Raw genomic sequence first — 144,179 nt, forward strand, 5'->3', positions numbered from 1 at the left:
TGTGTGTCAATCTGGGGGGGGGGGGGGGGTCACTTAATACTTATGTGACTATCACATGAGTGCACCAAAAGGGGTTATTAAATTTTATTTTTTCTCACATTTTCACATACAAAAGAATATCATAATATGAAACTAAGGAAAGAAATTAGAGATTGAATAGGAAAAAGGTGTCTTTTTATACACAAAATTCACAGCTAAGGAGTTTTAGGAATAGTCATTGCACGCACGTGATATACACAATTTATGCATAGTGACCACCCCAAGGTGTGAATAGGAGCATATGTTAGCTACAAGCAGTCAGGCTGCATTCTGTCTCAGCTTTTTGCTAACCTTGTGCAAAGCACGACTTCACTTTACGGCATTTTTCCTAGAAGCTTCCAAAGTTTGGAATATGCTAGTAGCATACAAACTTGGGGAAACTTAGCAACACATTTACTTGCTTTTCATTGGAGGTCAGTATGAACCAAGTCACGAGGGCATACAAGGTACATCTGATAACACTAATTTTCTCAGCATACATGGATACTAGCCACATTCAAGTGAAGGAAACCTCTCAGAGCGGCAACAAGCAAAGTGCTTCGATAGAGTTACTGTGAAGCAAGGCTTTTATTCCGTACCACAATACTATCCATCAACTTAGGATCAAGGATAATTGCACAAAGGTTTGTAAATAAGAGGATATAAGCTCATAGATATGGTTTGCAATCACCAACTGTGGTGCGTCCATGCCAGTACACATCGTGCAAGGCACGTATGACATATTCTTACAGTGTGGAGACCGTCATTGAAGCCAAGGGCTTTTCACACTATTTTATATATATATATGCATGCATGATGACATGCCAGTATTGTGGACTTATTCCAGTAAAGCATGGTTTATGCTTTCGCTATAACATCACCTAATCTGTTTAAACAGAGTTGAGGCTAGTATATTTGCTTGTGATTCTTGTATATGACTAGAGCGACATGTAATTTCTATGCATACGGTGTTGGCAATACATGATGCTTTTTGTGGATAGTAAGTAGGCATGTCCTTGCTATCAAGCAAATAATTCATGGGATGACATGAATAGATTAAGAGAGCCTCAAAGTAGGTGATCTCTTGGTTGAACACTCAAGAAACTTTAGTATGACTACCTTGTTTGGGGTGTTAATAGTTTTTCTCTTTTGTTCATGGAGACATATTATTCCTTCAAGATTTAGTTGTGAATATGATTCCAAATTTGAGACGATCTATGCTTGGTTACAACATTGATTGTGCCTCTAAGAGTGGTAATTTTAGGGTTACGACCTAGATAATATACAATCACTCCATAGGCATTGAGGGTCACAATTTAATCTCATCACAATTGTACTTTCAAGGATAGAAGTTTGCAATTTGCCAAGGGGTAGTGAAAAACTTTAACTTTCCAAGTTGATTCCAATCAATATTAGACCCGGTAGACTGTGTGGATCACTGTTGACTGCTAGTTTGAGCAGCTTTTATACAAAGTCTAACCAAGGGATTTGACATTACAGATTTTAACCAAGGGGTTTGGATTGCAAGGACAACACACAGGGTTATCAATATAATAATACTTTATTTTCACTAATCTTTCAACGAATGTTACTATGCCTTTTTAGGTAGGAGATTTAGTCATGTGCATTTGACTACGAGTAAGTGAACACTATGTTCAACCTCCAAGTACGCATATGATTTGGTTTTATTTCATTTTAAATACTCTTTATTGATTTTTCTAAGTAGGATGTGATAAGCTTGAATGTTGTCATCCATTTTGCTCTTCAAAGACATGACAAGGTCATGTAGGAGCAAAGAATTTTGGGTTGTATTGTCCCACATACATTTTTGCATTATGCAGTCATGGACCTACATGGTAGGGTTTTGTTTGGCACATGTTGTCACACAAGAGGAGCAACATGGTCTAGGAACTCATGGAGTTTGGTTTATTAGCCGGTGTGGAGCAAAGTTTATGAGGGTCCCTCGTATTTAGTTGTTTCCCAGTGGGCTGTGAGCATAATGTTAGCCATAAGCATTGGCAAGTATGGTCATGGATATGTAGGTTCGGATCTGTTTTTGTTAAATGTATGCACACTAGGTGTTATGGGCCCTAGTGTATAGCAAAGGCTAATTTGGAGCGGCATGCACATTCGTGACGTTAGTAGCTTCTAAAGCATTTCGCACTATATGTGCACTATCTCTAAAAGATTACTTATGGACCTGTGAATCAACAATAGAGGTCATGGCTCAGTTTGGTGGATCAATTGAATGAAGTTAACCAAGTTTATTGTTCCTAACATTGTTCATTACTTAGCACTGTTAGGAACATTGCTAAGTAATGGTGGGTGCTTGTAGATCAGTTGAATGAAGTTAACCAAGTTGACTGTTCCTAACATTGTTGATTACTTAGCAATGTTAGGTACATTGCAAGGAATTATGATCCTTGTTTATGAGTCATTCTAGGGGACTGTCTATAAATGGTGGGGAAACACACCTCGGTGTTGCCAATCATCCAGAAATGATAGACAGACTATAAGCATTAATCTTGTGCTAAAGGATATTCTAAGTACGTACGTTAGCACCAATAAATCAAATTAGAAATGTTATTCCTTAATTGGAGTTTGATTACATGAGGCAAAGCATGGTGCAACTAAGTTTAGTCCCTTCATGTTTAAATCAGGCTCACATCCTCAATCACTAGTTATGGTGGGGTTGATTATTGATGAAGATTGATAACAAGTCAAGGACTTCATTTTGGTTGATGAGTTATGCCAGCATGTTACTTTCATGGAAAGTGAGAAGAGGTACTCTTTTAGACACCTCTTAGTTGTTGTAACTCATTTAGCATACTCTAGTGAGTTATAAATAGAGTTTACATATTATGTTGGATTTAGGCCGGTACACAAAACAATTGCAAATGGAGAACAATGTGGAAAATCAAGATGTCATTCTTGATGTCATTGAACCTCCTACAAAACCATGCTTTGGTAAAATGGACATCTGGATCCGTGAAGGATGCCACTATGGAAACTTTATTGTTCTTGAGACAAATTTTTCCACTTCTGTTTTCGAGGATGAAAACACTTCTCCAAGGGGGGAGTAATGTAAGGCCAAGGGCGACCCAGGGGGTCACGAACCTAGGCCAAGGGTCTGACTGTGTCGTGTGGACAAGGAATGCTAAGAATAGACTAGGGATAGGAGGTATAGTACTTATATAAAGGACAGTAGGAAGGAGGATTCTCAAGGCACTTCCCTTGGGTCTCTCATGCCTTCTTACCGAGAGGCAAGTCACGCAAAGTCCAAGTATTGTTCTTCACAAGTGCATCCTATTCTTCTTGCATAGTAGCCATTCAATTTTTGGAATTTTGTGCTTCATAAAATGTAAGAGATTCATTCTTGTCACACATACTAGACACAACCAAAGTATAATAATTTGATGCACAAGAAGTATGATGAGAACTTGAATGAGTATGACTCGACAAAGGTCCATGCACTTTACTATCATACGAAATATTCACCAACCATTTTGGTATACCTCTAGCTTCTTATTTTCAGCCATCTCCTTGTCAATTGCATAATTTATATTAGCATTAGAAATAAGCTAATCTATGGCATCACTTGAAAACATCTTGAAAAGTAAAGACACGTTTTGACTATAGATGACTTATAGCCCTTGCATTTAGCACTGTAACCAACAAAAATGCATTTGACAACCTTATCATCCAATTTCTTGCATTGTTATTGTAGCACACAGAGCATAATCCAAGCAACCAAAAGCACACAAGTGACCAATAGATGGCTACTTATCATGCCATGCCTCATATAGACACATAGACTATACACTTGTTAAGTATATGGGTTTTGCACATGATAGCCTTTAGTCAAAAAAACATATGGCAAAGTTTGGCTTTTGACCATACATCATGCCATCTCCATAAGTGACATGTTTTTTCTCTCAGCAACACCATTTGGTGAGGTGTATAAGGCATTGTACATTGGTGTTTTATTCCACAACTGTCTAGGATTGCATCAGATTCTTGTGACATATACGCCCCTCCCTCCATCAGAATGAAGGGTACCGATAGAACAATGGTATACATTTTTAGTCAATAACAAATAAAATTGAAGTCCATAAATAATTTGGAATTAGCCTTAAGTGGATATATCCATGCACTCCATGAGTAATCATCAATGAAAGTCACAAAGCACAAATGATTACAAAAGAAGGAGTGTGCATCGAGCCGCAAACATCTCAGTGAAAAAGCTACAACTTACAACTAGCCCGCATTGAACCATCTTCCAAAAACCTAGATTGTTTCTTTTACCCCAGAATATAGACAAACATGCATAGAGGGTGCCTCCAAAGGGATAATAAGGTAACTATATCAAATTTTTGCAAACGCATCAAACTAGCAAAATTTAGATGCCCAAATGTGCCAACCATAGTTTAGCATGTGAAATAGCTTTAGAATCCATAGATACATTTGCAAAATTATCCTGACTTGTTATAATAATTGAGCTTATATAGCCCACAAGACAAGGTACCCAATGCCACAATAGTATCACCTGAACTAAGATAGTGAAACAAACTTTACAATAAGATCAAGTCTTGTCAATACAAAGACAAATAGCAGATTCTAAGCACAAACTATACATCAAAAAGTGTGAAGGAACTGCAATTAATTGCAATGAGTATAATCTTTCCATCTCCCCGAATTAGATAAGAGGTATTGTTGATACAAGTTATAGCTATCCCATCGGGGAAAAAATCGACAAAAGTGAACAAATCACAATGGGATGTAACGTGCTATGTAGTACCACTGCCAAATGCCACACATGTGATGAGAGAACTAAAGGGCCTAAGCATGACTCTTCTATAGCCTCACTCATGTATGCATTATGGACAGACAATTTATATTGACAGTACTTACGAAAAACTCATTTTACATCAACAACAAGATTTGCAGTTTTTCCAATGGTAGTATTCAAAGAAGATTCACTTTCTTTCTTATGTGCCCCTTTAGCCTTTAGCTTATGACATTGCTCAACATATTTGCAATAGCTGTAATGCAATTTTTTCTTTTCTTGTTCAGTGTTCAATAGATTTACTAGATGCACTGTTGTTCTGGGAGGCATTTGTCTCAGATTGTTTGCTACCTAAAGAAGGAACATTGGAAGTAATAACATTCTTATTGCTACCCCTTCTTTGTGCAACACCAAAAGCTTAATCAATAGCACATTTCTTAGCCCTTTTTTAAAAGAACTTGACATAACCTCTTGTGATAGTAGAGTGACTATTCCGTCAAACTTAATATCATGATCATTGCCCCCTATCAAGCCTCAAAGTAGAAGCAAAAGTATGATACAAATCTTGCAATGCATCAAAGACAGTAGATACATGAGTGAATGGTTGGGAATGACTTCACTTACAATAATAACACATTAATGAGTTTCTCATTGATATCTTTGATTTCAGTAAGAAAAATGTCCATTTCATTCCTCATGCATGAAATTTGATTCTAGTTGTTTGCACAAAAATGATATTTTGGCCTCATTGTGACTTGCATACAAGCCAGCTAGAATGTCCCAAGCTTGTTTTTTTGTTTTGATGAAACAAATGTCAAGAGTAATGGTGCTCTTGATAGAAAACATGATCAATGCATGCACTTGCACATTTCTACTATCCCAATGCACATGTCTAATTGTTGCTAAAATATAACTAGCATTAGGAGAGAAACTACTTAACTTACAACATCCTCCACAAAACCTAGATCCATAGTACTTGGGCATACATCAAACCTTTCACAATGCTCAATACACCCTTGGAAACAAGTACATGCTACATCATGTAAGCCTACAATGGATAGTTTTCTCCATCCAATTTGTCATCGGTAGATAACATCTTGAAAACATTATTTCTTATTGAAAGTTGAACCTAATGTAGAAAATGGCTAAACCAAGTAGAAACTGAAGGAAAACTGCATGTTCTATACAACACAAACCACTATAGACTATTGAGACTTGTTATGCAAAAAATTGTAATGGAAGAAATTTGTACGAAAGAAATAAATTGTGTGCGTTGGACTTGTAATAATGGAACCGAAGGCCAAAACAAACCCAAATCAAAATATTGAGCACACAAGGAAAAACAATATGATAGTCAACGAAGTAAAATTTTTATAGGCTGAGAGTTCCTTAAAGAACTCATTGTATCAGAGTCAAAATCAAAGCATATATTTCTTAGCTTTCTTACTTAGCTAGTTGGAATTTAATAACAGTTAGTCTTATAGAGTAGATAGGCAAATTTTAGTGAGGTCCAAGTCTGTAGGGACAAGAGATCTTTTTCATGATGTGCATAAGAAAATCATAACACACTAGGTGTGTGTGTGTGCGCGCGTGCATGCCCACCCTTACCCAAGCACCATACTTAATGCTTTTGGTAGTAGGACCATTGTGTATGGGCCTACTACCTCATCAAGTTGATGAGAGTTTTACGCCAACTTTTACACTTAAGAGCAAAGGTGATAGTAAGACTTATATCGTGCCTTTTGAATCCATTCTGACAAAATTTGTTGTTTAAGGAATGTATTTCTCAAAAGATTATCAAACTATTAGAAGAGGAATACAAGATTAGATAGAGCATACCAAGACATGTATTTATTGCCACTTTGGTTTATCTATTACTTTTATTTTGTACAAATTCTATGGGGTTAATGTTTAATTTGTCCCTTTTTCAAAACAATCTAAGTTGGAAGTCTATGAGAAAGAGAGAAAGTAAATCGATGGAAAGTTAAGCAACTAAATCAAAGTGCAAAAAAAATTCCTTCTCAAGCTCAAATCTTGAGGTAAAGGTAAGCTCAATTTTCAAGAAATCGGGGTAGATGGAAGTGAGCTCAATGTGAAAATGTTTGTTATTAATGCTCAACAAGTCATCCATGTAAGAAAAGGCAAAGTTTTTGAAGAGCAAGTTTATTAGCGATGTTTTCTGTAAACCACTTGTATTTAAAATATGGTAGGTAAAGATTGCACATTCCAAATTGGAATATATTTTTCATTCTCTAAAAGAAAGACCAAGCTCTTGTTCATCAAAGTGTTATGGGAGGTTTCTGAATAAATCTATTTATCAATTTGAGGTTTTAGAATATCCTTGGAGCATAATAGTATGAAGTAAGTAGAATGTTCTCTTAGTATTGGGTAATGCCTACAATAAAAAGATGAAAGACTTTTTTGAGACAATAATTGAGTTTGAATTCAAAAAGGGATGTGATACCCTTTGTAATTCTAATGAGTAATACCATTTTTTTGAGAGAATAAATGAGTTTAAATTCAAAAGGGATAAGGCTAAGATGGGATGTAATACCCTTTGTAATTCTAATGAGTAATACCATTTATTTGAGAGAATAAATGAGTTTGAATTCGAAAGGGATGTAATACCTTTTGTAATTCTAATGTTGAGTTTGTTAAAGACAACCAAAATACCTTCAAAATCCATCTAAACTTATGTTTATGGATTTTGTAAGTTGGAAAAAGGACAATTAGTTTTGTAAAGGAAAGATACCCATTTTGAAGAAAGAGGTATTGGCAAAAAGTAAATGTGGAGGAAGTGATGCAATTTTGTTAAGAAAACATGTTTTCACACATTTAGCCAAGTCCAATTGGAATGTAAACTCCACTCAAATTGGTCAAACAACCAAGTAAAGACGGAAAAAGCAGATGCTGATTTTTAAGAGAAATTAAAATATGATATAAGCCTTTAGCAATTATCTTTATTACCTTCACATTATCAATAATCCTTAATTCAAAAGTGCATACATGTTTCACCAAAGCATTTAAACTTTCCTTCATGCAATTATTTATGCAATTGCACTCAAGGATAACAGAATTTCTCAAAAATCTGACATTGTATACAAAGTTTTTAATAGATTTGAGATAAGTTCATCCAATCAAAACATTGATGAGAAGATCATGGTTACCCAAAAATGCATCCAAAAAATCCTACAAAATACATCTAGCTAGAAATAAATCCAAAAGATTGTTTTGATGGCACCAATGTACAAAAACCATATTTTTCTTGCTTGTAGCTTTGAAAATGCTTCTTCTTCCACATGGCCCAAAAATTACCTTGCAATCATACCAAAATTACATTTCAAGGAGGTGCTTAATTAGAGGACTCCTTCCTTTTCCTTTTGTGAAGCTCTTGGTATCAAGGATATGAATGAGCAACTCATTTCTGTAGGCAAAGTCATTTCTAACAGTTCACTTGTGTAGACTGTTCTTGATGCATTGCCAGATTCTTACCGGACTTTTGCTAGTACTTAGAGACTTATGACCCAAGGAAATCCCGATGTTGTCAAGTTTGATGCATTATGCATGTTCTTGTTGCAAGAGTCACTTTCAAGAAAGAACATCGTAGAACAACGTGCAGTTGAATAGGCTTTTGTTACTGCTCAAAGAAAAGGTGGTAACAACAATGTAGCCACTTCTCATGGTTCTTTAGCAAGTGGAAAATCACCTCTTCCTACTGCTTTTGCTGGCATCACTTTGTCTGGGAATTTTGGTGAAAAGGGCAAGAGGAAGATGTGTTGTCGTTATTGCGAGGTGAATGATCATTTGATTATGCAGTGTGCCAAGTTGAAGGCAAAAGAGGCCAAGAAGAAAGAGGCTAGTTCCACTACAAGTGCAGCTATTGTAGAATCTTCTGTGAAAGGAGATTGTGATGCTGATGTAGATGTAGAGTGGCCATTTAGTGCAGAGTGCACTTATGATCCTTCTATCCATGATGCATGTATGTCAGTTGCTACTGCAAATTCACATGTGTGGTACTTTGATAGTGGTGCTACAAAGCACATTACATCACATCGTGATTTTTGTACCTCTCTGGAGTCTATCCCTCATGGGAATACAATCACTTGTGCCAACAATGCCACTTATTTGGTCCAAGGAGTTGAAAAGATTGTGCCAGCTCCTGCAAATGGAAGTTCTTTCACACTTGCTGATGCACTTTATGTACCTGGGATTAAAAAGATCCTTTTGTATGTATCTACACTTGCTAGACTTAGTCTTGTGAAATTTGTGGATAAAAGATGTACAATTCATGATCTCACTTTTGGTGATGAAATTGTTTCATCTAGCATTTTGTGTCATTGGCTGTATAAGCTCACTTTGTATGACAATTGTAGGCAAAATTTTGCAGATGCAATTGTGGATTCAAAGGCTATTTCAGATGCAAAACTTTGCCATGCACATTTTGGGCATCTAAATTTTGGTAGTTTGCTGTGTTTGCAGAAATTTAATCTGGTTGCTTTTTTGCTGCCTGAAGCATGTTTATGAAGGTTGCATTTTTTGTAAGATGAGCGTTCAAAGTTTCCAAAGAATGGCTTAGTAAGGGCTACATGCATATTGCAACTTGTGTAAAGTAATGTTTGTGGGCCTGTGCAAACTCCATCCTTAGGCAATTACCTATACTTCATAACTTTCATTGAGGATTACTCCAGGCATGCATGGGTGTATCTGCTTAAAGTTAAGTCCAAAGTGTTCATGTGCTTCAAGGAATTTCTAGCTGTGGTTGAAAATGTCTCTAAATGTACTATGGGCACCCTCCGTTTAGATCGAGGGGGAAGTATATGTCTCATGAGTTTAATGCATTTATGGCTAGTCGTGGGATAAAACACCAATGTATAGTGCCATATATACCTCAGCAAAATGGCGTTGCTAAAAGGAAAAATAGGTCGTTTATGGAGATGACAAGATGTATGGTCAAGAGTCAAGCTTTGCCACATTCATTTTGGCTTGAGGCTATCATGTGGTACTACTTATGTACTTAATAGGTGTCCTACAAAAGCTTTGCAGTCTATGACTCATGAAGCATGGCATGATAAGAATCCATCTATTGATCACACACGAATTTTTGGTTGTTTGGCTTATGCTTTAATGCCTCAAACACAACACAAAAAATTGGACGATAAGGCTACTAAATGCATTGTTTTTTGTTACAGTACTGAAAGAAAAGGTTACAGGTTATACCATCCGTAAATGAAATAATCTTGGTTTCATTAGATGTTGTGTCTGTGGAAGATTCTATTCAGCCTTTATTGTTATGTATTAAAGACAGTAATGTAAGCTCACAAGACATTTATGACATTTTTTTGCATATTTTTATTGGTGGAAACTTAAATGTAAATTCCAATGAGGTAAATGAATAGCCTATGAGAGTTTCTAAAAATTCTACCAATCAACGTATTCCTATTACAGATGTACATGATGTACTTGATGTGGAAACGGATGAGAATGAGGAGGCTAGATGTATGCCAAAATGGCTGGTGCATACTTTGCGTGATAGTAAATTGGATGCACAAATGTTTAGTCATACGCGTTTAGGTACTCGCGGGGATGCGTATGGAGAGAGCTTTTGGAAGGAGCTTTTGAGGGAGCTTTTTCAATCCTTTCACTGGAGTACTGTTTGCAAGGAAAAAGCTTTCCATGCCCTCATTAGAGAGAGCTTTCTGGAGGGAACTATCTTTGCTATTTCACAAATCCAATTGAACCTTCAATGTTACATGTACATTACGAAAAGAAGTATTGTTTGAACTTAGGGCTAGGACAAGAAGATACACGCCACCCTGCAATTCTCCAAAATGAATTACAATATTAAATTGACATCTAGCATGTAGCAACCAAAAAATACAATTTACACATAGTAGATCAACATTAAGACACAAGACACCCTCTCAAATCATGAATTTCCACAAAAAGAATTACAATATTTAGTTAGCAATTAATGTTCGTGCCATACAATTAAATGTGGTCACCAAGGGATTTGGTCAAAATAATTTAATTACAATTCTGTTTTATGATGTACGATAACAATTGAAGACACGAAGCGGATTCTCATTTGTCAGCTTGCTCTAATGGATAAACATATTGTGGTTTAAAGCCAAGCTGAAGTAGTGAATGAAGATGGAGTAAATATGGTTGCATGCCATATATGGTTTTCTTTGTGCTACTTGTTCTGCAAAGTCGTCACACGTACACATTGGACTACTTGCAAAATGAACTTCATACCTCTTGCCCCAGACTTGTGAAGAAGATGTCTCTACCATGAATTTTTCATGCATGCCTTCCTTCATGACAGCATGTTCACAATCCGAGCTTCCATGGTTACTACCGACTCAACTCTCATGGAGGCTTGTATTGATACTCGTGGTCGATAATGCACATTATTTGTTTCCTTAACTGCAACCTTCTTTACGTGAGGCCTCCTGTCTCCAATTCTAGCAACTCTGAAGTAGTTATGTTTGTTTCCTTTTCCACTGGCTGTGTACTTGGGACTCTTACAGGGCATTGAGTGATTGTGTTACAGATTGGGGACACCATCCGACACATTGTCCAGCTCATAATTGCAATCTCCATTGTACACCTGAAGAACTTCACCTACCTTTTTCTTAATGGAACACCTAGAAATTGTTCGGCTCAGCTTGGGGTTTATGGCTATGAAGCAAAATGTACTCCAATGTGCTCTATGTTTTTTCCACCTGGTTTGAACCCGAAGATATTTTTTTGTCTTCCCTTTCTTCTTCTAGCCAAACTCCTTGCGTTGACTCCTGGTAAACATAATAAGTTTGGTGAAGTTTCTTGGTTGAGTTTCTAGCCAAAAAACCTTCTTTTTCATCATTAGAGTTGTCAAATAACTCCACAATTGAAACCTTTGTTCTTGAGGACATACCCACACCCATATTTGTGACCAACATAAACTTTGTAAACAGGGTTCAATCCAGTACAAATTGAAATTGATCACCTGATGTCACATCATCTTTCACTTGAGTCTAAATGTCGCCATTCAAAGCAAAAATGATGGCAAAAATCTCGTTGGTACTACAACCCCCATAATATTTAAGATTGACCATGGAAAATCTTGTAGGGCAATCAAGTAACAAAGGTTCACTGCAATTAGTATTCAAGAACAAAACTCACCTTATATGACAAGACTGAAGCTATCGTTGGGAGAATCTATTGGAGCTTACAGGCTATCCAGATGTATTTCAGCTGACACCTAAGCCTATATTTATAGACAATCTCTATTTTCCCAAATGTCTCTCTCCCCTTTCTATATCCCTCAAGATCTCTATTTTCCCAAATGTCTCTCTCCCCTTTCTATATCCCTCAAGATCTCTCTCTCTCTCTCTCTCTCTCTCTCTCTCTCTCTCTCTCTCTCTCTCTCTCTCTCTCTCTCTCTCTACGTATCTCTATCCCTCTCTATCTTTTCTTCTCTCTCTCTCTCTCTCTCTCTCTCTCTCTCTCTCTCTCTCTATCATTCCATTTGTCTTTCTCTCTCTCCTTCTCCCTCCTTTCTTCTCACTCTCTCTTCCCTCTTTTTATTTTTTTCTCTCGTTTTTTTCATGTGCTTCTCTCTCTTTCTCTCCCTCTATCTCTATCCCTCTCTCTATATTTCTATCCGACTCTCTATTGCTACCTCTCTCCTCTTTTCCGCTCTTTCTCTTTCTATCCCACCAATTCTCTTTATCTACCTCTCTCTCTCTCTCTCTCTCTCTCTCTCTCTCTCTCTCTCTCTCTCTCTCTCATCACCACAATTTTGGAGCATCGAGAGTCACTCATCAGCCATACACATACTACATCACATGTAACTTTAGACCCATAGGTCATATTTGAGCCTCCGAGGATGATAATAAAATCTCTCTCTCTCTCTCTCTCTCTCTCTCTCTCTCTCTCTCTCTCTCTCTCTCTCCTTCCTAGTCCTTTCTCTATCGCTCTATTCTACCACTCTTTAGAGCCCTCTTTCTCTTTATAAAATTTTCCAATGTAGACTTTATTTTTTAAATCTAAAGTATATATAAAAAACATAATCTAAAAAGCCCAAAAAATATATTAAAAAAGCAAAAATCACTCTCTCCCTATTCAGCTTGGTGCTAGCGCCCATGCTAAGAAAGATAGCATGAAAGCTTGGCTTGCACATGAATGTGTGTGTGTGTGTGTATGTGTGTGTGAGTGAGAGTGAGAGTGAGAGAGAGAGAGAGATTGAATTATCGTCCACTGAGGTCATATATGACCCATGGGACCAAAACATAACATTACAATAGTTCCATCCCGATGAGGGCTGATACATATCGGTTAAGGACTGAGGGTCCATCAGGAGGGTGTAAAGAAAAGGATCGAACAAAATCTAAGGGGGGTCAGCTGAGGAGATAGCTAGCTTGGGATTTCGAAACTCGTGGATGATCGCTTTGCCACCTTGGTAGACTACCCATTTGCCTTGCTTACATGCTTCATGCATCTTCTTGCGCTCACTTGCTTTACTCTTGAGTTGATTCGTTGTCAATTCTTCAACAATCCATAGCTTTTTTCCCTTGATAAGTCGAAATTGGCGTAGCAGCTTCATATGCTCATCTTTTTCCTTGAAAGTGAGAATTTATCCACCAAACTACGCGTTATTTTGGAAATGCAAGCCCGTTGACTGAGAGAGATTCAGGAGTGAGACAAGAGACATGGAGATGAGGTAGATTGTGCCCTGAAGGCAGTGTGTCTATTGGAACCGCATGCAAACATTGTGGAGTTAGATTCATCGGCCCGTGACTTAGAGTAGATATTTCAAACAACACCTCTTATTTTATGTAAACTATTGTAGACGATCGTTTTTAACGTTCTTTTGAACAAAGAGATGTGCTTATTCTTAAGTAGTCTGATCTTGTATATAAGTGGGTTTTTTATATTCCTGTATGTCTATCCGTGAATTGTGAGAGAGATGTATGGATTTGTCTGCTCTTATAATTAAGTGGATTTTACGTATTCTTGTAACTCTTTTGATAAATTTCAGTCACTATGGCTGTCCTTTTTTAGTAGTTGAGAACTCACTCGTGGTTTGTCCTATCTCGTCTAATTTATGTGTGTGTTTAAGTATGAAAATCCCCTCATAATTTAACCATACTTAGACAATTGTATTGAAAAATAAATTAAATAACAATTTTTTTTAAAACAAGATGTCATAAAACTCGATTAACATTTCATATAATCAATACAACATTCTGTATCTAATGGGTAATACAGTCTTTTAGATCAAAAATTTGATCTTTGATCATTACAAACTGATATCTTAATGTTGTATCTCTGTGTGTTCACCCTGTTGAATGAGCTTCCACTACATCTACATGGAGAAGGATCCAGTTGTTACCTGCATCCATACAAAAACATTCAGTTAGAACTGGCTATTTTTGTGCATATTGTAGGTGTCCACACTAGATCCATTTGTCATCCATGTCACACCTGTAGACCTAGTTTACAGCCTACCCTTAGGATTGATCATGAAGTTGGGCTTTTAAGTAAGGTAACTGTTAATTGTCGAATCATGTGTGGCCCAATATTCATTGAGTTTCCCCAAAGAAATGATGCTAATGACTACTACCATTTATGATGCAGATACCTATGTATTTTTGGTATTTTTGTTTCAAAGATTATTATAGACCTCCTGACCAAAATGGGCAGCATCTCCTTTGTAATGTGATCAGTATTTCAAATACTCAGTTTATGCCATCTCTCAACGAGACCCTCACAGGAGGTTTATGGCTTCTTTAATGCAAAAAAACATGTATATTATGTGTCAAAACCTAGCAATACATCACATGTCACTAGCACATATAACCATCTTTATAAAAGTATGGTAGCATCTTTTTGTATCTCAAAAAGGATTTCAAAAAGCATATCCTCGATTCCTTATATGTCTATATGTTATGCAATGAGAACCGTTCCCAAGAAAAACACAAACCTGTAGTATCATAAACACCCTGTAAGACTATGAATAAGATGACTGATTGAGGAATTATATTTCTCTTGGTTTACCCACACACACAAGTAAGCAAGTTATAAGATATTTACCACATCCGATAATGATGTTTGTCATCCAAATTTAGAATAACTAGAGTCTTAGAGAAGCTTGCAAGACATCATCCCCAAAAAACTATTGGGGAAAACTTTCAAAGGTTTCTCAATAGGACCCTTCTCAGGATGATTACCCTTTTTCCTGAGCTATAAGTCAATATGATAATTGGTGTTTGACCAAATTTCGGCAGAGTCTTGTTTGTATTTTGGGGAGATTTTCAAAAGAAATAGTATATGCCATCTCACAAAGAGACCCTACACAGTAGGTTTGAGGCTACGATAACACAACCAGCAAATATCCCGTGTATCAACATGCATCGTACTTCAAGAAGACTCTTCCCAAGTATCATCCATCAAGTCTAGATAAAAACGTATACTTGTAAAGTTCTCCACCTACCTTATCCTTCATATTCATCATTTTATGTGAGATAACTTCATCACAGCCAGGTCAACTTTCAACAATAGAACCAAAAGTGTGTTACATATTAACGGTCTCATTTCTCCATGATTTTGTTAATCTATGTCATGCCATTTTAAGGAAATATGTATTTTAAACCATCCTCAATTTGCAATCAAAGCTCTTTTAAAAAGAAAAAACAATTAGGACATATGTACCATCGTAAATCTGCAATACTACCATCCCACAACCAATATTACAATCTTCAAATCCACAATACTGCACTCAGCAATCACAAAATGGTCTTTATGCAAAAAATTAAAGATTTCATACACATAAATTCTATTTTTCAATTCGTTAGGTCAAGCCTATTGTTGCAAAAATAGTTCAAAGAAAAACCAGAAAAATTACTGATATGATCATGTTTAGATTCTAAGTAGGTGCATGGGCACCTCCTGTTCATGGAGTTGACCATATATTCTGTAAAAATTGATTCCCAGATTTGAGTTTCCATTGAAGCCTCTAACGACAAAGTTCACATCATAGCGGCCGCAATCACTCAAAGTCCTGATGTTTGTGTTCCTGCTCCCATATGGTCTTGATGATTGATTTTTATGATGTTGACTCCACTGGCTTGAGTATTGCAAGAATTGAAGCTGCTAGCAGATAACAATAGCTAGCAAGGATGAGGATTATCCTAGCTGAGTACTTGTCCCCCTTGTTTTGCTTATCTACGAGGATCAAGGGATGTGTGTATGCGTGCATGTGTGTGTGTGTGTGTGTGTGTGTGTGTGTGTGTGTGTGTGTGTGTGTGTGAAATGATTGAAAGGGCAAGGGGTGTACTCAACTTACTACTGCAAGGTTGAAGCCAGAAGAGATGCATAGAGGTGGTGAGAAGAACATGAACCAGAAGGATTGCCAATTATGGACCACCATCAGCACGGCTTGCAATGAAGTATTCGAAAGGGTTTTCCCATAGCTACGTTCGCAAGCAAAGCAAGGGCCATCATCGAGGGCTTCAGAGCATTCATGAACAATTCCAATACACTGTGTGTGTGTGTGTGTGTGTGTGTGTGTGTGTGTGTGAGAGAGAGAGAGAGAGAGAGAGAGAGAGAGAGAGAGAGAGAGGAGGAGGAGACATAGGGAGGGTAGCTCACATCCTTGTGAAGTGTGAGCCAGTGTGTTTCGATCGTGCGTGTGTGTGTGTGTGTGTGTGCGTGTGTGTTCTGAGATTGAAAATGCAATAAGCACTTTTATTGTGTTTGTGTGTGTGTGTGTGTGTGTGTTTTAGAGAGAGAAAGCGTAACCCAAGATGAAATCACATATATCCTGTTTATAAGTAATCAAGCATGTGCACGTGCATGAGAGAGATAAAGAGAGAGCATGAGAGCTAGAGAAAAAGGAGGATGCACCTTTGTATATAAGGTGTTTCAGTTAACGAAATCTGACCTAGTCTGGAAACATTATGTGTAGCCAGTAATAAACACCCATGTGCTACTCAAGCAGGGTTCACCTACTAATATGACTAGTATTGAAGGCCTTGTCTTCTTTTTGCATAGAAGTAGGTTCAGTGTTGAATGTGCAAAAGATGCATGGTTGTGTGTGTATGGTGGGTAATCAGTATGTGTGTGGGTCCACGCATGCTCCAGTTGAGCAAGAAAAAAACATTGACGGCATGCGTTGAGTCGGAAGGAAGTAGCAGCAGCGAGTTGGACAAGTGGGGGTATAAGCAATGGTAAGTGTGAGCATGTTAAGTCTCGAGCTTGTTCTACGACTTTAGGAACTCCGATCCTTTAATGCTCGTGGTTCTCATTAACCTCATACATGTGGAGACATCCAGTTGAGCTCGTAGGAGAGTAACAACGTTACATACTATATCTACCTAACATGTGTAGTACATTGTGGTCAACAATTGGAATGTAATGAGTGTTTACACGCCTCAAAAAGAGCGAGAGAAATATATTTGTAAACTACCAGCTAGTATTGTGTGTGTGTGCACTGAGGACATAAGACTTCCTCTTCTTTTTTTTGAACAACATTTTGAATTGGTGGTTTTCTTTAAACACTATTGTCAGATGTTTAAGATGCTCTTGGTGAGTGTCACATGTTCGCTATGCTCCAACCACCCTATCGCGGAATAGTTAACCGGCTTCTCTAGCTAGATAGCAGTAAAGTAAGGTTACATGACCTTACCCTAAGTTAGTGTGTATTGGAGAAATTACTAAAAGAAACAATTGCAAATGGAGCATGAAGGGTCTTACTGACACAGACACATACACCCTCTGCAACACTTGTCTTTACATGTATTATACCTTGTTTGTAGTCACATTGTTAGAAGTGCACATAAGACCTCCAATCACCCAACCATCACTCACTAGTGGTGTCTGTTAATGTTGCAACACAATGCTTCATATCATGTCGTTTTCAATTTCAAAAATGCCGGTTAAGGGCAAAAGCAAAAGGAGAAACATAGTGTAAAACGCGAACACTGGAAAGTACGCTAGTGCCATACATCACAGACACACTTTCCTTGCTAATATAGATTTCCTTGAGGTCTAGGAAAGAGTGTAACATTTATTCTCATTCAATTTTAGTCAAGTTTCAGTGTGAGATCTAGGTTAAATACTTAGATTGCTTGAAGTTATGGTAGTGCAATATAATCATTCAAAATCGTCAAATTTTCTCCCCATTTTGCTATACATAGCTCCATTTTCACTAGTCTTAGAATAAGCAACTAGTAGTGTGTGATTTAGGCTTCACAATTAGATTAATTTAGGTCATGAAAGTGTATCAACCATTCAAAATGGCCAAATTTTCTCTTTGTTTTGCAACACATAGCTCCAATTTTTTCACTTATCCAACACCAAATTGCACCAAATTTCTGCACTCACACATAGAATTCTATATAATGGATGATCGGAAGGAAATTACTGGGTCCATTCTCGGATACATTAATTACTTTCCTAGTAAGATTTTCAAAATAGCTTGACTAAGGCTCAGCTGGAGCCGATCCACATGCTTTGCATGTTTCCCCCCAAATGCTCCCTTCCCCTCAATCAGCATGTCTCTCATTGTGTCTCTGTCATCGCCGTCACAGGAACAATCTCAATCTCTTTCTCTCCCTCTCTCTCTCCCTCTCTCCCATAACCTCGTCTTTGTCTTGCTAGACCTTTGTGTTGCCACAAAACCCTCTTCCAGCAAGGCGAAACGCGGATGTCTCGCAGGCAATAGCAGGGAGAGAGAGCAAGATGGCCAATGGAAAAAAAAAAGCATATGTTGTTGCTGCATCGAGCTAACCCTACACTCCCACCGTCCATCCGCACACAAAACATCTCGCACTCACACCACAGGGATCGGTCCCTCTTCCCCCCTCTGTCTGTGCAATCTTCATGCCTTCGCCACCTCTACATTTGGCCATCACCATTTTTTCGCAACTCTGAGACGCAGATTATCAACTGCGACAGGGAGTACAACCTCGAACTTACGGATGGGGTCTCTCTCTCTCCTCAGCCCTGTTGGCCTGACACACCCGACAGCTGGCCTCTCTCTCTCTCTCTCTCTCTCTCTCTCTCTCTCTCTCTCTCTCTCTCTCTCTCCTTCACAGAAACCCTCCAATGTCTGCTTAATATCGTCCCATTTTCAATTCCAAAAATGCGGTTGAGGACAAGGGGAAAAGGAAAAACTATGCACCAAAATAGAGGAAAACAACGTAAAAACCTTCAAAAAAATTAAAAAAATTTAGAATTTCCTCTTGAGAAAATCAAGGAAAGAAAAAAACACTCGTCAATCCATTCGTGCCATTTGGCTTCGCGCATCAACTATTTGGCTTGTTTGCTTATGTCCTGCTATCGCCTCGATTAGCTAGCCCTCCTCACACAACAATCGAGCATCGAACTTGAAACCATAGCTCGCGATGGCACCTCTCCCTCTCTCTCTCGCTCGTCCACATGCCATCCCACCACCTCTAAAGCAAATAAACTCTTTCACAATTAAAAAAACTGTCTTAACTTCTCTTAACGAATAGTAAATAAAGAGTAAAAAGGCATCACTCTTGCTTCTCTCAAGCCGAAAGCATCTTCCGAGATTTCTATCAAAACTAATGAATACAAAATTGAACGGACATATTTAGCTCACTCCAATCTTTTTATGGTATTAAGTAGCAACTTAGGATTTCTAATGCTAATTGAAGGTTTAAGTGGAGAGTTGTAGTAGAAAGACGTGGTCTCAACTATCATGTGGACAATTAGCGTACATTATTTTGTAGAATATACATGGATCTCTAAAGGAAACATAGATGTACAAACAAAGTTTTACGTTAGAACAATTCAATTTCTCATAAACGAGCATAAAAAAGATGGGGGGATAACCAATTTAGTTATATTGGGGTCATATCCTTGACTCTTCATCATGCTAGCGTGGAGAGAGAAAGTCTATCGTATCCAATGAGTCTTCTCTTTGTGAGACACAAGCCTTTCTGCAACGTCAACCTTGGAATCTTTCGGTTGACCCTTGGTAGCAACCAATGTTACGATATAATAATAGTGATGTGTGTGTTACACCCATCACTCTAGGGAAATTATTTGCTTTGTGTTAGCACACTCAATAATACAATTTTCTGTGTTGTGTGCTCTTGAGCTTCTCCTTCATTTTCTTCATCTTCTAGTGCATTCTTACAACCGTATTTTCCAACAATTGATATCAAAGAAGGCTTTGGCATCTTGAGAAGCATTGCCAACAATCTCCTAGCTCACTTTCTTATATTGAGGTTATTTTTGGTGAATTTTACCTTCAGGTGAGCTCATAGAGTAGGGTATCATCAAAATCTAGATTTGAGCTCATTTTGACCTCCGTTTCCACAAATGGCAGTATTGCATACATCTTTGTTTTGTTGTGTAAGTCTTTTGGCAATCCAAATTTCCTACACGATAGGCATTGTATAGTTTTTGTGGATTGTGCTATATAGGACATGCTAGTTTTGTGCAATTTTTTCCTCTATGTAGGCAACATAGGCCATGACTGATTACAATGGTGTTTTTTACATGTTTTGAGGACAAACTTGATGGAGATAGCTACACACTTTGGGCATACATGATTCAAAATCTCATGTTGATAAGGGAATTTGGAACATTATCTGTGGTTATACTGTAAGACCATGTTCTATGGATATAGCCTCAATGTAGACTCTAATAGGTTTGTAGCAGTTCCACTACTAGAGTTGATTTGCCCATTGCTAAGCATACACATTGTGATGCTAAAGATGCACATGCTCATGTTTTGATTGCATTTTATATCAAGTATCATTACTCCACACATCTTCTCAGCACAAGCAACAAAACATGGATAGGATAGACTAGCTTCTTTGTATGTAGGTCCTAATTTGAAAAAATTTCCTTACCCTCATAAAGTTTTAGAGTTATAGGTTATGCACGAGGAGGGTGAAATGTTTTTTTTTTCTTGTGGACATTAAAGATATCAACAAGAAATTTATTGTGATTGGTGAGATGATTATGATACTTCTCTTGTGCAGTTAGTTCTTGATGCTTTAGAAGATGCTTGTGATATACAATAAACTTGATAACGTAAAACTTTATGATCGTTTCTATATTGTTGAAAGAGGCCGAGTCTTAAAAAAACAAGGCTATGCAACATGTTGTTGGGTAGGCATTTTGTGGTTACATAGCAAAATAAGAATACCTAGTTGTTGCCTCTTATGCTTCTACAAGAAGTAGGCTTGCCCCCCGTGGTTGGAGGTGATAAGTGATATTGAATGGGATAATAGATTCTTGTGTCTCTTACCCATAGCCAATATACAGGTTCAACCTTTCACAATGATAATAGGACCAATCTCACCTTAAGAAAGAAGAGAAGGCCTCATGCTTTGATACCAACGTTACAAAATTAGACTTATTCTTAATCTGGTAAGGTATTGATCATGGGGCACTTATTAACAATTTAGAGAGTTTAGTGTCCACGAACGAGAGTGTTAGCTAGTAGGTAGATTGTCTTCTATTCTTGAAGAGGTACTTGACACATTCCAAATCTAGTTTTAAAATGGCCTCAACATCTTGTCAATTTGAGTCCGATGGAGGCACCAGTTTGAAGTAGGAATTTCATGCTCACCGACCATTTAAGATATGAGCATGGGGCTCATATTTAAAATGTGTCGATGGAGGATTATCACATTAGGATTGATAACCATGACATAGTGTTTATTGATGAAGTCTTTAAAAACATGGAAGGGGACTTTTATATGGATTGGAAAGGGCTACTGTTTTATACCTCATGTTGTGGACAATTGGGGAGGTTGCAATACAAAGAACTCCTTTAGAGGAAATACTCAAAAACCCTCCTCAATTTGGACTTGAGGGATACACCTTGCAAAGATTGGGAATAATGCGAAGGCTTAAGATCGATAATGAAAATAGTGGGCTTACTATTGGGAAAAAATGCAATCAACTGAACTCTTGTGGAACACACATCCCTAACCCTTCTTGATAGCAACATTATTTATCTTTCTAGATAGGAGGAGTCTTCCATGTTACCACACTATAGGTTCCAAAATAAAAAGCTATATCATCATGATTGAGATGGATATTGAACAAACTCTCTATAAGGGACTCTATTTAAACATTGGATGCCAAACAAGAAAAGTGAAGTATATTCAAAAGAATCTTGTTATTTTTTTAGGGAGCAAGAAAAGTAAGAAGGGATCTACTTAAAATCAAATAGAATTGGATAACAATGGGGATTTTATCCCTATGGATTTGATAATAATCATTCCAATAAAAATAAAATAGGTGATGTAAGGACATGGGTCCTATGGGCAAGGCCATCGGCACAGCCGGACAGCGTGTACGTTAGGGGGAGGTTATAAGATAGCACGGTTGGGTGGAGACTAGCACACGCATTACCACCGCCCTTTCACTGGTACTCGAGCTATTTTTGGGAGGAGGCAAAAAGCGGGTTGCATGTGCGTGCGGCATTCTGCTTCTCTCCCATTTTCCACAGACAGCAACATCTTCGCTGTGCAGCAAAAGAAGACATGCACGCTTTCCTGTGCGTAGCATGTGGACATACAACGACAGCCGACCGCGGCCGCCCCATCTATGCCCTCCACAGCGGGCGACCAAGGCAAACTCGACCGTCAACTCGATGGCACCGCGGCTCTGAAGGCTTCCGTTGGCGCCGTTGGCTGCGTGCGTAGGAAGGTCGGCTTAACCCTTGTATGAAGGAGGGTTGGACCCACCCCATGAGGGTAAGAGGCCAACACTTTACCATCAAGCTATTGACCCTTGTTGTGTATAACAAGGAAAGATAGTCTAAGTGTGTTGAAAGGAAAACTAGAAGGAAAGGGAAAGCTGCAAACTTCAAGGAAGTAGCTTTACCCTTCCTTTTCACTTCTTGGAGGAAGACAAGTTTTCCTCTAAAAAATCTTTTTTCCTCAATGAGGTAGCTTCAAAGTGAACAAAAGCCTTCACAAAAATGACGGGTTTTTGTGAAGAATCATGAAAGGTGTTCTTACAACAAATGATAAGTGAAGCGCTCAAATTCTCGCAAGGCAAGGTTCGCATGCAACGCAAATCGCGAAGCATACAAAAGACAAAGACTTCAATTTCTCAAGGTACAAGTTGTCTTTTTTTTTTCTCTCTTTACATTAGTGTGTGTTTACCATGGCCAGTGAGGATATCTCACCTACACACTAATGCAAAGAGAGAAAAAAAAATGACTAGATGCTATTGAAAAAAAAAATCTACGTGATCTATTGGATGACTAGCCAATAGATGCTCATCCTCCGTCTTGGGCTGCATTTCAAGCTTCTTTCTCCAAAGAGTTTTCGGACTCCAATGAAGAAGATAAGAATTGGTTAGCATGGGATGAATGCCGCATGTCTGGCCTCTCTCTCACACAGTACCTTTCAAAGTATCGGGAAATCATATTAAAACTAGAAGGTCTAGATGAATTTTAAAAGATACGGGGTTTTAATACGGGTCTTGACAAAAACTATCGTCTTCATGTCAAGACCCAACATCCAAAAACTTTGGAAGAAGGCATCAATCATGCCCAAAGATATGATGGTGACCAAGAGAGGAAAGGAAATGTTTTCTACACTAAGACTAATTTTGCTACGAGCAATGTGGCTAAGAGCCAATGGCGAGATAGATCTCCCACACGTTCCAAGAGGAATAAGAGACAATCTACCTCTCTACGTCCACAAGAGGCTAAGAAGCCTAAGCAATCACGAGATACTCCACGTGGGTCTCTCAGCACTGCTGATTTTGAGCGTGCAAAGAAACACAATTTGTGTTTTAGATGTCTTTTGAACCAATATAACAAGAAAGATTGTCCTCTTTTGCAAGGCAAAGAAAAGGCCATGCACACGGTGCAACTCCTCACATTAGATTCATCTCCTAAATATTGTGTTGTAGAGGTTCTTCATATGAAGAAAAGCACAAGTGTTGTGTGCCTGCTTCAATGTGGCAACCCACCTTTGGCTCCCATGATTTGATTCGCATGCATGGGACTATTAACGGACAACGTGTTCATATTTTAGGGGATGATGGTGCAACTCATAACTTCTTGAACTATAAGCTAGTCAAGAAATTGAAGCTTACACAAACTCCCTGCTCTCACAAGTATGTGGTGGAGCAGATGTCTGGGCATAATAAGGAAGTATGGGACACGGTAGTTCAAGGGGTTGAGCTTATTGTTCAAGATCATACGGTGACCCTTGACTTCCAAGTTATGAACATGGACCGTGCTGATGTAGTTTTAGGATGGGAGTGGCTGCATGGTTTAGGAAACACATTGCACACTAGTTATGAACACAACTCCTTATCCTTTATGTCCAATGGTAAACATGTGCTTTTGCTTGGTGAGAAGAATATACCATCTGCACCTCTTATATGTACAGCCGAGCTTTCTATTTTGCAGAAAGCAAATTTAATAGATGAAGTCGTTTTGGGTTACCGCTTGTCTCCAAGTCTTGTGAATTCTCAAGAGCAAAGTGCGGTGAATTCTAGTAATGGTATGCAAAGTGCAATGAATTCTACTGATAAACAAAGTGTTAACAAGTCTAAGGAGCAAAGTTCTCTCAATTTTAATTTTATCGAGCAATGTGCAACTGTTGTAAAACAAACATTATAGGAATTACAAGATTATCCATCCCTGCATAACTCTAGTTTACTTTCTCCTTTTGCATGGCAAAAGTTGACTCACTTACTCACGGAGTATAGTGATGTGTTCTCAAGTGATTTACCATCAGGTTTACCCCCTACACGTGATGTGCATCATGGCATAGATGTCATGCCAGACACTAAACCAGTGAGTAAACCACCCTATCGTATGAGTGCTAAAGAAGCCAAGGAGGTTGAGAGTCAGTTGGCTGACTACCTTGTCTGTGGTTTCATTAGACCTAGCACTTCGCCTTGGGCATCACCAATTCTATTGGTAAAAAAGAAAGATGGTACTATGCGCATGTGCGTAGATTATCGCGGATTAAACGCCATAACCATCAAGAACAAGTATCCTCTGCCAAGAGTAGATGAGTCGTTTGACCAACTCCATGGGGCAAGATACTATACAAAGATAGATCTTCGTTCAGGATACCACCAGGTGCGTATCCTTTTACAAGATATCTCCAAAATTGCCTTTAGAACACGGTTCGGGCATTTTGAATTTTTGGTTATGCATTTTGGTCTAACCAATGCTCCAGCTACATTTTGATGATGGCTACTTACTCCACAAAGGTAGAGTATGTGTGCCAAAGGACTTAGACACTAGGCGCCAAATCTTATTTGAGTGTCACGATAGTCCAAGTGCTGGTCATCCAGGTATTCGTAAGACGTATGCCTTAGTTCGACGGCAATTTTGTTGGTCGGGCTTATGATGTTCAAGAGTACGTACTAAACTGCCAACAGTGCCAAGTTAATAAGGCAGAGCGCTTCAAGGTAGGTGGCTTCTACATCCCAAAAGCTCTAGAAATTCAAAGAGGGAGGAAAGAGTATCTCTTTTCTCACCTATGATGGCACCTTTGGTGCTATCAACAAAGCATTGGCCTTCATCCAGTAATTTGACGTGGCCTTTGGAGACGAGGGCTTCACAGAGTCCTCCAAGCTACGTCATGTAGCTATGCACTTCCAAAAATCTGCTCCTCAATGGTGGGCTAGCCTTCATGGTAATGACGAATCCCCAAAGACATGGAAAACTCTATGAGTTTCCATCATGAAGCAATTCCTTGCAAGCGATGCAAAAGACAAAGTGCTTACCAAATAGTGGAGTTTGAAGCTGCTCTCCAACGATTCTATCCACAAATATATGGACAAGTTTTGGGATTTACATCTCAAGGGTACTATCTTTCAAAAGATAGACTTTGCCAAGGAAAAGCAACAATTGTGTGCGGGATTGCCTGAAGAAATGGCTGAGTATGTCAACTCTGAACGGCCTGGTTCTATCACCGAAGTAATCCACCACACTATGGTTGCTTTGTGCATTAATTTCCAACAAGGGGCTAAAAGGAATGCGAAGCCCATGGAAAACAAATTTCGAAATGAAGCAAAGGGGAAGAACAATGCCCAAAACTCTTCCCAAGGAAATTCCAACTCCAACAACAATAGCAACAAAAACAACAACAAACGGTCCAAGGAGAAGGGAGTTTAGGTAAAAATAAACTCTCTCTTGAAGAGCTAGAAGATTTTTGTAAGGACCACAAATGCTTTAACTGTGGGGAGCAAGGATATGGCTATCGTTCTTGCCCCAAAAGCAATGCCCACAATGAGACTCCTAGAGCTTCCACGGTCGAAGTTCCAAAAGAGGATGCTCATTGCAAAGGATCACCTCTGTCCTATGCTTGGGGAAAGGAAAGGGAGCATGATTCCTTCATCTTGTTTGACCCTGGCTCTACTCACAACTTCATATCAACGGAGTTGGCCACTAAGTTGGGCATTCAAGCTTTTGACATGGGAGATATTGTAACTGCCGGTGGAGATTTCAAGGGACATCAAGCCTCCATTACTCCCTTGATTGGGAAGTTGAGGCTTCATATCCAAAATTACGTCAACAAAGAAGACTTTTTGATCTTGCCACTCCAACATGAGGATGTTATCCTAGGGAGACCATGGTTCAACTGCATGGCTGTCAATATGAAGTTCCTTGAAAGGAGAATCTAGTTCACCTATAGGGAAAAGAGCATGTATATAGATGCTAATGAGTCCGGTTGTACTATATCACTTCTAAATTCACCTGCTTTTGATAAGTCAATGAAAAGCTCAATTTCCTCATACATGATTTTTGTCAAAGAGTCTCTAAATGATACTAATGATTCAACAAAACAAAGTGGTAGGAATCATGAAGAATTAGACTTGTCTAATTTTCTAAATGGATTCCAAGATGTTTTTATCGATGATATCCCTATGGACTTACCCTTAAAATGAGGGGATGATTACCATCAAATTGATCTCCTACCAGGAAGCTCACCGCCTAACAAGCCTCCTTATCAAGTTTCCCAATCTCAACAAAAGGAGATCATGATGCAAGTACAAGAATTGGTAGGACTATCAAGCACTAAACATCACTATTAAAAACACATTTCCCGTATCGCGGGTAAAAGGTCTGTTTGATAAGCTACAAGGTTCAACCTACTTCAGTAGGATTGACCTTAAAAGTGGCTATCGTCAAATAAGGATAGTGAATGAAAATATCCTAAAGACCACATTCCGTACAACGTTTGGTCTTTATGAATATCTTGTCATGCCTTGGTTTGACAATTGCTCCAACCACATTCAATCAATTGATGGAGTAAATATATAGACCCTACCGCAAGTTCACTGGAGTGTTCTTTGATGATATCATCATCTACTCCAAGTCCTTGGAGGAGCACAAGTAACATCTCCAAGTGATTTTTCAAGCCTTGAGGGAGAACAAGATTTTTATCAATCAAAAGAAGAGCAATTTTTTTTCTTCAAGGGATTCAATACTTAGGTCATATTATCTCTCAAGATGGCATCCGTATGGATCCATCAAAGTTGGAGGTAATAAAAGCATGGCCTAATCCAAGGAATCTACATGGGCTAAGAAGCTTTATTAGTATGTGTGCATACTATAGACGCTTCATAGCAAAATTTTCTCAAATAACAGGACCATTACATGACTTAACAAAGAAAAATGTTAAGTACTCATGTACTGCTAAAGAGAAAAATGCTTTTGACAAGCTCAAAGAGAAGCTGACCTCCCAACCAGTGCTTATGCTTCCGGATCTCTCAAAGCCATTTGAGGTTCAATGTGATGCTTGTGGTGATTGCCTTGGAGCAGTCTTGCTTCAAGCAGGGCATCCCATAGCATATGAGAGTCGAAGGCTCAATGCCAATGAATGGGTCTTGGGCATATATAAGAAAGGGCTTTTAGGTGTTCTACATGTCCTAGACACATGGAAGCACTATCTATTGGGGACTCCATTTATTTTACGAACGGACCACCAAAGTCTCAAGTACTTCATGACGCAAACCAAGCTTTTCGACAAACAAATGAGGTGGGCAAATTTTCTTTCGCAATTTTTTTTTTATATTGCTCACGTTGCTTGTAAGCATAATCAAGTGGCCAATGCACTTTCACGATGACCAAGATGCGGTGTCTATAGAAGCTCACAATGATCTCTCTTCTATGATAGAAGAGTATGCTACTGACCCTGACTTTAAAGACATAATGTTAGCCCTTGTCTTAGGGAAGAAAGAGGAACAATTCAGCTGCAGGATGGCTATCTTCTCCATGGCAACAGGCTATGTGTTACTCACTCCCTTCATGAGAAAGTTATCTATGAATTCCATGCTCCTCCCTATGCGGGACATAGAGGCATTCAACCTACTCTTTGAGGAGTAGACACGTACTTCTATTGGCCAATCATAAAATTAGGCATACATATGTGGTATGCCAAAAGATCAAATATGATAGAGGGAAGAAATCTAGGGTACTCCAACCCTTGACAATCCCTAATTCACCATGGGAGAGTATATCCATGGATTTTATCTTTCGATTACCTAAGTCTATCCATGGGAATATGGACAATAGTTGACAGGTTTAGCAAACAAGCACACTTTATTCTTGTCAAAAAGACAATTAAGGCACACCAAATCGCAACTCTCTTCATATCACAAATTTTCAAACACCATGGATTACCGACATCCATCCTGTTAGATAGAGATCCTACAATGACGAGTAATTTTTGGAAAGGTCTCTTTGAAAATCTAGGTACAAGATTTAATTTCTCTTCGGCCTATTACCCACAAATAGATGACCAAAGTGAGATAGCAAATCTTACGATTCTTGATTTACTAAAGACTTATGTTATAGAAGTAGATCAATGCTCACAATGGGAGAAGTACTTCACCTTTGTAGAGTATGCGTACAATAATATTACCCATACTACTACGGGAGAGGCACCTTTTGAGATCATAGAGGGAAGACCTAAAAGTCCCTTGCTACTTAAAGTACTTGGGAAGATCTCCGCTACCGATGAGTATAGTTGTGACCTACAAGAATCTTTCCAAAATATTAAGGAGGCTATATCCATCTCTCAAAAAAGGCAAAAGGCTGTTACTAAAAAGCACAAAAGGGCCTTAACATTCAAGGAAAATGATTGGGTTTTACAAGTTTCCCAAGGCTCGATTGAAACAAACCATGGGCAAAAATCATACAGGCCACCAAAAGTATTATGCTAAACTAGCAAAAAGATACTATGGTCCTTTTCAAATCTTGAAGCCAATCAATGACATGGCTTATCAATTCAAGTTGCCCAACCATTGGCTCATACACAATGCTTTTCATGTGAGCCTCCTTAAGCCCTACAAAGGAGAGCCACCAAGAGAACCAATTATTGAAGACCCCCCAAAAATTGAAGACCAAGAAGAGGTGCTACAACCCAAAGCTATCCTTTGGCACGAAGACAAGGTGCTACGGCATGGTAAGATTATTCGACGATATCTTATTAAGTTCAAAAATTATCCTTTGGAAGATTCTAAATGGATGCAAGGAATACAACTTAAGAATTGTATGAACCTTGTCAATGCTTACAATGCTACATTAGAGTAAGAAAATATAATGTTTTTTTAAAATGATAAATGTTTTTGTCTTATAAGACTAATTCTCTTTTTCTTGTGCACAAATTTAAGTAGCATGCATGCTTAGAATCGTGTTTGCGTTGATGACCTCTCTCAAAACCAAGTAGAAATTGTCACTCTACTTTGGAATTATGATATGGACTAAAGAGCAGGCATGCTTGCGGCAACCACATCTTCTAAGAGCCAAATGGATTAGTCATCCATCTTGGAATGATGTCGTAGGGTAAAAAGGGATCCTCTACCCGCTAAGAAACATCGACTAATGACTAAGGATTTATCTCTTCTACCTCATAGTCGATGCGTTCTATGATTTCAAGAGAGAGGTAATGTCATTAAATCTAATATCTAACCAAACCAAATGATTTTCTCATCTTAAATTGATCATTTAATTGGGAGAGTAAATGGGAACAAGGGTTAGAATATAGACATGGCTTATGGATCTATCTCAACACGGGGCCAAAGTCAAAGGATCCAAATGAGAGATGTTCTTTCAAAGAGCAATGCAAGAATGGAGCTTAAAGACCTTAGAGTTAGCTTCATTAAAGACCTCCAAAGGTTAATGCTAAAAGTACTTAGACCTAAGGCAAGCTAGGGCTAAGCTTGGGGTGGTAACCTGGCCCAAGCTTGAGGTGCTTGTCGTGCTTGCTGACTAAGGTGCTTGAGGTGCTTATGACTAAGGTGCTAAGGTGCTCCATGACTAAGGTGCTTGAGGGGCTTAAGGTGTTCCAAAAGTCAACAAGTATCCCTACTCGTGGGGGGACGAGCCCTCCTTGTGGAGGCATGAGAGAGAACACACACCCTCACACAAGGCAAGCCTAGCCTAAAGAAGCAACAAGGACACATGTCAAGCTCCTCTCCATGTTGCCCTCATGGTGTGCCTAAAGCCTATTGGTTGGCCTCTCAAGGGGTCCAATGATAATTTAGCTAATTAAATTAATTTTCTATGCATTTATCATGTCCTCTATGTCAAAGGGGAAAGGGGGAAACTTGCCCTAAGGCTAGCATGGTTGCTTGATATGCACTCTGCATGTGATTGGCTAAGCTTGTAGGGGTCCAATCATTTTGAATCTTGAGCTACAATGAGGGGTCGACCAAGGAAGCTAGGGGCTTGCTTGCAAGGTATACACCCCCCCCCCCCCCCCCCCCCCCCCCCCCCACACACACACACACACATTGTGTGAAGTGCAAAGTGCAAGAGCTCCATCTCCTTCTTCAAGCTTGTTGAGAAGTTGAGAGCCTACACCAACACTCTTGGCTATGGAATGCAAATCCAACCAAGAGCCATGCTTCAATGCTTAAGCTTCTTCATCATCATTATTATGCTATACTATGCAAGAAGAGTGATGATAAATGAGGAACTATCTCTTTCTCGTATGTTACTTCTTCTTCCTGCTCCCTACCCTCATTCCCCGCTAGCTCTCTCCACCTTCGAAGGTGTTTGAGGCCTTGGAACCGAGGCTTGGGATGGTGTTTATGTTATGCTTGTGATGCATGATGCTTTCCATCTTCATAGCATCGCCTAGGTCACAAGGAACACAAAGATTATATTGTACCAAGCCTCTCTTTATGGGAGAATCTATAATACAAAAGCCTATTGGAGAGGGACCGGCTCCACATAAATCTGGTCCTCAAATCTCGTTATGCTCTCTAATTCTTTCTCTTGCAAAAATATTTTTCATACCAAGTTAATTAAGTATAATGGTTGCGTTGCTATCACTAATTAAGTTCACCTTTTATGTTCTCAAATTAGTCTCATAAAAATGCTCACTCTAGTTTTTTTAATTCCGCTATTCTCAAAGTTCATAGGCCATTTTCATTACAGTTGAGGAGACATGTTTAGTGTCAATGTGGTCGGACTCCTGAACCCTCAGATGTTGGTCTAAGAGAGACAGACGTAGTGCGTTTTAGAGGGAGTAGAGTGAGACTGCATTGGCCTATAAGGAGAGCCGATCTTGGCAAGTGGTGTTGAATCCAGTCTACCCATGGCGTGAACAACACATACTATTGATATGGCCCCGTTTGGATTGTTGTGGCTCCAAGAGTCGGCAACAATGAAAAATGTAGCGGATTTTAGAGAAAATGTGAATTTCCTCTCATTGGCAAGCGAGGAATGGTTCCCTTGGCAAACGAAGCAAGTGAAAGAGGAGCGCCTGAAAGCAGGAGGTCTCTTGCATCCATTGGAGATTCTGAATGGTAAATGTGAAAGTATCCCTATGGACTTCATTGTGGGTTTACCAACCATTGCACGAGGTCATGACTCGGTATGGGTGATAGTAGATCGGTTGACTAAACTTTGCAAATTTATTCCAACCAAGTCCACAATTAAAACTCCCGAGTTAGCTAAGTTATTTTCTAACAATCTATATAGGCTACACTGGTTGGCCAACAATGTTGTGAGTGATCGTGATCCCAAGTTTAACAATGATTTCTAGAGGGGTGTGTTTAAATGATTGGATACACAACTCAATGTTAGTGCTGCAGATCATCCAGAAACAGATGGTTAGATTGAACGTGTTAATCAAGTGCTAAAGGATATACAAAGAGCATAAGTTAGTGAAAAGCAATGAGATTGGATAGATTATCTCTCTATTCTAGAGTTTTCTTACAATAGTGCTAAGCATGTGATGACTGGTTTTAGTCCTTTCATGTTTTTGTATGGTTTTCAGCCTAGGTCACCGGTTAGGGTGGGGTTCGCAACTGAGAAACTTCAACAAGGCAAGGATTTTCTCCAAGACCACATGGACATGTTGAAACTTGCTGGTCAAAATGTTCGACAAGCACAAGATAGATACAAAATTTAACTGGTGAGAAACGTTGACAAGTTACCTTCACAGAAGGGGACAACATATTTTTACGTGTGCCAGAGCATTCAGAAAGTGAAGACTGGTCCAACACCTAAGTTATCTCTGAGATATTGTGGGCATTTCAAGATACTCAAGCGAGTTGGAGGTATGGCCTACAAACTCTCGTTACTTGTGCACTCTTGTATTCATATGGTATTTCATGTAAATCGTTTATGTAAATGCTTGCATAGGGACGACAATGTCATTGACCATTAGATTTTGGTTGATTTAATTGAACCTCCAACCGGACCGAATGAACTTGAGTGCATTCTTGACTCTCTGGATCTTTATACGCGTTATCATGTGCATCAACAAGCATTAGTCAAGTGGAAAGACAGACTTGATGAAGGTGCCACCTTGGAAAACATTAGTGTTCTTAAGAAGAAATTTCCCACTTTTGTTTTCGAGGACGAAAATGCTTCTCCAAGGGGGGAGTAATGTCAGACCAAGGGCCAGTCTGAATTGAACTCAGGGGTTGCCTATATAAGGGCAAGAGGCTGGGAGGTGAGGGAGGTTCCACACGCCTTGGTCTCACAAAGTGCCCTCCGCTGTACTTCACTTTTCTAGAGGCGACTCGCCCTTCCTGCTAGCAACCAGTTGGTGGTTGTGAATGACGGACGTCGCTTGTCTAGCCTTTCATCCCACAAGATCGGGTGCGTCCTTCTCCGTTATCGTAATATAAAGCAGTAGGATTTTTGCCTCACCTACGATGCCTCCCATGACACCCTCACCTTCGAGGGGTCTACAAGAGTTATTGTAGGGAGCAAACATTGCTAAAGTTGAGATTGAGAAGGGCAAGGGAGGGCGGCATGATCACTAGGGACAACAAAAGGGGGGGGGGGGGTGTTTTGAGAGAGGTTATCGAGTGAGTACAAGTCAAACAATGAGCAACAATGGACGTTCATGACCACAATAATGGATGTTTGCACTACACGGACTACTTGCTACCAAGATTTGCAATTCTTCCTCAGATCATCATGCTTTTGTAGGAGAACTACTTGTACTTCTCAATCCTAGTAGGGTGGCTAGGACTAGTACTCTTGCATCATCAGGACTCACCTTGAAATGAGAGAGAGAGAGAGAGAGAGAGAGAGAGAGAGAGAGAGAGAGAGAGAGAGAGAGAGAGAGAGAACTAGGGCACTCATAGTAGTTCGTGCAGGTTTCAACTCCCAGTGAGTTGTACCTATCATGATGACTCAGAGGTGCACCATTTAAGGAACTAATCATGTGCAAAAGTGAAATTTTTGTTTCTCTCAAAAAACACAGGCTAAAAATGAAATCCCTATTTTTAGTTAGCATATAAAAGGGTGCTCAACACTATAGCTCATGCCCTTTGGGCATGCGACACACACACACACACACACACACACACGCATGCACACACATACACAGATTTCAGCTTATCTTACTTCTTACTTACTAAAGGATGGTGAACTTCCTAAAAATAATAGACCTTTATTCATTTGACACGTGCCAGCAAAGCCCCCCCCCCCCCCCCCCCCCCGGTGTCCCCCTCTCTGGCACTATTTGACGCCTCCTTTCTTGGAGGGGATGTACAATCCTAGATCATTGTTAATTTTGGCCGTTCAATCTGTTTGGAGGAAAGTATATGGGTTGGGTAGGATTTGACCTCACAACCTCCCATCCCAAGGCCATTGCTATACCACTACGCTATTGCACACATTTTGAAAAGCATGACGGATAGTAGATTGTGTAGTTTTTGCCCGTCACGATCTTAGTTCACACCAAGTTCACTTCGACTTTACAACGAGTTCACACCACAATAATTTAGTGCACATTTTTTGCAGAGTTCCACATCTAGTTTACATTCAAGCTCACCGCAAGTTCACATTTGTCCGAGTTGACACCTAGTATACATCAAGCTTACATTCGGGATCAACTTGTGATCTTCGTCGACAAGCGACAAAGATTCTTAGTCGTAGATTCCCTCTAAAATTGAGGTGTCAATTAGTGAACCCCCCCCCCCCCCCCCCCCCCCCCCCCCCCCCAAAACGCTAAGTAACACGGGGTCTTCAATGAAGCCTTGGCCATGGAATCCATGGTGGCGAACTGTAGGCGAGAATCACGAGATGTGTGACACTGTTCGATCGGTGAAAAGTAAACAAGGTGTAGGGAATGGTCCTTGAGTGACCATTCCCTGTAATACTACGATCGCATGGTGACCCGCGGAGGCGGGGAGCCATTGGCAGGAGCAGTATTGCAGGGAATGGTCACTCAGGGACCATTCCCGGCCTTCACAGTCGGGAGGAGGGGGGCCAGGCTTGGACGTGGAAGCATGAGTTCTTGTTGCTGAGTTGGCTCGCTCTGATTGCAGTAGGGTACACACGGTTCCAGCTGCTGATGTGGCACACGTTGGTGGAAATTCTGATCGCTAATCTGCACTGCAGTCATTGGACAAGGTGCTCACTTTTCTGCCTGCTCATGTGGAGTGCATCCCAGGGTTGCAGTGCTGCATTTTGTAGCAGAACGTCCAGTAGATGGACGGCCCAGATGTGTAGCCCCACGACTCCCGATTGTGAAGGACAAGGGAAGGTGGGCGTCTGAGTTTAGTTATAAAGGTTAGGCTTGCCACCCATGTCACATGATGCATGTGGGCGAGGTGGTTAGGCCATCAGCCTTGCAAATGCGAGGTGCCAGGTTCAATTCACGTGGTTGCAGGGCAGGTGCCCGTTTTTGTTGGGCTGTCCATCCGCTTGAGATTCTTGTGGGGGCTAACAACCATTGATCCCACCACCCAGGGTCTTTAAGACCCGTGTTACGTGTTACTTCCATCCGCCTTGAGATTCTCACGGGGGCTAACAACCCTTGATCCCACCGCCTAGGGTCTTAAAGGACTCGTGTAACTAAATGCACCCCCCCCCCCCCCCCCCCCCCCCTCATCACTATATCACACGGGCATGGTCAAATGGGATCAATGGTGGAGGAGGAAAAGGTGACGCGCGTCAATTATGGACCGTCAGATCTGAGGTTGCCCCGAATTTACAAATTTGCCCCGAATTTACTAATCGGTCCACATTTACGATATGACATACTCGAATCGCCTATATTTCAACGTACGCATGAGGGCGTAGTGGTTACTGCACATGGCTCGTGGTGGGGAGGTCTAGGGCTCAAGACATGAGGTGCGGATTGATCCGAATTTACCCGGCGCCCCAAATTTACCAAATGTGCATCCGACGGCCCATATCACCTCAGCCATCGATCCCATTTGAGCATGCCCGTGCGAGATAGTGTGGAGGCCCTCCCTCGTTTATAAGTGACACGCGGTCACGTTCATGGGATCTACGACAGGGGTGCGTGATCGGCGTCGCGCGGATTTTAGACCGTCGGATATCTGCAGCAGGGGGGCAGACTTTATGTATGCGCGGACTCGCAACATGGGCACGGATGCGTGTTAGGCAAGTTGGATAGAGCTGAGGAGTGTGGCGGGGGACGTCTGGGGTTCAAGGCGCGCCGGCCGACTGGGAACCCTAATTTTTTGTCCTCCTGGAGCTTTAATTGATGGTGGATCTCTCCAGCGCCGTCGATCCCTCGAGTTGGCCCCGTGTCCTTTATGGATGAGGGAGGCCCTCCCCCCCCCCCCCCCTCTCCCCTCCCTTACTTGTGGCGACTTTAAGTCGTGATGAAGAACACTTCACGCTTACGAGAGTACTTGGAGGTGCCGGACCACCCGCATCAGCCACTATGTTGAAATGCCAAATTCAACTCTGAATTATGCTGTAATCCTCGCATTGCTTCTTTTACCGGTAAGCTCGCCATCTCTCTCTCTCTCTCTCTCTCTCTCTCTCTCTCTCTCGCGCGCGCGCGCGTGTGTGTGTGTGTGTGTGTGTGAGAGAGAGAGAGAGAGAGAGAAGAGAAGAAGAAGAAGAAGAAGAAGAAGAAGAAGAGGACAGTTGGGTTTACTCCGTAGGATCAATCCCAAACCTATCTGTTAAGTCTTGGAACGTAAGACATGTAAAAAAGAGAGAGAGAGCTTGCGAAGTTTGCTTATACACGTAAGAGCTTATTTTGTTTCTTTTGGAGAACTTGTGATGCTTTCATTGCTGTGACGCAGCATTCTCTGCCTCTCTATTCACTTTGTAGACTATTCTCATATGTTGTCTCCGCTTTTTTGTATGTGCACTTTGACGTAGTATCAAAGCTAAGGTTCAGACCCAGAAAAAGGAAATAAACATGCTCAAAACGTTAAATAGATTGACTTGGGGGTGTGTATACATGTATATGAAGGATGAGGAGAATAGAGCTCTAACTCTAATGGAGGTGTGTATACATGTGTACGAAGGATGAGGAGAATGGAGCTCTAACTCTAATGGATGTGAAATGATATGAACAGGGAAGTACAACCATGATATGCAAAAGACCAGTTAGCTCCATCCGATGCAAAATTGTGGGTGTTGAATTGTATGCATAGCCATGGCATTCTTCAAAGTGGGGAGATGTTCTTCTTGATACTCCCAGACTTGGTTCCAAGTTCCACATATATAATTTCTTTCGGATTCACCTACCTTGGGTGATCCATGTACACATGTAGAGACTGGTGGAGAGTTTTGGCAGTTATCCATGGTCCGGTGTTCTCCCTACAGTGAGGGAGATGGAGCCAGCTTGGGAGTCAGTTTTCAGGACAAGTTCCTTACGGTTCTAGTGGTTCTATGTGTAGCAGGGAGGATTGATAGTCTATTTGGTGGCTTTCCATAGCACCTTGTTCTTCTCTTGCAGAGCTTGGGTGCAGGGTCCCTCAATCTTCTCGTATTAGTTGCAATCTCAGTATTGATGTGTATTTCTTTTTGTTGGATGTTTGTTCCCAATTCACTCTTAGAGTGGGGTAATATTATCTCAGGATGTGTCTAGATAGATGAAGATTAATAGCAGTTATTACTCTCAGTTCTAATGAAGTTCCTTCAGATACAGTTTCAGTTCATCATGATATATGGTGGTTAGTGCAGTTCTTTGGTTCTTCGTCATCGGAGAGTTGATTTCTCAGTACCCTTGGTTGTCCGCATCCTTTGGACTTTTTGTAGTAGCTTGAAGGTTCTTGCATGTGATATGTGACAGGAGAGGGGGGTTCCCGACTCTTTCGTCGAGGGTAGAGCATTTGAGAGTTGGGAAAGGATCTGGATACTGATAGGTTATGCCTTTACCCTTAGTTTTGATGCACTCTCTTGGAGAGGTCAGTAGCAGCACCTTCTGCAAATGCTGATTGTTGGACTAGAGCTGGATTCACTTTCACTGGACAACATTCGACTTCTTGGATGTCTTTCTGTCAAAGGTGGCAGTGGAAGATGCAATGAAGACAAGAACTGGCTTGTGATTCGGTGGACATCTCGACTCCAATCTAGAACACCTGCAATGCAAAACACATGAACAAGGCACCCGTGGAGAAGAGAGATTACTAAGGTAGTAAGAGACAAGATATCTGAGAATGAGAGAGAGAAAGAGAGAGAGATCTGGGCTCTCCATGCTGATAACAAGCTGCTCATACAAGTGACCTCTGGCAAATAACTGACATGCCTCACGGCCAGATCCGAGGTACACACAATTGCAATTGCTACTGACATTGCCAATTGCTCTTGTACACGAGGCCACTGACACCATTTCCACATGGATATCACCTCCAACATGCTCTGAGAGCATAGATTTGGTGCACCTCCTCCTTGGTGGATCTAGACCTGGATCTAGATTTTGGATGAGAAACCCTGCCACTGCATGATCACAAGGCTTGTAAGAGGCCACCCTGAGGAGATGATGCACAGTAGAGATGATCTTTGAGCTTTGCACATACTGCCCATGAAAAACGCTAGGATTGATCTATCAAGCAAAAACGCTGGGCTGATCTCAAGCCAAAAAAGTTGGTTGATCGGCAGCAAAGCATAAGCTGCCTTACATCCGCTACAAGCCCCTCTGGGGCACCCAAGGGAGGGCGCTCTGTGTTGTACTGCTGTACTATTGAGGTGACCCCCCCCCGCTCCATATATAGGCCCAAAGGCCGCTGCCCAACCTAGTCCTCTAGCCCCACGACCTTGGAAAAAGGGAGAAAATAGGAGGGCAGCAGATGCCCCTAGGGCTTAGGGGTAAATACTACTAAAATATGACAAGGCTCGGGAAAAATACTCTTAGCCTGCAGGAGCATAGATGGCCATGGAACCAAGAAAAAACCGAAGGCCAAACATGGCTAGACACAACTCGACACGAGAAACATACCTCACATTGGCCGGGCACAGCCACAAAACAACCCTCACTCCCTAACACTTGTGCCTAGGAGAAACTGGGACAGACTAGAGGAAAACAGAGATGTTTGAACTTTTGGGGGTAGCAGTTTGATCGAATGCTACAAAATACTTTTCTAATGCGGAGATTTGTTACAGATATCTTCATCTACGAAACCCTCTCTTTACAATTGTAGATTGCTCACTCAAACTTCCTGGTCCGTTTTCCTTTCCAAGAGCTGAGAGCGAGTGCTAGAGTTTTGGCATCTGTCTGGATTTGTCTAGTCAGTGCCAGTTTCTCCCAGGGACTAGTGTTAGGGAGTGAGTGTTACAAATTGCTGACGTGTCAAAGGCCTGAAGAATGGAGCCAACTTGCAGATGCCGGCTGAGGGGACTAAACCCTAAGAAGAACAAGTAACAGAAGAAGTCCTACCAACTTATGGGGACCCCGTTTGATGGGGCCCCAAGTGACATAGAGGATCAAAATAAAGTAGGACCCACACACACACAGAGAAAGAATTGCGTAGCAGCTGATGATGTGGCAGTTGTACGGAAATTCCGAAAATTGTGCTGACATGGCAGATTGTACGGATTTCTATGTTTTGCGCTGATGCTGTACGGAATTCTGTGATTTACGTTGGCAGCTTTTTGGCATTGCTTGTGGACCAGAAGCTTTTGAGTTTGAAGGCTTTTCATGTAAATTGCTTTTCACAGGCCAAGGGCCTTTAAATATGTGCTAAGGGCTCGTTCTCTGGCATGCTCATGGAGAAGGTGCAGAGTCTAGAGTACCGGTTTGTACTGTGTTGATGCAATATAAAGAAATACTAAAAGGGGTGCCAAGGTTTGGGGCCAATACTCTCTGGGGTGGAATTTCGCCACTCCGTGTTGTGTGTCGTCTCTCTCTCTCTCTCTCTCTCAGTTTAGTTGTTATTGAAGTGCTAAAAGCATGTCCAGTCTGTTCTTTCCTATTAGCACGTGGTTCCTGTCTTGTGAGAGTGAGGGTTGTTTTGTGGCTGTGCCCGGCTAGTGCGAGGTTGTTTTTGCATGTTGGGATCTTGCAACCATGTTTATCTCAAGGTTTTGGCTTAATTTCCTGGCCATGTAGGTTCTTGCCGCCCTAGGTCTTTTTCCCCAGTTGTTTCCCTGCCTTCGTAGGCCCTCTTTCTGGGAGTTCTCCCTATGTCGGGGTTTTTTTCCTTAGTCGTAGGGTGCCTTGTGTTGGGTCTGGCCAATAGCACATCGTATTCCATGAGAGAAGTGGGTGTCCATGTATCTGGGTCTCGTCACAAAAGCGTCCTCCGTAAGCTGGAGAAGATGCTTTCTGTAGAAAGCCTTCTTCGTGCCTAGCTCGTGTGCTGGCTGTATCCATGTCCTCCTGGTGTCTAGCTGAGTCAGGTCCTAGTGGATGAGCCTGGTGATCTCGGACTGTGTGAAGAGTCAGAGAGGGTGCATCCAATGAGTATTGGAAGGGGGGCAGTTTGTCTATGTTGAACCCATGCGCCTGAAACCATGATGTCATCTCCCCATACCAGCATGCTGTATTTCCCTGAATGGCTAACTATGGAGAGGACTCAAGTGCAAGGCGGCATATTTGTTTCTGGGAAGTTCCCATATGCGGTGTATGAAGGAAACATATCTGGTGAGCGCCTCAACCACTAGTGGGCGGGCAGCTAGCTTTGCTCGTGTAAGGGCACGTGGTATTGAAGCCTTGGCTCTAATGAGCCGTGAGATCATAGAGACTAGTGGCTTCTCCATGTCCCTGCATCCATCAGTGCGACCTGTCCTCCCATGATGGTCCAATGAAAGTCCCAAAATCTCAGCTCCATAGAGCAATGCAGAAGCCACCAGGGTGTCAGAGCCAGAGCTTCGTCTGAGGCTCCTGAAACCGAACATGTGAACACATCCTCTCCAATCTACCCAATGCTGCATAGGCTCTGGTCAATCTAGTCTCTGCTGCTCTTCTCAATGAAAATGCTGGTCCACTAAAACCCACTCCAAGGTAGGTGTAAGCATCTATATACTCCATTGTCTCCTGGCCGTATGTGAATGCGGGCGTTGACCTCCTGATCCACTGTGGGGTGGTATTAAATTCCATGACCTTGGTTTTACCAAGGTTGACAGACAAACCACTTTCATGGGCAAAGCTATGCAAAGCATCCAAGTGACGTTGCATCCCCTCTGGAGAGTCGGAGATCAACACAATATCATCAACATATAACAATAGTGGGATCCATGTTCCTGCTAGTTGTGCACCTCTATCACCATCTCTCTCAATGTAGTCAGAGACCTCATCCACATACATACCAAACAGAGTAGGAGAGAGCGGGCAACCTTGCTTCAACGCAATAGTGGAGTGAACGATTGTAGATAGGCCCTCTGAGGGCGTACATGCCCCACTACTAACCTGTACAGTGCCATGATCCCCCAAATGAGCTCTGTGGGTACTCCCATCTCCTGTAATCTGCGCATCAATCTAGCTCTGGGTACTGTGTCAAATGCTTTGCGGAAGTCCACAAAGTTGCAATAGATCCGTCTCCCATGTGATCTGCCCTCCTCAATGATAGCTCTGAGTGTCAAGATATGGTCAAGAGTAGAAAAACCTCTCCTGAATCCTGCCTGCCCGCTGCGCGTATCCCTTCCCTCTCTGCCCATCTACTCATCAGTTGCTCAAGAATTGATGCGTATAACCGTGCCAATGTGTGTCCGATCATGATAGTGCGATAATTCCCAGGCTCCATAGGGTCTCTTGACTTGAAGATAGGTACAATGGTAGATAGGCTCCAAGTATCAAGCAAGCCCTCACACATGGCACGGTTAAACGTAACTGCTAGGAGCTCTGCTAGTAGATCTCTAGCATGCATGAAGTGCTCAGCCACTAAGCCATCATGATCATATGCTCTCCCAAACCTCATCCTGTCAATGGCCTTCTTCACCATCTCAGCGGTGAAAAAAGCACGTGTGTGGGGGCATGGATCGGGGGGCTCTGGAAGGGACGACTGTCCAGGAACTGTGTACAGAGATGACGCGTACTGGCCCCAGGCCTCTGTAGAGGTAATGGCGGGGGGGGGGGAGTGCTCATGAAAGAGCTGCCATGCCTCACGTGAGTCCTGACTCAAGAATAGCTGGTATAGATCCTGCTCTAGGCAAGCCAAAAATGCCCTCTTCTTCCGCTGCACTAGGCATCAGAAATCAATTTGAGACTGTTTGTGAGTGATGTCCCCCAAAAGCACCTCCCTCTGAAGTCTATCTTTGGTCTCTCGGCATTCCTCATCATACGAGCTGTTCTGGGGCATGCTCCTAGAAGGACGTCTTTGCTCAGGCTGTGTGTGTGGGTATGCCTCTGCTGCTGCATCATGTAACGTTTGTGTCAGTATAGTAGTAAGCTCCTCCAAAGTTCGCCTTGGCTCTTCTGTACACAAGCGTCTGTAGATCCCATCTATGTATACAGAGTCCGTCTCCCGCGTGAAGGTGTAGCGAGTAGGAGCTACTGCCCGTGGCTTGTGTGCTTCACTAAACTCGAAAGAGATGGTCAACGACACAAGAGTATGGTCCATTGCCACACCAACAGGTCTGGGTCCAACCGTGAGGTTCTGGATACTAGAGATGAGACTCGGCTGTGCCATGACATAATCCACTGTGCTAGCTCCATGTCTGTGTGGAAAGCATATAAAACCCCCCGCAGCGGGAAATCTCTGTAGGCCATTCAAGATGACCAATCCATGTGCAGTCCCCATGTCTATCAAGTGTCGTCCATACTCAATATGCTCCCCATCCTGTGATAGTCTGGATATGCCCGTCTCTACAACATCCAGCTCTCTCAACATCTCTTCTGAAGTATCATAAAAAACTGTCTGATGATGAGCAATTCTAGCATTGAAATCCCCTAGAATGATGATGTCACCATCTCTAGAGAACTCCGAGATGTCATCATATAAAATAGAAAAGGGGGATTGTCCTTTGGGTGGTGCATACGCTGACGTACTTGGGGGAAAGTAGCAAATAGCAATGTAAAGATATCTGCCTGTCTCTGCTCTCAATCTTACCCACATGTACCTAGCTTGCTCATCCCTGTGAGCTATATGTATCAATGGCTGCAACTCCTCCCTGAGCCCCGCCCTTTGTGCTCTGATTGTGTCTCCTGTCTACATCCGGTCTCCCATCTGTATCCACTAATGTGAGGCATAGACTGCCCAGGGGCCTGATGTGTCTTAGAGTAGAAGATGATATCTCCCCCACTAAAACTTTCCTCAAAAGCACCCACATCTAAACGCATAGATCCATAACAATTCCAGGAAGCAACTTTGAGTGTGGTCCCATAGGTCTCACACCGTCATGTGGAGCGTGGCTCCAATATCACCACTCTTCCATCTCGGTAAAAAGCAATCTTACCTTTTTCCCTTGCCGCTCTAATCTCTGGCATTACCTCGTGCATATGAGCTATCTGTGAGAGGGTAAGGTCGTCCCAGAGGAAGATGCCCGTTTTCTTAAGAGTTAGTCTCTTCTTCAAAAAGTCCTTTGCTTCCATGGAGGGAAAACGAAGGATGAGTGCCCTTTCTTTCGAGGTTTCCCCTGCTCCCATTTTTCCTGTTGCCCACGCTCCATGCTCTTGAGTGCATCGGCTCATGAACCCCCATCAAAGCCATGAGTTCTTTTACCTCTTCGTCCACATTATTTTTGTCTTTAAGACCGCAAATCCTCACATGTAGAGAGCGCACACGCCTTCTTTGCTCCTCTTCAAGTGTTAGGTTAATGATGGTGGGTGTGGACGTAGTTGTTTCCTTGCTTTTCCCTTTCTTGGCAACCTCAATCCACTTCTCGGCCTCATTTGCCTTCTGCTGAGTCTTTGTAATAACTTCCACCCAAGAGGTCGTCATTTCTTTGTGTTGCTCTTCCCCCTCTTTGATGGCTTGCACTTGCTCATTGATCGTGTTTAGCTTTTTCTATTACTGAAGGTTGCAATCCTCCCTCTTCAAGTGTATTTTGTGATAGTGCCTCTGCGAGCTCCCTCTTGAGTGACAATCTCTTCGTCTTGGGCCGTCACACGATCTCCCAGTGTAGCTATCTTACTTTCTTGGGCCAATACGCGTTCATCGAGCATTTTTATTGTGCCCAATAAGTTGCGGTTGATCTTGTTAATTGTTTCGGTCATTTCTTCTTTGCACTTTTGAATTGCATCCTCTAAAGGGTCAAGCTTGTCATTCTGTTTCCGCATGCTTGGTCGCTACAAAAAACGAGAGCGGAATTTGCGATGGTAGTAGGAGACGGCCCTACATGCCCCACACTATGCATACATGTTCTCCCCACTTTATGCATACATGGCATGCATTTTTGCCTTCCTGCAATTTCTGCAAATCAAACAAATTCCCGTTTTTTGCAACTACCAATTTTGCAATTTCTATAAGTTCTGCAAATTCTAAAGATTCTTAAATTTATGATTTTTTGAATTTTGCTTGCAATTATTGTTTTCTTGCAGGGCTTAGAAAGCCGTTTGAAAATTGTTTGGAAATTAGGTTGTGTAGAAACCTGCACCTGGGGGGGGGGATGCTGGGCAATGGGGATGCACGCGGAAATGCTGGCGGTGATGGGACGCACGCGAAAATGGGGTTTTGGGGGGGGGGGGGTGGGTGCGCTGCAGGTTATACGAGGGGTGGGCTGCGCGAGGAGTGAGTGAGCAGGGCAAGACGCGAGCAGGGGGGTGTAGAGTAGAGCTCGCGAGCAACGCAAGGCAGCAGCGAGCGGAGCGGGGTGCAGGGCAGGGCGAGCATTGGGGTGCAGAGCAAAGAGAGAGAGAGAGAGAGAGAGAGAGAGAGAGAGAGAGAGAGAGAGAGAGAGAGAGAGAGAGAGAGAGAGTCGCCACGGCACAACAGAGTTTCGCACCTAGAAGCACTAGCCCCAAAGAATGGCGCCCCTTTTGGTATTTCTTTATTATTGATCACTGCAAAGTACAACTCCTGAGGGTCCTCTGCTCTCAGACTCTGCGTCCAGATGCTTTGTAGAGTGAGAGGCCCAAGGGCTCTTTTAAATTTTCATGGGATGCATAAAAGCAGAGCCCTGAAAAGCTTTAGTTCTAGAAGCACATTAACCCAAAAGCATCCGCTCTCAAAAGCTAGCATTGAAGACTCCAAAAGCTGTTAGCGTAATTTGCGGAAATCCGTACAGCTTGCTACGTAGCATGTCAGCACATTTTACGAAACTCTCTCCGAGAGTCCAAGCTTTTGTCTTTTAGGGTTTTGGGCCCCACAGCCGGTGCTTCATAAGTTCTTTCAGTTGGTCGGTTTAGTCTCTCTTGTCCACTTGGCCATTTCTCTTCCAGTTGGGCATGCCACGTCAATGACAACGCCCGCATGGGGAGACCCATGCCACTTTGCCTAGCGTTTTCTGCTGGCAGCCCATCGTTTCTATTTTTTGGCATCCTAGCATTTATCCAGCAGCTTAGAAGTGTGTTGTGGTAGTCTTGGGCAGCTTGGGAGTGGAGAGACCTACATGTCGTCTAGATGGCAGCCACGTTTGTAGCCTTGAGGCATGTCCCTCTCTTTCTCTCTTTCTTCTCTTGATGCTAAGAGGAGGATTGGTCTTGGACTCATTGCCCATGTGGAGACTGAGCGAGTAGTCTCGTATGTAGGAGCAGTTGGTAGTGTGAGTAGCAGTCGCAGTTGTGTGTACCTCAGGTCTATACATTGGGGCATGTCAGATCTATGCTGGACCACCCTTACTCACTGGTATGCAATTGTTATCATCATGGAGAGCCTTTCCTAGATCTCTCTCTCTCTCTCTCTCTCTCTCTCTCTCTCTCTCACACACACACACACACACACACACACACACACACACACACACACACACACACACACACACATTCTCAGATTTCCTTTTTTCTTTCTACCTCAGTGATCTCTCCTCCACAAGTGCCTCTCCTCCACAAGTGCCTTGTTCATGTATGTGGGTATTGCAGGTGTTCTTGATCGGACTCTAGGTGTCCACCGGATCATAGGCCTCATTGCATCTTCCGCTGCCTCCTTTGACAAGATGAGAGAGAGAGAGAGAAATGAAATGAAATGCTATATTAACGTCTTCAAAAGGCCAGAATGACCTATGAGACCAAACTGATACAAAAGTGGTGAATCTGTTACAATGTCTGGGTACCTTAGTACTAAAGTACTAAGTGTGAAAAGCGTGGAAGTGTGAAAATAAATGTGAAAAAACTAAATACAAAGTATTAAATAAACTTCTTGGGAGCATTCTGGGTGTCTGCTAGAATGCTTCTAATCCTTTGTTGTAGTCTCCTCCGGTGAAGTGTGCTTCTGCATCTCGGTCGTGGTCGTCTCGATTTCCTAAGCTCAATCGCCTTGTCAATGAGGGTGCCTTGTGGGTACTCCTTTGTGTTGGCTGCTGGCCTCTTGCTTCTCCTTCCACTCCTGCTTCTCTCGATCCGAAGAAATCTGTGATCTGCCTCTGAGGCTGTAGCGCTCTTTGTCTTCTCATTAGATTATCCCTGTGCCGATGTAGTTCCAGTAGGTACAAGCCTAAGCATCTTTGATCTTGGTATTTCATGACTCTATCTAGAGGTCCAAAGCCTTCTTTAAATAGGCAATGGAAACGCCCACGTATCTCATAGTATACGGTGCAATGGCATATGTAGTGTAATTCTGGCATATGGCACTGTGGATATATTACTAGTACAGGAGCATAAGATTGCCACTCCCTATGGCAATCTCATGCTCTTCGGCGCCCACACTTTTTGGGAGCCTGCTCTAGGCATTCATGGACAAAGTTGCGGTGTATGCATTTCAGTGGGGCCACGTTACTTGGCCTCAGTTCAGCAGCATGGCACCCTTGTCGCTGGTAGAGCAATCTATGTGTCTCTTCGGATTCAGGACTTTATCATTGGTTTTATGTTAGTCTACGCACCCACTACTCCTCGGGAGAGGGCTACTTTTTGGGCCTCTTTGGCTACTGTTCTACCTGCTGTAGACTCTTGGGTTGTAGGAGGCGACTTCAACAATGTCGAAAGCGACTCTGATTGGCGATCCATCACTCCTCCTGTTCTACCATCCATCTCTCCCGATGAGCAGTCAGATTGGGATCGATTTCTTCTAGCTATTCAAGGTGTTGATGCATGGCACATACCCTCTTTTGGTCATCACCCTGCTACACTTCATTACTCGTGGGGGTTTCAGAGACAGCAGGGGAGATTATTAGAGCGACTTGATCGTTTTTACATTGGCCCTTGGGCAACAGCTCTAGGTGGATTTACTACTATTTGGAGAGGGACCAGCCTCTCAGATCACTTACCCATCTCATTGTTTAGATTCCTCTGCACAGAGACGGGGCTGCCGCATCCCTGACTGTGTTCTCACCACTGAAGTTTTGCAGCAACAGATTCGTGACTCATGGTCCACGGGTGCTTCTTATTGTGGTCCCCCAAGAGAGTTCCTTGCTCATTGCATTACTCAGTCTAGTATTTACTGCCGCTATCAGACTGCTATTATTCATCGACAGTTGAGAGTATGTGAGTCTGATCTTCACATTCCTCTTGGTTCCACACAGCGCTTGCTTGAGGAGTGGCCTCAGGATGCTTATCTCGCTGCTAGACAGACAGAGCTCACAGAGGAAATTCGTCGCGTACAGGAGGCTAGGTCTGAGTTCACTCATCATGCTTCAGTATCTATTTGGATAGCTAAAGCTGATCGAATGAATAAAGCCTTCTTCGCTGCGCATAAAGAGCGCCCTCCTGGCACCACCCTTCGGACTTTGTGCGATGCTCAGGGGACACTCCATATGCATCCTGATGTTATTCTCGATATGTTTGCAGATTATTTTGAGGCATTGTTCACTACTGATGTATGCACTACTGAGGTTTTACTGGCCCGTGAGCAGATCTGGCATCACACTCGACGCCGTTGTACAGAAACTATGGCCGAGATCTTGTTGGCACCCTTCACACTTGCAGAGCTTCATGCTGCTATCGAGAGTCTAGATCCATCCTCCTGCCCAGGAGAGGATGGCCTCACTAGAGCTTTCTTTTTGACTTATTGGGATGTATTGCATATACCACTGCTTCGCGGTTGTCAGGACATCTTTGCATCAGGATATATGCATCCGGATCTTTGCTCAGGTCTCATATCTCTTATTCCGAAAGGGGGTGACACAACTCAGCTCTGCCAGTGGAGACCTATTACCCTACTCCCTTCGGTCTATAAGATATTAGCGTTACTGCTCAGTCATCGCTTGCGACCGTTCTTACCAGATATTATTCATACTTCTCAGATAGGCTTTGTCATGGATCGATGCATACTGGATAATATCTTCACTTTTTATGAGGCAGTAGAGTGGGCCAGATCATCTTCTGAACCTCTCGCTTTTTTCATTCTTGACTTTGAGAAAGCATACGACCGTGTTGAGTGGGACTTTCTCGAAGGATCATTAGCCAGGATGGGTTTCCCCTCGCGATGGATCGTAGGCATTTCCGCTCTTTTCAGAACTGCCAGCAGTGCTATTACTATTGGTGGTCGTGTCAGTCGTAGTTTTGAGCTCTCTCGATCTGTCCGACAGGGATGTCCTTTAGCAGCATATCTGTATCTGTTTGTTGGAGAGACTATGTCAGATTTTCTTCGTGCTCAGAGTCATGCATTTCGTGGCTTGACCATGCCAGTACCTTCAGCTCCGGACCTTATCGATCAGGAGTTCGCTAACGACACTATGCTGATGTTGCACTATTTGCTACCAGCTCTTGATGCCATGCGGGAGGCCTTGACGGTTTTTTGCATTGCCAGTGGTGCACGTATTAACTGGCATAAATCCTATGGGTTACTAGTTGGCAGTGATGACATACCTACTTGGGGGGTAGCTGATGGTTTTACATGGTTGCAGCTGGGTCAGACATACAGATACCTGGGCTTTCAGGTTGGACTTGATGTTTCCTCACAGCAGCAGTTTGCACCCGTTCTACAGTCTATTCGCAGGAAACTCTGTCATTGGTCTTCACGTCATCTGTCGTTGGTTGGCCGTGCATTGGTCGTCAACCAGGTCATTCTAGCTACAGTATGGTATACGGCCTCTTGTTGGATGCTACATTCAAGAGTGATAGCTCAGCTCCGCAGACTAGTGCGGAACTTTTTATGGAGTGGCACAGATGGGACTACTGATACTCGTGCTCGGGTTCGCTGGTCCACGATTATTCGAACTCGGTCAGAGGGCGGCCTTGGCATTATTGATCCAGAATTACAGAGTCGCGCCCTTCTTACCAAGCTTATTGTTCGGGGTCTTTTTCCCGGCCAAGAACCTTGGAAGATGCTTTTTCAGGCCGCTATTTGCACAGCAACTCCACGCCTCGGCACTAGAGATGGTCATACTTGGCGTACAGGGTATCGTTTTCTCTTTACGGATGCCCCCTTGTCCACCAGCACTCTCTCACCCTTCATCCGATCACTCCTTCAGATTTGGGTTTCCATGCGACGAGCTCTCATACGCTCACCTCCCTCATGTCGTGAGGAGATTGAGCGCCAGCCTCTCATTTGGAATGATGCAGTTCTTGATTCTTCGGTTAACCCACCACGTCAGCTTGGAGAGAGGACTCACATTGATTGGGCTGCTTGGGACACTGGCCCTGCTGCCTTTATGCGGTTGTTTCATGAGACGCGTATGTTGGATGCAGATTTTGTAGCAGAACATTATGGCATTGGTCGCGGGGTGACAGACAGACTTCTTGAGATTGACTCCGCCATTCCTTCCCAGTGGGACGCAGTCATGCGAGGCACGGTTCAGATGCCTCCACATAGTGGCTGGGAAGGTCTCTTTGCTCAGAGCACTCTCTTATTAGTTCGTTTAGACACCATGCTGTTCACAGTTGATTCAGACTCCTCTCAGGGGATTCATGCTAGATTGACATTTGCTCCCACCTCTCCGCACCTTGTCTACACCGGCGCTCGATGGGAGGCCATACGAGTAGTTGGCTCTCGCGGAAAGCGTCGTTGTGTTGACCCCCGTTTCGCATCCGTTGATGCCGCCCTTTGGAGGCTTTGGGTGTGGGAGGGTCGTGCCTTATCTCAGCTTTATTGGGACCCAGGAGGTGGCATTGGCCTCACTCTAACTCCACCGGTGCACATGTATCATTTTTTGAGTACACTGTCAGAATTGGAAGATAAGCATTGATGAGACAACACCCAGAGCAGCCCACTTGTATGCGTTTCTGGTTACATTCAGGTCTCTCCCATGCCTATCTACAACAGTTTTGGTTAGCCATCTGGGATTTACATGCGGCTCGTCGTATTTCTTTTTTCATATGGATGATTGCACATGCAGGACTTCCAGTAGGGACTTGGCTAGCTACTATGGGTCATGATCCGTTATGCACTCGATGTCCTTCGCGACTACATGAGTCACCAGCCCACTGTCTTTGGTCATGCTCCTCTTCTCATACAGTGTGGCTACCAGTTTGCTTTTTACTTAGCAGAGCAGGTGTTCAGGATGGATTTCTCACTTGGGGCTCTGTCTCATGGTTGATGCCGATGCCCGGACTGCATCTTTTCTATGAGGGCTCAGACACAGATCTAGCTCTTATGCTTACCTTGACTGGTTATCGGCGAGGAACTTTGGCTATGTTACCACAGATCGCATGGCAGGGGGATCCTCAGACACGTGATGAAGTTTTTTCAGTCATCACTAGCATTACACTATGGAATATTTGGAGAGCTCGTTGTCTTCACATTCTCAGTGCGGCTCCACAGCTCCTTCAGGATATCCTTACTGCCATTTGGCTGGACATCATTCACACCCTGATTCGGAAGTGGGATTCTTCCTCAGGTACATCTAGAGCAGCCGAGGCTCGACGATTTGCCTTTCTTCGGCGTTGGGCCCGAGCTCCACTCTTTTTCACACTTACAGGTGGTCAGATTATATGGCATTATGCCCCCCCTCAGTGGTTTCTACTCCACTCATCACACAGACCACCATGAGATTGTACTAGCCGAGTTGTCAACTTGTCACTATAGTGGCTCTCACCCTTACATTCAGCTTGTACACCCCACGTGACAGGCTATTTTGGCATCCGTTGGGGATCATATTGTACTCAGTAATATACAGCTCTGATTTTTCCAAAAAAGAGAGAGAGAGAGAGAGAGAGAGAGAGAGAGAGAGAGAGAGAGAGAGAGAGAGAGAGAGAGAGAGAGAGAGAGAGAGAGAGAGAGAGAGAGAGAGAGAGAGAATGTTATATTATTTCTTCGAAAGGCCTAAGTGATGTATGAGACCAAACCGTTACAAATTGGTAAATTTGATACCATGTCTGGGTACAAAAAAGAGAAGCCAAAGTGAAAAAGAGTTGAAATTATAGGTGCTCCGGTTGGACCTGTGTAGGGTATGTGTGATCATTGATACAATGTGTGCCAAATACAAGAGGGTGATATAATGGGTGATGTGTCCATCCTCATTTGCACTCTGGATGTCGAGCTAGTATGGCTCGAATCCTCTCCTGTAGTCTCCGTCGATGCTGTGAACCTCCTCTCCTCAGCCGTGGGCGCAACCTCCCTAGCTCCGATGCTCGATCAATGAGGGTACCGCTAGTGTGAGCATAAGCGGAGATTTGCACTGATGGCTGCTCCTCTAACTGACTAGTGTCTCATGTGAAGAAATCAGTAATCTGTCTCTGGGATTGTCTCTTTTCGAGTGATAGAGAGACATAGAAGACTATTACCGGATGGGTCCGAAACCCCCTGTAACAGACTTGGACACTCCAAGTCAAGAATGAACCGCGACAGCACCAAATAACGACTTCAAAACAATTCACAGATCACAATAGATTTGCACTGGCCCGGCGGAGTTCCGTGCTAGAGATATTGGCCCCAAAGATTGGCGCCCCTTTCGGTATTTCTTTTTGTATTAATCAATCATCAAAGTACAAGAGAGCGGTTAGGGTTTCACTCTCAGACTCTGCGTTTAGATGCCCCGAGAAGTGAGGCCCTCACCACTAATTTAAAGGTTACAAGGGATGCCCAAAAGCAGAGCCCCAAAAGCTTGAAAGCAAAAGCAGATTCTCTCTCTCTCTCTCTCAATGAGAGTTAGTAAAAATCAAGTTCTCTTTTTCTCTTTCTTTCTCCCAAATCAAAGCGAAAAGTTGAGATTTTCGGAAATTAGGGTTTCTGGCAGAAATTAGGGTTTGCAGGAATTTTAGGGTTTCTGCTGTCCGCCACGTCATCACTTTGTGACATACCCCCCTCTTGAAAGCATTGTAATCGACCGCAATTACGCCTGCAAAACCGACAAAAGCCATAAACCGTCTTAGCAGACACTGACTGTTAGTACCTACGTACTAGGAACACACATCTAGCACATGTACAAAATCGACAGTCACATCACACGACATCACAGGACATCACCAGACATCACAGGACATCACATGACATTCAACATTCATTCAGATCTTAGACCATGATTTATCGGCAATGTAGCTAGCAATCACATCTAGGTCCAATCGGGACCTCATCGATGTCCGATTGACTAACCCCTATTGCAACCATGTCTATTCGAGATCAAGTAGACCAAAATGCTGCAGTCATTTCGTCTATCAGTTCCTGCACTCACAAGAAGTCAAGAACAAATCAGTATCATAATCAGGAATTCCATTTCATAAAGTCATCCGGCAGAATACTGTCAGCTCTCAATATCCCTGAAGCTCAAAGAGACATCAGTGACTTTAGTATCAAAATCGAGGCATCTGTTGACAAGGGAGCGGAGTGACTCCCCTCTTGTGCATCCCACTGCACCAGATCTCCGGCCAAGCTGAATTCTGGGTTCCGTTTGGAGTAGACTATGCTAAACCAAAACATCGAGATAAAGTTTCACAATCCGAGGAGTATCTGCTAGGTCCTCCTCCTCCATCCACTTCGCATCAAATGCAGGAAAGTTCTTGAACTAAACCAAGAACCGCCTTCGGACTTTACCTTTCTTCGTATCGTTATGTGCCAAAATCTGTTCAGGAACAAGGATCTCCTCGTTTTCTTCCACTTCGGGTTGCTCATCAAGCTCCCCATCATCGGGCACATCACCCTTAGCAGGGTTCAAGAGACTCACATGCAATGCATTATGAATCCTCCAAGTATCTGGCAGTTTCAATCGGAAGGAGACATCATTTATCTTGTCAGTGATCTGGAAAGGTCCGTAGTATCGCATACTAAGCTTTGGAAAGAGCCTCTCCTTTCCCTTTTTCTTTCGTAGGCGTGCCTTCTAAAAAGTAAGAGCACCCAATCATCCTCCTTCAATTTCAAGTCGCGACGATGGCGATCCGCTGCCTTTTCTGTCGTTCTTGAGACTCCTGCAAAGTCTCGCGAACCTTGGCAAAAGCCGTATCCAAATCTCGCGAATATTCATCCGCTTCCAATATCTAATCTTTCGTGCTCAGGAAAGATGGAACCTTCGCAGCACTTTCAACAATCTCACATGGCGTCTTCCCCGTCGAAGAGTATCGTGTTATTGTAGGCAAATTCCACCAAAGGTAAGTTCTTTTCCCATCGAGTCTTCTGATCCGAGATACAAGACTTCAATAAACCTAAAATCACTGAATTGGCAATCTCAAATTGCCCGTCAGTCTGCAAGTGGAACGATGACGAGAACTGCAACTGCGTGCCAATGTTCTCCCAAATTGCCTTCCAAAACAAACTCATAAATCTGGGGTCTCTGTCAGAGACAATTGTCGCAGACGTGCCATGTAATCGGAAAATCATTGTGATCATTCTGTGTTCTTGGAGATCAAAAATGAAATCCATTGCAATACTTTCCCAGGGGTGGGTATGGGTAAAGGCTGTAACAATCCTTGTGCCTTATGCCTGTCAAACTTGACCTTCTGGCATACCAAGCAACTGCGCACAAACTCTTCCACATCCTTTTTTGAGTCTCGGCCCAAAGAAGTATCTCTCTACCCCCTTCATGGTGGTAGCAATGCCGCGGTGACCCGTAAAAGGTGGACAGTGGCATTCAGTTATAACCTTTTCCCTCAACGGCTGTGTAACGCACAACATAGTCTTTCTCATCAAGTAGCCTTCCCGAAGGGAGTATCCCGCTACTGTCTCCCCATCCCGTATCCGTGTGAAAATATCTGCAAAATCTGTATCTGTGGCATACTGATCGACCATATCCTCGAAGCTCCTATGATGTATCGCGGAAATAGCCAGAACCAACAGTTTCCGAGACAAAGCATCTGCCACCACATTCTCCTGTCCCTGCACATGGACAATCTGGAAGTGGAACTGTGACAAGATCTTCGCCCACCGCATCTGCTTTTCCGAAAGCTGCTTCTGTGACAAGAAGTAGCGCAAACTCTGATGGTCTGTAAAGAGAGTTAAATCCGCTCCGAGTAGGTAATGCCACCACTGAGTAAGAGCATGGATAACCGCAAAAAGCTCTTTCTCATAGATCTGTGCTGTCATCTCCGGCCTAGAGAACAAACGGCTCTCGTAAGCTATGACATGGCCTTCTTGCATCAAGACCGCACCCAAACTACGACCACAAGCATCACAATATACTTCAAATGACTTCTACAAGTCCGGCAAAGTCAAAATAGGTCCCGTAGTCAATTTCTCTTTCGATGTCTGAAAGGCAGTCACCTCTTTGGGTCCCCACTAGAAAGGTACTCCTTTCTGTGTCAAATTATGCAAAGGGGAAGCAACCTCTGCAAACTTTCTATGAACCGCCTGTAGTACGAACACAGTCCCAAGAAGCTTCTAACTTCATGGACATTCCTCAAATCGGGCCAATCATGGATAGTCTCTATCTTGGCCAGGTCCATTTGCACTCCTGCTGTACTGACACAATGTGTTCCAAAAAGTGTATCTCTGGTAGGAAAAATTCACTTTTCTTTGCATTAATCACTAACGTGTGATATCGTAATGCCTGAAAGACTTGAAGCAGATGATCTCTGTGTTCTGCCTCATTCTTGGAGAAAACAATGATGTCGTCAAAGAAAGTGCCAACAAATAGCCTGTACTCTCGAAAAATCCTGTCCATCATCCGGTTAAATGTCGCGAGCATTGGTTAAGCCAAAAGGCATCACCAACAACTCAAATAACCCAAAAGTCGTCCGAAAAGCTGTCTTGTAGACATCTCCTGGCGCTATCCTGATCTGATGATATCCACTCTTCAAGTCAATCCTGCTAAAGCACGAGGATCCCTGTAACCTGTCGAGTATATCATCGATCCTAGGAATCGGAAATCTGTTCTTGATGGTGATTTCGTTGAGAGTGCTATAATCGATGCACATTCTCCAAGATCCGTCTTTCTTCAAAACCAACAACGCTGGAGAGCAATACGGTGAAGTACTAGGCTGGACAAGACCCTTTTCCAAGAGGTCTTTCACTGGGTTCATAATCTTTTCATTCTGTACTCGGCTCACACGGTAAGGTGGCCGATTCGGTGGCGTGCTTCCAGGTATCAGATCAATGGTTTGATCTTCAGGCCCTCTGAAAAGCAATCGGCATGAGTGTGGAGAAAAATCTTGGCGATCAGGTCAAAACATATTCCACCTTTATCTATCGTTCAGTTCTCTCCCAAAAGAATGAGTAAGAAACTGAAGTTCATCAAGTACAATCTCTAAGCCCTTCATTTATCAAAGTCGCTTTCTCGACCCGGTAGTCAACCACTGCGTAGTTCTTGTGGTACCAAGGGATCCTGAGTAGAACGTCACTCGCGTGCCCTGAACACATATTCAACCTTTATCTATCGTTCAGTTCTCTCCCAAAAGAATGAGTAAGAAACTGAAGTTCATCAAGTACAATCTCTAAGCCCTTCATTTATCAAAGTCGCTTTCTCGACCCGGTAGTCAACCACTGCGTAGTTCTTGTGGTACCAAGGGATCCTGAGTAGAACGTCACTCGCGTGCCCTGAACACCCTTGTCATTGCAAACAAAGTTTGCCAATGCTCGGTGTAATGGCAACATCCCATCCGGGTGCCAGTCGAACTACCTCCGCTTGTGGCGTCAGTCTGTCGGGCGTAATTCCAAATCCAGCCGCCAATTCCAAGTGAAAAGAAGTTGGCCTTGGCTCCTTCAAAAGAGCTTCCTGATTCTTCACTTTGCCCCAAAAAGCGGCGAAGTTTGTACTTTCATTCTATGATTCAGTGCAAGTCCCACGCCATGTGGTACCAGTTCTGCTTTTCTATTTGCCTTTTCTGCCACGTTCCTCAGCTGCTCTCGAACTCTCAGGCCTGTCGTCGTCTTTATCATTCTGTTCTTTCTGTGCCTTTTTAGGGCACTTCGCGGAGATATGTCCATGTTCCCCGCATCCAAAGCACTTCCCCTCTTTGATGAAGCGAGCTCTCTCCTCAAGAGTAAGCTTGGGTCGTGCATCCTTCTTCTCTGGGTTGCTCTTTTTCCTTCTACTTTCATTTCCAGAAGTCTGTTCGGCTCGTTGTGTCATGGCCTCATCTGTGGGGTAGGTCAGACTGCCGGAGTGAATGGCAAAGCCCCGCTTCGCATGACTCATCAACTCCTGAATAGAAGCTGACTTCTGTTCCAAGCAGTGATCTCGGATCTCTGTAGGTAGACCCAAGGTAAACCGCTCAATCTGTTCTCTGAACGAGATCTTCTTGAATGAAGAGGCGGGTAGAAAAGAGCTCCAGAATCTTTCACAATAAGCATCGATTGTGTCTTTCTTGGTCATCCGAAGATGGTTCCAAGCAGCTCGTATATCTCGTTCATATTCTTGCGTCAACCAAGAAGAAATAAAAAGCCTCTTGAATTTCAGCCATGTAACTGGCACAGTCTTGCTTAATAGAAGCATGGACCACCAAGTTCGAGCATTCCCCTTAAAATAAGAGGCAGCTCTTCGAATCTTGGAGTGCTCTGAATAGCGTCCTCCCGCGAAAGCGATGTCAAACTGCTGTATAAAAGACAAAGCCTTCGAAGCATCTGAGTATCCTGAGAAAGTATCAAACTTGATCGAGTGGCCACCTTCCTTAAACTCTCGGACTTTCTTGCTTTTATCTTCGAGAAAGTCATACTAGTTGGCTTTGTAAAAATTCTTCTTGTTCGCATAAATCTTTCCGTCATCGGAATCTGAGCTGTCTGTAGACGAGTCCTCAATAGAACTGTTAGTTTCTGGGCGAGATGTAGCCTTCTTTGCCTTTTTCTTGCCCTTTCCGAAGCTTTGTTTCTTGCTTCGCTTTTTACCTTTTCTGTCTTCTTCGCTCAAATCCGAGGAGCTAGAAGAACTATCAGAAGAAGAAGAAGAAGAAGAATTGGGTACTCCTTCAAATCGAACACACTTCTTCTGTTTTTTTGCCTTGTCAAAAGTCGACTGACGACCCAAATAACCTGGAAAGTCAGTGCTTTTCTTCTGCTTTTTGCCTTTCTTTTGCACGTCGAAAAGCTGAGCAATCCGAGCATTAACCACGTTCTCTAGTTCCTTCTCCGTATATTTCTTGGATGCAGAAGGTTTCTTGAGAGCGGGTTTCGGGAGTGGTGTTGTGGTTCTTTGCCACTCCATCTGTACCTCTTCCAAAGAGGTCTGGTTCATATATTTTTCCATCTTCGGGTCCTTGGAAAAATTGAGCATCATCTTTGTTGCATCGCCAATCAATTGACGACGCTCCATCTCTCTTTGCTCCGCCTGAGTAGGCCGAGGCGGGCCATACTCTCTGTCTGAATCTTCGTTGTGATCCCAGCCCGCATCTCTAGATGCAGAGGGAGTCGACTGATCATTGCCTGAAGCCATAGGTGCCGCGGGAAAAAAATTCGGGGATCGGATTTCTCGTAGAAGAGAAATCGGCCGTGCTCTGATACCACTGTAACAGACTTGGACACTCCAAGTCAAGAATGAACCGCGACAGCACCAAATAACCACTTCAAAACAATTCACAGATCACAATAGATTTGCACTGGCCTGGCGGAGTTCCGTGCCTAGAGATATTGGCCCCAAAGACTGGCACCCCTTTCGGTATTTCTTTTTGTATTAATCAATCATCAAAGTACAAGAGAGCGGTTAGGGTTTCACTCTCAGACTCTGCGTCCAGATGCCCTGAGAAGTGAGGCCCTCACCACTAATTTAAAGGTTACAAGGGATGCCCAAAAGCAGAGCCTCAAAAGCTTGAAAGCAAAAGCAGATTCTCTCTCTCTCTCAATGAGAGTTAGTAAAAAGCAAGTTCTCTTTCTTTCTCCCAAATCAAAGCGAAAAGCTGAGATTTTCGGAAATTAGGGTTTCTGGCAGAAATTAGGGTTTGCAGGAATTTTAGGGTTTTTGGCAGAAATTAGGGTTTCTGCCGTCCGCCACGTCATCACTTTGTGACACCCCGCCTTCAAGGGTCCCCCTCTCTATTGCTAGAGAGATATATGATTTAGATTGCACAAATGCTGATACAATGGATCTAGATGCTGACAGGATCTCGTGGTAGATGTTTGGATTTGCGAGGCTAAGGGTTGAAAATGCAACCGCTAGTGTATTTGACTCTGGATTTGCAACCGCCACGAGGCTATTGGCTGATTTGCTACTGTAAAAAATGTCGAGGGTGCTGACGATGATGAGGAAAATGGGCTGAAATCTGAAAACGCTGGCTGATCTGATTCGCTTTGGCTGAATCTGGGAATACGACTTGCTATAAATGATAATACCGGTCACTTATAATAAGTTCAATAACTCATTTATAAGAGGTGTTTCACATGCTAAACTACCTAGGCCGGGATACTGATGTTAGACTATGTGAACACTAACTAGTGCCTACACCTAGCAGATGCTGGCTGTGCTCGTGCAATCAGAGGGTATGCAGTGCTTGGACATGCACGTCCTGCGTATAGGCCCACAAGGGTGCGAGAACACTTCCTAGGCTGTCCTAAACCCTAGCAGTAGGAGTTAGCTTGTCCACATGCACATAGGTTAGTAGATGTGCACGTGACAGACTGTTGTTTTTGGCGGTTTCGCCTATCTTCCCTGTTTGTCTTACTTTGCTTGGTTGTCTTGCTTTGATTGTTGGATTGCTAGATTTCTGCTCTGCTCTATGCTCGCTCTACCAGGTTTCTACAGTACGTTGTCATTAGAGACTGCTTCACTGTCTTCTTGTAGTTCCCTCCCTAGCTTTGGTCTTTAGGAGCCACCTTCAACAAGTGGATTGGTCTCTAGCTTGGTTGATAGTTCCCTATTTGCTCTAGTGTAGCGCTTTGTTACTCACCCTGTTGGTGATGTTCGCTGTCTCTTCTCTCTCATCTTCGTCATCGTTTCCCTTCTTTTTATCCATTTTCTTTTGTTGTCCGGATCATACGAGTTGGTGGGCATATGCTCGACGGTGGGCTCTTGCAGATGCTTATTGTCCTTTTCATCACTTGTGGCCTTTGGTGGTTCAAGTTTTTGATAAACAATAAGTGTGTGTGGCCGAAGTGCCCATCTTTTAAAGGAAATTGGCATCCTCTCGCCATTTAGCTTGCAAGGGTACTTTTTACTCTCTTTAGGAGAGGTTATTACCCTCGCTTTCAATTTCTATAGTTTGTCCATGTGGCTAGTTGTATCCAGCTTTTACAGTTTCAATTTATGGGTTTTAGGCTTGCTTTGTAACCGGTGATGTACGTGCCCTTAGAATTGGCACCATTTTACGCGTTTTGAGGGATTTTTCAAGTAATTGAAATTAGCCTCTTTCAGAGAGAGAGAGAGAGAGAGAGAGAGATTCTATTATCGTCCTCGGAGGTCAAATATGACCTTGACCAAAGCTACATATGATGTAGTATGTGTGCGGCTGTTGAGGGATTCTCGATGCTCCAAAATTGTGGTGATGAGAGAGAGAGAGAGAGAGAGAGAGAGAGAGAGAGAGAGAGAGAGAGAGAGAGAGAGAGAGAGAGAGAGAGAGAGAGAGAGAGATTCTATTATCGTCCTCGGAGGTCAAATATGACCTTGACCAAAGCTACATATGATGTAGTATGTGTGCGGCTGTTGAGGGATTCTCGATGCTCCAAAATTGTGGTGATGAGAGTTGTAATGGAATGCCCATATTGTGGGTGGGAGAGGAAAGTGTGTAGGTAGGTCAAAGTCATGGCTAAAAATGTGAGGGAAGCAAGTTTGGATGTGACCAAAAGCTGAGCACTCTAGTAGTGTGTAGGACTCAGACTCTCGACTTGCAGTGAGCATAATGTGCACAATCGATTTGATTCTTCTTTATTGTCCCAACGCATTGTCTCGCATCAAGGTGGAACCAAACGTAAAATACTGTACGTATTCGGTACGTAAGGTACGCAGTCCTGTATGGATTGAGGTTTAAGGTAGGTAAAAATACGCACTATTGGTAAAAAACCCTTAAAAATTAGGAAAAACATTTGAAATTTCACAAAAGAAGCCCACAAATATATAAACTATCAATCTATATGGCTAAATGAAAAGGCCTACTTGCATTAAACATCAATCAAGTGACCTACCATGGTCCATGATACGAACATGGGACATAATACCCGATTTCAGTAATAGTATGACAGACTCGATACCATAATCTCAAAAGCAACATAGCATTGTAAGGTAAGAGACAATGTACATCAATGATCATACAAGGGTGAAGATCCAAAGATTGACTAATGATGATTAAAATACTGCAAATACAAAACTCAACACTACAATCATCCCGGCATGAAAATGGCATATCAATCATGACCAATGAGAATGACATAGCAATCATGACCAATGTCTGATGCAAACTACAAAAGCTCATAAACTAGCAAGGTGCAAATGCCAAAAGTTAAAACTAATACATAGCATGAATAATACTAGAAAAAACCCAATGGAGTCCTCAGTCAAGAGACTCAAGTCTCTCTCTCCCAAGACAACTAGCCTAGAACTCATCATCGGATGAAGATGAGCTCTCTGAAGAGGAGAGAATGTCTCCATGTGACAAGACATTGCCCTCGTCGTCGTACTCTGGCTCCACAACCATAGACACCTGTGGCTGCTCTGCAACATCCTCAAGATCCTCCTCCTCTGTGGCGTGAATGAGACGAACACCCTCATTTGCACGGCCTCATGCTTTGCGGACAGGAAGCTTTCCTTTGCGAATGCTCTCACGTCGTGCAATATCTGGATCTGGAGCTCGCTCTAGGAGTGGAATGCTGTATGCCCGTCCTCGCGATCTGGTCACACGTCGATCCACACTCTCCAACTCTCTATGAAGTAGTCAAAGAATCTCCTCCTGCTCATCTCTCGTCTGCTGCTCAATGTTCTCTATAGTGGGATCAGGCACCATCTTAACCTGCGTGGGATCTACCTGCTCATAGAAAAAACCGAACGTACGTTACAAAGAGTTCGATCATATCATCATAAGTAAAATCGACGAGTTAACAAAACCACATATTTAATATTACCTGCTTTGGTGTCCCCAAAGCTTGGTAGGCTCGCACAAGCTTCATGTTGGCTCTACAATAAACCAACCTCTCTAGTTGCGCAGTGCTTAGCCTATTGCGTATTTTGGTGTGGATCAATGAGTAGGCACTCCAGTTGCGCTCACAAGCACCCGCAGAGCAATCCTTCAATTGGGAAATTACAATGATTTAGGGTTTAGTATTTACCTGCAAAAGTGGCAATGGTTTAGGTTTAGTATTTACCTGCGAAAGTAGGCGTAATGCAAGATCCGTAAGCTTGGGAAGACCCTGTCTCCCATAGCTCTACCAACAAGTCAAAGGAAACTTGGTGGCCTCCTGTCTCAATGCCATTGGCGGCACAAAGGAAGGACCTAAGCTGTTGATGAAGCTCGTCATCTCAGCATCAATCTCCAGATGTGTGTCCTCGTCATACCTCAACGAGATGTATGAATCGCGCAGTGCAAGCAAATCTCTATCATGGAATAGTTCTGGCTTTTTGTAGAGAGGATGGAGACATGCAACCATTCCATGTATAGGACGGCTCATGAACGTCCACCGACTCTCCACAATAGCCAGTATGTCATCTCGTCTGCACACAGCCATCAAAAAAGAAGCATCTCAGTGTAGCAGGTCCGAGCTACCTAAAAAAAAAACAGTTGCCAACAATTGTCAATGATGCAATCAAGGAAACATACCGCTGCTGAGACATAGAAGGACACTCTCCAATGTGGCTCTTCATCTGCAAGAACAGATGGTAAACCAGCCCTAGTGTGGACCCCTCCATATCCGTGACACGCAGCAACACGTGAACACGCTGCAAAGCCACTGTGAGAGACTGCACCTCTGTCCAAAAGCTCTCATCAAGAACACGCCTTTGGATGTACTTAGTGTTCTCCTGCTGGGAATTGTGCATGTCTCTCCATTTGGGATCCACCACTGTTTGCATCGGGGAATCCCTTAGCTTGAAGAGCCTATGGAGCACCAAATACATATAGGAAAACCTTGTTTTTGAAGGCCGTACCATATCCAACTGGCTATGGCTCCTAAAGATGGCAAGTGCTTGGTGCTTCTTGCAGAAGAAAGTGGTGATCTTTGTTGCATCAGACACAATAGGCAGCACCCAAGGGAGTTTCCCTATCCCCTCCATGAGTAAATCAAGGCAATGTGCAGCACAGGGGGTCCAAACTATGGATGGAAACTCTGCTGAAATCAAGTCACCCATTGCTTTGCAATTTGATGCATTATCAGTGACAACCTGTACCACATTCTATTCGCCAACGTCTTTAATGGCCTGCCGAATGTGCGTGTAAATGAACTGACCTGTGATATGTTCCCCTGCCTTCCCTGCATCCACGGCTCGCAAAAAATATGTGCCAAGGCAAGATGACACAAGAATGTTGATGATGTGTCGTCGACGTATGTCACTCCAACCATCTGAAATGATTGTGCACCCAAATTGTTTCCATTCTGCCTTCACTGGAACCAAAGCCCTGTCAATCAAAGCCTTTTGCTCATCAAGCATTGTCGTGCGCATTTTCTTGTACTCTAAGCAAGTCCATGTATCTGTAGCCTTCACCATCCTTTTCCATTGGTCAATTCTCAATACATTGAAGGAGATGTTGCACTCAATAATAGTGCGAGCAATCTCCATCTCCGCCACCTTTTGTCGCTCCTTGATCCAAGATTGAGGATGCACACGCGAGGGCAAGGTGGTCTACCTAGGCCTTGTGACATCCTCCGTATCATTAACATCCTCAGAAAAGACATCCTCAACATCTTGCATGACACGAGCCCTCTTCCTGTTAGACTGAGCTTGTGCACTAGGTTCACTACTTCCCACCGTTTGATCTTGAGTGTCCGTGTCCCCAAGGTCTCCGAGAAGGGCATCATGAAGAGCATCTTGTCTAGATTGTTTTCCCCTACCTTTGTTTACTCCTGCCATTGCTGGAAATTTTTCTGCAATCAGTTGATCTTTTACAGCAGGCGGCACCTTCTTGCATGCTCCACAATTGGCTGTACATCCTATTCCCGTCAAGTGCCTGACGACACGAGTGACCGTACTGGTCTTCTGCATCCCACAGTACTTGCATTGCCAACATCATGTACCTGATCCGGATTGCCCTGGAGTCTTCACAATCTCAATGACATTAGTGTGAATGTTCCAGAGGGGGTTGGCTTCGCGAGGCATGGTGTTTTCTTCGCAAGAAAGGCGCTCACAGACCTGCTCTGCAACTTTTATAGAAGCGCACACTCTCTGTAAAGAGCTTTACCGAAAAAATAAAACTCTACCCTATCGCTGCAACGGACGCCGCACGCGCTGCCCAAATTTTCTTTAAAAAAATACTGCACCTTACGGATGCAATCCGTACTGTACGGACGTACCGTACGGATGTCATCCGTACGTACGTACGGTACTACCTTGTCTCGCATCGAAGGGAGTGGGAGCTAAGCCGAAAGGCTGCGATAGTGCATATTGCTAACAAGGGGATAGGTTCAAGCATGTAAGGGTGAGTATGGTTTCCTCTTTCAACGAAGAACATGGTTTTGTAGTTGGGGGCAGTGTGGGCGGTGTAATGTATGAAGCGTGACCCACTAGATTCCTCCCAAGCCGTAATACATTTGCATTGTAAAAAAGCTCTATTCCATCATGTAGCAAGTATAATGCATCCCATCTCCCAAACTTCTTTATGTCTTGCATCCATCCCGTGCTCAAGATCTTGCTTTGATGTGTCTTTTGAACTTTTTTCCTTTCTTCCTATGCAATTGTAGGAAGTCGATGTGAGGGGTTTTGACGCATCTATATCATGTACTCCACAACCCTTTCCATGCCCATAACCTCAATTAGAAGAGATTCCGACTCAAGAAGTAGAGGCATGTATAGTGTTTGTGTCGTAACTTGGAGAAAGTTTGTAAGAAAACACTTATGGACATTCTCAAACTCTTTCCAAGGAGACTTTGAGATGCTCCTGCCCCACAGTTCAACTCCATAAAGAAGAACCGGTATCACCAATGTGTCAAAAAGGTACTTCTTGAGAACCCAACACTTGATGTTTCCCGCATTACATATTTTCTCAAATGCACAATACGCTCTCTTTCCGGCCTCCAGACGAGGCATAGCACAATCATGCCACTTGTGATTGGCTGGAATCTCAAGGCCAAGGTACTTAAAGCTCTCAACAACTTCAAGTGTCTCATTGTTGTACACAATGCATGGCTTCTCCTTATGGTTGGTTTTCACAAGCATAACCTTTGTTTTGGATTCATTCACAATCAGCCCATTATGCAAGCAAAAGTTCTCAAGGACAACCATAAGCTTCTGTGGATCCTCTAAAGTGTGTGCTAGAGGCACTACATCATCCGCATATAATAAAAGCACGATTACCGCATGGCAAATAGTGACCTCTTCAATGCCTTCTTCTTGCATAAAGTCAAATACCATTTGTTCCAATTGATCGATGCATAGACCAAAGAGAGTTGGTGACAATGGACATCCTTGGTTAACCGCAATAATGCTTGCAATTTTTTTTGAAATTCCTCTTTCCATGCACAATTGATACATCACTTTCTCATAAATTTGAGAAACCGCAAGCATAAATTCACTTTGCACTTGAAGTTCTTCCATCCTTCTTTACAAATTGTTACGTGGAATCATATCACAGGCTTTCTTAAAGTCCACAAAGCAACAATACAATCGCTTGCCTTTCAATCGACTTCCTCCATGAGAACACGAAGAGTGACAAGATGATCAATGATGCTATGGCGTCGACGAAAACCGGCTTGTCCTTTTGCACGCTTGCCATTCTCTTCAGCCCAATTAATCAATTTTATCTCCATTATGCACCCAAACAACGTTGCCATAAGAGACCCAATCATTATAGTCCGATAGGTATTTTACATTCTTTACATTCCGTGCTTTATGCAAAGGTTTGACCCAATTAGTACTCCAATCACAAGGCATACCATGTTGAAGTGCAAAGTTGAAAATATCATAGATCCATTCATGTGTAAAATTTCCTGTCCATTTAATCATTTTCGGCTTGAGACCTTGAAGATCTCCTGCTTTGCGAGTGGCCAACTTTTCGAGCCCACTGCACACATTCTTAATAGTAAAAAGAGAGGGCAGATATAGAATCGCCCTCCACGGGGCAAGGAATAATAAATTGTTATGCAAAAACCTTACCTCACATCAAGAAACAAGCTTCAATCTAAGCTTCAAAAGAGAAAGGTAGACATGCCATCTAATCTCCTAAAGATCTGCGTCTCCCACGAACCAATGGATGCAAACAAATGGCGCGTCCTTCTATTAAGATGGGCTGAAACAAAAGCCTGTATACTCAACCTATGCGAAGTAGGTACAGTATGGGATGATTTTGCATAACTTCAAACTTTACATACCATATGATGGGGTCTCTCTTTCTTATTTTTTCTTAGCAGCTCTACAATTACGAGCTATTACAGTGTCATTCAATCAAGTTACGAATGGCGAAAGGCTTAGTTTAATTGACATTTATCAATCCACATTTATGTAATAAAAGAAATGAACCTACGACAATAATGAAACGACGTTGCAATCGACCCTTTCAATTCAAAATCATCTGCACACATTCTTAATAGTAAAAAGAGAGGGCATACATACGAGTGGACCATAAAATGCCACCTTTCCAGCATTTGGTTGCTCATATAGTTGCCTACAATGTGTGTACATATCCACAAGACTTAACTTACCAAAACTCTCAACACGCTTATCCCTCAAGTTTCTCCAAAATCTTCCACATGCGTATGCCTTTTCTTGGACTTGAAAAAATTGATGCTTTACTTCCCATCTTCTTCTCTTCCTTTGAATGACTGCCTTGTATGCAAATGACTTCAATAGTTTTCTTTGTCTATATTTGGATCAAGCTTTATCAAGCATAGCTGAAGTCACCAGAGTATCAAAAAGCCAGAGCTTTGTTAGCGGTTCCTGAAACTGAACCTGCGAACACATCCTCTCCAGTCCTCCCAAGGCTGCATATGCTCTTGTTAGTCTAGTTTCTGATGCTCTCCTCAGTGAAAATACTGGTCCACCGAAAACCACCCCAAGGTAGGTATATGTATCTGTGTACACAGTTTCCTGGCCATACGTAAATGTGGGTGCTGACCTCCTGACCCAATGTAGTGTGGTGTTGAACACTTTAACCTTGGTTTTCCAAGGTTGACAGACAATCCACTGTCACGAGCAGATGTATGCAAAGCATCTAAATGACGTTGGATCCCTTCTGGAGAGTTAGAAATCAACACAATATCATCAGCATATAGTAACAACGGGATCCATGTCCCTGCTAGCTGAGCCCTCTGTCTCCCTGACGTTCTACATAGTCTGGAAACTCATCTACATACATCCCAAAAAGAGTCAAAGATAGGGGGCATCCCTGCTTCACGCCAATAGTAGAGTCGACCATGTCAGACATTCCCTCCTTAGTGTGTACCCATCGCGTCACTATCGTGTATAAAGCCATAATACCCCATATGAGCTCTATAGGCACACCCATGTCCTGTAGTCTGTGTATAAGTGTGGCTCTCGGCACTGAGTCAAAAGATTTGCGGAAATCCACAAAGCTACAATAGATCCTCTTGCCATGGTGTCTACCCTCCTCAATAATAGCTGTGAGTGTTAGAATTTGGTCAAGAGTGGAGAAACCTCTCGTGAATCGTGCTTGCCCTGGTGCTCGTATGCCCTCTCGCTCTGCCCATCTACTCAGCTCCTGCTCAAGAACAGATGCATACAGCCTAGCCAGTGTGTGACCAACCATGATGGTGCGATAATCCCGGGAATCATGGGATCTCCTGACTTGAAAATACTAAATAGGCACAATCGTAGACATACTCCAAGTCCCAGGAAAGCCTTCATACATGGCTCGATTAAACATCATAGCCAGAAGCTCTGCAAGGATATCTTTGGCATGGATGAAGTGCTCTGCTACCAAACCATCATGATCATGTGCTCTCCTTGTCTTCATCCTGTCAATGGCTTTCCTTCCTCTCGACAGTAAAGAAAGTACATGTTTGAGGGCATGTCTCTACTGGGTCCGGCAAAGGTGGTTGCCCTGATGCTGTGTAGAGAGATGTGGCATATCTCCCCCATGTCTCTGTGGAGGTGATTGTTGGTGGTGGCAAATGCTTGTATGCTTCGCCTGAGTCTTGACTCATAAATAGCTGATATAGATCCCGCTCTAGCTGTGATAGATAAGCCCTTTTCTTGCGTCGCACTAGGCGGCTGTCACGTGCACATGGCTTTGTGTGCCACGTGGACATACTTCATCGACTTATAGAGCCAGTTTTCTCCTTCTTCCTAGATAGGGATCTCTAGAATCCTAGGAAGATTAGTACTGGCATTTTGTGAGCCTGTTCGCAGGACTTGCATGTCCGGACAAGTCCATTGGATTAGGTTTTCCAATTTGGAACCCTCTTGCATAAATCGTTTGTATACGCGTTTTGATAGATATTATTACGCTACGGTGGGCATCTGGCATGACAAGCATGTAGTTCTAGGTTAGAGGAATCCAACGAGCCATTCCCTGCATCGATCGGATTCCCGGGTGGGCGGATGTGCGACAATTGCACCCAGATTTGGACCCCTTGGATCTATTTTTAATAAATCATTTTTATGATTTATTTGTTTTGAAAACCTGGTGGACAGTTGCCCTACCTCAACCTAAATCAATTCATAAGGCCTATGTCTCACCTATAAAGGGAGCATGAGTGCTCCCATCTGAAGACAAGTTGTAGAAGGAAGTTGTAGAAGATTGTGCAAGCGCTAGCAGCAAACTACAGATCGGCCTAGCGTTTCACATCAGATCAGCCCTGGCATTTTTGGCAAGAAGTCCCAGCGCTTGCAGATTTCAGCCCTGCGCCAGCCTTAGCCTTGCAGATTAGCCAGCGTTTTCAGTTTTCAGCCCATTCCGTCGCGAAGGATGCGAGATCTGCTAACGCTGCCTATTCCCGTTGCGGTCCGGTACTTCGGCAGCCCATCGAGCCTCACCTTGGCCATTCCTTCACCGGCATCGAGAGCTCACATTGCTGCCCATCATTGCTGCCATCGAGATCTGCGTTTTCAGCCCTGCTCTATGCGAGAGATCTGCTGCGTTTTTTGTCGCAGATCTGCGTTTTTGCAGCCATCATTCGCCCCTTCATTCCGCTCAAATCGGGAGTGCAAATCAGCCCCAAATCTACCCTTGGTGGCCATCCGCAATCCCACATCGAGAAGGATCCAAAGGTGCATCAAATCAGCCCCGGAGGTGCCTCTTCCCAAGGAGTTACCGCGGTGACTTATCATCGTCAAGTTAGTAGAGTCTGCATTGAGGTATTGCATTGTGTATACATTCCATTTACGCAATTTAAAGCAAATACCACATCGGTAACGGTGTGGGGGACCCCTTGAGAGGGTTGGTTGGGACCCCATCGGGTGTCGCTCTCTTCTTCTCTCTCTTTCTCTCTCCCTCTACACATCTCTACTGCACTCTCTCAACCCCTCTCTTCAGGGGACCATAAAAGGAACATTCATTGAAGCACAAAGTATTCACTAATGCAAGGAAAGAAGGAAAGGATTTTTGTGGAAGTGTAAAACTAGATCTTCACCATTTCAATTCCGCTGCACCTGACATTGGTATTAGAGCTTTGAAAATTTTGCACTAATCTGCTAATCTTTGGAGAAAAAAAATTCTCGTGTTTGAGTGTGTTGTAGCGTTTCACACAAGGACGCTTTTCTCACTCAAGGAACTGCAGGACCTGCCATTGCGCGTAGGACCGTGCACCTTGAGCGTAGGAAATGCAAACATTGTATACCAGGGGTTATAGTTGTGGTGCGCCTGCGAGAGGGTAGTTGATTTGGTGTGTGTGCTCGACCACCTCAACATAAAGAAATTATAGCATGGATATTTGCAGTCATAACTTCTTCGACATGACAGATCGCATCACTAAAGACATGCATTGGAAACGTGAAGATGTTGATTGCAAGTATCAGGAGTTGTTAGCAGCCTATGACGACAAAGGAAGGCGCCATCCAGATCAGCCTATTAGCTTTGGAGTCTTGGCATTGTTTGAAGAAGCTTCTCTCTCATTTGCTTGGAGAATTCCATCACTCCATAGGAGGCATTGCATCATTATCAATCTGTACACATCTTTGGCAGCACATCGGGTCCACACCATCTCCAGCTTCTTAGCAATGGGTAGCCAACAATCCAGAGCCAAAGGGTTCCAATCCAAGGCCACCACCGCAGGAGTTTGCTCTCTACACTCCTCATCATACCAATTGTTCTAAGGCATGCTCCCAGATCATCTCCGTGTAGGCTAGCTCTAGGGGTATGGCTCCGATGTTGCATAATGGAGCGTCTCTTTGTCAATATCTGAGTGAGTTCATCTAGTGGCCATCCCGGCTCCTGAGCTGCCTGTATATCGCATCCATATACACAGAATCCGTCTCCCTCACGAAGGTATACCGAGTGTCCGTGGGGACCTCTCCTAATGGAGCTGTGCTGGATTGAACGTAAGAGTGAAAGACAAGATAGCATGATCAACTGCTACTCCAACTTGCTTGGTGCCCACCATGAAATCCTGAAAGAATGGAATGAGACCTGGCTGGGCCATAACATAATCCACTATACTAGCACCATGTCTGTCACAAGACGGGCACCACGTGCCAATAGAAAAGAACAGACTGAATAGACTTTTAGCACTTCAATAACAACTGGACTGAAATAGAGACGACACGCGACACGGAGTGGCGGAATTCCACCCCGGAGAGTATTGGCCCCAAATCTTGGCGGTATTTCTTTATATTGTATCAACACTACAAGTTGGTACTCCAAACTCCGGTGGGTCGGGACCCGAAGTGTCACAAACTAGTGACGTGGCAGCCATCAGATACACACACACACCCTCTCTCTGGCCAGCTCCCGGAAATGGCGGAGATCTGCTGACGTGGCATGGCATGTACGGACCTATGAATTGCAGTGCTGATCTGCTGGCGTGGGTGAGTGTACGGACACCCGCTTTTTGCGCTGACTGTACGGCAACTGTACAGACTGCTTTTTCTACGCAAAGGCTGGCAGAATTTACGCAAGCTGAAAATTGGCTGTTTTTGAAGCTTTTGGGGCTATTTGCTTTATTTTTCAAGCAAATAGCCCCATAATTGACAGCTTTTGGGGCTCTGTGTTTAGCATCCCTTGTAAACCTTTATAAGCGTGGGCAGGGCTCCCGCTCTTCAGAGCATCTGGACGTAGAGTCTGAGAGTGAGACCCCCCACTCCCTTGTACTTTGAGCACAAATTTAATACAAAAAGAAATACCAAAAGGGGCGCCAGTCTTTGGGGCCAATATCTCTAGGCACGGAACTCCGCCGGGCCGTGTCGAATTAATTGTGACCTGCGAACTGTTTTGAAGTGAATCTCTGCTGTGTCGCGGTAGAATCTTGACTTGGACTGTCCAAGTTTGTTACAGTGGTATCAGAGCACGATCGATTTGTCTTCTGCCGGGAAATCCGATCCTTTTTCTAGCGACACTTATGGATTCAGACAGAGATCAGTTGACGTCTTCTACATCGGGGGATGCGGGAAGAGATCACGAAGAAGATTCTCACAAGGAGTATGACTCGCCTCGGCCTACTCAGGCGGAGATTGAAGAGATGAAGCGTCGACAATTGGTTGACGATGCGACAAAGATGATCATCAACATTGTGAAGGATCCCAACTTTGCAAAATTTTTGACGCAGACGTCCTTCAACGAAGTGCACTCAATGGCGGAAAGCCATAGAACCACCCCTCAAATAGGCACTCAAGAAACCTCCTACTCCGAGGATGTTTACAGAGCAAGAATTAGAAGAGGTGGTTGATACTCGGATTAACTAGCTTTTTGACGCAACCAATAAAGCCAAAAAGCACGGCAAAAAACAGAAGAAAGGAACTGACTTCTCGGGTTATTGGGGTCGTCAATCTGCTTTTGCCTCGGCAAGAAAGCAGAAAAAGCATGTTAGATTTGAAGGAGTATCCAATTCTTCTTCTTCTTCTTCTTCTGACAGTTCTTCTAGCTCTTCTGACTCGAGCGAAGAAGACACAAAAGGGAAAAAGCAAAGCAAAAAGCAAAGCTTCAAAAAGAGCAAGAAAAAGGCAAAGAAGCCTTAGTTTCGCCCAGTTTCTGACAGCTCTACAGAGGACTCATCTTCAGATAGTTCAGACTCCGATGATCACAGATTTTATGTAAAGAAGAAGAATTTTTATAAAGCCAACCAGTATGACTTTTTGGAGGATAAAAGCAAGAAAGTTCGAGAATTTAAAGAAGGTGGACAGTCAATTAAATTTGACACTTTTTCTGGATTCCGAGATGCTTCGAGGGCTTTGGCCTTCATACAGCAGTTTGATATAGCTTTCTCTGGAGGACATTACTCAGAGCACTCCAAGATTCAGAGGGCTACCTCTGACTTCAAGCGAAATGCTCGAGCATGGTGGTCCACTCTTCTATTGAACAAGAAAGCGCCACTTGAATGGCTGAAATTTAAAAGGCTTTTTATTTCTTCTTGGTTGACTCGGGAGTACGAACGTGACATACGAACTGCTTGGAACCATCTCCGGATGACCAAGAAAGATACTTTGGACGCATATTGCGAGAGATTTTGGAGCTCTTTTCTACCCGCTTCTTCATTTAAGAAGACCTCGTTTGAAGAACAGATTGAGCGGTTTACCTTGGGACTTCCTACGGAGATCCAAGATCACTGCTTAGAGCGAAAGTCAGATTCTATTCAAGAACTGATGAGTCATGCGAAACGTGGCTTTGCCATTCACTCAGGCAGTTTGACCCATAGTCACATGGGGACAGGGACGGGTCTCGGGGACGTGACGTGTCTTGGGGACGGGGACGTGGCAAAGCAGGGGACGCGGGACGAGCCAAGGGACGTGTGTTAAAAAAAACTTGTTCTATACTAGACAATACTAAGAGCACAAGATTGCAAAGAAAAAGTGGGTTTTGCACTCATAAATACGACATGCGGTAGGAACGCGGCGAGCATGCGCCGCACATGTTGACGTGATGATCAATCATCATACTTAGAGGGAAGAAATTAGTGATGTACAAGTGAAGAGTGGATTAGTAGAGTCTAGTGGTCAAGATTGACATATAGCTCAAGACTCTGAAAGCCCTAGAAAAAGGGTGTGGGGTCCCCTGCTTGCGTCTCCTTGCATGTGTCACCGGGGACCCGCATCCCGGGACATGTCTCCTCTGCGTCCCATGTGAGGGACCCCTTTGCGTCGCGTCCCCCCGTCCTGTCCTGCATCCCCGCATCCCCCATTCCGTCCCTACCAAAAAGGGCCACGTCCTCGGGTCTCCTGTTTCTATGGTTTGACCTACCCCACAGATGAGATCATGACGCAGAAAACAGAATAGACTTCCAAAAATGAAAGGAGAAAGAAGAAGAGTCCCCAAAGATCAGAAAGATAAGGATGCACAACCCCGGCTCACTCCTCGGGAGAGAGCCAACTACATTAAAGAGGGGAAGTGTTTTGGATGCGGGGAACAAGGACACATCTCCGCAAGTGCCCTAAAAAGGCACAGAAAGATCAAGATGAAATTGGTACTTGTGGGAGCAGCATTGGAGCTGTATTGCAATAGGAGGGACATGTTATTGCCATTAGATTGCTTTCATAGGCAGAAAGAGTTTCTCAAATTTATCAGGAGGAGATTTTGGTAGTCATTCATGCTTTGAGATCATGGGAGCATTACGTGTGGGTGCAGATTTTACAGTCATGATCTGTATTCTCTCACTGAGACAAAGCTGTTCGAATGACAGATGAGAGGGGTACATGATGTGCTAGGAAAGGAGAATACAGTTGTAGATGCTTTATCATATGAGCCTCAAATGGCAGGAGTGTTGGCTCATAATTAGTTGGATGAGATGAGACATCAACTGCTGTATGCAGGCACAGAGGTATTGAAGCGACTTTGAAGAAGTAGTCTTATTCTGTTGGCCTCAACGAAAGTCGGATGTGAGATTTTTGTTTGAGGTTGTATGATTCGTCAAAAAGTCAGATATGATCAACATAAAGCATCAGTGCTACTTCTACTATTGCCTATCCCAGGTAGTACATGGGACAGTAGTGCTATGGTTGCTGATGTTGTTAGTCCTTTTTCCTTTGGATCTCCCTAGAACAAAGGGTGGGCATGATGGTATCTGGAAACAACAGCATAAAGGAAAGGAAAGGGAGCGGGAATCCAGTTTATCCATGCCCTGAGACATGCCTGAATGGGAGTGAGATAATGCTAATAGACATACTGTAGCTTCACCTAATTGATATCCATACAAATAGTGGTCTGTCAACTGATAACGAATCTATGTATTAGGGATCTTTCAGCTTTTTAGTTTTTTAAAATTGGAGATCTGGAACTGATTTGCCATTCTGCTGGTTCTTCTTACAGGTAATAACTGGGAACCACATCAAGGGGAGGAATATCACCCAGATAGACACAGATCTTTACCATCAAAGGTGAAATCTTTCCAACTTTGATAGCTAATCGTGTTCTACCTTCCAAGGTGTTACTGCTCTTAATGAGGATTATTCCAGCTGAACACTTGTGTTCTTGTACAGTTGCAATGACTTATGTCTTCATTCCCAAAGTACACGAGAAAAAGATTGTGATGATCCGCAAGTGGCGGCATCAAACGCCATATGTTTAATGTGCTTCTCTTTCAAGCCTCTAGCATTCCTCATCATGGGTTTACAACGTACAACATATGAAAAAGTTATAACTGCAGCCTGTGAAGAGTCTCCTGTGTATTTATATATACAATCTGCTAATAGGTGGTTACATGTCAGAAAGTGGAGTATAATCTCCATGTAAACATACAAGGTTGGTTTGGTGCCATAGTGCATCACGCAGGCACTGTAATAATATATAGATTTTCTTTGCATGGTTAGCAGCCTGTCCTAGAGAGTAGTACAAAGAGTGTTGTACAGGTTATCTTTCATGATTGGTTGCACTGCATGTCTAGGGGCAGAATGCCGTTACACAGCTTGGTCTTGCTCTATGTGGCACCCGACGGGGGTGCATATTCTTCCTGGTTCTGGGTGCCAATCAGTGTTTCCTGATTGAATTGAGTTTATTTTGGCACAAGCTTTTTCCTACAACTGTCGACATTGCATATTTTGGTGACATAAACACACACTGTCCCTACCATAACACTTGATTTCAAAATAAAGTTAGTCATGCTTGTCAGTTAATCAATAAGTACTGCAAAGTAGTCGTTACCATTTTTGTGTCTGAATTTGTTTTGTTTCATTTGATTTCTTAAAATGTACAGAGTTCATCTATGTTTGGTTTTCTGTCAATGAGAGTATTCACCCTGTGAACTTTGCTGTGCAGAGATGCTTTGCTTCAAGAAATTGAAGCCCTTGCCTTTAGGCATCCACAGAGCATGTTGGTAATAAAAGCTATTTGTCGGCCTGTCTCTACGCCCTTGTATTTTAGGGACAATTCTCATTCCCCTTTTTGCAGGTTGAATCTTGGAAATCAGAAGTTGATGGCTACAGTAGCGAAATTTTGGTTGCAACAGTCGAGCATCGTAGCAATATAAAAGTGGAGAAGAAGAAGTACAGGCTTTTGCTGGTGAGATATTGCGCACAATGTATGCTATTAAGTAACGATCAACGTTGATATTGACATGTGTCTCTGTTTTGAATAGAGTTTTGGGCAGCATGGTAGGGAGCTGATCACAAGTGAAGTTGCTTTGAGGCTTCTCAGAATTCTGGTTGGTGAAAAAGAACCTGCCGTTTTTAACAATGTGAAAATCAGGATGCTGCTGCAAAAGCTGATTATAAAGGTAACTCTAGTTTCTCAATGGTTTACAAGAGGCAATATTTTGCGAGAAAAGATGTTAAAGACCAGAATTTGAGTATAGTAATGATCGTCTGAAGAAATGTTGTACTTTAAAGTGATCAAAATGATTAAATCACAATGCAAGTGTGCAACATCCTTGTAAATACAGGCACACGCGAAAGAGAGGAAAAAAGATCACGATTTACGTGTGCTAGAGGCCAAAAAACTGGTGGATGAGACAAAACAATGTGAAACTGTCTGTCCTCTCGACATCATGAAACTGCAACTATATCTAAAGCTCCCCCCACTTTGTGGGGGACCAGACACTTCCCTACAGTTAGTCATGACAGCCCACAACCAGAGTCGCTTTGGCCATTTCCTCTTGGATGAATATGGGCACAAAGAGGGAGATTATCTGGCTCCTATATCTTTGTAGTGGTCACATCTGCATAAAAAGTGTCCCTTAGTCTCCTCGTATCAGATGATCCTGGTATGCTTGTAACACAGAAAATTTCCTGGATCGTGTCTGATGCTAAAGTATGGAAGATCGTGACTCATAACATTAGTTTTACCAAGGTTCATTGTAATTTCTCACTCTGTGCAGAGGCTGTAGCATTTGAAGTTGCTGCTGTAGCCCTGCCTGTGACTCACAAATCAGGATCTGCACTTCTGTAATGATAACTCTTTCTTGCGTCTCCACTGCACTGGATATGATTTGGTACCTTATATATGCAGAGTCTGAAGAGAGTCAGATACAATGGGTAGGCATACTTCACACCTATGATGGCAACTATCGCTATTGGATACCCAAGCACCATGCTGTCATACAGTGCAAAAGGCCCCCAACCATCTGACTCGACCTACCAACGTTTTGTATAATTTATGAATTGCTTTGTTCACCTGAGGGTACTCCATGTGATGGTAATCTTTGGGAGTGTCTTGAGGGACCATGCAACAAGGTTTGTTGACACTACAAAGCAACAGTGTAGGCAAAAACCTCTGTCTTTTGCAGCGCTTTGGTCCAAGGTAGGTGTCCGGGTGAATGGGGGCCCTTCATCGACAGTGATATCTTTCAAAATAATAAATATTTTTTAACCCTCCCAAAATTTCAGAGGTCTCTCTAAAACTTTTCAGAGGACCTTGAAACTAGGGTATCTTGCATAGGTACACAAGTCATGGCACTCATTAACACTTGTGGAGGTCAAAATCTTGATAATAATCCCTTACCAGAATTCCGAATGACATCATCCTTTTCAGCATCCAGTTTGAAGATAGAATAACACATGTCTGTCAATAAGAATAACACCACAAATCAGTAACTTAAAAAGCGACCATAAATGTAGGTTGAAAGATAGGTTCACTTTTCTTTAATCACTGAAACGTGTTCAGTGCAACTATGCCTCCATTGCAGCTGAAGTGCTCATTGCTTCACACTACCCTATATATCGTGGCCTGTGTTATGCAGAACGGTGATTAATGAGACGAAAATCAGTGTAGCACAAAGCCAATCTCTTGTACTGTTCTACTCAAAGAACGTCCCTTTGAGAGAGAGACTGAGAGGTGAAGGTGTTCCATGGGGGAGAAATGAAATGTTATTTAACGTCTTCAAAAGGCCATAATGACCTATGAGACCCGAAAGTTACAAAGTGGTGGATCTGATACAAAGTCAGAGTAACAAAATAACCTAACAACAGTACAAAACAAAGATATCTACTATGGGGGCCTAAGTTGGTCGATGTGAGCCAAGCATAAAACTAAGCGGGAAAATTTGGGTGGATTGTTGGGATGGCTGAATCACAAGAGATCTAGCATCGGTCGTTGGCGAATCTCATCAATTTCCTCCATGGTTAGTAGTTTGACCGGGCGTCGTGCATGCCTGGCCAGCGTGCTCCGAATTTTCTGTCGTAGAACCCGTCGATGTTGTGTAGTTCTTCGTAGTCGTGGGCGCCTGGATTTCCCTAGTTCAATCGCTCGGTCAATCAGTGTGCCTCTGGTGTGAGACGAGGGGGAGCTCTGTTGTGGGAGTGGCTCTTGCGGCTGTCCCGTGTCTGCTTTGAAGAAGTCTGTGATCCGTCTTTGAGACTGGCTAGCCTCGCCATTCATCAGGCTATCTCTGTGTCTGCGCAGCTCGAGTAAGAACAAACCCAGACATCTCTGATCTTCGTATCCCATGACTCTTGAGAGTGGTTCCAAACCCTCTCTGAACAGGCAGTGGAAGCGACCTCGTATCTCGTAGTAGACGGGGCAGCGGCATGTATAGTGTAGCTCTGTCTCAGGTTCCGTGTTACACAAGGGGCATGTCCTGTCCTCTGCTGGTACTCCGCTGTACCTCCCAGTCTCAATCCGCAACTGGTGAGAAGATGTGCATAATTGGCCAATAGCACAGCGTATCCCATAAGACAAGTGGGTATCCATGTATCTGGGTCTCGCCACAAAACCATCTTCCGTAAGCTGGAGAAGGTGGTCTCTGTAGAAAGCCATCTTCGTGCCCAATTCCTGTGCTAGTTGTATCCATGTCCTCCTGGTGTCTAGCTGGGTTAGGTCTTGGCGGATGAGCTTGGTGATCTCTGACTGTGTAAGAGTGAGAGATGGTGCATCCAGTGAGTACTGGAATGGTGGCAGCCTGTCTATGCTGAACCCATGTGCCCGAAACCATGATGTCATCTCCCCATACCAACATGTTGTATCTCCTTGTATGGCTAAATTGTCGAGAGGATTCAAGTGCTATGCGAGCATATCTGTCTCTAGGAAGTTCCCATGTGCGGTTTATGAAGGAGACTGATCTGGTGAGCGCCTCCACCACAAGTGGGGAGGCCGCTAGCTCTGCTCGGATAATGGCACGTGGTACTGATGCCTTGGCTCTGATGAGCCGCGAGATCATAGAGACGAGAGGTTTCTCCATGTTCCCCCATCCGTCTGAGCGACCCGGCCTCGCGTGGTGATCCAGTGAAGGTCCCCATATCTCGGTTCCATAGAGCGGTGCTAAAGCCACCCAGGTGTCAAAGAGCCAGAGCTTCGTGCGGGGCTCCTGAAACTGAACCTGCGAACACATCCTCTCCAATCTACCCAATGCTGCGTGGGCTCTAGTAAGTCTGGTCTCTGCTGCTCTTCTGAGTGAGAATGTAGGTCCGCTAAAAACCACTCCAAGGTAAGTGTAAGCGTCTATGTACTCCACAGTCTCCTGGCCGTATGTGAATGTAGGTGCTGACCTCCTGATCCACTGTGGGGTGGTGTTAAACACCATAACCTTGGTTTTACCCAGGTTGACGGACAAACCACTTTCGTGTGTAAACGTGTGCAAAGCATCCAATTGACGTTGCATTCCCTTTGGGGATTCGGAGATCAACACTATGTCATCAGCATATAACAAAAGTGGAATCCATGTCCATGCCAACTGAGCACCTTTATCCCCATCGCTGTCAATGTAGTCAGAAACCTCATCCACATACATACCGAAAAGGGTAGGAGAGAGCGGGCAGCCCTGCTTCACCCCAATAGTGGAGTGAACCGGTGTAGAAAGTCCCTCTGGGGTGCGTACATGCCCTACTACTGATCTGTACAATGCCATGATTCCCCAAATGAGTTCTGTGGGTACTCCCATTTCCTGTAATCTGCACATCAGTCTAGCTCTGGGTACCGTGTCGAAAGCTTTGCGGAAGTCCACAAAGCTACAATAGATCCGTCTCCTATGAGATCTGCCTTCCTCGATGATGGCCCTGAGTGTTAGGATATGGTCAAGAGTGGAGAAGCCTCTCCTGAATCCTGCCTGCCCAGTTGCACGTATTCCTTCCCTCTCTGCCCATCTACTCAGCTGTTGCTCAAGAATGGATGCATACAACCGTGCCAGTGTGTGCCCAATCATAATAGTGCGATAATTCCCAGGCTCCATGGGGTCTCCTGATTTGAAGATAGGTACGATCGTAGATAAGCTCCAAGTGTCCGGTAGGCCCTCACACATGGCCCGGTTAAACATAACTGCTAGGAGCTTTGCTAGTAGGTCTTTGGCATGCATGAAATGCTCAGCGACTAGGCCATCATGATCATATGCTCTCCCAGTCTTCATCCTGTCAATAGCTTTCTTCACCATCTCAGCGGTGAAAAAGCCACATGCATGTGGGCATGGATTGGGGGGGTTGGGGAGGGGCGGCTGTCCAGGTACTGTGTACAAAGATGATGCGTACTGACCCCATATCTCTGTGGAGGAAATAGCCGGGGGGGGGGGGATTGCTCATGAAAGAGCCGCCACGCCTCACGCAAGTCTTGACTCAAGAATAGCTGATATAAATCCTGCTCGAGTCGAGCCAAAAAAGCCCTCTTCTTTCGCCGCACCAAGCGTCGGAAGTCAATCTGTGACTGTCTGTGAGTGACGTCCCCCAACAGCACCTCCCTCTGAAGTCTGGCTCTAGTTTGGCGGCACTCCTCGTCATACCAGCTGTTCTGAGGCATGCTCCCCGATCGGCGGCTCTGCTCAGGTTGGGTGTGTGGGTAGGCTTCTGCTGCTGCCTCATGTAGTGTCTGTGTCAGTATAGTAGTTAGCTCCTCCAGAGGTCGCCCCGGGTTCTCAATGCATAGGCGTCTGTAGATTCCGTCCATGTATACAGAATCCGTCTCCCGTGTGAATGTGTAGCGAGTAGGGGCTACTACTCGTGGCCTGTGTGCTACATTGAACTGGAAGGAGATGGTCATTGACACCAGAGCATGATCCACTGCCACCCCGACCGGTCTGGGCCCAACCGAGAGATCATGGATACTGGAGATGAGATTCGGCTGTGCCATGACATAGTCCACTGTGCTGGCTCCATGTCTGTGTGGGAAGCATGTAAATCCTCCCGCTGCAGGAAATCTCTGTAGGCCGTTCAAGATGGCCAATCCATGTGCAGTGCCCATGTCTATCAGGTGTCGCCCATACTCAGTATATTCCATATCGTGTGATATTCTAGAAAGGCCCGTCTCTTCAACATCTAGTTCTCTTTAGCATCTCCTCTGAAGTATCATAAAACACTGCCTGGTGATGGGCAGTCCTAGCATTGAAGTCCCCTAGGATGATAATGTCACCGTCCCTAGAGAACTCCCATATGTCATCATCCAAAATAGAGAAAGGGGACTGTCCTCTGGGTGATGCATAAACTGATGTACTCGGGGGAAAGTAGCAAATAGCTACATAGAGGTATCTGCCTATCTCTGCTTTCAGTCTCACCCACATGTACCTAGCTTGCTCGTCCCTGCGGGCTATATGTATCAGTGGCTGCAGATCCTCTCCAAATAACACTGCCACTCCTCCCGAGCCCCGCCCTCTGTGCTCTGAGCGTGTCTCCTGTCTATGTTCTGTCTCCACCTGTATCCGCTGATGTGAGGCATGGATTGCCCAGGGGCCTGGTGTGTCTCAGAGTAAAAGATGATGTCTCTTCCAGTAAAGCTATCCTCAAAAGCCCCCACATCAAGACGCATAGATCCATTGCAGTTCCAGGCAGCTACTTTGAGTGTGGTCCCATAAGTCTCGCACCGTCATGTGAAGCGTCGCTCTAGTATCACCACTTTCCCGTCTCGGTAAAAAGCGATCTTGCCTTTTCCCCTTGCAGCTCTAATCTCCGGCATTACTTCCTGCATATGAGCAATCTGCGAGAGGGTGAGATCATCCCCGAGAAAGATGCCAGTCTCTTTGAGAGTTGGTCTTTTCTTCAAGAATGACTTCTTTGCTTCCATGGAGGGAAAACGGAGGATGAGTGCTCTTTCTTTTGAGGTTTCTCCATTGCTTCCATTTTTCTTTATGTTGCCCACTCTCCATGCCCTTGTGTGCGTCGGCTCAGGAATCCCCATCAAGGTTGTGAGTTCTTTTACTTCTTTGTCCACATTGCCTTTGTCTTTAAGACCGCAAATTCTCACATGTAAAGCGCGCACCCTTCTCCTCTGCTCCTCCTCTAGTGTCTGATTGATGATGTTGTTGGGTGTGGACGTGGGCGTTATCTCCTTGCCTTTTCCTTTCTTGGCCACCTTGATCCATTTCTCGGCTTCGTCCGCCTTCTGTTGAGTTTTGGTAAGAACATCCACCCAAGAAGTCGTCATTTCTTTGTGCTGCTCTTCTCCCTCTTTGATGGCCCGTACTTGTTCCTTGATCGTGTTGATTTCGTCGATTACTGAGGGTTGCATTTCGCCCTCTTCCAGTGTGTTTCTTGATCGTGCTTCAGCGAGATCTTTCTTGAGTGATGCGATCTCTTTCTCTTGGGCCGTCACTCGGTCTTCCAGCGTGCTTATCTTGCTCTCTCGGATCAGCACGCGTCCTTCGAGTATGTTTATTGTGCCCCAGAGATTGCGGTTCAACTTGGTACGGTCTCCGTCATTTCCTCTTTGCATTTTTGAATGGCATCCTCCAGGGGGTCGGCTTTATCGTTCATCTTCCTCATGTTTGATCGCCGTCCGCAAGGGAGTTAGATGACGTGTGCACCCACCCTAGCAGCGGGTGCGGTAGCTGAGCGAGTGGGGGGGTCGTCCGCAAGGGGGTCACTAGGTGTGCGTGTGCACCCACATTAGCGACGGGTGCGGCGGGTGGTGGTGCGTGAGGCGGTAGGGGCCCGGGGGGGGGGGGGGGGGGGGGGGGGGGGGGGTTTAAGGTATGGTAGAGAGAGTTGGGGAGGGGGCGGGGTGGGGTTCAAAAAAAAATAAAAAATAAATGACTTCCTACGCGTAGAAGGTCATCCTACGTTTAAAAGAGAAGAAAAGGGGCATGCTACGCGTAGTAGAGGCGGAGACATGCTACGCGTAGAGGAAAAAAGGGGGGGGGCGTCCGGCTGGGCTGCAGGAGCGCGGGGGCTTCCGATGGGAGCTGCGCGCAGGAGCGTGGGTGCAGAGGCAGCGGGCGGGGGGCGAGGGGTGCAGAGCGCGCGAGCCTGCAGCGGGAGCAGGGGCAGCCAGCAGGCGTGAGGGGGGTGCGCGAGCAGAGGCAGCGGGCGGAGGCAGGGGGGCGGGGGCAGGGCGCGCGAGCCTGCAACGGGAGCAGGGGCAGCCAGCGAGAGAGAGAGTAGGGGGCGGGGGGGTGCAGAGCGCACGAGCAGGAGCAAGGAGGGGTGCAGAGCAGCAGAGAGAGAGAGAGAGAGAGAGAGAGAGAGAGAGAGAGAGAGAGAGAGAGAGAGAGAGAGAGAGAGAGAGAGAGAGAGAGAGAGACGAGACGATGACAGCATGATGGGGTCCAACCCCTCTCTAGGGGCCGCACTCCATTAACAGACTCATTGCATAACTGATTCATTTTAAACGATATTACCTGATACGTGTGCAATGGTGTACCTTTTATTATGACTTAAAACGAAAGATGCACTTCGAGGTCTGGTCGTGTAATCATACAACAGATAGTACTTCATGCTCATACAGTGTAGTACTTTCAATGATTGATTGAAATGGAAAGATGCACTTGGAAATCCAGTTATCAGCTTCAGTATGTGCCAATTCTTATTCTTGGGAATGTTTTTGTGATGCTAAATTCTCCTCTTCTTGTTCTTGTCCTCCTCCTCCGCTTGAACTCCGACAAACTCTTTTGATGTGGGCTCCTCTCGGACTAAGTATGGGTAGGGGGGATGCTGTAGTATTTTGTTAATACTATCTACACTTAGATGAATCTAGGATAAGCCAGATTCACCTTTAAAGGAGAGTGCAAGTTATAGACTCATGGTAATCATTCACAAGACAATATAACCATCAGCTCCATCATGCATAATGGAGCTGATGGTTACATTGTCTTCTAAATGACTATCATGAGACTTACACTTTCCTTTACAGGGAATCTGGACTTTTCCTGGGTGGTGACCCCTCCCCTTACATACGTGAAGAGAGGTGCTGCTTGACCTCATATTGCCCCCATGCTTCAGAAAAAAATAGGGCTAGACCTGTAAGCCGTATGGGTGCCCTCATAAACTAGCCTCAATCTGGCCTCTCGAATACCAACCTGGGCACATGCACACTAAGCCAGCAGTACGCACCGACAACAAGGCAAAACCACTCTCCCCACAATCTGCCCCTAGGAGTACTGAAGCACTAGCAGCTCTGTTTAGAGAGGTGCTAAACTTAACATTTCCTTCAACCACTCAAAAGTAGTAGTTTTCTTTGTCCCTGTCTAAAGGGAACCTCTTCTTGGTCAATTCATGCACGGGAGATGCTGTCACAAAGTGCTCCTCCTACATGGCATGGGTGTACCGTCTGGATGAGGAGAGCATTGGCATAGTTGAAGCTGGACTGGAGCAAAGGACCCAAGTCACATTCCCTTTGATATGCGGCGAGATTATGCTTTTTTCTTTGTCCCTTCAAAAGAGTTTGATTTACTTATGCAACACGCTTCTTTTTCTGCACAAGAGGTGGATTTGTCTGACATAAGCATGATGGAAGACATTTTAAGACATTGTAACAAGTAATCTTTTTCTTGTCAGTGGTTTATAAAAAATACTACCTTATATGTTTTTCAAGTCATTCACCATGAGGAAATGCATTATTTACTACAAAGGATTTTCTTGTCCCTATAAATGTAGATAATACCCTTGGAGAACTATAATGGACGCAAGATAGTGGAGAATGGACACTTGTGCGAGCGGAAAAATGGTAATTTAGTAATATACCATTGTTTTGTAGATTGATTATAATTCTAGTTTTGTAATTGGACAGTGTAGTGTCTTGATACGCTTTAAGTGCCAACCAAGCTAACACCAAGCTTTTTAGATGCTGCACATATTATAGTTAGGTAATAAAATGAAAAGACTGATACTTTTTGTCCATGCCAATCGAATATTATATTAAGGTTTTCATGATAAGCTTTAATTATAATTTTACCAAAACTTATGGTTGTGGTAAATCGAAAGCTTGTTAAAATTGAAAGCTATTTTCTAACAATTTTCTTTAAGTATTTTGCGCTAAAAGATTCATGATACGATTTAACTAGAATATCATCAAAGTATAAATTTTTTATTTCAAGAGTTAATAAAATGCCTATAACTTCTAGAAGGAATCGTATTTCACATGACAATGGACCTCCATTAATAATTATGAAGTTTGAAAGGGTAAAATTTTCTTTCCTACCCTAAATTATAAAGCGAAAAAATTAAAATTCTGACAGGGAGGCAAGTTTTGGTCTTTCAAAAATGTGTTCAAAAATTTAATGTTGTATTACTGCAAAGCGATGATCCAAAGTTGATCTTTAGAGTAAAACTGATATTTTTTGGCTCCAATCTAGAGTATATCTTGTAAGTCAAGTCCCATTTTTAAAACTATCATCCATAACATTTCTCTCTTTGATCACAGATGTTTAACATCTTTAATGAGAATTGCATTTGAACTATGTATCCTATTAATATGAACTGGAGGATTGATCATCTCTATTCAAGGTTGTAGTGCTTGTTTTGCGAGCTGCCAATGCTTGCAGTGTATTGTACATAAAGTTTTATTACATATTGTGACTAGATGTAATCAGGGAGACCCGCTTTAGACATTTTGTGGAACTGAAATTTATTCAGGAGGAGGTTGCAATAGGTGAACATTATTGAAGGGTACCATTGATAATTGATGGCAATTTGTCCCTCCTGAGCATGGGCAAAGAATGTCTCACAACTGGTGTAATGTTTAAGTAGATGAGTGCATTTATGATTGAGATGCATTTTCAATAGATTTCAATTTAGCTCTGATGATGTTAGTGGGGATACTTGTGCATTTAGTTAATACTATTCATGATCCTTTGGGATTACTACCATGAGTGTATAATTAGTATTTTCTTTTTTAAATGTGAATTTGGTCTTTCATGGATTTATCTAGGCACATGTATAGCTAGATTGTCGGTACATGTATATACTTATCACATGGAGCGGGAACTGGAATCGAGAATGAGATCGGAAGGCTATCTAAGACGGAAACAACTTGCTTTTGCAACGGAATGGATTAGAAACTGCTTATATTCTGTATGTAACCTTCAGAATTCATCAAGAAACAGCACAAAGTAGACAAGAAACATGTGACTTTTTCGATTTTCCCCAAAACAGAGTCCCTTGTGACTATTGCTGAATATGCATGGGCCTATGCCAGAGAGAGGCTTCCTCATCCTCCGAACCTCTAAAACACTAGGTGTAATGGGAGGGCACTATGTACCAACTGAAAACAACAGACTGGAACATACTCTTAGCACTTCAAAACAACTAAACTGAAAAAGAGAGAGATAGAATCCACACGAGGGACACGGAGTGGCGGAGCTCCACTCCCAGAAGGGACTTGCCCTAAACCTTGGCGCCTCCTTTCAGTATTTTTTCATATTGCTTCCACAAAGTACAAGCTTTGGGAACTCTGCTTTGCTTCTCCACATGGTACAATGCAAGAGAAAGAGAGCCCATAGGGCATATTTAAAGGCCCTTGGCCTATCCAAAAGCATCTTACATGAAAACGCTAGTTCTAAAAGCATCTGGGTAAAAAGCAAGCACCCTTCTTTATTTTAGGGTTTACCCCCCTCAACCAATGATCTGTAAGTTGGTTGGGTTAGGCTTTTTAATGCTAACCCCTTTTGTCTTTTAGCCCCCTCGGCCATCTTCAGTAAGTTGGTTTTGCTTCTTCTTCTTCTGCTGCTAGGGTTTAAGTCCCTTGGCTGAGATCTGCTGGTTGGCTAGGGTTAGTCTTAGGCATGGGGATGGGGACGGGGACGGGTCTCGGGGACGGGGATGTGGCAAAGCAGAGGACGGGGGACGGGCCAGGGGACGCGTGTTAAAAAAAACTTGTTCTATACTAGACAACACTAAGAGCACAAGTTTGCAAAGAAAAAGTGGGTTTTGCACTCATAAATACCAAAATATGACATGCGGTAAGAACGCGGCGAGCATGCGCCACACATGTTGACGTGATGATCAATCATCATACTCAGAGGGAAGAAATCAGTGATGTACAAGTGAAGAGTGGATTAGTAGAGTCTAGTTGGCAACATTGACATATAGCTCAAGACTTTGAAAGCCCTAGAAAAAGGTGTGGGGTCCCTTGCTCGCGTCCCCCTTGCATGTGTCATCGGGGACCCGCGTCCCGGGATGCGTCCCCTCTACGTCCCATGTGAGGGACTCCTTTGCGTCGCGTTCCCCCGTCCCGTCCCGCGTCCTCGCATCCCCCTTTCCGTCCCCTACCAAAAAGGGCCACGTCCCCGGGTCCCTTGTTTCTATGGTCTTAGGGAGTCGTAACCTCCTTGGTCTTCGGTGATTGACACGTCAACAATTTGTGACACCCCCTCGTCTTGGAAGAAGATAATCGTCTGCGATTATATCTGCAAAACAACTCAAGTTAGATAACAAAATATCCCAGAGTCATTCAATTTTCTCATTCCATATCGGAGCTCTTGATATTTTGGAGTAGGCTGTGGTGATCTTTAAAGGGGTGTCTCGAATGCACTAAAGTTACATACTCGGGCAATCTCATCCAATTAGGAATATATCGAATTGTTGACACATCACGATGCAATACAAATGCATGTTACAGGAAAAAAAAAACAAAGGGCGTCGAGATGAACGCTCCTCCCAGACTGCCGACCTTAGGCATGAAGATATTCAATGACTACCTCATTACTCCCTTGGAAAATAACCTAAAAAGGTCCGAGCCATGATATACAGAGGAATGCTACAACCAAACTCCCCAGACCATAGCCTGTGTGGCTCGGAGGCTCCAAGTACAATCAAACGCTCCCCAGTCCACTGTCTGCGTTGTTCAAAGGTTTTCAGCTTACAACTTAACGCTCTTCAGACCACCAATTTGCATCGTTCAGAGGTTCTACAACTAACATGAACACTCCTTCTAGGAAAGCCTGAGCTGAAGATATTCAGACATTAACAAGCACCGATTTTCTCTTCAGTACTCCTCTCAAGAAAGCTCGAGCCATGAGTAAATCACAAATCATTGACACTAGCATCAAAACTAGAATCAAGCAATCTCCAATTGGCACCAAAAAAAGTTCAAAGCATATCAATTTGATTTCAAACAAATTCCAATTTCTCAAGCAAAATTTCAAGCACAAGTTTTTCCTCGTTACAAAAGAGTGGATGTCGAGCTCCATGCTCCCAAATGCTTCCAGATGCATGTTCCTCGCTTCTATCACCTTGTCACGTGACACATCCCAACCCTATGTGTCCGTGGACAAGCTACACCATAGCAGGGTTCCCGTCAGCCAAGTCAAGTTTAGATTAGCAGTGATCTGGCACTTTTGTGAGTCTATTCGAAGACCGTGCATGCCCAGTCACTTAGCATAGATGCATATCCTCCGGTTGCACACAGCATGATCATCGGAATTCCCATCAGAATCCATTAGCATCAGTTAAAGGAATTTTCCAGTGCATTTAGCCTATTTTCCTATTTATTGGTATTTTCACTTATTATTTTTAAGTGACTTTCCAACAAAAGTAGGTAGGGCAATTTTGCTAAGTTAAAATATAAGCAAACCCAAGTTAGCACTTTCTGGCAGAAGAGGCAGTAGGAGCTTCCCGCTCAACAGGCAACTTCTCAGCAGTACCCCCCCTCAGCATCAGATCCATCGCCATCACCATCCCTCCCTTGGCGTTTTCACAGATCATCCATCGCTTGAAGTCCTTCCACTTTCTGGCGATAATTCCTTTGCAGAATCAGCCCCAATACCTAGCGTTTTGGGATTTCAGCCCTTAGCAAAAACGCTAGCCTCACCAGTGTTAGAAAAAAACCGGGGTCCAGTGTATTTTAACTGGTTGAAATCCTAAAATCCCGATTAGATTTTGAGCTTGCCTTGAAGAAAACCGGGCAATTTTCATAAGTTTTAGTGTAATTACCGGCAAAAGCATTAAATTTCGACCGAAAAACCGGGAGTATTTCAAGTTTGCCCTTATTTTCTTCGGGTAGGAAAACTGTTTTTTTCTAGCCCTGAGCCTCACCTCAGCCCTTAGCGTTTTTGACCATCAGCAACAGCAGCAGATTTCAGCGTTTTTCAGCAGCATTTTCAGCAGGAGATATCAGCATTTTTGCAGCATTATTGCAGCGTTTTCAGCAGATGCTTAAAGCCATAAAAACGCAGCCTGAAGGTGCCTAACATCAGCGTTTTCATCTTCAGCAGGATCCCCAGCATAGCCCCCATTTTCAGCCCTTAAAGACAGCCATAAACAGAGAATTCCAGCCCCGCAACAGTCCAAGAAATTCAGCATAAAGTAGATCCCAGATTTCAGCCCAAGTCGCCGTCGTCGTCATCGGCATAGTCCCATTGCATCAGTCCATTGCATTCGCATTGTACACCTTTGTGCAATCAAGTTAGACCACTCTCGCCGACGAGAGTGGGGCCTTCGGAGGAGGGATTTACAATCTCTCGGGTGTCGTATCTCTTCTCTCTCCTTCTCTCAGTCTCATTCACTTGCACGCACAATATCCACTCACTTTGTTCGTGACCACAGACAGCACTCCATAAGACGGAAGACTCTTTTCTTCCCTAAGAACTAAAAGGAACCTTGAGCAATAAAGATCACTAATCTTGAGAAAATACAACATTCATTCCGCTGCACCTATCATTGGTATCAGAGCTTTGGAAGTGTTCTGCATTACTCAAGGAAAGAACCACAAGAGCCACAAGAATTTTTTTGCTTGATGTGATCGCACGAACCCAAGTTTACTTGGACGTAGCGATTCCTAATCGTGTTTTGCTGAAGAGTGACAGGAATCCCAAGAAAGAAGGGCTTGTCTAGCCTCCCCTCGTGTCTCTTTTCACTCATTGAGAGCGGACCGTGCACTTAGCTGCCAGCCGATCGACGTGAGGTGGGAAAAAGTAACCTTGGTGTGAGTGCAAGGCCACCAAGGGGTGCGCCCGCAGAAAAGGGTAGAACTCGGGTGAAGAGAAGATCCTTCTCCAACGCGATTTGCAAGCGAAAGAAAACCTCAAGAACCCCAAGAACCCAAGACCCTCAAACCTCAAGAACCTCAAGAACCTCAAGAACCGAAGATTCTCACCAATCAAGGACCTCAAGAACCTCAAGACCCTCAAGACCCTCAAGAACCCAAGTTCCTCGCGAGCTTAGGACCCCAAGATCATAGTGCATGGTCGTCACCCGAAGCGGAATGGATACTTCGCATACAGGTGATGAGCATGAGAGAGGCGACAAAGACTCGTTCCCACCCGGAGATGATCCCTCCCCCTTCGCCATCTACGCCACCAAGTGCACCAGACCCTATGGAGGCAATGGTCAAGCAGATGATGGCCATGATGGATAGATAGGAAGACAAGCGCCTTGCTTTAGAATGCGAGCGCCTTGCTCAGGACTGTGAGCGCGACGACAAATTTGCAAGAATGGCCGTAGACCAAGCAGCCAAGGACCGTGAGCGCGACGACAAAATTGCAAGAATGGCTGCAGACCAAGCAGCCAAGGACCGCGAGCGCGACGAAAGAAACGCAGGACTTGCCGCACAACAAGAAGAAAATCGACTTGCTCTCGAACGCGAGTGCGATGCACGAAATGAACGAAAAGCAGAAAAGGACGCCGAGCGTGAAGCTCAAAGGGAGCTTCGCAATCAAGAATTTATTGCCAAAATCCTAGCCTCGAAGACCGAACCACCCAAAGATCGTGGGAGTTCGTTAAGTGGCGCAAGCCACGACGCGGATTCCAACCATCCAGTTACAAAAAAGTTGATTTTCAGTAAGTATGACGATAAGATGGATGCTACAGTTATTCATTCTTGGTTGCATCAATTTAATACTTATTTTGCGACAACTAAGAAGACACGAAATAACAAAGTTTTGACGGAAGCTATGTACCTTGCCGGTGATGCCATCAATTGGTACCACGCATGGCAAGAGGCACAACTAGCCGCGCACCTAGAGGCAGCTGACGATTTCACGCCCCTCTCTTTTAGTTGGGCTGATTTCCAAGACAAGCTCAAGGCGCGGTTTATGCCACCTCAGTACCTCGCACGGTTGAAAGACGATTGGCGCGCTCTCAAGCAAAATGGTATGCCGGTTATGTCTTTTTCTAACCGTGTTTTGCAGCTAGGTACCCAACTACGCATGTCGGATGAAGAGCGCAAAGAGGCTTTTCTCTTTGGATTGGACGAGTATATCAAGTACGATGTCGAGGTACTCGATCCAATCGATCTCAACAAGGCGGTAGCGATTGCTCTCCCACAGGAGATGAAGCACAACAAGGGAAAGCCTAAGGAGAACAAGACTTCCACAAGTACCTCGCAGACTCCTCAGCACGGTAAGAACGGTAAGAATGGTAAGAATGATAACTCTTCTAACCAATCTACCAACAGTATCTCATCAAAGAATTCTTCCAATGAATCTAAGGGTAAGGCTAAAACAACTGCTAAACCTAAGCTTACTCCAGATGAAAAGGTAGCACAAGGAATTGAAGGAGGATACATCACTTCGGAAGAACAGAGCACTTATTCTAAGGAAGGTCGTTGTTTTCATTGTCACATTAAGGGTCACATAAAAAGAACATGTCCTAAGCTTGAATCGAATGAATCTAAAGAACCCACAACACCCACTACATCTGTCAATGCAATGAATGATAACACGATTGTGCCCAAAGTTTCTCAAGACCCTCCCATTGATGATTCTCTCATTAAATGTTATGGTCGTACGTCGGGGCACCGTTTTGTCATATTGTTTGACCCAGGTAGTATGCATGATGTGATCAGTCCCTCTCTTGTTGAGAGAGCCCGCATCGAAGTTAGTCCGAGATCTCCTATCGAGGTCTCTGGCTTTCGTCTTGGTATGGACGCTCTCATCACGAAGGAGTGCCTTGATGTGTTGTTTGCAATTCAACAGATTGCCTTCACTAGAAGATTTGTTGTTTCTCCTCTCTCAGGATGTGATATGATTTTAGGCATGAAATGGTTTCGTGAAATAAATCCTCTCGTTCATTGGGAGGCTAACACTTTAACTCTCACTGCCAAAAGTGATTCTCCTACTGTCTTTCATGGAGTGGATACTTCTCCTTCTCCATCTCTCATTGCTAATATGCAGGACAAGGTTGAAAGGATTCGAGATACGGAGACTCTTTCAGTCTCTTTTTCTCCACAGCATGACACACAGAACTTGCATGATGATGAGAAGCATGATTATTTGAAGGATAATGATTTGCATGATGATTTGGATGACAATGACACGCATGATGATTTGCATGATCAAGATGTGATTTTTCACAAGCATGATGAGTTGCATGAAGAAGATGTGATTGTTCACAAGGATGATGTGTTAGTAAATGCTTTTTTTAGCGAAACTAACCTCGTTGTAGATTCGATCAATCACCAAGAATCGATCTTGGCTTTCGAGTCGAGGTCCACAGATCCCCCACAAGAAGATTCGATAGATCCCAAAGAAGCAATCTTGGCTCTCGAGCCTTGGTCCAAAGAACCCTCACAGGAAGTATTGTGTGTTCTCATGATTGATACGCACGCATTGTTCGAGTGTTTCATTCGTGAAGGTTTCCTGTATTTTAGTCAGCATCGTTATGTGATCCCTTTTACTAGGCATGACATATTGTATGTTGAGCACGTTTCTCTCATGGATGAGCACGAATGTATGCGGATTGTTTATGAAAAGCTGAAAAATTTGTATGTAAGGAAGTCACATTCCATGTCTCTTCCTTGGCATGACACAGTTGTAGGAAGAGCACATGATAGTATGAGCACCAAACATGAGCATTTCCATTGTGAATTGCCACAGTTGATTGATTTCGATCAAACAGAAAAGATTCAAGCGCATTGTTTGCATGTGTTTGATGAACAGGTTGTCACTCCGTCTCTATGTTCATCTACATTGCATACACAGTCTTTAGCGAAGACAAGATTTTTTTCCTTCACTTTACATGGAATGGGTATGTTCATGGTTTTGTGTTGGAGATGGTTTCGGGAATTTTCAGCCATGGAGATTCTTGAAGACGAAAGAAGCAGGACTCTAGACGAAATTGAAACAAGAAAGGAGATTCAGAAGACTTTGAGTGGCTTTCGGCGCGGCCCAAAGAAGCAAGTGTTGCAGACCTTTATGAAGTTCAAGTACCGCTCGACCCACACAGCAGAGTGGGCCGGCGAAGAGTCCCTTCCAGGATTCCGGATGCTATTGGCGGTCTCCCTCGACGCCATACAGTTCGGTACCAGTACCTCACTTTGAAAAGGAGGGGATGTCACGTGACACATCCCAACCCTATGTGTCCGTGGACAAGCTACACCATAGCAAGGTTCCCGTCAGCCAAGTCAAGTTTAGATTAGCAGTGATCTGGCACTTTTGTGAGTCTATTCGTAGACCGTGCATGCCCAGTCACTTAGCATAGATGCATATCCTTCGGTTGCACACAGCATGATCATCGGAATTCCCATCAGAATCCATTAGCATTAGTTAAAGGAATTTTCCAGTGCATTTAGCTTATTTTCCTATTTATTGGTATTTTCACTTATTATTTTTAAGTGACTTTCCAACAAAAGTAGGTAGGGCAATTTTGCTAAGTTAATATATAAGCAAACCCAAGTTAGCACTTTCTGGCAGAAGAGGTAGCAGGAGCTTCCCGCTCAACAGGCAACTTGCAGTACCCCCCCCTCAGTATCAGATCCATCGCCATCACCATCCCTCCCTTGGCGTTTTCACAGATCATCCATCGCTTGAAGTCCTTCCACTTTCTGGCGATAATTCCTTTGCAGAATCAGCCCCAATACCTAGCGTTTTGGGATTTCAGCCCTCAGAAAAAACGCCAGCCTCACCTCAGTCCTTAGCGTTTTTGTCCATCAGCAACAGCAGCAGATTTCAGCGTTTTTCAGCAGCATTTTCAGCAGGAGATATCAGCGTTTTTGCAGTATTATTGCAGCGTTTTCAGCAGATGCTTAAAGTCATAAAAACGCAGCCTGAAGATCCCTAACATCAGCGTTTTCATCTTCAGCAGGATCCCCGGCATAGCCCCCATTTTCAGCCCTTAAAAACGGCCATAAACAAAGAATTCCAGCCCCGAAACAGTCCAAGAAATTCAGCATAAAGTAGATCCCAGATTTCAGCCCAAGTCGCCGTCGTCATCACTGTCGTCGTCATCGGCATAGTCCCATTGCATCAGTCCATTGCATTCACATTGTACACCTTTGTGCAATCAAGTTAGACCACTCTCGCCGACGAGAGTGGGGCCTTCGGAGGAGGGTTCAACAATCTCTCAGGTGTCGTATCTCTTCTCTCTCCTTCTCTCAGTCTCATTCACTTGCACGCACAATATCCACTCACTTTGTTCGTGACCACAGCACTCCATAAGATGGAAGACTCTTTTCTTCCCTAAGAACTAAAAGAAACCTTGAGCAATAAAGATCACTAATCTTGATAAAATACAACATTCATTCCGCTACACCTAACACACCTGTTATCTGCACACAAATAATAAGAGCTTCCAAACCATTGAAAATTTTTGCAGAAACCCTAATTTGTTGCTGAACACCCTAATTTTTCAAGATTGTTGGAATCAAAATCCGCTCGCTTCAAGGCATAGGGCTCATCTAGAGGATCAACTTTATCTTCTGCTCAGATCCAAATTCTCAACGATCGAAGAGATTTTGAGAGGCCTTTGCAACCCCTAAAGGCATCAAAAAGCATGTTTGTAGAGCTTTTTAGGGCAAAAACGACCTCTTGTTTCGTCTTCTCCTCCTTCTCTTGTCATTGCTTCTTCATCCCACTCCATAGCTTCCATTTGTAGGTTGACATAGGACCCGTTTCTCTCCTAAAAAAGGGAAAAAATTCTGAAGAATTTGGAAGCATCATCTTGCTTTGTTTGCGGTATGCTTTCAGAAAAGCACACGCTGAAGCTATGATACTACTATAATGGGACGGCACCACGTGCAGAACATATTGGAATGTTTAGCACTTTAAAATAATTGAACTGAAAGAGAGAGAATCTACGTGAGACATAAGAGTGGCGGAGTGCCACTTCCAAAGGGCACTGGCCCCAAACCCTGGGGCCCCTTTCGGTTGTTCTTTATATTGCTTCAACAAAGTACAAGCTCTGAGAACTCTGCTATGCTTCTCCACATGGTAGAATGCCAGAGAGAGCGAGAGAGCCCAGACGGCATATTGAAAGGCTTTTGGCCTATCCAAAAGCATCTCACATGAAAAGTGAGCATCAAGTCCAAAAACAAGCACCTTGCATTATTTTAGAGTTTAGACCCCTCGGCCAATAATTTGTAAGTTGGTTGGGCTAGGTGTTTTAATCCTAACCCCTTTTGTTTGTCGTGTAGGCTCCTCGGCCATCTTCGGTAAGTTGGTCTTTTCTTCTTTTGCTAGGGTTTAGGCCCCTCAACCAAGATTTGCAGGTTGGTTGTCACGTGCACATCTAACCCTATGTGTATGTGGACAAGCTACTTCAAGACATGGGTTCAGTTCAGTTCAGTTAGCCTAGCTTAGGAAGTGTTCTGGCACTTTTGTGAGTCTATTCGCAGACCGTGCATGTCCAGGCACTTAGAATAGATGCATATCCTCTGGTTGCACACAACATGATCATCAAATTAAGTCAGAACCCATCAAGAGCATTTTTACAGTGCATAGACCTATTTTCCTTATTTTAGCCAATTTTCACTTATTATTTTTAACTGACTTTTGTTGAGAACCAGGTAGGGCAAATTTAGCAAGAAAATATATAAGTAAACCTAGCGCTAGCACAATCTGGCAGAAGAGGCAGCAGGAACCGCGTGTTCAACATGCACCTTCTTGGCAACTTGCAAGAACTTCCCCAATAGGAATTCCCTAGCGTTTTCATCAAGAAACAGCCCAGCGTTTTCAGCTTTGCAAATCGGCCGCGTTTTGCATTTGCAGCAGCCTGCTGGCGACAGAAGAATAGCAGAATCAGCCCTAGCGTTTTTGGATCAGCAGGACTCATAGCTTTTTGCAGATTCTTCGCGACAAGACTCTCATTAGCACCAGCGTTTTCAGTTTTCAGCAGTCAGACTCTGCAGTAGAATCCCCAAACCTCGCAGATCTCACCTTCCCGTAGTAGATCCTCGCCGCACGGTCAGATCCATCGAAGTTTGCAGTTTCAGCCCGCAAAACGTAGATTTCAGCATCTGCGTTTTCAACGCGTCGTCGTGGCATCGACATTGTCATCGACATAGAGTCAGAATTCAGCAGATACAGATTTGCAGATTTCAGACATTAGCGTTTTCAGATTTCAACCGTCTCGTCGTCGTCCTCATCGTCGTCGACATCGTCGGCAAGTCCAAAGCATTGTAGAGATTTGTGCAATCAATAGTAGACCGCTCTCGGGGCCTTTGGAGGAGAGTTTGATAACATTCTGGTGTCGTATTTCTTTTCTCTCTCTATCTCTCAGTCTCAGCACCTTCATTCATAGTGTTTGCCACTTGTTTGTGATCATTTGCACTCTCTCACTAAAGGAACGGAAGGCTCTCCCTTCTGTAAGTAAAAGAAACCTTGAGCACAGTTCGGAGCACTCATCTTGAGCAAAGTTCAACTTTCACTTCCGCTGCATTTACATTGGTATTAGAGCTTTGGCAGTGTTCTGTATCACTCAAGGAAAGAACCACATAATTTTTTTTGCTTGTTGTGTTGCACGTAACCCAAGTCCTCTTGGGTGTGTCGATTTCTAATTGTGTTTTTGAAGAGTGACAGGAATCCCAAGAAAGAAGGGCTTGTCCAGCCTCCCCTTGTTTCTCTTTTCACTCATTGAGAGCGGACCATGCACTTAGCGGCCGGCCAATCGACATGAGGTGGGAAAAGCAACCTTGGTGTGAGCGCAAGGCCGCCAAGGGGTACGCCCACAGGAAAGAGAAGAGCTTGGGTAAGAGAAGATCTTTCTCTAACATAGATTGCAAGCTAAAGAAGAACCTCAAGAACTCAAGAACTCAAGAACTCAAGAACCCAAGAACCACAAGAACCCAAGTTCCTCGTGAACTTAAGAACCCAAAACTTCAGTGTATGGTCATTACCCGAAGCAAAATGGATACTTCGCATGAAGGTGATGACCATGGAAGAGGCAAAGAAGAATTTTCCCCACCAAGAGGTTTTTCCGACCCTCCCCCTTCCCCATCTACGCCAAGGATTGCACCAACTTCTAAGGAGGCTTTGGTCAAGACGATGATGGACAAGAGGATACAAGAAGAAGCGCAACGCGCCGCCTTGGAGCGCAAGCGCGAAGAAAGACAAGCACAAAGAATGGCAGCCATAGAGCGTAAATACAAAGAAAGAATGGCAGTCATAGAGCGTGAGCGCGAGCAAGCATGCTTAGCGGTCGAAGGAAGAATAGCAGAATTGGATTGCAAGTACGAAGAGCGTGAAGCACAGAGAGCCCAACACATGCAAGAGTTGTTACGACTCTTTCCGACTCTTTTCTAATGTGCAGACGTAGATTGCACTGAATCAGGAGAAGGAGACTCTCAGTCTTTTCTTCTCCAAAGCACGATACACATGATTTGCATGATAATGATAAGCATGATGATTTGCATGATCAAGATGTGATTATTCACGAGCAGGATGATTTGAAGGATAAAGATGTTATTGTTCACAAGGATGATGGTTTAGTTGATACTTTTTCTAGTGAAGCTAACCTCATTGCAGATTCGATCAATCACGAAGAACCGATCTTGGCTCTCGAGTCGAGGTCCAAAGAATCCCCACAGGAAGTATTATGTGTTCGAATGATTACTCAGTACGCATTGTTCGAGTGCTTCATTCGTGATGCTTTCTTGTATTTTAGTCACCGTCCTTATGTGATCCCTTTTCATAGGCATGCCATATTGTACGATGAATACGATTCACTCATGAATGAGCACGGATGTATGCAGATTACTTATGAAAAGATGAAATGTTTGCATTCAAGGAATCCACATTCCATGTCTCTCCCTTGGCATGACACAGTATCAAAAAGAGCACAAAAAGGATTGAGCATCAAGCATCGGCATTTCCATTGTGATTTGCCACAGTTGATTGATTTAGATCAGAAAGACAAGTTTCGAATCCATTGTTTGCGTGTGTTTGATGAACGGTTTGGCACTCCGTCTCTTTGTTCATCTACATTGCATGCACAGTTTTTTAGGAAGACTAGAATTTTTCCATTCACTTTACATGGAATGGGTATGTTTATGTTTTTGTGTTGGAAGTGGTTTCAGGAATTTTCAGCCTCGGAGATTCTTGAAGAAGGTAGATGCATGACTATAGACAAAGTTGAAGCATTGAAGGAGCCACAGATGAGTTTGTGTCGCTTTCGGTGCGGCCCAAAGAAGCAAGCGTTGCAGACCTTTCTGAAGTTCAAGTATCGCATGACCCATGCATCGGAGTGGGCCGGCGAAGTGTCCTTCCCAGGATTCCAGACGCTGTTGGCGATCTCCCTCGACGCCATACAGTTCGGTACCAGTACCTCACTTTGAAAAGGAGGGGATGTCACGTGCACATTCAACCTTATATGTACGTGGACAAGCTACTTCAAGACATGGGTTTAGTTCAGTTCAATTAGCCTAGCTTAGGAAGTGTTCTGGCACTTTTGTGAGTCTGTTTGCAGACCGTGCATGTCCAGGCACTTAAGATAGATGCATATCCTCTGGTTGCACACAACATGATCATCAGATTACAGTCAGAACCCATCAGGAGCATTTTTACAGTGCATAGGCCTATTTTTTCTATTTTAGCCAATTTTCACTTATTATTTTTAACTGACTTTTGTTGGGAACTAGGTAGGGCAAATTTAGTAAGAAAATATATAAGTAAACCTAGCGCTAGCACAATCTGGCAGCAGGAACCGTGTGTTCAACAGGCACCTTCTTGGCAAGACCTTACCCACCAAGAATTCCCTAGCGTTTTCATCAAGAAACAGCCCAACGTTTTCAGCTTTGCAAATCAGCCTAGCGTTTTGTATTTGCAGCAGCCTAGAGATAGCAGAACAGCAGAATCAGCCCTAGCATTTTTGGATCAGCAGGACTCATAGCGTTTTGCAGATTCTTAGCGACAAGACCCTCATTAGCACCAGCTTTTCAGTTTTCAGCAGTTAGACTCCGTAGTAGAACCCCCAAACCTTGCAAATCTCACCTTTCCACAGTAGATCCTCGCCCCACGGTCAAATCCATCGAAGTTTGCATTTTCAGCCCGGAAAACGCAGATTTCAGCATCTGCGTTTTCAGCGTGTCGTCGTCGCATCGTCGCCATCGACATCGTCACCGACATAGAGTTAGAATTCAGCAGATAAAGATTTGCAGATTTCAGCCATTAGCGTTTTCAGATTTGAGCCGTCTCGTCATCGTCCTCATCGTCGTCGACATCGTCGGCAAGTCCAAAGCATTGTAGATATTTGTGCAATCAATAGTAGACCGCTCTCGCCATAGAGAGTGGGGCCTTCGGACGAGGGTTTGACAACATTCTGGTGTCCTATTTCTTCTCTCTCTCTATCTCTCAGTCTTAGCACCTTCATTCACAGTGTTTGCCACTTGTTTCTAATCATTTGCACTCTCTCACTAAAGGAACGGAAGGCTCTCCCTTCTTTAAGTAAAAGGAATCTTGAGCAGAGTTTGGAGCACTCATCTTGAGCAAAGTTCAACTTTCACTTCGGCTGCACCTTACATAGGCTTAGGGAGTCCTAACCCCCTTGGTCTTCAGTGCTTGACACGTCAGTAGTTTGTGACCATGCGAATATAATAACGTGTGTCCTTTGCCTAGGACAATACGTTGGTCTTGGCTTTTGTGAAAGCCAACGGAAAGCTCCTTGAGTGATAAATCCAATATAGTGCTGACACCTCCCAAAACAAGTTGGCATTGCCAAGACAGTAAGTGCCATTACAAGGTGCTATGAGTTTGACAGGCTGCAAATAGACAGTTACGTCGATCTCAAGTAGCTAGTTAAGTAAAGAAGGGTACTTGTAAGAGATCCAATTGCTGCTTAGCTTCCAAAATTCTAGGTAAGTTTTCAATGTGATTCCCATCTCCTTTTGGTTTCTATTGAAAAAAAATTCAGACCATGTTTCTAACATTCCCCTCATCTTCAGGAAGAGGGGTGGACATTAACAGAAATTGGAGCTTAGATTGGGGGAAAAAAGAACAGGTCAGAAGTTTTTGAGAATTTTCTTAATAGTTTTAAATACTTGAGCTGCTCCCCCCCCCCCCCACCCCAAAAAAAAATAAAAATAAAAAAATGAAACAACTGAGTACGGATTTTGTGTATCTTAGCTAACGGAAGTGCGGTTTTGTGCTATTCAAGCAGGATTTTGATCCTGCTGAAGAATTTCCTGGAAATGCCCCTTTCAGCGAGCCAGAGACAAGAATAATGAGAGACGTCGCAAGCTCGTTCAAGCCTCATCTTTGGATAAATGTGCATTCAGGAATGCAGGTTATGTTGTCTTCATATTAATGCTCTTTGTTTTCTGTAAGAAGTTGGTGCTCTCAGCCTTCACCTTATCAAGTAGAAGCTCAACTTATATTGAACAGTTTGTTACTAGGCAATGTTCATGCCTTATGATCACAAGAGCGATTTGCCGGATCCGAGGGTTGCGGAGCCCATGAAACTTCTTCTGCAAGAGTTGAATTACTTGCATTGTAATAACAGCTGTGTGATTGGATCAGGTGGCGGTTCCGTCGGGTGGGTAGGAATCATGAATGTTTTGCCCAAGACAATCAATCTGATAGCTTTTCAAGGTAACAAAGTCCTTTTCTTGCAGGTACCTTGCTCATGGGACAGCAACAGATTATATGTACGAGGTTTTGGGAGTGCCTCTGGCATTCACATTTGAGGTTTGCTATTTATTCTTAGCATTCATATTTCCCACAAGTGGCTGCATGGGATGAGGCTGCCATGCTTATGTCAAGTTTAAGTTATATGAAAATGGGTGGATGGTTAGCATAATAGCCTCCCAAGATTTTGTAAGTTTCCCTTTTTGTTTTTGATGATCAAAGCAACCCATTTTTGGGGAGCTACCAACATCACCTAGGTAGCCTCTTTGTCTTGTAATTTATTTGCCAATCTTAAAAGCGCATTTTCCTTGATCCAACTACACAGCACAAACTTATATCGAGTTTTCTCAAAGTTAGATATCTTTGTACTTGTTGATTTTTCTGTAGAAGAAAAATCGCGGCATTTTTTGGGGCACACTCTTCCTTAGGCTATCTGAGACTTGTGTCTCAGAGAAATGACCCAATTCAGCTTGAGATGTTCAATCTTTCAAACTTCGTGCTTGCCTTGGCATGGCAGACAAGTGCCTAATCAAATTCCACAACAGTTTTTCTCATTACAAGGATTTTTTAAATTTTCTGCAAGAACGCAAAGGATATAAAACGTAGGTCTTTAATAGTTTGGGATTCGGGCTGATATTGATGAGAGGATATGATGCATGAACAAAACATTGTTGCTACCTGTATAGGTCAGTCATCATTACACTCAAGCGTTGTGCACTTGGTTGGAAGACTAATTGATTTATAGGTTGTATCATTGATGCTATTCAATAAGGAATTTGCACCTGAGAGTTTCCTCTGCTTATATAAGCTATGAATGATGAGGACCAGGAATGGTAGAATGTGAAGAATCTTTAGGATTCCTTGGTGCATTTGGATTGCTTGGATTTGTACTAATTGTTTGAACGTCACAGATATACGGCGATATGGAAGCCCCTAATGAAGATTGTTTCAGGATGTTCAATCCAGTAACTGTCAACACCTATGAGGTAATCTGGCTTGCACTACTTCCATTTGACAAGCCGTTCCAAAGTACGCCTTCTAAGCACAAGTTTTATTGCTGCAGAGCATTGTCACAAATTGGTCAATGGCATTCATCACTATTTTTGTGAAATTAGAAAGCCTATTATCGTCATGGCCTCTGTTCTTGTCGAAACAAAACGATGGTGCCCTCCTTGGAAGGAAGTTCAACCTTAGCAAAGGTTTTACTTTTGGGCACTCAGGCAGAGCCAGGGAGTGGACCAATGATGTCCACACACTGTTTGAGTTCATTGTATTATTTTCAACTTCTTACTTGGCCTTCGTTTGGTATATATACTTGAAGCCTTGGGACCGGGGATTGCAAAGGTTAAGGGCCATGTTGCCGTCTAACACTCGACAATTCTCATAATTAATTCAATTAGACACATACAACAATTAGAAGGGTGGTCATGAGCCAATTTACGATGGTCATTAGTGACATTATAATGGGGAAAAGAGGAAAGAAGAGATGACAAGATAAGTGTAATTCACGGACTCCTCCAAAATCCCAGGGTGTATTGATTACAGGGCTTCCTTAGCTACGTGACTGTACCTTCAATTGATTGGTTGTCCCATAGAAGCATTGCAACATCATTTGCAAGAGTGGCTTTATTACAGAACATCAGTTCCACAAAATTGTAATGTGACCTTTTGCTGTCAGAATAAGGAATGCATGCCATGAAAATGCTCCTTGGTTATATTAGCACCGGTTCCCCAAAAACGGTGGGATAAGTTTCCATTATATATGCATCCCTAAGAAGTGTAGTTTCCCTCGATGTAAATATAAGCCATGCTGTACATTACTTTTTGCTCAGCTTGAACTTTTGAATGTGGCAATAAATAAGTGCAATTAGTAAGGCACTAACAAGGTAGTAACCATTGTTTTTACAAACCATTGATTGCAAAAGTAAAATTAATTTTATAGTATCTCAAATTTGTTTTACCCTTTGTCAAAGCAAATCATTAGGATTATAAGGTTCACAACCATGTTATACCAAGAATCACGGAAGGGAAGGTGAGAGTGTCATAACTAAGCTTGATGGTGTAGGGAAAGGACCCTTAAGTGTCCTTTCCTAGTAATCAGGGTGATCGATGGAGGTTGGGATCTTTGATTATGGGAAAGGACACAAAGCGGTCTGATTGGTTGCATATGTTCGTAGAATTCACTGGCCTTCATGGTTGCGCAAATAATCAATGAGACTAGATCCCTCAAACATTTAGGCACATAAAATTAATCATGCAAGACATGTTGCACAATATAGGGACATGAACAACTAGCTTACAACATTCTTGAAGCGTAGTTGAGTAAAGAGAAATCAATTAGCTATCAACAAATCAAATCCGCCCTATCAACCACTTACACTCTGAAAAGGCCTCAATGAGTTTCTCTAAATTAGCACGAGTTATCACACATAGAATCCATACCATTTGCATTCTTCGGGTGGCTTGATTTTGAGTGCCTTACCACATATTATCCATCTTGTAGAAATACTTCAAGGAATTCAGTATGAAAAGTTGATTCTTGACAAGGTGAGTAGCGAAGGTTGACAAAATTTGGCTATACAAGTAGTGGGGAAAGGGGGCTTCAAGTCTCCATTGCCTTGAGAGTGATCAGGGACATGAGACTCAAGTGTAGTGTGAACAAGAGGGAGGGAGGGAGGGAGGGGGGTGTGGTGGGGGGGGGGTCTTTAAGTGTAGTTTGAACAAGAGGGTCTTTGGTCATTTCTCAAATGTGGGAAAGATATGAGAGGTAAAAGAGATGAGTTTTAGATGTGTGTTTACATAAACAAATAAGTTTTTGATGCTAGAAAATTGGTTTTATCATTTCTATATTTCATATTTTTTCTTCTAGCATTCAGAATGCATGAGTGTGTGTGTACGTCTAGTAGATGTATGTGTGGGAGTACATGTTCGAGACTAGGGGGTTCACTGAGTTTGCATTCATGCTTGAGAGAGAGAGAGAGAGAGAGAGAGAGAGAGAGAGAGAGAGAGAGAGAGAGAGAGAGAAATTTTGCACTTAGAAATTGAAATGCAAGTATCATTTGTGCCTCTTAGAGAGCTTCCACGAAGTGAGTTTGCAAACTCACCAAAGAGTTTTGATGTTGCATTCTCATGTGGGCTATAAGAAGGAAAATGAAGTTCACTGTTTATTTTTGCACTATATAAAAGCCTTCATGTTCCTAAACTATGCAAACTTTTGCATTTTGGCAAAAGTTTCTTTAATCCTCCTACCACCTTTATTTGGAGAGAGTGGGTTTTGAAACCCAATGTGTGGAGGCCCTCTTAATAGAGGTTGAGTTTAATGACATCATATATAGTTACATCACGTATAGTATCATTGGTCGAGGTGGATTATGCTCTCTTAATAGAAGTTGAGTTGTATGACATCATATATAGTTACATCACATATGGTATCATTGATCAAGGTGGATTATGTAGATGACTTTTGGTGATTAGGATGATGAGACGGGAATGTATCTGTGGTTGGAGGGGATACACACCTAATTTGGATAAAGCAATGCTTACCAACTTAAGCTTTTCCTTGTGATTGTGCATACTCTTAAGCTCAACAAGTTGTTATCCTCCCCTTAAATTGATGGGTGTACCTTTGCTTCTAGGCACTTCCACATGTTAAGTGCCCTCCTTCGGGTAATGATTGGCTTGTAGATCTAAATTGGAGCTAAAAGACTTTGAGGTGGTCTTACCTCTTGGGCATTGGGCACCTTCAAGGTAGATTTTTAAAAGGAGGGTCCCATATATAGGGCTCAAAAAGAAAATCGTGGTTCACGCAGGTGACATCTCCCTAGTACTACTAGTGAATTTCCTGGGTAGTCGGAGCAGCTAGTTTTATGAGATTGTGCCCACAGACCCGCATGGAGCAGAGGTTGAACCGTAGCTAGTGCACTTAGAGTCACTCACCTTTATTTCTAGTCTAGATCCCATTGATAGAGGTATGAGGCATCTTATTATTAGACTAAGGTACTCATAGCACACGCGAGCGCGCGCGCGCGTGTGTGTGTGTGTGTGTGTGTGTGTGTGTGTTTGTTTGTGTACAAGACATGCCTTCTTTTATGCATGAAAGGAATATACCTACAAATCCATTTTTGGAGGATATAGAGTAAAGATAGAGGGAAAGGGGTAGGGTTATTTACACAATATGCACATAAAAGAAAGTTATCTCCCAAAGCATTGCTATAGAGTAGATAGAGAACTCTAAATATCATGATTTATAAGGGGAGTGAGAAACGAGGATAAATTTTATGCACTAGAGTAAAGCTTGGCCTTGTTAGCTGCCACCATTAGCAAAGCCACAAAACCAAAGCAACAAGATGAACACTAGTGTCAGTGAGCTAAGCCGCTTGTTATTGATGTCCACAATAAGGATACATGAGGAAGAGATAGGGAGGGGCATATCCATTTTCGACTTCCCCATGCCCCTCTTTTTGGTAACCTTTGTTCATGCTTCGAATGCTTGTACCTATGTAGAGGCTATAGGCTATTATAGCCATTCCACGTCTGAAACGTTTATGTCAGAGCATACGATGCCACAAGTGAGTCGTGTGTTTTTGGTTTTAGGAGTGGTTCCTATGCCAATAGCCCCTCGCTACATCAGTTTGAAGGGGAACATGGGGTGTTTTTATATGAGAGAATGGTCCCCTCTTTTGTGTGTGTGTGTGTGTGTTTTGTTTACAATAAACTATGGAGACACAAAAGAGCACCATGTTCAAAAAATAGCTCACTCCAAACACCAAGAAAGTATTTGCACAAAAACAATGATGTTTTTGTAGCATTCTTGTACAGTTTAATTAGAATGAATATTTGTTCCAATTATCCTATACATCTGGACATGGACATGCGGTAAGTCTATAGATGCACTAGGTCTTTATCTTCAAGGTTGGACAACAACTAACTACTAACCTGAATAAATTTATGCAAGGATGGAACTCTCACTTGCATCCATTTAAACAAGAAAATAGATTATTTTTTATCCTTGAATATGTATAGTAGGTGCCAAAAATCGATCAATTATTAGTCATGTCAATACTTAAAAATTATCATATTAACTACATGCCTACTTAGGTTAATTTTAAGGAGTTAGGAGTAAAGGTCAGATACAGTTTGGATGGGACAGAAAGAGAAAGTGACTCCCTTATAGGTTCCAAAAGGATGTATTAATATTAGGTCTTCTTTCTTGCACTTATTGTTATCCGAAGGTTATTACTCGTGTTGATTTTGATCGTTTCCCCTCTCGATGGATATGGCAAAAGATGGTGTGAGAAAAAGGTTCATTTAGATTTTCTTGGTTGTATTATCAAAGATGAATGTTTAATACTTAGAAAATTGAGTAGAGTATTCCCCGTCCTTTTCAAAAATAAAAAACAAAGTATTCTTGAATTAAATTCAAATCAATATATCAAAAAAATATAGGTAGAAATTGACTACTCTCAAAGTAGTAAGTAAAGACCAACAATTTTTTTTTGGCTCTTTGTACTCCAATATCAGCTCAACACTCCTTGTATTACACCATTCTCCCTTTTTGAAAAATGTTGGGTATTCAAGCCCGGAGTCCAATGTGTCAAGCTCTTGGTGGAAACTTCCTTTGTAGCATGCAATCACACTCTAACTCCAGGTTCAGTATGTATGGAAAGTTTCAATTATTTATATATAATAGCTTTTTAATCAATGATATAGCATTGTCCCTCTTTCTCTCTCTCTCTCTCTCTCTTGTTCAATCTCTGCTGCTCGCTTCCTCTCTTGCCATGGCTTGTGCATGCCACCATCTACCCTAGCCTCCCCATCAAAAAACACTTTCTAGCAATACATATTGATATTTTTTTTCCCCAGAATATGATAGTCTCTTTTGTAGAAAAAAAAACTCATTTATCATAAATCAACTTGGCATCCTTTCGTAAGAAAACACTAAATCAAATAGTGGGTACCATTGTAACACTAAATCAAATAGTGGGTACCATAGTAACACAAATAGTGGCTCAAAAGACAGCCTAAAAAAAAACCTCCACATATCCTATCAATCAAAATATTGCCATGTTCCACAAATTCAAGTGCTTTTAACAAAGTCAAATAGTATGCTCACAATCTCTCAAAGTTGTATCAACCCAAACAGAAAGACATCGTTGTATTTTCTTATTGTCAAAGAGGAGTGAACAACAATTAGTACCCCTCTTCTTTATTCTAAGTTTATATGAAAATTGCATTTATTTGCAAGTATCCTTAAGATGACAAAGAAGGAGAAGTTCATTCAATCCTTCACTTAATGATTTAACTACAACGGACCTTTGAGTAGGTGTATGACCAATTTTAAAAGAGGGACTAAAGTAGGCACTGTAGTTGATTTAAGAACAAAAAACAACCCAAACACTAGTTTTAACAAAAACTATAAATATCCAGCAAGATACTTGTATTCTCAAGGGTCTAGTGGAGTAGAGTTTCAAAAAAAGGCACCTACAACTAGGCACTTCTTATAGGGGTAGGGTCAATAGCCAGAACAAAAACAATCCACTAATGTTTGAGCCAATCAAGCTAGTTTGAGCCAAGGGTATTGAAATAGGTCTATGTCAGAACCTATTCCTTCTGATAATACTAGCTGACATAGCCAGAACAAAAACAATCCACCAATGTTTGAGCCAATCAAGATTACCCAAACCATTTACCATTCTGGGTGTTACATGTAAGTGAAGTCATACATAAGAGCCATCGTATCTCAACTTAGTTTAAAGCTGACATCATAAAAAAGAGTCCTATTTTAATCCTCTAGATCTACTGAAACATTAGCATGTATCCATGCAGATTCATCAGCTCCAATTTTCCTCAAAATAAACAAAGCCAAGGATATTGAAATAGGTCTATGTCAGCTAGTATCATCAAAAGGAACAGTATAAGACATCAAGAATCCCTAGAGCCTTCCAAAATGGAGCTTTTGGAAAAATAGCTAGTAAGACAATATCTATTGCTAGGTGTATGATGCCCTTTTTTACAAATCAGTAAGACATTATGAGTGTCTAGTAACTCAGTTGCCAATAAAAACCATTTTCTCAAGTTAAATTGGGGTTAGATATAACAAAAAAGAAAACCAAATAGTACACAACTTGGGAAGTATCATGCCGATTAGTGAGTTTATAGGTCCCATTTCCAAACTAAAACCATAACTAGGTCAAAATAAGAGGGTGCTATCAAAAATCCATTTAAGTTAGAATCTGATCTTAGCTTTGATTTTAGAAAACATTCAAAAAATATATCAAATTCTAGACTGCATGCGATTACCCCATATGCTCTGGGTTTATTAGCACCAACAATACCCATTTAAATTTTATAACTCCTATTTGTCATAGCATGACCATAACCAGGACTTTAGGTCAAAATTCTCAAGTACACTTAGAAAAAAAAAGCCAACAACCCCGAAACCTTGCAAATTGCATTTTGTTTTAGGAGAAAACACTAGCAAGACACGATCAGCAGCTAAGTTCCAAATTTAGATGACCCCAACTTTTACATTGTGTAGTAACTCAAAATCAGCAAGGATAAAGCCACTTGCTCAATAAGTTGCTGTAGAACAAAAAAATAAAAAATGAATCAACATGGAAAGAGGTAGACGCATCCTCCATTTTCATGTTTGCAATTATTGAACTAACAAGGCCCATAAAATACACTTTCTCTTCCTCAAGTGCAGGTGCTTAATGACCATGCACAGGTGCAAACTTTGAATGAGTGAGAAAGATGATACTAGACAAGGGTAAGTGAGGGTAAGAAACCCTTACCTGTAAATAGGGGGTTGAGGGCAGTAGACCAACACATCCTCCTCCTCTCTGAGCTATGCCCTCACATGTCATGCTATTGCTAAAAGTCTTGGCCTTTAATGTCATCCAGTGGGTGCATTATGAGAAGTATTTTACAAAGCACACATGGGAAACATTGCGCCACATAGAGGCTATGTTCACCATTGTAATACTACTTGTGTGTGTGTGTGTGCGCATGCGTGCACCTACCCTTACCCAAACACGATAATGTTCGGAGTAGACCCCCATTGAGTATGTGCATGTTGTCTGATCAAGTTAATGACAAGAGTCACAATTGAGCTTGATACCAAGCCAATTGTTATGTTTAATACCAAAGGTGATAGTTCGGAAGAGTTCCTGTCTCTGCTAAACCCATCAAGGAAGTGTTTGTTAATCAATTGGTTCATGTCTTCAATGTTAGAAAAAGAGTACAAAACTAGGTAAAGCATACCCAAATGGGTATTGATAACAACCTAAAGGGTTGGTTGCTTTCTTCTGAACAAATTTTGTAGAGAGAGTGTTAAATTTATCTCTTTTTCAAATAACTTGGAGGTTGAGTTCTCTAAAAAATAAATTAAGTAAAATAATAGAAATATTAAGGTGGCATAAAAAACGGAATTCACTTCTAAAATAAGGAAGTAGGTTTGGTTTCAAGATATGAGGATCAATAAAAGATAAATTTTCTTGGAAGGAATTATTATTAGGACTCAGGATATCATCCATGTATCTAAAAGTTTGTGAAAAGAGATTAATTTTTTTGCAAGAATTTTTGCAAGCCATATTTTTCATAAAATATCTATACAAAAAAAAAAGCAAGATACAGGTTGTAGATGTCCGGTGAGTAGTAAAACCCTATCAAGATTCCTTTACAATGTCTAAAGCAAAGTCCATCAATTTGACTGAAGGAATTCTATAATACCCAGATTCCAATATATAATTTCTCCTAGTAATTCATTGAAATACTTTGGTGGTTGTAGACTTGTTTTTTCAACCCATTTGGGTTTCCTAATAATTATTAGCTTATAGCATTGAAGCTATTTCTATCAAAGGCTAGTCCAATAATTCCAAGTAAGATAATTAACGACTCCTCGGTAATAGAGATATTTTCATAACATTGGGTAAGGTCTGTAGTGAAGGGATGAATTTTTTTTCTAGGAGATTAATAATTAACTCGGTAAAGTTTTTAACAATCCAAAAGAGGTCAAAGGCAATGTGCAAAAAATTTTACGGAGTTTCTATTTTTTGTGCATGTGTGTTCAACCTTGCAAATTATCAAATTGAGATAGGTTGTGATATCTTTGGTGATATCTGTATAGATGCCATTGGAAGAACCAAATATCCATTGAATTTTTTTTTAATGACTTTTGGAAAAGTAGGAAAGAGAACAACAAAATTTATGGTATCAAGAAAATACTAGATTTCACTGCAACAGTCCTCAATGGTAGAGGTGATGAGTGTGGGGGAGAGTTGGTGATGAATGAGGTTGTGTTTAAACTAAGTGGCAGTAGAGAGAGAAACCAAGACGTTTGGTTGCTGCAACAACCCATGATTGGAGTAAGAGCAGTGAAAGGAGCCTCTAGGCCCTCTAGGAGCTTAGTGACCTACCCCCCTCAATGATTGTTACCATATACATGTGGTAGTGATGTGTGTGAACACACTAGGACCGCCGGGGCATTTTTTCCCTCTTTAGGAGGTTTTTTCCCCCGTGCATTGTATATACGCCCATCACTCTAGGGCTATCTATCTTTCCATTGCACACTAAGTAATACACTCTCTATTGTGTGCCTTGAGCTTCCTTCGTCTTCTCCAAGCTGTGTGTGTTTCTCTGCAATCCTAATTCCAACAATTGGTATCAGAGCAGGTTGCGTCCTCCCGGGCTTAGTCGCCAGCAGCTCCAGTACACGCCTGCTCACTTTCTCCAATTTCAGTGAGCTTTGGCAAGCGTTCGCAGGTTGACAAAAATTTTGGGAGAGCTCGTAGAGATCAGTCTGCTCAGATTTTTGATTCGGGCTCATTTCGGTCTCCGTTTCCACTATAGGCAGTACTGCATAGGCTATTTCGTCATTTTGTGCAAAATTTTTGTCAGTGCCGTTTTTTGCATAATAGGTGCCTTACAGTCTTCTACGGTTTGTGCTATATAGCACGTGTTATTCCCGCTCCATTTCTCCTATTTTCGAGCAGTTTTCACATCAGGTGCAACATTTACCTGTTGAGATGTCGAGCTCTACATCTTGAGCTGGCATCCACTACGGGTCTTGGCCGCTTACGGCATTTACTCACTGGCGCGTAAGGTGACTGACATGGAGGATCTCTGCCAGTGATTCTACAGCTGGACTACACTTATAGTGCCAGTTTAGTACGCTTCTAGCGAGTTCACACTTAGTGACCGCATGTACATATGTGCTACTTTTCAGCTTTAGCACTTAGTCATTTTGTACTCTCTTTTCTTAGCGAAGAAGAAGAAGAAGCTTTCCATCTCTGTGTGCTTTGTGTTTGTCTTGTGTAGCTCTCTTGCATCCTCATTCTTTACATGGTATCATAGCCTGGTGCAGGCAAGAGAGGCTAAGAGAGCAAGAGCATCACAATCTCTTCGTTCGCAATCCACGACCAGATCTGAACAAGTCTCCAAAGTGCAGTACACATAGATTTACTGTACAAGTACAATGGTTGTATGTACGCTTGATTGTGGACACTCGTTGAGTCTAGAAAGCGTTACAGGTACCACGAAGCAGGTTCAGCAGATTTGCAGGTTTTTGCAGATTGCAGCTATTTTGTCTTAGTGCTTCAAGATGTTTGACGGTTTCAGTCAGATTGTCACCGAGAAGCTTGAGAAAAATAACTACCCTGCATGGAAGTTCAGAATAACAAATTTCCTAAAAGGAAAAGGTTATTGGGACTATGTAGAAGGAGACAATGAAAAGGAACCAGAGATTCCCGAGGCAAATGCTACAGCAGAATAAAGAAAAGCTTTGAGGAACTGGCAACAAGGGCAGAGCAAAGTGATGTATTGGCTTTCTATGAGCATCACAGATGACATGATGGGCTATCTACAGGATGCTGAAACCCTCGCCATTGCATGAAAAAACTTAGGCAGAGTGTTCGAGGTGAACACCAAGGCCAGGAAGCTTCAACTAAAGTCGGAGCTAAATCAGGTTAAGAGGAACAACCTCTCCATCAATGATTATGCCTTGAAGATCAAGAGTATCATTGAGGCTCTTGGATCTATTAAAGTCTCAGTGGAAGACGATGACATTGTTCGTGCATGCTTGGATGGTCTAGGAGATGAGTATGTACATTTCAGGTCTTCCATGAATACAAGAGACGACATCCCCGTGTTCCAAGATTTGATTTCTATGCTTATTCTTGAGGAGAAGAATCTTGGTCTTGACCCATCTTCTTCTCGTGGAAGAAATAGGTTTGAACATGCCTTTATTCTAACTCCAACAGAGGTAGAGGTCGTGGTCGAGGCCCAAGTGGTTGCAGGGGCCAATTTAGAGAAGGTCAATCAAGTCAAAACAATACAGGTGGCAGGGGAAACCAGTCTCAAGGCAGGGGGAGTCAAAGAGGTCGTGGTGCAGGATCAAGCAGGCAGCAACATACTGCAGATAGCAGAGAATGTTGGACTTGTGGTGAAAAAGGTCACATGTCACGTGACTGTCCAAAGGGGAAAGCAAGTGGAAAGAGAGAACCGGGCAACTATGCATCTACTAGCAGAGATACAGATGACAGCAGAAGCGAGCGCATGTTTGTTATGCAGCATGTAATGAATACAATGACTGCAGAGAATTCCACCCAAGATGATGTTTGGTATGTGGATTCAGGTGCCTCTAATCACATGACGTCTTGTGGAGAGTGGTTTAGAGATATGCGCAAACCAGATGTGTCGGGCTATGTGCAGACAGGAGATGACACAGCTCACCCCATTGCTCATGTAGGGGATATACCTCTAAATACAAAGAGTGGGAAATCAAAGTACTTAGCATATGTACTTCATGTCCCAAACATTACAAAGAATCTTGTTTCTGTTGGACAAATGGTTGAGCAAGGTTTGCAGGTTCGCTTCAATCCGAATGGCTATTATGTAGAAGATTTTCAGAATGGCTGTAAGCTGATCACAGAGGGCAAATGTGTGGGCAAAATGTTTACGCTGAATGTAGACATGCCCGAGGTAAAAGCTGCATTATTTGCACAGGGCACAGGTGTCGTGCCTGATATTGACATTTGGCACAAACGCATTGGCCATGTCAATGAGCAGAGATTGCGCAGCATGCAATCAAAATAGATTGTAAAAGGTTTGCCCAAATTCAAGGTGGATGGTATGCATAAAGTGTGTGCAGCATGCCAGTTTGGAAAACAGTCAAAGGGCTCATTTCCACATGAGCGCAATGTATGTAAAAAGCCACTTGAGGTGGTGCACACAGATGTTTGGGGTCCAACCGATACTGCAAGTATACATGGTTGTAGGTATTATGTCTCTTTCATTTATGACCATACAAGGAAAGTATGGGTCTACTTCATGCGTAACAAAAGTGAAGTGTTTGGTCACTTTTAGGACTTCAAAGTCATGATTGAGAAGGAGACAGATATGCAAATCAAGACATTGAGGTCAGATGGAGGGGGAGAGTACTTCTCCAATGATTTTTCAGATTTTCTGCGAATGCATGGTATACGCAGGCAGTTTACATGCATATATACTCCACATCAGAATGGGGTCGCCGAAAGGAAAAACAGGCACATTGCAGAGGTTGCACGTGCATTGATGAATGAGAAGAACATGCCTCATCATTTGTGGGCTGAAGTTGTAAATACAGCTGTGTACATTATGAACAGGACACCTACAGCTGCGGTGCATGATGTAACACCTGAGGAAAAGTTTACAGGTACAAAGCTTGATTTGGCACACTTGAAAGTGTTTGGCTGCATAGCTTACGTGCATGTACCAGATGAGTTGCGTAGGAACTTGGATCCTAAAGCAGAGAAATATATTCTTGTGGGATATTCCCTTGAACAAAAGGGGTACAGGTGCTACAATCCTACTACACGAGAATTACGAGTGAGCAGAGATGTAGTCTGTCATGAGATGAGCGTCTGGTACAGTAATGCACATGGCACTATTGGGGCTGATGTAAAAGATGATGTGGTTGTACAAAATGTGAGGCCACAGTCACAGGTTTTGAGTGGACCACAAGAGTCCTCTTTCATGGCTCTATTGAGAAGCCATGGAATGGTAGACTACGTATGCAGGTTACTCCACCAGCAGGTACAGGGAATGTATCACGAAAAGAAAAGGAAAAGGTTGATGAACCTCCCTTTATGGCTGATGCATCATCAGATTTTTCACATGTAGACATGGATTTAGATGGTTCTGAACAAAGTCTTGATGAGGAATTTGGAATTCCGGCTGTCACGACACCTGGTGTAAGGAAAGTACAAGAAGATGCTAGAGGGCAAAGGAGTGACCCGGGACCACGCAGATCTAACAGAGGCAGAAATCCAGTTCAGAAATTGACTTATGATGGGTATCTAGCGCATCACCAAGCCTACATGGCTAAGGTGATACAGGATGTGGAGCCCACATGTTTTGAGGATGCAGTTGGAAATGTGCATTGGGATGATGCAATGAATAAAGAGATGGCTGCATTGGAAGCAAACAACACATGGGAGTTGGTGCCATTGCCAAGTGGCAAGAAAGCTATTGGCTATAAATGGGTGTATAAAACCAAGCATAAGGCTGATGGTAACATTGAGCGTCACAAGGCAAGGCTGGTCGCAAAGGGTTATGCACAGACGTATGGCATAGACTATGAGGAGACCTTTGCTCCAGTGGCAAAGATGACGACTGTGAGAGCTGTCATAGCAGCGGCTGCATCTAGAGGATGGATTATGCATCAAATGGATGTAAAGAATGCCTTCTTGAATGGTGAGTTGCAAGAGGAAGTGTATATGGATCAGCCACCTGGTTATGTCGATCCAGGTTACCCAGATTATGTATGCATGCTTCTCAAAGCTTTGTATGGTTTGAAGCAGGGCTCTAGAGCATGGTATGATAGGATTGCCAAGTATCTTGTCAATATTGGTTTTAGAAGAGCTCATGGTGATCATTCACTCTATGTACGTGAGAGTGATATGGGGATTGTGGTCATTACCATATATGTAGATGATCTTATTATTGTGGGTGACAATGCTATGGAGATTGACCATGTGAAGGGTCTTCTCAAACAGGAGTTTGAAATGAAAGATTTGGGCGAGTTGCGCTACTTTCTTGGCATTGAGGTGATCAGAACTCCAGAGGGTGTATAGCTGTCACAGAGACAGTATGCTTTAGACATGTTGTCAAAGTATGGTATGGCTGATTGTAAGCCAATTTCTATTCCCTTGGATGTGAATGCAAAGCTGAGTGCAGAGAAGGGTGATGTTGTTGAGGATGTCAAGATGTACAGGAAGATTGTGGGTAGTCTAATCTACTTAACTATCATGAGGCCAGACTTGAGCTACACAGTAGGCTTGGAGAGTCAGTTCATGCAGCTTTCGAGGAAGCCACATTTGGATGGAGTACGACACACATTTCAGTACGTGCAAGGGACTCTTGACTACGCATTGTTCTATGCAGCAGATGCACCATTAGCATTGTATGGGTATACAGATGCAGATTGGGCAGGTAGCATTGTTGATAGGAGATCTACGAGTAGCTTCATGTTCTCTTTTGGGAGTGCTGCTGTTACTTGGAGTAGCAAAAAGCAGCCTACGGTTGCTTTATCAAGCACAGAGGCCGAGTACAGAGGTGCAACAGTTGCAATGTGCGAGGTAGCTTGGCTACGCACATTACTTGAGGACTTGGGAGTGCAGGTGGACCAGTAGATTTTCATCCATTGTGACAACCTCAGCAGCATGTAGTTGGCTAGGAACCCAGTGTTCCATGCCAGGACCAAGCACATAGAGGTCCATTACCACTACGTTCGAGAGCGAGTGTTGGTGGGCGACATTGAATTGGTCTACGTCAGGACAGAGGAGCAGATAGCGGATATCTTTACCAAGGCCCTCGGAGCTGAGAAGCTTCGACGTTTCCGGACTATGCTTGGACTCTGCGACATGCAGAGCTCGAGGGGGAGTGTTGAGATGTCGAGCTCTACATCTTCAGCTGGCATCCACTATGGGTCTTGGCCGCTTACGGCATTTACTCACTGGCGCGTTAGGTGACCGACACGGAGGATCTCTGCCAGTGATTCTACAGCTGGACTACACTTATAGTGCCAACCTAGTACGCACTTAGTGACCGCATGTACATATGTGCTACTTTTCAGCTTTAGCACTTATTCATTTTGTACTCTCTTTTCTTAGTGAAAAAGAAGAAGAAGCTTTCCATCTCTGTGTGCTTTGTGTTTGTCTTGTGTAGCTCTCTTGCATCCTCATTCTTTACATTACCATGGCTGACAACAACAAGACAGATGTGTTCAAGATGTTTGTTGCTGAGGATAGGTTGGATGGGGACAATTACCCTATGTGGGCTTATATGATGCAACATGTTCTTGTATCAAAGGGCACCTAGAATATTGTGATGTATGTCCTGGTTCTGAGGATGTAGTCGATGTTGAGGATGTTGCAGGTCTTGCTGCAAGTATTGCTGCTGTTAGAGTTGTTTTGCCTACGGAAGAGCTCGTTGGGATGTTAAGGATGTGCAGGCTCATGCATTGATTGTGTTGTCTGTGAAGCACACCATTGTTCCTCACATCTGTTCAGCAAAATCTGCAAAACAGGCTTGGGATATTTTGGCTGGTCTTTATGCAAGTCGCAATGAGGCTAAAATTGCTTTGCTGCGTAAAGAGCTGGAGTCAAAGATTATGCATGAGGAAGATGATATGGACACTTTTCTTGATAGTGTCAAGGATATCAATGCGCAGCTTATTTTTGCAGGTGAAGTCATTTCAGACAATTCCCTTGTGCAGACTGTTCTTGATGCCTTACCGGATTCTTACCAGACTTTTGCTAGTACTTGGAGACTTATGACCCAAGGAAATCTTGAAGTTGTCAAGTTTGATGCATTATGCACATTGTTGTTGCAAGAGTCACTTTCCAGAAAAAACAGGATTAGGCAGCGTGCAGTTGAACAGACTTTTATTGCTTCTCAAAGAAAGGGTGGTAACAGCAATGCAACCACTTCTTATGGTTCTGCTACGAGTGGCAAAAAACCTGTTCCTAATGCTTCTGCTAGCAGCACTTTGTCTGGCAATTCTGGTGATAAGGGCAAAAAGCAGATGCATTGCCATTATTTTAAAGCTAATGATCACTTGATCAAGTCGTGTCCCAAGTTGAAGGTCAAAGAGGCTAAGAAGAAAGAGGGTGGTTCCACTTCAAATGCTGGTTCCACTACAAATGCAACCATTGTTTAGTCTTCTGTGAAAGGAGACTGTAATGTTGATGTTGATGCAGAATGGGCTTTTAGCGCAGAGTGCACTTACAATCCCGCTGTCCATGATGCATGCTTGTCAATTGCTGCAGATTCACATGTGTGGTATTTTGACAGTGGTGCTACAAAGCACATTACCTCACATCGTGAATTGTTCACCTCTGTCGAGTCTGTCCCTCATGGGAATTCAGTCACTTGTGCCAACATTGCCTCTTATCCGGTTCAAGGAGTTGGAAAGATTGTGCTTACTGCTGCAAATGGCAGTTCCTTCACACTTGTTGATGCACTTTATGTACTTGGGATCAAGAAGAATCTCTTGTCTGTATCCGCACTTGCTAGAATTGGACTTGTAGTCAAATTTGTGGATGACAGATGTACAGTTCATGATCTCAGTTTTGGTGATGAAATTATTGCATCTGGCCTTTTGTGTCGTGGGTTGTATAAGCTCACTTTGTATGATAAGTGTGGATAAAATTTTACAAATGCGGTTGCAGATTCAAGGGCTATTTCAGATGCAAAACTTTGTCATGCACGTTTTGGTCATCTGAATTTTGCTAGTTTGCTGTGTTTGCAGAAATCTGATATGGTTGCTTCTTTGCCGCCTCTTGAAGCACCTGTCAAACATGTTTGTGAAGACTGTATTTTGGGTAAAATGCAGCGTTCTAAGTTTCCAAAGGATGGTTCAGTTAGGGCCACATGCAGGTTGCAGCTTGTGCATAGTGATGTCTGTGGGCCCATGCAAATTCTGTCCTTGGGCAATTACCTGTACTTTGTGACTTTTGTTGATGATTACTCCAGGCATGCATGGGTATTTCCGCTTAAAGCGAAGTCCGAAGTTTTTATGTGCTTCAAACAATTTCTGGCTATGGCTGAAAATGTCTCGAAATGTACTATGGGCACCCTCCGTTCCGATCGAGGGGGGGAGTATATGTCTCATGAATTTAATGCATTTCTGGCTAGTCGTGGGATAAAACACCAATTTACAGTGCCTTATACACCTCATCAAAATGGTGTTGCTGAGAGGAAAAACAGGTCACTGACGGGAATGGCACGATGTATGGTCGAAAGTCAAGCTTTTCCGCATTCTTTTTGGCTTGAGGCCATCATGTGTGCCACTTATGTACTTAACAGGTGTCCTACGAAAGCTTTGCAGTCAAGACTCCATGTGAAGCATGGCATGATAGAAAGCCTTCTATTGAGCACATGCGTGTTTTTGGCTGTTTGGCATATGCTTTGGTGCCACAAGTGCAGCGCAGAAAATTGGATCATAAGGTTGTCAAATGTATTTTTGTTGGTTATAGTGCTGAAAGCAAAGGTTACAGGTTGTATCATCCGCAAACGAAACGTATTCTGGTTTCACGGGATGTAGTTTTTGTGGAAGATTCAGTTCAGCCCTTGCTGTCATGTACTAGAGACAGTAATGTTAGCTTACATGACATTTATGACACTTTGTTGCCTCTTTTCAGTGGTGGAAATACGAATGTAAGTTCCAATGAGGCAAATGTACAGCCTATGGGGGATTTTGAAAATGTTAAAGATCAGTCTATTACTGATGCAGATGTACATGATGTACTTGATGAGGAAAGGGCTGAAAATGAGCAGGCTAGAGGTATGCCAAAATGGCTGGTGCACACTTTGCGTGATAGTAAATTGGATGCACCTTTGTCTAGTTGTACTCGTTCAGGCTCTCGCCATGCATCTTATGCATCAGATTGTTATGCTTTGGCTGTGTCTAGCTTACATGATGTTGAGGATGGTCAATTAATTATCTCAGCTACCTTCAAACTTGGACACAAAGTCGGTAATCAATCAACTTACGCATCAAAATGAAGGAAATTGCTTGTGTGCCATCACATAGTCCTCTTTTTGCCAACTTATTTCACCATGGTGACACATAATTCTCAAAATACATCATTAGATTCATGATAGCACTCAATCACTGTGTTAATAATGAAATACGTACTCTATTACCTCATATAAAGTACATTAAACAAGGACAATTCTCCTAAATTATAGTCTCGTACTACTAACTCTCCATAAAATCAATGGATGTTTCTCTATTTGTAAGTTGTAGAGATGGCATCAAGAAGAAAGTGGAAGTATCATCTCAGTACATGTCTGTATTTGAAGCCATTTGAACTATCTAACCACCAGTAGTCAAAACAGGTATCTTAAAAGTCTATGCCAACTTCTGGTAATGTATCTTTTCCTTTCTTCTTTGATGATTGCATGTTATCAATCTTGATGCTACTAATCAAGACTAAAAGTCTCTTTTGATTCCAATGATTCTCAAATCATGTAAGCAATGTCTCTTTAGTATAGATCATTTTCACAAATTTTGAACTTCAAAATCAACAAAGTCCTAATAAGCACCCAATTTGCAAATGTTTGCAGTCTTCATGGAAAAGTCAAATGCCAAGCTATTGACTTGTTGGTAAACTTGTATCATTTACCGCTTATGTGCTAGCTTAATTTGAGGATTGAAGCATACTTCAATAATAAAATAGACCAATTGTTCCACAATAGAATTTGATTATTTGATTCAATAGTGCCATTTAATAACAACCTCGGGCATACTAGCATACTAATTTTTTGTGAATTTTATTTTCAGATATTCAAACGTGTGGTCGCTCTATGTGCTACTTTTATGGATTTTAATAAAAAATATGCAAGGTAAGAAGAATATGTTCCTCTATAACCTTTGCACACCTTGGACGGTCTCTATGTTTTGGTCATGGTGTAGTTTCCAACCATACCTACATAGGATACCTAACCTTGTAATGTTTTCTAATAATTAATTTTCCTTCTCCTAGCACATTCACAATATAGGTCACATTAGTCTCTTACAACCCTTTCAAGGACCCCTACCTAAACCTCTCATCAAGGTAGAACTCTTACACGTAAAGGAAAGATTATACAAGGATATGCAATAAGATGGCGCAAATCAAGAACACCCAAAGTGGAGGCTAAGTTGGCTGAACAAGAATCCAAGATATTTGATTCTGTTCACAAGAGCACCTGTTGCCATACAAAAAGATCCCACATTTTGTCCGGTACCGCGAGTAAGGACGTGGAAAGCACACGAAGCACTGCAGAGGAAGAGGCCAACATGGCTAAATTTTCCCAGGCTGCCAGCTCCCAAGGGAGGCCAAGCAACAGAAGAATACATGGGATTGGGGGCATGTGACTGCCAGCCCGATGGGGAGGCTGGTGGTCCTCTGTCCCCAATTGTACCTAGCTAGGTATGCGATGCCTCTCGAGCAGAAGCTGATGATGTTAGGCATTGTATGAAAAACACTGAAAAAGACTCCATTTTCTTACATGATAAAATTTCTAAATCCTCTTGTGTTGCTTCAACTATCTCGCCATAGTTCACAAGTTGTATATGTGCTCCTCACTATGCCTTGTGTTGCCACCACTACCCGTGCTTGATGAATCTATGCTATTAGATATGCTTGCAATAGCTCCCATAACCACCCTCAGCTATATAAAATTTGTACTACTCACGGCTATAATAAATGTTGCCTCGAGCTACCTCAGCCCACGTAGCCACCCTCTACATATTCCCAGCTAATAGAGCCCTTTTCTTAGTTACCACTGCTGCAAACGAGAGCACGGAAGGCCTGCAAAATACATATAAAATAACACTCTACAGACAATAAAATAGTAAATTGGCATGCTTGAATCGTCGCACACACACATAATCGAGCTCAATGCGAACAAAGAGAGAGGGAGAGAGGAAGAGAGCACACGCTAGTGCACCTCCTAAAGCGGAGTGCTATGCCAACACCGCGAGAGAGAAGAGGAGAGAAGAATACATAGGCACTTGGTGCAATCTCCCCCCGTGCAAGAGTGACCATTTCCCTTTTGCACGTATTTCATTTATAGATTTCTTGAATGGTCGATTTGAGTACAAACTGGCCGGCTGGTCATAAATGGCCAAAGCTCATAAAAGAGCACTTGAATAATAACTTATAAAATATAATATCCTTTTGCATAACCCTTAGCCTTTTTCACCTGTCTAGCTGCAATAAATAATGAAATATTAATTCCATAACATACCTCTCCGTTCAAAAGCAACTGTCCTCAGTTGTGAAGATAAAAATCTGCAAGCAATACTTGTCAAAAAGAATGATTAGAAATCTGTATCAAATAATAAAAGAAAACTCCATAAAATTAGACAACATTGCTTATGCCTTCCGTCATCCACATACTACCTACTCTAGTGTCCCATACCACTAGAATAAGCAGTATATGTCATACCTTGATGAATCAGGATATCATTGGTCACACTTATCATTGCATAAATTAATTCTCATCAATTTCAAGTTCACTTTCATAAATACTGTCGCGACAAAAGATCATCATATACCAATCTCAAATCCAATTCCAAATCCAAAATATAATATATATCCAAAATATCTTTCATTTTCTATACCCGCGTAACAAAATCATACCAGTTACAGTGGTGGCCAGCCACTGCAGCATGATTTTGTGATCGATGTTGCCTAAATCGACGAATCTACACCAATAAGACGTGCTGCCTAAATTGGAAAATCTGCACTAATGCTGCCTAAATCGGCGAATTTGCATTTGGTATAAGTTTGAAAATTGTGAATCTGTAGTTGGTTGCTGTGCTGCCTAAACCAGATGAGCATTGACACACTGCCTAAATCGGCGAATCTATGTGCATGTGACCAATGGACCAGGCAAGACATAAAAGGAAAAGAAAATATTTACTATCTGTTTGACACCACTTTGGAGTATATCAAAGTACGTACAAAATTCTGGGATTATTGAAGTACCCCAGCTCGTGTGAGTATGGTCGTAGCTTAATGTCAAATGCTCTCAATAGCAATTCAATTTAGTTCAAAGTGCAAGCCACAATATGAGAGATGGCTGGGTTCATAGCTCAAAAGATAACACGAAAAAAGAAAATCAAGGAGGTGTTGGGTGTACGTACCTGGATGATGCATTGCATTTGAAATATATATTAGTTTGTGCGTGGGAAGAGAGGTACAAGTAGGAGAAAGCTGAAACTATCAAACTTACACCAAAGTATAGCTAACAAATTCAAAATGTGTTAAGTTTGTGTGAATGATTTGCCATCAAAATAAACGAATATGCCATGTTGATCAAGGTATGGTAAGTAAACAATGACTTAATATCTGGAGTGGTACAACTATATATATAAAAACTCAAAACTATTACACATGGGACGCTTTTATGACTATTAATATCAAAATGAAAAGGACAAAAGATCATAGAGACTTGCAAACAAAGCTTTGGGAGATAGGAATGACTTTCAAATCACTAGAATAAAAATATGAATTTGGTTATACAAATTGAAGCTGATAATGACAGGTGTAAGTTTTAGAAAACTTCATCACACAAAGTAGCCATGTTTTTTATTTTATTTTATTTCTATATAGAATAATTATCCTTAATATTAAGTGCTGACATGAGAGGTTAAGTAGTCATGGTGTGCGACAGACATATTAAAATAGAAGGGACGTGAATCTGAAACGGTTTATCTTTAACTATTTTAGAGTTAGCAGGTAGAGAGGAAAAAGAGAGAAAGTGACACCTCACCCAAAAAAAAAAGATTTGTTTATTTATCATCCACCACAATACTATAAAAGCTTGACACTCAAAGCATGAGTATTAAAAATCAATCACAACATGTGATCATCTATCGTGCTACCTGGACAACTAGATTAAACCACAACTTAGACCAAGATATTGAGCCTCATTCGCTTATTTGTGGCCAATTTTGTTGTATGCTGTACTTTGAAGCCATGTGATTTTCATTTTGCGAGTTTGACACCGTGAAAAGTGCTACAATGAATTGTCTCTACAGCCTTCATGATTATCCGAAGATGGTTGAAATCAACAGGACTCGGCTCACCCCTCAAACTCAAGTGGATACGCAAGTGTTTAAGCAGGGAAGAGTGTAGAAGAACTAATGAGATGCTAAGGCTATTGTTGACAACCATCACTTTTGCACTGAGTAACTCCATATGACTGTTATACTCAATAGTTACATTGCCTTCAATTGCATCCTAGTAAAGGATAGTCTACTGTAGAGGGAGAGTGAGAGAGTTACTGGTTGATTGAGATCTGGGACAGGGAGGGGGGGATGGATGGTTCATGTGTTAGAGGGGGAGGTTTGGCAGTGCACATGAGCATGATAATCTATATGATGTAGGTCAAAGAAGTGGGTGCCAGGCCAGCTTTACTATGGTGCATTGCACATTACATATGCACGTTCCATTTGTTGGGGATCTACTGGTTAGTGTATGTTGGCAAAGATGTTGCATGACAACAAAGGTCCATGTCCCAAAAACTGATGTCGCTTTGGATGCGATTGGCCATCCATACTATGTCAAAGTTCACTAACAAAGCTTATCCAAGTAGAAAAGCAGTCTGATACAATCGATGATCTTTAAGTCGTTAGAATTGTGACTCTGCACATCTAAAGTGGGTTAGTTCTTGAAAGTCATGAGATATTTTCAAGGAGTCTCATGTTTAAATATTTTTTTTTAATTTTTTGAGTAAAATCGTTCTAAGTCCTCAAATTTTTTTTTGTAGAATAACACACAGGGAGGCATAGTGAATTTTGTGATGCTCTCTGTTCTTCCTAGTGTAGACCCAATTACAAGTATTTGAGTTGTTTGTGATGCTTGTTATTAATGCTCCTTTGCTTCTTTGGATAGTTGACACTTAGGGTGAAGGCTCCATATGCATGTCTTAACATAATTACAATAAAAATAAAAAATAAAACAAATTAAAGCTTGCCATGTAAATGCAGCAATGCTTGGTGACAAGCCCAAAGTCGAGTCCAAAAGTCTGTTAGGAACTCCTCCATAAGCCTTTGTTGGTATCATGCTGTGATGTTGCTGGAATGGCCAGTCGCTTGGCCATCACACATTTCTGTCAAGCTCAGCTGTATACTAGAAGAAAGGAATCTGATGGTGGTTGGGATAGGCAAAGGGGATCTCACCACATCACCTCACCTAGGTCTCAGTGGAGCTGAGCTACAGATAGAGCTCCAAAGGCCCATAACCACGGCCAACCCCTTTGACTATCTCCTTTAAATTGGGTCAAGCAACCAATGTCATCGTAACGTAGCGAGCAGCTTGATCCTTTGAAAGTGGTACACCAAGACGAGCCGCCTCGTGCTGAACACAAGTTAGCCAATTGTCCTTCCACGATCGTCAACAATCTTGTATTGGCTCGCTCTTGGAGTGGCCAAGTTTAAGCCTTATACGTGATCAGCCAGAAGCTCATAGAAGCATCAGAGACTGTTAAGGCGGTTACGCCGCTAGCGGAAGCTAAATAGCGAGAACTCAACCAACAACAGAATTTGTCAGACGAGGACAAAGCTTGACCCACAGGCGCATGGAAACAACTAGGTGGGTGTCAAATCACCTACTCGACCTTCTAATGACAATCACTACTAAGGAAATCAAATCTAAGTTCTAAAATACGCAAGTGACTGAAATCCGTACGACGAACGAATGCTATACGAAACAGGATCTAGAATCATTGAATCAATCTCAAACTCAAGGGGAAGTCTATACACTAGGTAAGAACAACACCCTAAAGACTTGAACTGCAAAATCAACCTATAACCACTCTGTGTGGTAAACGCGTATGAAGATAGGCCGAAAAATACAGGTGACCGAAACTTGACCCCGATGGTACTAATGTGTAGCTCTACTCATTGTGGTTCTATAGATATGCTGCTCGCTCAATTCCGACACACGAGTTGGAAGAAAACTCACACCGAAGCTCGTAGAAACTTACCACACATAGAAGCCGAGCGCACTCTTGGTATCTATGCGTAGCTCTCGCCGTTGCTAACACAATGGTGGTGTCTCTTCTCCAATGGCGGCTCCGTAGCTCGCGTAGCAAGTAGATAAAACTCTCTCTCTCTCTCTCTCTCACTCTCTCAAACACAGTCACGGCACTCAAAAACTCACTTTGATTAATAATCTGAATCCTTTAGGTTACAAAAACTTTGGCTTATATACCTCAGCCTTGGAGGTGAGAACATCTCTAACTAATTACATCAACAAGTGAAATTACTTCGGGATTACAAGCTGGAAACTCAATTGAGTCCTTTTACTTAATGAATGGCTCAAATCAAAATTAATGTCGGAAAGACATTTATTACAATCAATGGTTACAAAATGATGAGTGTGAGCAAAAATGTGGGTGTGATCCTCTGCTGGCTCAAGACTCCCCCCCTCCGCGTTCATGTCGTCCCTGACATGACTTTTATGCTTGGTCAATAAAGTCCTGTCGTCTTGAGCATCTGCAAATGTGATTCGTATCGTAGGTTGCCGATGGTCAAGGTTGGGCCGAATATTTTGCTTTCGTGGGTGAAAAAGCCGGTGTAGAAAGCTTCTTCGAATGTTTGCATGTGGAATCTAGGCAAAAACATAATCCTTTGGTATAGGAGGTGTAACACTTTTGGAGAAGGCTGCAATGAAAGATCGTACATCATATCAGTCACTGTGTCGGCCGTCGATGGTAGACTCGAGGTCGTGGCTTTATCTGGCGCGAACACTTCAATGCAAGCTAAGAGAGTCCTGCAGATTTTCTTGAGCATCTGACATGAAAGGTCAGGAGAGCCAGTAAAGAGCTTGATGGTGCCCGTTAGGGTTTTCACCATGTAGGCTTTACCTATTCTCTCTCCTGCCTTTGGTCCTGGCATCCTGGGATAATTAAGCCAATTTGGCTTCTTTTCTGCAATCCTGCCATGCTCTTTCCAGTTTCTGACTCTTGGCACCGGGCAGAAGGTTGCATCCTCCCGAATCTCCTTTGGTGCCTCCACCAAGTAGATGAGGTAGGCTGGGTATTTGTTCAACCAACCTTTCCTCCATCTAGGTTGTGAATCTACTATCTTCTTTGATTGTTAATCCTTTGTGATGTCGCCTTCGTAAAGAGCGACATACTGCTCCTCCTCTATTCTCTTTTTCGTCTTTAGCACTTCAAATTTCATCAAAGGGAAAGGCAGGCTGGGTTGCATCCACTGTTCATGGAGCACTTTTGTGTCTAGTCCGTGAAGTCTAATGGAGATTAGGAGTCTCCTCTCCCATTCCATTTCCGCCTTGGCACTCTCCTCTGCTGACTTTTCTATTTGGTCATGGAGCCTTTGTTCTTCTTCTTCAGAGATTCTTGAAGTCGAGGCCACCTCTTGAGCTGGGGCTGGATCTTCAATTGTGGTTGCCTCTCCAGTTTCTGGTAGCTCTATGGCTGCTCCACCTGATTCTTCTTGTGGTGTCTCTGTCTCTCTTCTTTGTTGCTCTTGTAGATCTTGGAGCTGTTTGCGGAGGGCCTCATTCTCTGTCCGTAGTGTTTGATTTTCTAATGTGAGCCTCTCCTCTGCGGCCAATGATCCCTCCGCAATGTGCAACCTTTGCACTTGCTCTAATCTTAGCTCTCTTTGTAAGCTTTGGACCTGATCTTCCAAAGCTGGTACGATAGCTCCCTCTTGTTCGGTTCCTGCTCTGCTAGCTCTAGGGGTAGACCTGAGTCTAGTGATTGTTCTTTCTTGGAGCTCGACTCTCTCCCTTAGCTCAATGAGCTCATCCTTGGCCGCCTCCAACACATCCTCTATCCGCTCCCTTGCTTCCTGTGCACTTGTTACTTCTCTTGAAGCCTCGGCTAGCTGGAGTATCAAGCCGTCTCTCTCGTTTTCCACATCATAGAGTGATGCTTTATGACTTTCAGATTCAGTCATAGCATTCTCTAATTTTCTCTGCAACTCCACTTCCCTTTGTTTGGCTGTCTCAATCTCTACTTCCTTTGCCTTGGACCTTTCTTTTATCTTGCTGAGCAGTTCATGCACCATGTGCATGTCTTTTTCATCATCATCTGTCAACTCTAAAGCTCTTTCTACCACCACCTCCACTGGCTTTGGCTCTTCTAGTACGTTCGGTTCGTCCAGTTTCTCTTCACTTTCTTTTTTACTCTTTGTCTTTTCCTCCGTCCCTCTCCGTTCATCTTGTTTTTGTAGGGTGATCCCATAAACTACCTCAAGGGCCTCTTCTTTGGTGTATCCTATCTCTACCAGATCCTCATAATCATTTCTCTTTTGGTGAACTGGATCTATCTTCTTTTCTTTGGTCTCGGCTTCTGGCTTTTCCATAACATCTGTGTCCACCTCTACTGTGGTCTCTTCCACAATGTTTTCCGTCTTCTTCGGGCTTGGTACATCAGTCATAGAGGGATGTTTGTCCTCAGCTTCCTTGGCTTTCCCTTTGTCGGCTTGCCCATCTTTCTCTTGAGGCTTAGTAGACTCATCTACTTTCCTTTTCCCCTTGTCGTCTTTTTTCAGCTCAGCTTTTAATTGCTGTACCTCCTCTTTAGTGTATGGCTCGACAGGTTGCTGCTCCAGAATAGCCTCTGACTCCTCATAAGCTTTAATATATTGATCGTATTGATCAATATGTGGCCTGGCCGAGCTAGTTCCGACTTTAGTGGGGTCTGGCACCCACTTTTCTTCAAAGTCACCCTTTAGAGCTCTTTCCGCTCTAAACTGCTCCACTAACCTTTCCATTCTTGCCGCTTTCTGACTTTTGGTTTGCTTGGGAGCAACCTTCTTCTTTACTTTCTTCTTAAGTGGCTCGTCCACATCCTCTTCAGGTTCTGAAACTACTTCTAGTTTCCGGTGTGCTCTTGTGGATGCCCTCTTGGGTGCTTCGGGCTGTTCTTCCTCCTCGTCGGCTTCTCTAAGCCACTCATTCTGGGAGGGAGCCTTTGGTCACTGATCTCTAGCTCCAATAGCTTCTTAAGCTATTCTTGTCAGAATTTCCGCTCCTCCTATGTATTTTGGCTTCTCGTTGTGCATGGCAATTACTTGCTCGTGGATGTGTTGAGCGTAATTCACCTCTTTTGGCATATTGCTCTTTAATGCCCATGTGATGGTGGTCGCAATGGCATGGGGTGGTGTTGTATACTTTTGCGGTTTTTTACTGCAAACATGAAGAAATTGGTTGTACAGTCGGCAAAGGGTTGCCGCTCTTGGGTCCGCCATATCTCCATAGGTTGCATTCTGTTTCTTGGGCCCATAGACCTCTATGGCCTCCCTTCTTTCTCTGACGGAGCTCCCTTTGTTGTGCAGCTTCAATGCGTCTGCAATTAGCTGTGGAGTGATCTGTACTTCTACCTTCTCTCCATCCATGGCTGTCAATGTGGATTTACCATCCTTCTGAATGGATGTTGCCAACTCGTACACTCTTCTTGTATCCACACCTGATGGTCTCGAGGTGAAGAAACTGTGCAAGTCTGCTCTTTCCAAGTACCTGCTGATGTCTTCTGACCTGCTATAATCTACCAATTCCTGTGGGATCATTGGTACATCCACCGCTTGCCCTTGAGGATCTCTGAAAGTCCCCTGGTAGATCTTTATTCCCTCTTTCTCCAATACTGCTTCCTCCACCCAAGTTTTGGTTGGCTTGAGGGTTTCTGCTGGAATGTCAAAGGGTTCCGCCTCTGCAATAGCATCTTTGATTGTCGGTCTTTTTCTCTTCGTTGCCGATGACTTGGTGGAATCCATGGATCCTGTAACTCCAATTTCAAAAGTTAGCGTCTTTTTAGTACTGAAAGCCGAAATGAAGCTTTTAACTATCCAAATGACTTGAAAATTGAAACATGAGCTATTCAGGGCCTAAGGATGCAAGGTAGATGAAAAAATATGCAAAATGGGCTCAAAATCATGCTGGAGACATCATACGCGTATGATGTCTTTTGTGTCAAAATGACTTCATATTGGTTGTGCTTGTAGCTGATAGTGTATACATGATTATCATATGCTTGGATTTGAGTTTTGGATCCCATTTGGTCAAGTTTTGGCCAATTTAGTCCAGTTCCGGCTCTTGGTAAAAGTTTGAAAGGGAATTGGATTTTATGATCCAAATTGGATAAAACTTGGTGGTTCACTTTCAAATGGCATGTAGATCACTTATGTTTGGTGGTTGAAGCCCTGAGGTGCCAAAATCACATAGTGAGACATCATACGCGTATGATGTCTTTTAGTGTATTTTTGGACCAAATTTCTCTATAAGCTTGGATTTGGCTTTAGATAGGCTTATTCAGTGGATTTATGAAGTTTGGATAGATTTTGGGCTAAAAATGGCTCTGGAGACATCATATGCGTATGATGTATTTTTCATCAATTTTGCATGGGATTGGTTCTGTGGACTCCCCATGTACTAGTGAAGGACTGTCTTTACTCAAATCTTGGTTTGAACTTGAGTATGTTGGATTTGGGCCAAAAATACGCTTTAAGTGAAGGATTTTCCCTCAATTGGGCTAATGGGGTGATCCTCTTGACCAAATGGTTCCAAATTTCATATGTAGCACGTATTAGATATATATAATGGATGTATGATGACAAATGAGCAGTTTTGGCTTTGTAAGTGCAAATAGACATCATACGCGTATGATGTCTTTTGTGTCAAAATGGTGCTTTTTGGTTCCAGATAGCTTGTAGATGTGTTTAACAACAATCCTACAAAGTTTCAATGAGTTTGGAGTTATTTTGACAAAATTAGGACCAAAAATCAATTTTATGGCCTACTTTGCGTCTTTTTGGTTTTCCTTGGGTTTTCTAACTCCAATTCTCATGATACTTGGTTCATAGGATGTGATTAACATGTGGAATGAGGCTATGCACTCAAATGTTGAAATGGATGTGAAATTCATGCTGTGAGACATCATACGCGTATGATGTCTTTTCTTGAAATGTTGGTCTTTTTGTGCAAAGAATGCTTTGTGCTAGTGCCCTAAGCTCTGCTAACTAGTTTTCAACTTAAAAAGTCATCAGTTTAACTAAAAAGCCCCCTTATACGCATTTCAGTCTCCGAAGTCGTCTTTTTGCCTTGGAGTTGAATTTCTTCAACTTTTCTTCTCGAGAGTTGCATTTCCAGCTCATTGGATATGTTGTGAAGCCATCTATTTGGTTGAACTTGACTTTGGCTCCCCGTTCTCCATCTTTCTCCATTTGGTTGCCCGAAAGCGTCTTTTTCACCATCGGTAAGTGAATCAGCTTTCTTTTGGGTTTTGCTTGCAAACATAAGTCATCCATGTATATTTGAAGCTGCTTGTGAAGTTTCATTTCATTCGGTCGTCAATTTCAACCGTTATGCCAAAATGACGCTTTGTGTGTCCGCAGCCGAATCGGTTGTTCCGACCTACTTTTGGTGGTCCAAACCTGGAGATACTCCATGGTTGCATTGCCCTCGATGTTGTTAAGCTTCCTGAGAAGTTTTGTGTCGTTTCGATAATTTTTTCCTGTTTGCCTCTTGCAGGCTCTGTTGACTTAGGGTTTTTCAAGTCGTTCTTTCTCGAGCTTTGAGTGTTAGAAACCCATCTTCTATACTAGGGTAACCCACCTATAAGTTCTTGCAAGGTTTGGTTAGGCGGTTGTGGCACTACCTAGCGTTCTTCCCCATTCCCCGTCTGCTCTTGTTTCTTGGTTTTGGTCAGTTTTCGCGACAAAAGTTGACGATAAGCATCAAAAGCTTATGGCAACGAGTCTACCTCTCATGTCTGGTGTCCTCTGAGCTCTCGTAGCAGTCGTAGAAGGCTGTAGAAGGTTGGATGCTCCTGTGTGCTCTTTGCTCTCTCCAAGAAGGTAATAGTGGAAATGAGCTTGAAAGTGATGTGAAAAATACTTAACTTCGGACTTCCCGGATCACTTGTTACCAAATTTGACATGTGCTCCTATCTCGTCGTGAAATGCACTTTAGATTTGAAATTTATCAATTTGGACTCCGTTTGACCTGTTTCTGAGAAATCTGTCCACTTTGCCAAAATTCTGTCATTTCAGGCTTTCGGCAACTTTTCCCGAATTGTACTCAATTTTTACCATGGGTTGCCCTTGTCATTAGGATCATCACCGTCTATTCTTTTCTTTTTTCCAATCCCATTTCACCTGCTTTTTTATTTTTCTTTTACTTTTATTAAGAAAATCATAAAAAATAAAGGAAAATAGCAAATTGAAGCCAAAAAATTCCAAACATACACGATAAATAGCTGGTAACCCTGTGTATATGAATATACACTTATTTGTGATTTCTGGACTTGGATTACCACTTTTTTCCACTTTTTAGCTCCAAAAACACTCTTATTTAGTGATATTTACACGTCTAGAGACCCAAATTCATCATTTGATCTCTTCTTGTTGCAAAACAAGGTATATAAGGGCATAAATATTATCAATATCCGCAATCAAATATAAAAATTGCAAAATCATGTAAGACACTGCCCTTGTAATATAATTTTTGTTTTTCTTTGTTTTTGTCGCTTGTAGCTGCTTTGTAGCTCCTGTATACCTGTATACCTCCCCCCCTCCTAGTCTGAGTCCTCCAGGACGACTATGAAGTGTCTGTGGGCGAAGCATTGTAGTTGTTTTGGTCATAAGTTCCCAATGCAATTGTAGAGCGATGATACAACAGTCTTTCCAATAAAACTGCTCTTTGTTTGATTGAAGGATTGGTGGTCGGGTTTTGGCTTGGTTTTGGCACTTCGGTAGTAGAATCAGTAGATGGATTCTTCTTTACCTTGTTGTTCTTTTTCACAATCCAAATCTGCTTCCGCTTCGCTTGTGCTTGCCACAAACTCTTTGCGACCCAAACCTGCTTTGTTCTTTGTGTTGATTTCCTCGCCTTGAAATACCTAGGAGTTTCCGTGGATTGTACTGAAGGGAGTTCCTGTTTACAAATCCTTGGGATCCAAATTGGCTTGCTATAGCTTTGTGCCGTCATGAACTTCTTTGGAATCCAGATCTGTTTCACTGTCCTTGATTGTCTGGAATCACTCTGTTGTCTGGTATTGAAGACTCTGTTTTCCACCTTTGTGTTCTCTGGCACAACCTTTTTTGGTCTCCATACCAACGTTGACTTCGTTTTTTCCCAAGGTTGAGCCGTTATATTATTGCTTGTCTTCCTTATCCAATGTTGAGAGTTCCTCGTCGAAGAGCAATCCAGTTGTATAGAAACTTTTGGTTGCCATTGCTTCTTCTTTTTCTCTGGTTGTTGTTTACCTTTGTTCTTGGATTCTTCCTTTGGAGTTGGATCTGCTCCTTTGGTGAACTTAACTGATTGACTTTCACCTTCGTATTTGATAAGCACTGATTTAGAACTCCAGTCAATCATTGCATTGTATTGCTTCTGCCATGGTTGTCCTAGCAATAATGGATGTTGTGTAGCTTGGTCTTCAACCACGTAAAACATATGAGGATACACATACTGGTTAATCTGTATATGTAAAACTGTGCATCCGATAGTTTTGATTGAATTCTCAGAGTAACTCTTTAACTCTTGCTTGGCAGTTTGTAAGTTAGTGTTATTTGTCAATTGTCTATACAAACTGAGTGAAAGTAGGCTAGTTTGAGCTCCTGAATCCAATAGTGCTCTGGCTTTGATTTGGTTGGTTCCTACTTTGCATTCAATGATGGGTTCTTCTTTGTTATTATCCATTTCTGTTATACTGACTGCGTTTATTCGTATTGCTCCTTCATTGTGCGGTTTCTGACGCAGTAGTTTTCTTTTCTCCATTCTTTCCTTTGCATCGGCTTGCGCTTCCTCCACAATCTTTTTCTTTTTCTGGACACGCAGCTTTTCTTGATGTATTTTGAGAAGCATGTCTTGGGTTAGCGGCAAAAGATGCTTTTTTACTCTGCATCCACTAACCCAATTGGGCATTTCTTCTCCGTCTAATGTAGCAAGCTTGACGGCTCCACTTGGTGATAGATCTTTAATCACCAGAGGTCCCATCCCTCGCTTTTTAAGCTTCTTAGCATGCTGTTTCAGAGTGTAAACTAGGACATAGTCCCCAACCTTAAACTCTTTAGTCCGCACATGCTTATCAAAAAATTCCTTTTGTCGCCTTTTTTGAGCGTAGATAGAAGCTACTGCTTTTAGGCGAAGTTCGTCTAGCTTTTCCAGGTCATCTATTCTATCAGAAAGCTCGTGCCCTGTCCACTCTAGATCCTTAGCCACCCTTAAGGTTGAAATCAAGAATTCTATTGGTAAGATAGCATTTAGCCCAAAAACCATGTTATATGGGGTCGTTCCTATTGATGTTTTATATGCTACCCTATATGCCCATAATGTTGAATGCAACTTCTGGTCCCAGTCAGTTCTCGACTCAGATACAATCTTCGTAAGACCGTGCATATGGTTTTGTTTGTTGCTTCAGCTTGTCCGTTTGCTTGTGGATGATACGGGGCTGATTTCCTATGGATTACCATGAATTCATCTAGAAGGGTCTCTATCACTTCATTTATAAAATGTGTGCCTCGATCACTCACAATTTCTATTGGCAATCCATATCGTACAAAGACGTATTCATATAGAAATTGTGCCGTGGTCCTGGCATCTGCTTTTTGAGTTGCCTTTGCTTCGACCCACTTTGTTAGATAGTCTGTAGCCACAACGATGTATTATGCATGAGTCTTATATGCAGGAGGTGAAATGGGTCCGACATAATCAATCCCCCATTTTGCAAAAGCTCTTGTCCCCATCATTGGTCTAAGCGGCATATCATCTCTTTTAAGTGGTACTTTGGTCCGCTGACAGTCATCACACCGTTTAACGTATTCCTCAGCGTCCATATGTAATGTTGGCTACCATATTCCTGCGGCTAAGACAAGTTTTGCTGTCTTATCACCTGAGAAATGGCCTCCACCTACTCCTCCATGAGATTGCTCTAGGATTATCACATACTCAGACTCTGATGGGCAAATCCTAAGCTGGTTGTCTTTACCTCTCTTATAGAGTTGATCTCCTATTAAAGCGTAATCTCTAGCTTCTGTCTCTACAGATTTCTGACGAGCTTTTGACATTCCTTCTGGGAAAGTTCTATTTGTGAGATATTCAACAATATACTGACTCCATTCCGGAGCGATCATTATCTGATATAATGTCGAAAACTCTGCTGGCGGTTTTGATGAACATACAATACATACAGTGACATATTCATGTACGCTTTCTTTCATTCCTGGCCAATAGACTCCCAATTGTAACAAATTCCTATACGTGTTCCTTCTTGAACAATGAAATGCACATTCCTGAACATGTGCTTCGCGCAGATATATATTATATTCCTCAGGATTGATGCACAGTTGTAAAACATGATCATTTCCCAATTGATACAACCTTCCTGCAACCAATTGAAGATTCTTGGATTGCTGAATAGCAATATGTTTCTGGTTGTATTCTCTTCTATCAAACTCTCCTCCATAGGTTAATAGGCTAACGACATTTTGAGACCACTTCGGTATCATTTCTATGTTGAACAAGTACGCGTCTGGCATGTCGTCATCTACTCCTATAGGGTCTTCTCCATTCGTCAGTCGCGAAAGATGATCAGCTCTAAGATGTGTTTTTCCTTTCTTTACTACTACAGTAAGTCGAATTCCAGTAAGATAATGAACCATCTCACTATTCTCCCGGTATTGCATGGTTTATTCACTAGGTAGAGCAAGGCTTGGTGATCCGTAAAAAACACAAACTTGTTGGCTAGAAGATAATGCCGAAATTTCTTCACAGCATATATCATTCCTAATCCTTCTCGCTCTGTTGTGGTGTAATTCTTCTCTGCATTGTTGAGCTGTCGACTGGCGTAACAGATAGGAAAATCCATGTTTCCTTCTTGTGGCTGAGCCAGAATGCATCCTATTGCATATGCCGAAGCATCTATATGCACATGGAATATCTTCTCCCAATTTGGTGATTTCAAGACTGGAGCAGTAATGAGTGCCTCTTTCAATTTCTTGAATGATTCCTCACACTCCTCTGTCCATTCAAAGTTCACTATTAGCCTGTAAAGTGGTTGGCCTATTATAGCGTACATGTAAATGAATCGTCTATAATATCCGCAATGTCCCATAAAGCTCTGTACTTGTTTCGCATTGGTTGGTCTAGGCATATCCACTATAACTTTTATCTTCTCTAAATCCGTGGATATTCCGTTTTGTGAGACAATATGTCCCAGAATTCTGCCCTGTCGGACCATAAACACACATTTCTCAGGATTGAGACAAATGCGATATGTCCTACATTTCTCAAATACTTTTCTTAGGTGTTCTAGATGCTCATCTCTCAGTAGAGAATGTACACATAAGTCATCCATGTATATTTCTAGAAACAACCTTAAGTATTCTTTGAAAGCATGCGTCATCAGCCTCTGGAAAGTTGCGGGAGCATTGGTTAGACCAAAAGGCATAACCCGATAAGCATAAATTCCCCACTCCGTTGCAAAAGCTGTTTTATGTTGATCTTCCGGTGCTTTGGCTAGCTGGTTACATCCTGAAAAACCATCAAGAAAGGAGTATGCTGTTTTCCCTGATACACGCTCTAGAACATGATCAGTTATCGGCAGGGGATAATTGTCCCTGATTGTTGCAGCATTCACTTTCTTTAAGTTGACACACACTCGAAGTTTTCCGTTCTTCTTGGGTACCACCACAATCGGAGATACCCAATTGGTGTGTTCAATCTCGTATATGAATTCAGCTTCCATTAGCTTATCTATCTCTTCTTTGATTCGCTTCGCAAATGTATCATTATATGTGTATGGTCTCTGTCTGCTAGGCTTTGCGTCTTGGTTTAGTGGGATTGTGTGTTGGCATATCGATGGGTCAACTCCCTTTAAGTCCTTATAAGACCATGCAAACACATCCCTGTACTCTCTGAGAAGACTCAAAAGTCTCTCTTCCTCGCCTGGAGACAAATCTGTGGCTATGTACACCGGTCTAGGTGTCTCACCTGGAGCTGCTAAATCAACTTTTTTTGCATCCTCCGGTCCGTCATAAGATTCGTTCTCCTTTATCTCTCGAATAGGTTGGGTTAATACCACCTTCCTATCCGCTATTGTGAATTTCCTGTAGTGAGAGGGAACATCCATGTTTTCCTTGATTTTGGCGTTTTCGTCCTCTCCACTCTCAATTTCTGTCGTCCAAATTTCTTTCAGAGTTTTCTTGAGCTCTCTGTACTTGTTTCTACGTTCTAACTTGGACTCCGTGTGTTCTCTATTGCGCTTGTTCTTTTGTGATTTTTCTGTTTCAGTTTTCGTTTCATTCCTTTGAACTTGATTTCTTGAGCTTCTTTTGTCTTTTCATAAGATCTTTTGATCACTGCCTCTCATTCTTCCGGAAATCTTGTCCTTAACACAATCTTCCGCCTTTACTAGCATTAGAAATTGATTTTTTCCTCTTATTCTAGGCATCGGATTGGTTCTAACCCCCTTTGTTTTTCTCTTTACTCTATAGCGTTTTTGGCGTTGTTTAGTTTGGTTCGGAAAATCATAAAATCGAACATCCGTTATAGTTTCTTCGTTTCCGCTTGAATTGTCCGTTGACTCGTTGTCTGCTTCATTTCCCCACTCTGGATGATCAGGAATGTCGTGAAACACCTCTTCTTCATCTTCCTTTTCCAGTGTATCGTTCTTTTCAGTTTCTTTTTCGAGTACAGTTCTCAACATGAAGTACGGAACCACGTCGTACCCGTCCTTGTCGCAAAATTTCGTTGTGGGACCATCCGGAATTGCACAAACATCTAGGGTTGCTAGAATATGTGTCTATTCTAATGGTTCAAGCGTGTCCTCTGGAAAGGGTTCTCCTATAAGTTTCGTCTTCGATAGCCCTTTCTAAAACATATTCTTCTCGCCTCAGACTTCCACATTTCGAGGCTCCACACATCCATAACTCCTTGGGCTTACCTAACCAAGCTGGAAATTCAGATCCCACAAAAGTAGCTGAATCAAACTCCTCTACCGGTGTTCGGTTCACATCTTTGTAGCTATGGTCTTTCAGGTTCACACGTGTAGTGGTTTCCATATTTCTCAGGTATATGTGATCGTAGCCCCAATCCTGGACCATTTTCAACTGTCTCATGAATGGTCTTCCCAGTATGATATCATAGTTATTCTCCTTGCCAAAATCGACAATAGCAAAAGTATGTTCGTATTCAATGCCGCAAGAAGTCACTACGACTTTCTCTAATAACCCCATAGGTTTCTCCATGTGTCCATCTGCTAATTGGAGTTTCAACCTAGTCTTCCTTATTGCTGGTTTCCCCCATTTTTTCCAGATTTCTTTTGTAGCAATGGCTACCCCAGCTCCGCTGTCTAGTATTGCCATCGTGTTCACTCCTTGGAATCCAACTGGTAAGGTTGTATTCCCCTCTTCACCTTCGCAATACTCTCCGACCTTGTTTAAAGGTAAAGGCTTAGCGTTCTTTTGTGGTTTGCTCAGCTCTTGTATACCCTCTTGCAGTCTCGATGTTGGGTCTTTTATCCCGAATTTCTCCAAGCATTTTCCTACAGTGGTCCACATATGTGGTCTTAGCCTCAAAAGCTCAGCTAGAATGATAGTGCATGTCATTGGTGTTGACAAGATCTCTATCAATCCTTGCGAGTCCATGAATTTTTCTGATGAAATTCTTCGTGAGGGAAGTTCTCTAATCTCGGATTTTGCTTCATACTCTCCTAAGTATGAAGGTAAGGTATTCAGTGAATGAGGTTTGCTCTCCATTGTTCTAACAGAGCCCCCATCTCCCCAGTAAGATTGCAGATCCAAGTCCACTTGAGATCCTGCCTCAAATTCCACTATGGGAGGAACCCTGATGTCCTTTTCCCAATTTGTCTGATTAGCTTGGCAACTTAGCTCGTTTGCAAAGTTTGCCTCTCTCACTTGTTTCCAAAATTCATTGTAATCCTCATCTCTTTCGTAAGACCTCTGTATGACTGGATGAAAACTCTTTATCTCCTGATCGGTTGTGTTCAATACTATGCGGTCATCCTTGTGTGTATTTTCAGGCTTTTGTGCACTGGGAGTCTTTTCAGCTACCCGTGAAATGATAGTCTCTTGCTGAATTGGGTTTTCCGTTCCACAATTCATTGTTTCTCTTGGTGGTTCTAATAAAGCTTGTGCAGTCTCGATCATTCTCTGGCACATTTCAAGTCTCTGCTTTTCCAATTCCGCGTTTGGGTATGTCATCCACCTCTGTTCTTGTGTTTGGTTGTTCTTTAACCTAGCTTCGTAAGCTCTCATCAGTGCGTCCAATGGTTCGTGTACTTTGTCGACTAGCACTGATCCCCCTGAGCTTAAGCTCGTTGTTTCTTTGATACTCTTTTGTTTCGTTCTTTCTGGGCTCATCTCTTGTTTCCCGTTTTGACTCTCAAGTTTTTCTAATCTATCTTTAGTTCGCTTTAGTTCCTCAGCTAGAATAGCGTCTTCACGTTCTTTTCTCAACTTCATGCGTGCTTTTCTAGATTTCCATGTGTTTCTCTGACTCCGCGGTCCTTGACTAACCACTTCAGTCGCTAACTTTCCATTCTCAGGTTCTCTAGTGGTTTTCTTAGCTTGAGCTCTAGTAACAACTTGCGTTGGTATCAGAGTTTCATTTTCAGACCCACTGCAGGTAGGAATAGTTTCTAGCATATTCAATGTTGTCTTTTGCACTTTGTTTGGATTCTTTGAACAATCCTGAATGAAGTGAGTAACCCCACACTCAGTGCAATAAGCGTTTATTCTAATGATTTCCGTATGTGGACAAACATTCATCAGATGGTCACCTCCACACTTGTAACAGGGTCCTAGTGCTGGTCTTGGTCCCACTTGATTCGTCCTTTGTGGATAGGATGGTCTTTGTCCTGTTAACCCCCCATGAGCTATGAACATCAATGTTCTTGCGTCCAAATTGTATCTCTCTTCATCAGAAGCACTTGTAACTGTTGGTGTTCCAACATTCCCAATCATGCCCCATGGTTCTGGTTGTTTGGGTTCTTCTGGTGGGTAATACACAGTTGGAGACATGTGTGCACCAGATTCTTCATAATAGGCTTGAACAGGCACTAAGGCTTGTTCTTCCTGATTCTCTAAGGTCAGTGCATATCTAATGCTCACTGGTCTTGCTCTTGGTAAAGGTGGTTGTTGTCCCAATACCGGTTGCGGTCTTTCTATCCCCATAGGTCCTGGTACATTTCCCGTTGGGTATCGAGGCACTGGATGTACCTGAGGTGGTGCTAATTGAGCAGGAGGTGCATACTGACGCTCCCTTACATACCCTTTGTTGTAATATAACTCCTCTATTGGATGGTTTGTCCATTTTTGTTCAATAGCACACCATTTCAGTGGTTTTGGCAATGGTTTTTGGTATGGTGACATCCTTTTTAGAGCATCTTCTATCATTTGCTCTACATTTGGCATGGTTGTTGTTTGAACATTCTTTTTAGTGGTAGTCTTGCTCGCTATGGAGGAAGAGCTACTGGATGCAAAATCTGTATCCGCTGACACCTCTCCATAAACCGTACAGTTATCCACTAAGTACAATGCTTCTCTCGTTACTTGCTCGAAACTTGTACAAGCTTTCAAGTGCAAGTCCTTCTTGAGAGTGTCGTTTCTCAATCCTTCAATAAAGAGAATAGATAGTCTGTCATCTTGTGGCCGTTCACGTACTGGACATCTCTCAATGTATTGTTTGAAGCGAAGTGAAGCTTCCTTCACTTTTTTGTGTTCTCTCTGTTTAAAAGCATATATTTGTGAGACCGTATTGTGCTTAATCCCTCGTTTTGAGAATTCCTCAGCAAACTCTCTTAGCAAATGGTCAATGTCATGGAATCCCCCTCTGTTCAGTGGTTGAAACCATGTCAATGCCTTACCTTCTAGAGTAAGACCAAATCCCTCGTATTGTGTATGGAAATCTGTTATCTGCTCAGCTCTTAAGACTTGCTTAAAGAGTGACACATGTGCATACGGATCTCCTGAACCACCATACTTCTTTGGCATACACTTGGATACTTGAGATGGTCTCATACATCTATGGTCTGCTACCAATCTCATTGCTCCTGTGTCCCGGCTAAAGCTTTCTCTAGCATCATGGACTTCATGGGTTACCCTTGTCGGTTCCCCTGCCCTGAATCTACTACTAGGAGGTAAATGTGATGGTTTCGCTTCGAACCTTGGACCTGGAGTGGTATATGTGGGGATTGGAACTGCACTACCTCAATTCGTATCCATTGACTCTCTGGAATGTAATGATCCCATTGGTCCGGGCTTCAAGTACTGAGGTTGACTGAAAGAGTCAGCAACCTGAGTTCTTTGTCCTCCTGTTGTCATTGGGTTTTGCACTCCATTTTTTGGTGCTGGTCTTTGTGAGCTAGAAGTAACATAATACTGATGTAGTGGTCCCCCAAAGTATGTATATCCTTCTAATTCTTTCTTGCCCATTGTTGAGTATTGCCTCCCATACTTGTCGTAAGCGGCAATTTTCACTTCCGATCCCTCTGTGTAGGTAAAGACATAAAGTCTTTTTTGGTCTGTCAACTCTCCGGTGTAGGGTTCTTCACATCTATAATAGAGATCTTGCTCCCCATTATTATATTTGTATAGCCCCACATAGATGTTATCAGTGTTGATCCTTGTAGTTTCATTCTCTCTTCTTAACCTCGCATCAGGGAAGTTCATTATTGGTGCTTTCTCCTCGAGTTCTTCATCTACTTTGGCTTTGGTGCCCATCAATCCCCACTTGTCCACAATGTTAGGGTTTAGGACTACCAAGTACATGGTACCCTCTTCATCTAGATATCTATCTCCGCTATAGCTCACAGGCACTAAGTCCTTGAACTCACTAGGTCTATCTTCTATCTTTACACAATAGCGGTCCATTCCATCTTTGTAGATCTTGGCACCTTGCTCATTGTCGTACTGATATTTTATGAACAATAGCTTCATTGTGGCGGAAGGGTTTGATGGTCCTGATGCCATATTTTCTTTGTTGTTCAGGTTCAAGTGTTCCAAGTGTTCGGTGAAAATCTCGTAAGATCTCTCCGAAGAAGTATCAGAAACACTTTCTTCAAAGATCGGCTCTAATGGTTGCGCCCAACTTTGGTTTACACTTCCCTCGGTTGATATGACACTTGCTTGTTCCCCTTGTTTTGGTTGGTTATTCTGGAGATTCTTGCCCGATCTCAAATTCATCAATTCCCCTAAAGGACTTTAATTTTTTCCGTCTCGGCAATTTGTTTTCCCAAGTTTTTGTGGTCAGAATTGATCCAAACTGATTGATACTTGGTCAATTGTTTAATCTTGTCAGTTGGACAACTTCCGTTTCATCAAGTGAGAACTTTGTTGCAGTTATGCTGAAAAAGACATTATACGTGTATGATGTCTTTTTTTCACAGATTTGGACTATTTTGGTTATGCTCACTCTCAGTAGCCCCCTTGTGCCCTCTCCACTCACAAACTTCAGTTTGAACTCTGTTTGAGCAAGTTATGGCTAATTTAGGCTTTTCTTGGCAATTTTTTGCTTTTGACTTATTTTGGGTCAATTATGCTCCAAATGGGATGAAACTTGAAATATAACCTCTAGACAGCTATTACAATGGATTTGTGTTGGCAAAGTATCAAAATATGTCCAAAATTAGGTCAAAGACATCATACGTGTATGATGTCTTTTTCATCAATTTGGGTCAAGACTTGATATTTATACTTTCTACAGTGCTTGTAACAATCTTGTCAGGTCAGATATAAAAAATAAGCAGTGGATGTGCTAAAAGACATTATACGCGTATGATGTCTTTTGTCCCAAATTTTGACTATTCTTGGTTTTAAGCCTTCTCCAATGTTTATAATTGAGTTTCAAGTGTTTTTGTCAGGTTTGAATGTAAAAACAAGATCTGAATCCAATATTTCCTATTCTTTGCGTTTCTTGGACTCCGACTTGTCTTTTTGGGTTTCTTTGAGTGTTAATGCTCTTGTTTTAAGTTGAAATTAGGGTATAACCCCCCTTTTGAACACTCTGATAAAGTCAAAATTTTTGTTTTGGTCTCTGTTTGGTCATTTAGACATCATACGCGTATGATGTCTAAAGTTGCAGATTTCCAGTTTTTTGGCACAGAATCCTTCCTAAAGCTTTCTCAAGTGCTCAGCAACTCCCAGATACACAGAAAATTTCTCTGACTTTTGTTTATTGCAAGTTTCACTACTAACTCGACGGTTTAGTGATGTAACATGCAATCAACCATATCAAGCAAATACTCCAATGATTACTAGCTCCAGATCAGGATCAAATGAAGTCCTACCTAAGCTATTCCTAATCATAAAATGGGTTTGGTAATTGTGATTTTAAAGAGATCCACTGTCACTCACGGACTAGCAAATTCTTCTTCTATCAACAACTACTCAACACCAACAAAACAACAAACAAATCTAAGCTAAACTAAAAATATTGTCAACACGGAAGACCCAGGAATACCCCACTTCCTAGTATCTCTCGAGATCTTCGGAGTCCACCACTCCTAGATCTTTTCTAACTAAAGTATACAAAGTAGTTTGTACGACTCACCTCGTAGGATTAGTCTAAGGTCACCTACTTAGGGCTCTCGTCCCCGGCAGCGGCGCCAAATGTTAAGGCGGTTACGCCGCTAGCGGAAGCTAAATAGCGAGAACTCAACCAACAACAGAATTTGTCAGACGAGGACGAAGCTTGACTCGCAGGCGCATGGAAACAACTAGGTGGGTGTCAAATCACCTACTCGACCTTCTAATGACAATCACTACTAAGGAAATCAAATCTAAGTTCTAAAATACGCAAGTGACTGAAATCCGTACTACGAACGAATGCTATACGAAACAGGATCTAGAATCATTGAATCGATCTCAAACTCAAGGGGAAGTCTATACACTAGGTAAGAACAACACCCTAAAGACTTGAACTGCAAAATCAACCTATAACCACTCCATGCGGTAAACGCGTATGAAGACAGGCCGAAAAATACAGGTGACCGAAACTTGACCCCGATGGTACTAATGTGTAGCTCTACTCGTTGTGGTTCTATAGATATGCTGCTCGCTCAATTTCGACACACGAGTTGGAAGAAAACTCACACCGAAGCTCGTAGAAACTTACCACACATAGAAGCCGATAGCGCGCACTCTTGGTATCTGTGCGTGGCTCTCGCCGTTGCTAAGACAATGGCGGTGTCGCTTCTCCAATGGCGGCTCTGTAGCTCGCGTAGCAAGTAGATAAGACTCTCTCTCTCTCTCACTCTCTCTCAAACACAGTCACGGCGCTCAAAAACTCACTTTGATTAATAATCTGAATCCTTTAGGTAACAAAAACTTTGGCTTATATACCTCAGCCTTGGAGGTGAGAACATCTCTAACTAATTACATCAGCAAGTGAAATTACTTCGGGATTAAAAGCTGGAAACTCAATTGAGTCCCGTTACTTAATGAATGGCTCAAATCAAAATTAATGTCGGAAAGACATTTATTACAATCAATGGTTACAAAATGATGAGTGTGAGCAAAAATGTGGGTGTGATCCTCTGCTGGCTCAACAGAGACATTGATTTTAGCTTGGACTCTACTGAGGGAGAGAGAAAGAGATTCTGGAGACGGCTAAAGAGGGAGAGAGATCAGTTGCTGAAGAGCTATGCTTGTGTGAGTAGTATTGCTTGGAGGGGAGAGAGAGAGAGAGAGAGTGGGGGTGGTGGTGGTCTATCACAGCACGCGATAGAGGGAGGATGAAGAGGGTCTGGGTGGTGTGGGGTCGGTGGCAAAACCAGTGCATCAGGGGAGAACAATCTACAATGGAGTGAGAGCCTGAAGAGGTTGGTGCCACTAGTAGCTTTACAGCTCCAGTCGTGCATGGCAGGTTGCGCCGAGAGAGGGAGACAAAAGAGTTCTGACAACGTCTTGTGGGTGTTGGTAAAAAACAGGGTGTTCGGTGAATGTAGGTGCCACCAGTTATGAGAGGGGAAGAGATGGGAAGTGGGTGCATGCAATTGCATGCCATTTTGTGGCCATGACCAACTGAGAGTAGGAAGTTGGGGAACCGCGTGTGAGGAGTGAAGTGGTTGGCGGCTGGGATGGTTGAGGACAAGAAAGAGAGGTAGCATGAAAGAAAGAGTGAGAGGAATGCCACCATTGCATGGCCACTTTGATTCGACGATCTTGCATGGCTGTCGAGGCGTTGGAGAGACTGTGGTCATTTGTCAGCAGTGCAGTCACTACAACACTAAATGAAGATATCGACGCGTATATATTGACGGCCATACTTTTCCACGTGTATATCGACGACATTAGCGGGCGTCACTATACACGTCGCTATACACATCGCAGTGTGCGTTGATATACACGTGGAAAGGCTTTATTTGCCATGCGTATTGCGACGCCTATATCGACGCATATATGGACGCAAAAAAATTTGGGGAAAAAAAGCGAAACCCGCGCGTAGGGACCACTTTTGCCTGCTCGGATCTTGGCCGAAACCTGCTGTGCACGTATTATGTCCATCTCCACCCTCCCCAACCCCTCTGTCTCTCTCTCTCTACCTCTACATCGTGTGTGTGTGTAGGAAAGAGAGAGAGAGAGAGAGAGAGAGAGAGAGAGAGAGAGAGAGAGAGAGAGAAAGGTGTGTGTGTGTGTGTAAGAAAGAGAGAGAGAGAGCGGTGTGTGTAGGAAAGAGAGAGAGAGAGGTGTGTGTGTGTGTGTGTAGGAAATAGAGAGAGAGAGAGAGAGCGGTGTGTGTGTGTAGGAAAGAGAGAGAGAGAGAGGTGTGTGTGTGTAGGAGAGAGAGAGAGAGAGAGAGAGAGAGAGAGAGAGAGAGAGAATTAATGTATGCTTAGGAAATTAAAATTAAAGAAAAAAAATTAAAGAGAGAAATGAAATGAAATGTTATATTAACGTCTTCGAAAGGCCAAAGTGACCTATGAGACACGAGACAAGAAAGTTACAATGTGATGGATCTGATACAAAGTCAAAGTAAGAAGATGACAAAATAAAATATTATGGAATCCTAAACTGTTGGGTGTGGACTAAACGGCTAAACGAGCTAGTTGGGATAGGTAGATCTCCTCTGACCGGGCGTTGTGCATGTCGAGCCAAAGTGACCTAGCTAGATCCTCTGATGCAGCCTCTGTCGATGTTGTGTAGTCCTCCGCAGTCGTGGGCGTCTAGATCTCCCTAGATCAGTCGCTCGTTCGATCATTAGAGAGATAGGGAAGTAGAGAGCGAGAGAGAGAGAGGTAAGTAGAGAGAGAGAGAGAGAGAGAGAGAGAGAGAGAGAGAGAGAGAGAGATAGGAAATAGAGAGATAGAGAAAGAAAGTTATATATATATATATATATATATATATATATATATATATATATATATATATATATAGAGAGAGAGAGAGAGAGAGAGAGAGAGAGAGAGAGAGAGAGAGAGATAGGGAAGTGAAGCTCCAGAAGTTATGGCAGAGAGATAGGAAAATAGGAAAATAGAGAGAGAAAGAGAGATAGCGAGAGCGAGATCGAGAGAGAGAGAGAGAGAGAGAGAGAGAGAGAGAGAGAGAAAGAGAGATAGCGAGATCTAGTCCTCCGCAGTCGTGGGCGTCTAGATCTCCCTAGATCAGTCGCTCGTTCGATCATTAGAGAGATAGGGAAGTAGAGAGCGAGAGAGAGATAGAGAGGTAAGTAGAGAGAGAGAGAGAGAGAGAGAGAGAGAGAGAGAGAGAGAGAGAGAGAGAGAGAGAGAGAGAGAGAGAGAGAGAGAGAGAGAGAGAGAGAGAGAGAGAGATAGGGAAGTGGAGCTCCAGGAGTTATGGCAGAGAGATAGGAAAGAGAGTTATATATATATATATATATATATATATATATATATATATATATATATAGAGAGAGAGAGAGAGAGAGAGAGAGAGAGAGAGAGAGAGAGAGAGAGAGAGGGAAGTGGAGCT

General features: G+C 42.8%; 1 protein-coding gene across 1 annotated transcript; it reads left to right on the plus strand.

Moving 5' to 3' along the window:
- Positions 1-35,845: 35,845 nt before the first annotated feature.
- On the plus strand, positions 35,846-101,045 carry LOC147457403 (uncharacterized). The gene is made up of 12 exons (XM_086512282.1): positions 35,846-35,999; positions 73,198-73,265; positions 74,143-74,200; positions 74,275-74,385; positions 74,462-74,599; positions 83,106-83,175; positions 98,539-98,594; positions 98,754-98,879; positions 98,989-99,128; positions 99,208-99,280; positions 100,132-100,206; positions 100,284-101,045. The coding sequence occupies exons 1-12, from the start codon at positions 35,946-35,948 to the stop codon at positions 100,605-100,607; spliced, it is 1,293 nt and encodes a 430-aa protein (XP_086368408.1). The 5' UTR covers positions 35,846-35,945; the 3' UTR covers positions 100,608-101,045.
- Positions 101,046-144,179: the final 43,134 nt, after the last annotated feature.

This window comes from Adiantum capillus-veneris, chromosome 5 (assembly GCF_014529385.1).
Source record: "Adiantum capillus-veneris isolate H3 chromosome 5, ASM1452938v2, whole genome shotgun sequence".
Taxonomy (NCBI): Eukaryota; Viridiplantae; Streptophyta; class Polypodiopsida; order Polypodiales; family Pteridaceae; genus Adiantum; species Adiantum capillus-veneris.

Excerpts from the sequence above, each read along its gene's own strand:
- LOC147457403 (XM_086512282.1), top strand. The coding sequence starts at position 35,946 with ATGCCAAATTCAACTCTGAATTATGCTGTAATCCTCGCATTGCTTCTT. Across the intron at positions 98,880-98,988 it reads ATGTGCATTCAGGAATGCAG|GCAATGTTCATGCCTTATGA; the intron begins GTTATGTTGTCT and ends GTTTGTTACTAG. Across the intron at positions 100,207-100,283 it reads TAACTGTCAACACCTATGAG|AGCATTGTCACAAATTGGTC; the intron begins GTAATCTGGCTT and ends TTATTGCTGCAG.